General features: G+C 33.8%; 10 protein-coding genes across 11 annotated transcripts; 5 read left to right on the top strand and 5 right to left on the bottom strand.

The window, feature by feature from the left end:
- Positions 1-16,242: 16,242 nt before the first annotated feature.
- HPL1 (hydroperoxide lyase 1) lies at positions 16,243-19,973 on the top strand. Its single transcript, XM_086450357.1, has 2 exons — positions 16,243-16,811; positions 18,526-19,973. Exons 1-2 carry the CDS (start codon positions 16,374-16,376, stop codon positions 19,555-19,557), a joined length of 1,470 nt encoding a protein of 489 aa, XP_086306483.1. The 5' UTR covers positions 16,243-16,373; the 3' UTR covers positions 19,558-19,973.
- An 840-nt stretch (positions 19,974-20,813) lies between these two features.
- On the bottom strand, positions 20,814-25,476 carry LOC147411614 (uncharacterized). The gene is made up of 3 exons (XM_086450371.1): positions 25,020-25,476; positions 22,793-22,816; positions 20,814-21,493 (listed from the first exon to the last, which is right to left on the bottom strand). Exons 1-3 carry the CDS (start codon positions 25,234-25,236, stop codon positions 21,168-21,170), a joined length of 567 nt encoding a protein of 188 aa, XP_086306497.1. The 5' UTR covers positions 25,237-25,476; the 3' UTR covers positions 20,814-21,167.
- Positions 25,477-32,009: 6,533 nt separating this feature from the next.
- On the bottom strand, positions 32,010-47,460 carry LOC147411613 (ribonuclease 3-like protein 2). Its single transcript, XM_086450345.1, has 4 exons — positions 46,906-47,460; positions 46,675-46,827; positions 46,193-46,563; positions 32,010-32,376 (listed from the first exon to the last, which is right to left on the bottom strand). Exons 1-4 carry the CDS (start codon positions 47,359-47,361, stop codon positions 32,217-32,219), a joined length of 1,140 nt encoding a protein of 379 aa, XP_086306471.1. The 5' UTR covers positions 47,362-47,460; the 3' UTR covers positions 32,010-32,216.
- A 6,521-nt stretch (positions 47,461-53,981) lies between these two features.
- Positions 53,982-62,265, bottom strand: LOC147411612 (uncharacterized). Its single transcript, XM_086450339.1, has 9 exons — positions 62,030-62,265; positions 61,185-61,256; positions 59,670-59,759; positions 58,276-58,318; positions 56,971-57,077; positions 55,136-55,231; positions 54,727-54,917; positions 54,537-54,606; positions 53,982-54,383 (listed from the first exon to the last, which is right to left on the bottom strand). Exons 1-9 carry the CDS (start codon positions 62,159-62,161, stop codon positions 54,255-54,257), a joined length of 930 nt encoding a protein of 309 aa, XP_086306465.1. The 5' UTR covers positions 62,162-62,265; the 3' UTR covers positions 53,982-54,254.
- A 3,304-nt stretch (positions 62,266-65,569) lies between these two features.
- On the top strand, positions 65,570-67,383 carry LOC147411611 (putative pectate lyase 2). Of its 2 annotated transcripts, XM_086450315.1 has the most exons (5): positions 65,570-65,638; positions 65,687-66,280; positions 66,512-66,615; positions 66,891-67,029; positions 67,165-67,383. In XM_086450315.1, exons 1-5 carry the CDS (start codon positions 65,570-65,572, stop codon positions 67,381-67,383), a joined length of 1,125 nt encoding a protein of 374 aa, XP_086306441.1. The 2 variants fall into 2 exon arrangements, with proteins under 2 accessions (XP_086306441.1, XP_086306433.1); XM_086450307.1 differs by having other exon boundaries at positions 65,570-66,280.
- On the bottom strand, positions 67,155-69,792 carry LOC147411610 (Tetratricopeptide repeat (TPR)-like superfamily protein). Its single transcript, XM_086450298.1, has one exon. It carries the CDS (start codon positions 69,579-69,581, stop codon positions 68,154-68,156), a length of 1,428 nt encoding a protein of 475 aa, XP_086306424.1. The 5' UTR covers positions 69,582-69,792; the 3' UTR covers positions 67,155-68,153.
- A 2,699-nt stretch (positions 69,793-72,491) lies between these two features.
- LOC147411609 (alpha/beta-Hydrolases superfamily protein) lies at positions 72,492-76,055 on the top strand. The gene is made up of 5 exons (XM_086450326.1): positions 72,492-72,667; positions 73,617-73,759; positions 73,945-74,074; positions 74,917-75,108; positions 75,563-76,055. The coding sequence occupies exons 1-5, from the start codon at positions 72,500-72,502 to the stop codon at positions 75,770-75,772; spliced, it is 843 nt and encodes a 280-aa protein (XP_086306452.1). The 5' UTR covers positions 72,492-72,499; the 3' UTR covers positions 75,773-76,055.
- A 1,805-nt stretch (positions 76,056-77,860) lies between these two features.
- Positions 77,861-81,399, bottom strand: LOC147411608 (Tetratricopeptide repeat (TPR)-like superfamily protein). Its single transcript, XM_086450286.1, has one exon. It carries the CDS (start codon positions 81,067-81,069, stop codon positions 78,811-78,813), a length of 2,259 nt encoding a protein of 752 aa, XP_086306412.1. The 5' UTR covers positions 81,070-81,399; the 3' UTR covers positions 77,861-78,810.
- A 16,696-nt stretch (positions 81,400-98,095) lies between these two features.
- LOC147411607 (putative WRKY transcription factor 31) lies at positions 98,096-100,961 on the top strand. Its single transcript, XM_086450279.1, has 6 exons — positions 98,096-98,531; positions 98,629-98,727; positions 98,851-99,012; positions 99,121-99,504; positions 99,599-99,712; positions 99,804-100,961. Exons 1-6 carry the CDS (start codon positions 98,199-98,201, stop codon positions 100,470-100,472), a joined length of 1,761 nt encoding a protein of 586 aa, XP_086306405.1. The 5' UTR covers positions 98,096-98,198; the 3' UTR covers positions 100,473-100,961.
- Positions 100,962-105,408: 4,447 nt separating this feature from the next.
- On the top strand, positions 105,409-112,285 carry APA1 (aspartic proteinase A1). Its single transcript, XM_086450265.1, has 14 exons — positions 105,409-105,563; positions 106,516-106,892; positions 106,992-107,052; positions 107,631-107,725; positions 107,812-107,924; positions 108,117-108,285; positions 108,397-108,436; positions 108,537-108,601; positions 110,863-110,976; positions 111,077-111,141; positions 111,255-111,417; positions 111,508-111,627; positions 111,738-111,826; positions 111,966-112,285. The coding sequence occupies exons 2-14, from the start codon at positions 106,521-106,523 to the stop codon at positions 112,048-112,050; spliced, it is 1,551 nt and encodes a 516-aa protein (XP_086306391.1). The 5' UTR covers positions 105,409-105,563; positions 106,516-106,520; the 3' UTR covers positions 112,051-112,285.
- The last annotated feature ends 4,665 nt before the right edge of the window (positions 112,286-116,950 follow it).

Genomic DNA, 116,950 nt, shown 5'->3' with positions numbered 1-116,950 from the left:
TTTTGTAAAAAGGATTCTTATATAAAGTGATTTAAAGAGATAGGTGTTACAGAAGCACTTCCCCTAGATGCACCAATATCCAAACAAGGCCTAAACTCCTTAAACAAGGGCCTGCTAAGGGGCTTCAGGGAATGGGCTTATTTGATGTTGTTCCGACCCAAGCCTAAACATGTATAGCCGCCTAAGTAAGAGAGAGAGAGAGAGAGGTGGGGACCACAGATGCACTATAATACAAGTGGGAGTAGGAGGGAATGGCCCAAAACAAAGATCCTAAAGGGGCCTATAAATGGGTCCCACAACTTGGCTCCGTTCGCGCGAGGACGCAAAAAAGGCTGTAAGGAATATATGCCCACCGACCTTATCGGGCGACACCCAATTATAGTTCAACTTCACTCTTCTTGCATGTTACACTGTCTTTAATTACTTCACTTTAATTTGTGTCACTCTCCATCTATCAACCTATCAATACTTTAAAACGGAATCACTAAAATTTATATCAAATTGGTCTGACCAGTAATTATATCCTAAATTATATTTTATTTATTTTCATGAATTTTTTTTGGCTGAAATGAATTGGACATGTTCAGGAAAGAATAATTACAAACAAATAGGAGAAATAGATAAGTTATATATCATAAGACTTGGCTTGAGCAGAGTAGAATATAGAATAAAGATTTGCCAACTCCAACTCTTTGAGATAAGATTTTAGTATTGTATTTTCATGAAAATAAAATATATTGAATACGTGTGTATATATATATCTATATATATATATATATATATGATTCAATAAAATATTTATCATAGATTTTAGGGAGGAAATTAGAAGATTTTGGTTGATGAGGGTGTTTCTATCAATTTTTGTTTGTTTCCAAGAAAAGAGCAAGGCCAAGGAAGGTTTACCATTATTTGTAAACACATGGGGTATCTCACATATTAATAATAATAGGAGGGGTATGTCAAAAAGGAAAAACACTGGCTTCAGGCCCTCGACACACGTTGGAGGCTTTCGTCAATGATCAAACAATGGTTGAGACGCTAGGGGTTCCCCAACATGTGCATCTCTAAAAAAAGGTCTCAAGAAAATAAGATTTGGATCAGTGTTTTAAAAATTGGATTGGACTGGCCGATTCGACCAAGTTGGATTAGACTTGTTAGTTTTTACAAGTCGAGTCAACTAAAAAACCCAATTTTATCAAAATCCATTGGTTTGCTTGGTTCTACAATTTAATTAATGACCGGGTTGGGTTTGTGGAAAGCCAGTCCAATTTTGAGTGACTTTTAACCTATCCCATCACAATTTGATGAATATTTGAGATGCCTCTTGTATTATGAAATTAATGATATGCCCCCTTACTTGGGGTATTCACTTATAAACTAATGAAAAGTGATCAAATTTAGAATTTTACATCGGGAAAATAGCACAACAATTCTCTAAAATTAATGATTTGATTATATTTAAAATAAGTAAAATATTATCTTGGGCTTGATCCATGCTCTGAAAATGAATAATCACTAAATTCTTATTTTAAAAATTTTCAAATTTAAGTTCAAATCTAATAGTGATTTTTTATTTTTATTTTTTATAAAAGTAAAATTTAATTAAAATCTTGCAATCTTTCTCATGGCATTGGATGGATCATGTTTTTGAATTTGAATAGCGGATTTTACGAAGAAATGGAAAATACTTATTTAATATTTATTTTTGGGTCCGACAGATTTGACCCGCCAGTTATACCACTTGGCACCAACTCGGTGAATCATACGGATCAATGACCAATTCGGTTTTGAAAACATTGATTTCGACAATTGGAATTTTGTTTTTCCATTCTATCTGATAAAGTGATTCTCTCTATCTATAAATATCTACACAAGGCTCTCACATGGTTTACTACTACTACTACCACCTTCATCCATTAACCTCCCCCCACACCTTCACACACTCTAGAGAAGCCATGGAAAAGTCTCAGAAGTCTCAGATAATTAAATTATCTCTAATTGCTCTTCTATTCCTCATCACTCCCCTTTTATCGACATCGATGAGGCCTCCATATCTTTACTTCCTCCTTAATCTCCTTATTATTGCCTTAGGCGCTGAAGCAGGCCTTCTTTCCATCCTTAAGCCTCCTGAAGACAAGAAGCCTTCTACTGTTATTGCACCAAAGCCTGTTATTGTCTCTTCAGTTCTTGTAGAAGCCTCTCCTGACAACAACGTTGATACTGTCATCGATGGTGACTCACCTGAAGGTATCAAGAAGAAAGTGAAGATGGTCGAAAAATCGGTACCTGAGAAGATAATTTCGATTGTTAAGGTTCATAAGGTGAAGAAATGTCCCTCCACGCCAAGTCTCTTTTTTATTGGGGAAGCTGAGGCAGAAGTGATTCATGAGGAAGAAGAAGAGGAAGAAGAAGAGGAGGGAAGCCTTAGCGGACAAGAGCTGTTTACTAAAGCCGAGATGTTTATCGGAAACTTTTATAAGCAGTTGAAGATTCAGAGGGAGGATTCATGGAAGAAGATTCATGGGTTCTATCAGAAGGCCTTCGAATAAGTAGGATTTTGTCAGAGGTGCTATATATAATGATGCATGAGATACACTGAATGACTATTTTTTATACCTCATTACAACATGGCAAGTTGTGGTGTAATAAACATATATTGATTCGGTGTATCTCTTGCAACATTATGTAATGCACCTCTATACTCCAATACTTTATTTGCATAATATACTCTAAATGTTGATCTATATTCCATTGGTTGGATGGTTGTTACTATTGAAGAAGAGAGAGGGGTGGCCATGCCATTCTATCCATGATTCTCCTTCTCTTTTCTGTCTTTTTTTTTTTCACATTTTTTTTCTTCTATTTTGATGGAGTTATTGTCATTCATTTTTTAGTCTAAGTTAGTCATGAAAAGGAGAAAAAAAAAGGTAGTTGTGTTAGTTACATATTATATATGTACTCAACAATAACCTATTTGTACAAGGATTGGATAGTCTTGTTAGAGACTTCACGTAAATTAAAACATGTTGGGCTAAAAAAATACAAGCTATAGCATGGTTTATGTGTACTTGACTTATCTTGATTTTTGAAGACATCTTTTCGTTGATCGACTCTTGATGAGCTCATAGTACTTAAATTCAAGTGTATAGTAACAACGACAACAACAAAGGCATATCCCGAAAACTGGGGGTCAGCTAAATGATTTTTATTCCTCAATTCCACTCTTCTTTCCAAATCTAGTCTTCTAATTGAGAGCGAGTTTATATTTGCTTTTACTGTCTTTATCCAAGTTCTTTTAATTTCTATCTTATTCTCACTCTTTGAAAAGCTTTAACCAGAAATTAAGCTATTGATCTCACAGTTGATTCATAGAAATTAACATTTTTTTTACCATTTGATTTGGTTTCCTGCTGTGTATTTCATTATTTTGCCATTTTTTTTATCACTCTTCTTGTTTTCTTATTAAGTAGAAAATGTATTAATTTTGGGTTTCAAGTCTCTGTAAATGAACTCTCGGGAAAGGTTGAAGGAAAATGTGTAAGTAAAAGTGGATGTATATAAATATAGTGATAATATAACTTACCAGGTGTCATACTCAATTGATTCCCTGATGTGACAAGTTTGGAAATCCTAGATCAATATGCCTTGAGATACACAATTGCACTTTCCTATAAAAAGTGTATCCCATGTATCCCGAGGTATATAAATCTATGATTCTTGAATTTGTCCACATCAGGAAGTCTACTGAGTAGGTTATCCGGCGAGTCATTATTAGGACTCATATAAATATCTTGAAATCATGATAATCTGACTACCCCACATGGCAAACTCAATAGACTACCTTAACGTGATAAGTTCAAGAACCATAAAACTGCACACCTTGAAATACATGGCTGCACTTCCCCATAAAAAGTTTATATCGAGATAATCGTGTTTCCTGAGGAGTGCAGATCTACGATTCTCAAACTTGTCATGTCAAATAGTAAATTGAGTATGCCACCACGGTAGTCAGATTATCACAACTTAAATATTTTATGCTGTAATTCATTTTTCTTTCACATACAAAAAAATAAAAAATTATTAGCTTTTATTTTTAACATTAAATTTAGGGCACTAAATGATAAAAATGGAGTAACATCAAATACATCTAGTGTAAGCAATCTATTATAAGCCACAGTAACATATACTTTATCTATATAGATCCATTAAGATACATCCAGTCTACCTCTAATCTGCTCCTATCAATATATCTATGTGTGGTGGCCACATCCAGATCCATCCTATCAAACTTATCAGATAATAATTGTTGAACTTTTCTAACCTCAAAAGATAGAGTCGTACATGTCACTGACCTAGACATTCGTTGCATACATGGTGCGCGCTAATTTCATTAGTCCAGTACAATTGTCTGCACATTTCTCTTTGTGAGTTTTTTTTTTTTTAATTATTATTATTAGTGGTAAACTAGGGTTTAAGGGGACCTCCCTTCAACTTTTGATGAAACTACGGTTCCAGCTCACTGTTCATTTTAAAGTGACAATTTTTCAGGTATCAAGTGACTGTCTCACAAGTTCCACTATTTTTAGCGAGAACCGTCACTATACAAACCAATGAGATTGTCACTTGGAGAGGGGGACAACAAGTTTGTCACTTTAAACCAGAGATCTTGTCACTTGAAAAACCTGTGATTTCGCATGTTCACTAATTAAAATGAACAGTTGGCTGGAATCGTAATTTTGTCAAATTCGGCACACGAAATGGTAAACAGACACGCATAATTGCATGTGAGATCATCAAAGAGAATACATGTGCTAACTTTGGAGGGTAATTATGCTATCTAGCTAAAAATTAAGGTGACATTCTTAGCAAGATAGCCTGCTGCTTTGCGCCAATAAAGTACAAAATTAATCACAGTGGATAAACATGTGGCTCAGTATTTTATTTATCCTACTAGCTAAATATACTTCCAATCCACCTCATAATCGTTTCGAATAATGTATCCAATAACATGAGTCTGTTGACATAAGAAAACTGTTGATCACTTTAAGCTTTGCAAAATCAGAGCTTCTTGGTTGCTTTCACCTCTATTAATGTTAGCCAACTACTCCAAAAAACCAATCTGTTGGAGAGGGGGTGAACTATGAAAATAAGAGATCACGGGGCTTAAGTGATGTATGATACACCCGAGAGTGGGGGAAAAATATATTTTTATCACTCAACACTCCCTCTCACCATTAGGGTGGAAAGATTCAAACCCATGAACATGTTAACTAACCAACAACTCCAAAAATCGATCTGTTGAAGAGGGGGAGAACTATAAATATAAGAGCGTCACATAGGGTATGACACAACCGAGAGTGGAGGAAAATATACACTCAACAATGAACACAATAGTAGAAGATCCTATAAGGCTTCTACCATCAAAAAGAAATCTTCTTCTTGAGTTCCTCCCAGAGAAGCCAAATCTTCCTCCAGTAGGCGACAAGGAACCATTGTTCGATCTTTATAGTACCTGTCTCCGTGACATCAGTAAAAACACAATTTTCCTAGAGTTTAGTATAGTTTTCGAGAGAGACATTTTTTAAAGATAATCTTTAGGAATATTTCCCATCTCAACTGTATGCTAGACGCTCTACCTTTGAGGTTAGCATTTTTCAAATTATTTCATCTCCTAAAGCATATGAAAATGGTTTATTGGCCAAAATTATGTCATCCAAAAATCACTATTTGATTTGCCAATAATAATAAAATAATTTAGTTAGTTTTATTATTGAGTCAGTCAAACTGATAGACTTCTAACGCAACTGGATCCGCTCCCACCACAAAACACAAGTATCACAGTGGTCACTCTAAACATCAATCTTCATGTCATGTCTGCATTAACAGAAACAAAAGATAAGAAAGATGGATAGCCCACCTGCAACTGGTGTCATATCTTGGAATGTTAGTGTTTGACACAATTTTTTTTTGTTGTTGCCAAGATTTGATTCTTGGGGGAATTTTGATAGCTTTCTTTTTGTTAAAAGTTGAATCCCTTTTCTCTTTTTCATCATTTATGGTTGTGAGAAGTGAACATCATCTTTTCTTTTTTGTTTTCTTTTTTCTTTTAAATTCAAGTGGAGAGTTTAACATTTGTGTGTTGTGGTATGTGTGGGTCCACCCCATAGAGAATCTCTTCACATAACTGGTGAAATCCTTATCCTCTTAAGGACCAACCATGTCATTGTTTCCCACTGGTCTTGTATATGACTCTCACTTCCAGACAGCCTCTTTGATTCCCAGCCTACTCATTTGATTCATGATGTTCCCTACATTGTAGTACTAATTAATTTGAGTTGTCGATGGATCAAATAAGAACTGAAATTTGATCCGTTCCGATCTGATAACTATGAGTCTGGATCAAGGATTTGGGTTCTAATAAGGACTCAATCCGATAAGAATCAGATTTTGTAACTTATTGAATTGATTTTGGATCAACCATCTCTTGATCCAATAGAGATCCTACCCAATAATGTGTTTGTAATATATATATATATATATATATATACTAAATTAAATCCAGTTGGGCAAGGATTGATCCAAAAATATTGATTTTTCGGATCCAGAATAAAACATATCCTTTCGGATGAATCTCAGACTAAAAAATGTTCTCTTTAGAGAGAATTAAATTGAAATGTTGATTGAATAATTTGAACATTGTTTCCTTTTATTTAGTAATAGCTTATAATAATTTCCTCTGATCCAGCCTTGGCATAAGGCTTTCATTGGCATTTAAAGACTTTTCCAACTTAAGCACAAAGTTGTTTTATGAAAAGGGTACGAACTTTGTAACAATTACAGAATTGGGCATGACAAAAAAACCAATCACAATCCATCACAGAAGCCGCATCATCACAATGTTCTCTTTACAGAGAATTAAGTCAAAATATTGATTGAATAATTGACCCTTGTTTCCTTTTATTTAGCAGTGGCTTACAATAATTTCCTCTTATCTAGTCTTAGACTAAGGTTTTCATTGGCATTTTAAGACTTTTCCTAGTTAAACATAATGTTGTTTTATGAAAAGGGTATGAACTTTGAAAGAATGATAGAATTGGGCATGAAAAAAAGTTTACGAAATTCATTCATGTGACGGTTCAAGGACAACAATTGTGACAACATCTATGATAACGAGTTTTTGTAAATCATTTTTGATGGGGTTAAAAGTTTCGAAATAAGCTGATTTTGGTTAGGATGATCTTTATGGTGAGGAGATCATCCTCACAAAAAATCAGCCCATTCCTAAACTTCTAACCTCAGTTTACAAGTTGAAGAATCATGGCCATTTATTTTTTTGTAAATCAATTTTGATGGGGTTAGAAGTTTCGTAATAAGCCAAATTTTGGCGAGAATATCATCCTCACAAAAACCATTCTATTTCAAAAAATTTAAGTCACATAAGACAAAAATCATTGTCATAGATGTTGTCCCATGAACTGCTCCCTATTCATTGTCATAAATAACTTTGCTAATGAAAATGACTAAAGCAGTATATTTGTTATTATTTTCTTTTTCATTTTAAAGTGGCAAATTCACCTTATTTTCTTACAAAATTGCATCAATAATTATTAAAATGATGATAAATTTTTTTTATAAAAAACAAGGTAAGACAGTTGCAAGGGCGGAGCCAAGATTTTCTTGTAGTGGGGGCAAACTATGGTTAATTGTATAGTTGAAGAACTTGAAGATGAATGGTTAATTGTATAAGGAGAGATTCAGAGGTTTTTATTAGAAGTTGAAGAAAAGGATATTTAGGTCATTTTCAATTAGTATATGAGAAGGTCTGGTCAAGAGGCAATGCCATCAACAAAAAAATTGTAGAGGGGGGAGGGGGAGGGCAAATGGGAAGAGAGGTGAGGGAGTGAGGACAAATGGGGCATGCAATTATTTGAAAATATAAGGGTGTCTCAAAGTTCTGTGAGGGCAATTGCCCCTACTAGCTCCTTATTAGCTTCGCTCCTGGACAGATGTCCTCCATCTTAACCTCCACAAAAAGTAGTTAGGATTTAATCTATTAATACATTTAAAAGATTACTTTCAATTTTAGTACATTTTCTCTTTTTCCCATTTTTAAGAATACATTTTTAATTTTATTGTCTTTCCTCTTCAATCTTCATTTTCAAGAATAACTCTTCAATTTTATATATTGTATTTTATGTTCTCTCATTTTCTAATAATATTCTTTCAACTTTATGTTCTTCTCTCTTTCCTCCCTTATCCATTAATGCTTCTCCAACTTTATTTTCTTTCCTCTTCTACCCTTAATTTCAAAGAAGATGTCATTCCTGTAAGTACATGCAAAATCCAGTGTTTCTAAAGGGCTTAAATCAATGACCAATAAAAAAATTAGCAACTGGTCGTGTTTTATAGAAGCACTTCCATAAAAATAGAGAAAAAACACCACCTTTTTTTAGTAGGGTTTCTACACTTATATAGATATTCATAATTGACTGCCACTAAATTATTTAAATGGCTTTTTTACACTGTGATTCAGTTTCAAAATTGACCGCCAACTTATAACGAGGTTTGTATCAGATTTATTTATTGGAATGCTGGAGTGACATTAGAATTGACATCGCTTTCACACATTATTGACGTGGATGTGTGTACGGACCATAGATTCTTTTCGTCTAGATTGTCAATTTTAAATTTCACGACTCTTATTTATTTTATTGGTCCTTGGACTGGGCTTTGGCTTCTAGAGAAATGAGTTGGGCCTGGTGGACCACTCATATAGATTTCATTCTTTGAAGCGTTCAAAGAATTGATGGGTGAAATTCTTCGCATGCTTGACATCAGCCTTGATCACTGATATGCCTACCTTAGATTGGATCCTTATTTTTCCTGTAACGACCGTGATTTTGTGTTGGGCTAAGACCTTAAATCATGATTTCATTTTGGGCAGGCTGGGCCTAGCATAGTGAATCCCAACCTTATTTGCGGAAACAAAATAAATAGCGATGCAACAAAGAAAACAAAATCTCACAAAACACACAGAATTTATGTGGTTCTTACTGTGTCTACTCCACCGATGAGATCTAGAGAAAATCACTATATTCTGAAAAAGATTAACGCCCTACAGATCCCTAGTCCCCACCACATACATCAAAACAGGCGAGCGCTCTTTCTTTATTTAGTACCCCAATCCAATAGAGCCCGTAAGCCCCGTACAATAAATATCAAAAATGCCCCCGGCCCCTTTTGGGGGCCTTTGGCCTCCCCCCTCAAGAGGCAGAACCAAAAATGGTTTCCTTCATTAATTTACATAGTATGCGGCGACACCTATCACAACTAACCTTTGGATTTCAAAATGCGGGCCTTGAAAGTCCAGTCCAAACTGTATAATCGTTTCACACCCTACATAAATCTCCCTCTCACAATATGAGGCCCAATAGTTAAGCTCATGCATCCAGTGACATGGCCCTTCATGTGGTCTTTTACCATAACAACATGGTTTGATAAGCAATATGGCACGTTTGGTTGCAAGGCTAGCTCAAGCAGTATAACATGGAAAAGGCCAGATGTGATGAATTGTAGTAAGTGTGGTTTGGTAAACCAGATTATATTTACATGTTAGATAAGTTTATTTTCTATCAGTTGGAGTGTCTCTCTAGTTATGGTTTCTTTATATTGTTCTTTGTATAAACCTTAGGTGGGTTCTTTTAAAATCATATAGAATTTCGATAAAGTACATTTTTTAAACTGACAAACTTTTTGTTTTGCCTCTTGGTTTCAGTTCAAACTCATTTAGTAGTTCTTTCATTGAACCGTTAGAAATTGGGTCTTCATTGAATTAGGCCCGTATTCTTGAACCTAATTCATGGGCCCGTGCTGAAGTCATTCACGTCTTACATGCAATTCTTACGTGTTGGTAGGGTTGTCAATGGGTCGGTTCCAGTTTAGTTCCTAAGGAACTTAGAACCATAACCATTATATTAGTTCGATTATGGTTCTTATCGATTCCAGATCCAGTTTCAAAATAAATAAAATCATAATCGGAACCACAAAAAATCACGAGTACCCATTAATTCCGATTCTTAATAATCGAATGAGAAAAAAAGTATTTCAAATCATTATAAAATAACTTTCCTTTCAAAAAATTAACATATTATCAACAAAATTGTTAACTTAGTTATAATTTATTATACTTAAGATAGAAATTAATTATTTTTTTCAAAAATAAAAATTTATCTATTTTAAAAGTAATAATTTTTTAAAAGAATAACTACTGTTAAATTTCAATTGATAATTTATATGAAAAATTAAAGAATTTTATATAACATGCATTTATTTTTAAAATAAAAAAATATCTTAAATCATTAATGGAAAGAAATGACAAAATAAGTTGATTTCGGGTACGTGCAGGTACCCATTGGATGGAACCTAATAGTTTCGGTTCCATTTTAAATCCGACTCTAATCGATTTCAATAACAGGGGATTTGGAACTGGGGTATTCGGTTTTGGTTTCTGTTCAGTTAAATGGGTACCCATTGACACTCCTATGTATTGAAAAGTTAATTAAATGATTTAATACAATATTAAAATTTAATTGTGTCGATACTCCCTTCAACATCTTGGATAAAATTCTTGATGCCCTCTTCAACTTTAACATTCAATTAATTGCAAATTCTAAACCTTGAACAATAAATGAAGGTCGAAGCAAAAGCAAATTATGGAGTTTTGGAATGAAAAGTCAGGAAATGTTAGACACTATGAATTTAGTTTACATACAATGAAATTAAGTAATATTAGAACTTTGAAACGTTTTATTAAATATCTGCAATCCAAAATATTGCGAACTCTCTCTCTCTATATATATTTATATATAAAATTTATCTAAACATTGGAGAGAGACACATTATGGAACAATTGATGAGCCAATTGTTACAATCACTGTTCTCTAACGATGATGGACGACGTTATTGTAGTCAAGAAAAGATACCAAATGAAAAATTGATTAACAAGGAAAAGAAAATTATCATAATCTGATGAAACAATAAAAAAGCAACTAATGCCAAGTCTGTATAATTTTTTAAAGTTTTTCTATCAATTTGTTTTATACATAAATTTTTCATGACTCATCCATTAAGACTCACTTATATGCAAATTTTTACATAGTTTTTATGGGTACGCTGGACTTGATACACGACCTCGAAATTTAATATTTTTATATTATAAATTATTAAATTTTATAGAGGATGATTCATATGCTTCTCTTTTTGTTTATCTGATGATACATCTGATATTCACAAAGAGTCTTGATATTCTTACTCCTCCACGGGCATATTCAAAATACTTTCCTGACGTGGCATGTGTTGGAACCATAGATTTTATGCCTTGAGATACATATCTACACAATCCCTATAAATATGTATAGCTGTATATGTCGAGGAAAAAGATTTATGATTCCAGCACATGCAAGTGGGAGTGGGGGAGTCAGTAAATCATCACTCATTCACAAATTATAGATACCTATACTCCATGAAACCAACGGCTGAGATGTGATTATAATACATAACAAAGATATCCAAGGAAATATATCCCAAGAAAACCCATCCTTTTTTTCTTTCTCTATTCTCAACCCTAAAAGTGGTTGGAAGACCAGTGGTAAGCTAAGTTAGGTAATCCGTTGCCTTTGGATGGACGTGATGCTCTGTAAAAGGTCTTCCTATTAGATAAATTGACTGATAATTACCCAAATAAATAAGTGAGATAACTTGCCCTACATGAATTTGATGTTCTCTTCTTCACCCGATATAAACGTGATGAGAAAGAGAGAGAGAGAGAGGTCCACATGATCCATAAATACAGTTGTATGCAAACGATTGAATGAGGGGTGCTTGAAAATCCCAAACTTTTCTGCGAATCCGGATTACTGATATAGACAGCAGAAGAAACTTTGATTGACCACCTAAAATTAAAAAAAAGGATTATAAAACACATTGTCAATAGTTCGGTGTTATATTTATTATTAAAATTTTTAGTCAGGCTAGCCCTACTCTACTATAATTATCAACCATTTAATTCTATTTTTATTTATAAAAAAAAAGTTTGTTGTAAGGGGAAAAATAAAAAACACACCATTAGTAGAAGAACCTCTATATAGGGCTAACAATTTGGACCCTTAATCTCGCCACCCCCCGCTCCCGCCCCCGCCCCCGCCCCCAAAAAAAAAACAACCTTCATACTGCATATGTAGTTTAGATTCAAAAATTTCAGCCCATGTATAATGGGTTGGATTAGGTTTAAATTGTACACAACCCATCATATGTGAATTATAATATCAACAACCAACTAAATGAACAATGGGTTTTGTCCTCTATGAGTTAGAAGTTTCGGAATGAATTGATATTTTATCAAAGATGATTTCTATGGTGAAAGAATTAGTTCATTCTGAAACTTCTAACACTTTACAAGTTGAAGAATCGAGGATTGTCCATTTTTTTGTAAATCATCATTTTTGATAAAGGTAAAAGTTTCAAAAAGAATACATTTTTTGTGAAGATGATCTCATTATAAAGATCATCTACATTACCCCACACTTTATTACCTTTTTCTCTTCATCCCATTTAATTTTATTAACTTTTTACTCTTCTTCTCTCCCCTTTTTAATAATATCCCTGATCTCACTATATTTCCTCTTTTGTCTCTTTTTCACTATAGGGTTAGGATTTAGCTCATTTATGTCTAATAGCTATTTATGGTTCGTTGGCTAGGGCTCAACCTACCAACAGCCCTACCTTCGGAATAAGAAGCTTAAAAGGATGATTTCAAATTACCCCTCAAGGTTTTAGTAAAAATAGAGGTCCCTCCCTATTTGTTCAAATTGGTGAAATACTTCATCTCCAACTTTAGGATAAAAACCCTTTATTTTTCCCCTTCTTCAGCCTCTAAGATTAATTATTTAAACCTATTTAACAAAGATATTACACATCTTGTCTTAATAGTTGGAGATGATGGATTCTAGTATAAAATCAAGAGTTTTGGACACAAAGGTTGAAAATGAGGGCATTTCAATCATTTTATGTTAGCCTAAATGGAAGACTGAAGTCAAGTGGTTTGTCATCAACTTGAAAACATATATAGGGGGTTTCTCTAATTTTCATTAAAATCTGGAGGGCTTCTTCAAGATTTCCCAACCTTAAAAAACAAAAGTTGTGTTTGTGTCACCTCCAACATTAAATATTTCACTTGCATGTGATTTGGGGTGTGATTGTTTAATGGTTCGGGAACATCACAGCCCTAATATAATTTGACTTTTATAATTTATGGATGTTTTTACAACTCTAAAAAAGAACCATTTCCGACACTCAATATGCCCACTACAAATATCATCACAGCCCTACTATTATTTGGTTTTTGTAATTTACAGATAAGACACTAATGTCGTTACACCTCTAAAAACACCTTCTCATCAAAAGACTCAAAACACTACTTGGGTGATAAACCTATTCACCATGACCAGCCCCGTTGTGCTTTATATCTTGTTTCATGGTTTTTGTTTTTATTTTTTTAATTATGAGAGGGGTTTTTGGACTGTTGTTAGCAATTTCCCATTTAATTCTTGAAAAATTCACGAGTTCTTTATTTTTTTCAGTAAAAGTATTATTCCTATTCTGAATAATTCACGGATTTTAAGTTTGAAAAGAATAAAATTCGATAGAAAAAAAAAATGCTATTATAATTTGTTGTATGTTGTAAAATGTAAATTTGTAAGTTGTGATGTGTAACACAAGTCGACTTATGTTACGTACCCACTTAAATCAGATCACAAAAATAATAAAAAAGAATACAAAGATTGAGATTAATCTCGTTCGAGGGAGATCGGACCTCCTAGGCCACCAATTCGAGATGGTGAATCTCCAAAATCCACTAGGATCTTAATAATAATTTCTCTGCATATCTTTTCATTAATCTCATAATAAATTTAAATACAAGAGAAACATTACCCTAACTACCCACTTCTCCAAACTACCCATTATCCCATAACTCACAACTCAACTTCTCCCACAATATAGATTATGATCCCATGCACTTAACATATTTTAACTATTATACTACTTATTAAGAATATATTATGTACATCATACGCATTTAAAACTACTCTACTCTCATCCCTACAATTAGGCACATAACATTGAAGTGGCCATGCTTTAAATTTTTCGAAGAATCCATATATTTACATGACAAAAGTCCTTTTTATCTATAAAAAATTAATGACATGACCTTCTAAATTTATTTGAAATAATACATAAAAATTTCAAATTGATGATTTGTCCATTGATTTTGATCTTTTAAAAAAAAAAAAAAATTAATAGAACAATAACCCTAATGTCCTCGTTATCACCACCATCACAATCACTATTAACATCACTATCATATGGCCGAATTTTTGAAATGAAATGGAATATACAAGTATGAAGCATATGTTGCATATTTTCCATTTATCAAATAGAACTCGAATTTTTGCCATATTCTGAATTACTAACAAAGATACGGATTTGTAGGTTCAACTAGCATAGGCAATACAACTAGTCTCTTAGACAACCATATCCCCTCCCCCCTACATGCAATATCCCCACAAATTACACATACCATGTAAGCTAGGATAAATCCTTATGAGTGCCGCTATCTTTTTGGAGAAGGCCCGAACACTACGTGAAAATTAGAAAATTCTACAAAAGAATTCGACGGGCCAAGGCCTTTGAATTTTAGAAATCAAAATTTGACAGCGTAGGACCATTGAATTTTTTATATCCACTAGATTCGATGGTTTAGAGTTGTCAAATTTCACCCATCTACCATTAATTTGAAGGTTTTGGCCCGTCGAAAAAGAAAAAGTTTACAATGAAAATTTTGACGGTGCCTTGGTCTGTCGAATTTTATTGAATTCAACAGTCTTGGGTCATTGAACATGAACTTTTTTTTTTTTTCACGTCATGGGACTACTTACACCTTGCTGGTTATTGTTTCATCCTTATTCACACTTTTTATTTACCCATGTGTTGGCATTTTCCCTCTCAATTTGCATCCCTCTACCTTCATGTGGAGAGGGAATAAAATGTATTATTGTCAATCATACAAAAAAAAATTGATAGATCAAAAGGGAATAACGTTTGGATTTCACTAGAGTTACCTTACAATGAAAACAAGTGCCAAGTATCAAGGTATCTAATAATACCCAACATGACAACTTCCAATAATTTTAATACTACAGCATGACCAAGGCAATATTAACTTTGTTGTTGGGTATTAATGTGGTACCTGTTAAAGAGATTATGATGCTTAAATAAAATTCGTAATTTTAAATTACAAGAATCGATCTCATAAATTTGCGACCATCTCCTTATTTATAACTCTATTTTAATTAAACCATGATTTGAAAATTTTCTTCTATTACATTTGTCACACGATTTATCTCTCTCATCTTAATGTCTCGATCCACACTGTTAGTTACATATTTGAATCATCATTTTGTCATAAATCTAAGGTTCTACTTATCTATTATTTTTAATTATACATAGATAACAAATAAATATCCGTGCTACACTAACTTTCTACAACATTTTGTTTACATAGAATTATATGATTATTTTCACAATACCATGTCACTGTAGTGTTGTAAGAAGTTACTTTAACATTTTTCGATAGAGAAATTCAGGAGGGGATCCTCTGTAGTAGTTATATCTCACAATACTCTGTAGTGCTTTATGAACAATTGAGGTATGGTTACATTAGAAACAAAATAACACATAAGGCCTTTTAACATTCTAGGCTAGATTTAAAAAATAAAATTTTGAATAAGAATAGAAAATGGATTTGAATGACCACTAAAATTTCAAATTTTAAAAGATTAGGTATAACTTTTTTAAATTATATGAATCATGCTCTCAACTGGCTAAAAAGTATCACAAGGTTCTATAGGATCGGCTCCTCATAAATTTCGTGTCCTTATAAGGATGACTCATAGATTAATTTTTCATACGTTTTTATCAACGTAGCAAAGTTAGTAACCTCATATTATCTTGACCATATAAACACAAAATTCAATGTAAAAATTTTCTTAGGAATATATATCAATTGAATATTTTGAAAATTTTGTAAAAGTTATCCGTAACCACACCTGTACACATGGGAATGGACTAACCATCCAATAATCTTAACAGGTCCGATCCCCCAAGCAAACAAAGACAAAATCTCCTTTAAATCGTTTCCACCACGTGAAGCAAACACACCCATCCCTCCACAAGTTATTTATTATTGGACTTTGAATTTTCAGATCTCATCACAATCACTAACAGGTCAAGACACACACAGATAAAGATCAGAAACAATGGCTTTGAGGACAACAATGTCGAATTTGAAGCCAAAGATGTCACCACCTTCGTTAACTCCAGCTTCAACAGCAACACCAACTGTATTACCTGTACGAACCATCCCAGGTAGCTATGGTTTGCCTCTAATTGGACCTCTAGCGGACCGATTAAACTACTTTTGGTTTCAAGGTCCAGAACCATTTCTACGAAAGCGGATGGACAAGTACAAAAGCACAGTATTTCGAACCAATATTCCTCCAACTTTTCCTTTCTTCTTGAGTGTGAATCCAAACATGATCGCTGTTCTTGATTGTAAGTCATTCTCTCACCTATTCGATATGGAACTTGTGGAGAAGAAAAATATTCTTGTTGGTGATTTCATGCCTAGTATTAGCTTCACTGGAAACATGCGTGTTGGTGTCTATCTTGACACATCTGAGCCACAACATGCCCAGGTAACTATTTTCTAATTTCTATGCTTACTTTCCCCATCCACCATCCATCATGATTGTTGGGGCTTTTCTAGGGTTCAATTTTTTGCCCAAAAACAAATAAATCTCCCCTTTTCAATTTCTTCAATTTGTTTTTCCTTTCAAAATCTATTGATTTTTCCTCAAAAAGCCCAATCATCTTCAAAACTGTAATTTATATCTTCAGTAAAAAATTTAATTAAAACAATATCTATAAATTGGTAGATTGAAGATCTGCTTTTCATGAAAGGATACCAATTGAAGTCGATGGTTCCTTTAAACACCAAGGATCCAAGTCAACTGTTCCTTTAAAAAGTTTAATTTATAATGTTTCAAACACGAGTGGGGAATTTCTTTGCAAAATTATTCCGCCAAGATCTCTTCGGGAGAGGGGACGAGAAGTGAATTTTGATAATAATAAAAATAAAGATTTTTTTCTAAAAGAAATTGAAATTGAGGGCATTTTCTGTTGGCATCACATAGAACCAAAACTGCGTCCCTACTAACTTGGTAAGATTACAAATCGTACCAAAGGTCGATGGGCCCACATGGATTAACGCAATCCAACACCACACCATTTTATATTTCATAGAAAATCTTAGATTCAAAAAATTTCTACATTAAGGTTCTAAAATTGTTTTTTGAGATATTTACTAAAAAGTGATTGACTTTTGATGAATTTACGATTTTGACTCATTGTTCATTTCACAGGTTTTTAAAATGCCTATTTTGCACGTTTAAAGTGACAATTTCATTTTAGGTATAAAATGAAATTGTCACTTCGTTCTGATTTTTTATTTTTATTTTAACGATAACGTGATGATTCATATTTTGATAATTTAAATGAACAGTGAGCTAGAATCATAAATAACTTGTCTTCAGCTCAAATTCACTTTTTTTTTTCTTTTTCCACTACACCCTTATGGCATATAATCACGTTTTCAATTTCTTCAATTTGTTTTTCCCATCAAAATCTATTGATTTTTCCTCAAAAAGCCCAATCATCTTCAAAACTGTAATTTATATCTTCAGTAAAAAATTTAATTAAAACAATATATATAAATTGGTAGATTGAAGATCTGCTTTTCATGAAAGGAGACCAATTGAAGTCGATGGTTCCTTTAAACACCAAGGATCCACGTCAACTGTTCAATCCAAAAATGTTTGGTTTCTTTTCTTTCAAACACGAGTGGGGCATTTCTTTGCAAAATTATTCTGCCAACATCTCTTTGGGAGATGGAACAAAGTGAATTTTGATAATGAAAAAAAATAAAGATTTTTTTTTCTAAAAGAAATTGAAATTGAGGGCATTTTCTGTTGGCATTACATGGTACCAATACTGGGGTCCCTACCAACTTGGTAAGATTATAAATCGTGCCAAAGGTCGATGAGCCCACATGGATTAGACGCAATACAACACCACACTCTTTAGTTGTTGTTTACCATTATGATTAGGCTCCTATAAAATCCTAAATCCAAAAACAGAAATTTAGGAAAAATTCGATAGTGTGTTTTTTTTTGGCACTCCAACATTTACTTATTCTCTTTCATTCACTTATTTTCTTTATTTGTAATTGGGTTGTAATAAGCAAGAGTTGTGGTGCCAATAATATCTCTCTAAAAATTATTAGTTTTAAATAAATTATCTATTTAAATTAGAAAAAAAAAAACCGTTATAACGGCAGTTATCATCTCTCAGGTAAAGAACCTCACAACCGATATCCTCAAACGAAGCTCCAGCACATGGGCGAAAGAAGTTCTTTCAAACCTCGACATAATGTGGGGTAAGATTGAAAAAGACGTATCGGCCAATAAGAGTGCAATCTATCTCGTACCGTTACAAACTTTCATTTTTCGTTTTCTCACTAAGTGTCTTATCGGGGCCGATCCAGCGAGTTCACCCGAAATTGGCGAAAATGGATATATAATGTTGGATAAATGGTTGGCGCTTCAACTCCTCCCAACTCAGAAAATCGGAATTTTACAGCCTCTTGAGGAGATTTTTCTTCACTCTTTCGCTTACCCATTTTTTTTAGTTAGTGGAGATTATAAGAAACTCTACGAATTCGTCAAGAAAGAAGGGAAAGAAGTTGTTGAGAGAGGGATGACTGAGTTCGGACTGAGTCAAGACGAAACGATTCATAACCTTCTCTTCATATTAGGCTTCAATGGGTTCGGTGGGTTCTCTGTGTTCCTCCCATCTTTGATTAGTACTCTAGGGAGTGATAAAACAGGGTTGCAAGAGAAATTAAGAGAAGAAGTGAGACAGAAATGTGGGTCATCACCACCGACTTTTGACTCGGTGAAGGAGATGGAACTCGTTCAATCGTTCGTGTACGAGGCGCTCCGATTCAGCCCACCGGTTCCAATTCAGTTCGCAAGAGCGAGGAAAGATTTCCAACTGAGTTCTCATGACTCGTCTTTCCAAATCAAGAAGGGTGAGCTTCTATGCGGTTACCAACCGTTGGTAATGAGAGACCCGAAAGTGTTCGATGAACCGGAAACTTTTGTAGCGGACCGGTTCACGAAAGAGAAGGGTAGAGAGTTACTGAATTATCTGTACTGGTCGAACGGTCCGCAAACCGGTTCGCCCGGGTCGTCGAACAAACAATGTGCTGCGAAAGACGTAGTTGTGCTCACTGCCTGTTTATTGGTGGCAGACCTGTTTCAGAGGTATGATTCGATCTCTGCAACAGCAACAACAATCACGGCTGTTGAAAAAGCGAAGTAACGGTGATGTATACGTCTGCGATGTACTGGATCTTTTTTATTAAAAAGGTACGAAGGGAATTAGTAAATAAAAATGGTGAGAGTGATTTGTGGGCCAAACGTCAATTACTTGTATTAAAGATACGACAAACTAGGCCCACTTCACATCAAATCATTTCTTTGAGAGCCAACCCCACGCATGTGTGGATGATAATGCTCAGAGACGATGGGACTAATTAGTCGTAATGTCTTGTATGATTTTCCAATAATTTAGAAGAGTGTAGCTATTGTACGCCGGGGAGTTAGATTGGAAGTTACTCCCGATTTCACACAGGCACAATCTTTGAAGCCCATGGTGTACAAATGTTTAGTCCACTGTTGTCTGGAGACTCTGGACCTTAACAGTTTATACCAATGTTCACGTCTAGTTCTGATTGATGCGATTTCATTGAGGGCTAGTAGGGTTGTCCACCAGAAAAAGAAAAATCTGGAAAATGATTTTTTTTTTTTTCTGGAAAATGCAATTTGTAGGTTTATGATAACAAATTTCCTTGGAATTTATTTTGAAGGAATTTTCCCTTCTATCATAGTAACAAAGTTTGGATTTGGCGTGGATTCAAAATTGAAATTTTTTTGAAAATTATACAAAATATTTTATTGGATTTGTTATTCAAACCTATCATCTTCAATCTCTTTCTAAATTCCATCTTCTTCTTAATTTTTGTAAGTTGAAAAACCTAAAATTTTAAAGGTGAAAGGTAAAAATGTTATTATATTTCATGGTTAGAATTTTATGAAATTTTAAAAAATTCGGAGAAATTTGTGACTATGCCTTCTATGTTACGTTACAGGGGTGACAATTGAAATTCGAGGTTAAGTCCGAATCTTCAAAGGTTTGTAGAAGTGAGTTGACAATTTGGATGAGTAGCATTATTTTAATAGAACAATGAGATTTTCACATTATTATATTATGAATAGAGTGCGGATAGCATGCACCCAGGTAGGAGAGTGCTTATGATCCGGATCCTAAGGATATACGTTCCGAGTGCTTTTATTATAAAATTGCACGATCTACACATGTAGATAGCTAACTCATTTTAGTGGGGCATTGTGTCAGAAAATCATTACTTTCTTATAATATTTAGTAGACAGACATCCTAATATTGTAATGATGAATATTATCCTTTAAAAAAAAAAAAAATCAAAATGGGAAACAATAATTTAAACTTCTTTGCGTGCCCTGTTTGGTACTTTCCCAGAGAAAAAACAAAAAACAAAAAACAATAATCAGCTATGTATTGAGGTAAACAACATTGGTTTAAGAACAAATGGAGAAGCTGATTCAGGACCAGGGACCAACAGCAATTTCTATACTAATTACTAATTGAAAATAAAAGTAAGTGAAAATTGAATACCCTATGAAGTTGATGAAATTCATGAATCTAAACAAGACTAAATCGAAGCGTAGATGCAACAAGGGGCGAAATATCTTTTCCACATTAGTTCCCATCAAAAAGCCTTCTTTGAGGTGCAATCCCAATTAAAATTTTCATCAGAATTACCGAAATGGAATGTGTGGCATCGACATGGATTGAAATAAGACGCTTGAGATTTCTATCTGTTGGGTTCACTTCATGACTGAGAATGAGACTTAACAGGGCTTTCTTTCCATCCTCGCTGACGAGCCCTAAGTTCCCACATTGAAGTCAATCTTTTCTGGGCTACAAATGTAGCTTCCGCCTTCTCCCTTGCCTCTTCGCAGGTTTCCATCCCAGAATTGCACTTGTCTGCCTCCTTTTGATATTGAGACGCCAACTTCTTAGCTTCAAGCAATGCTATATCACCCTGTTGTTGCTTCTCCAAAGCTTCAGCTTCTCGTACCTTCAATTCCTCTGTTAGGAGATCTGTAAAATTCTTCTCCATGTCTTCACTGACCTCTGGATCGTGCTTCATACAATCTGCAGGATGTATCAATAGAATAATCAGAAGATACAGATAGAATTTATATTTTCCTTTCTTCAATAAGGGATAGAATACACTTTGGAAGATCCCAAGAGTTGCACATAATCAGAAGGTTCATTACAATGACATCTAGTACATAGACAAGAGCCACAGTAATTTTGTTTGAATTACTTGCATCAGAGTTAAATCAAAGGAAACAAAACCCTTTCTTTTGTTGCACTAAAAGAGAAAAATGAGAATAATTTTCAGGATATTTATGGAAGAATTATGTGGCGGTTGCTGATGTTAGTACATAAGGTGATACATCTGTAACTAATTTGCATACATATGAAATCCTAAATGGGGGTTAGAATGCTATTGGTGCCTTTTTATTTTGATGTAGAACTTTGGCACTACCTGGATTACCCGGGTGACCAATCGGTTGGGGGGCTCATTGTGTATGGAGGTTGTGGAGCAGTAACTTACGTGAAGATAATTACTGGTCCAATAACTTATCTTTAGATCAATAGCAAAAAACTGTAGCTGCATTAATAACTTAATTAATTAGTACATAAAGGATGACATGACAACATGTGCCAATACATGTCTGACATGGAAAAAACCCCTAAAAAGGATTGCAATGTCATTACCTAGGTTGAATGCCTTGGCCTCATGGCAAGTGAGAGCAAAAGCACAAGCTAGAACAGGGGTAACGGGCTACAGGTGTAGAACCACCAAAGGTTATGCACTTAGAGGTCAAATTCTTCTAAGGTTCACTATTGCTTTTGAGAAAGTAGGCATGTCTAATTTGCCTCATTTATCATGAAGCTAAGTGGAAAAATGATCAATCAATTGTACAGTTCCTTAGAATATTATTATAACATCAAAATAGGCAAAAATCTAAACAAATGGCATATGTTTATCAATTATAACTTATAAGTTACATACTCAAACAATATTTTTTTTAACAGTTAACATAACTATAATACGTAACAAATGTCAATTATTGATGCAGGTAAGCCATCCATCGTCAGAAATTCTGCTGGGACTGACATCACTAATATTGAATGGATATAATTTTTTAATCAGACACCCGATTGGGAAGTCATAATATACATTAGAAAGGTCATTCAGGGAGATTCTGTTTTGGGCGTCAAAAGTATTTTAGACGTTTTGGTACATTATAAGTGATAAAAGGATGTATCAAAACCAACATGTTTCTGTTAGTGACATCGTTTACTCCAGCATGAAATGAGATTTTAAACCTTACCAATGACCACCTTCTCTACATCTAAAATTGCACAAGGAAAACTAACCTGCAAATGAAGTGTTGCTCAATCCTGCAGGAAAATAGACACAGAAAACAAAGATAAGCACTTGTTGGACCATCTGAGACCAAAAGAGGTAAAGAAAGATAAAACAAATAATACACAATAAATTAGTTAACATAGTCTGGCAGATGGCATTGTGAAAAACATAAATACTTGCCTCCAAGTTATTTATAGAAAACCAGTGTAAGCAGATCAATCCAAACAGGCTCAAATACAAAATAAAATATTCTGACATATATAGGAAACAAATATAATTCAGCACGATGATTTGCATGGCAAAAACCTTATGTTTTTGTTTTTTTGGGCTTGACTGCACTTGTAAAATTTTACTTAGTTTCCAAACATCTGAACAGTAGTGAACTACTAAGCACATAAATGCGTGCACAGTCTAAATATGACAAATGCTTCCTCTACTAACCATTTATTGTTCAATACACTTAAAATATTTAACTATGAACGAATAGATACTTGAAAAGCTTTAGCCTATTATGCTGTGAAACTCCACCTGTGGAGTATTCCATATTTCATTTTGCACTAAATTACTTATCCAGTTGGAATAAAAATGTGTTATCTCCTAACATGAATATTGATCCTTAAAGAAAATTTATCTTGATTGTATTATCCATAAGGATGGGGAGATTGAGGAGGATGTTATCTATAGAATTAGATTTGGATGGTGAAGGTTGAGGCGTGATTTTGGAGCTTTACTCGATAGTGCATCTGATTTAAATTAAAAAAGATATTATATGACAACAATAGGTTAAGTATGCTTTAGGGAGCTGAATGTTGGACAATCAATAAACAACATGTTCACCTATTGAGTATTGTGGAGGAATAAATTCTCCGACCTAAGAAATAATGCCACGTGTCACTTAGGAATAGTGGAATTCATTGTTCCCACTCTTCCAACCATAACTGAGCAGCCACTCGGTTATTCACCAAGGTTATATGGATCGGAAGAATGGAATTCCGTGAGTAAGAAGGGATCTAATCCTTGGGATTTTGGGATTTGAGCAACAAAACTAAATGGAATTCTTGGAGAGAGGATTATGCATGATTCTCATCCCAAAATAGATGGAGATAAGGTTGGGAAATGTGTAAGATAAGATTCCTTACTCTATAAATAGGGAAGGATCCCCACATCTAAGGTACGCAAAAACTCTCAATACTTAATATCTGCTAAGATTTTCATTAAATCTAACTTAAGCATCGGAAGCTCTGTGGAACAGGGAGCAAGGCCGATTTCTAGGAGTTGCAATGCATCAATTGGTAGAAGGGGAGATCTCGAGGTAGTCACAAAAAACGCCTCTATTAGTATCACAAAGATGAGGATATTGAAATGGATGAATGGAAAGATCAGGAAAGAAAGAAGAAAAGTAGAAATGAACAAATTCATGAAAATGTAAGAGTAGCCCCAATAAGCGATAAACTAAGGTAAAGTCAATTGAGATGGTTTGGTAATTTATAACAATGACCGATCACAATTCCATTAAAAGGTAAAGTGCAGGTTGAAAGTTCTAAAAGAACAAGAACAAGACACACAAAAAAAAGTCTACATTGAAACTCCATTTCTACTATTCTTTATTTATTTTATTTTCTATTACCTAAGCCAAAACCATGCTAAAATTGTAGGACATCAATTGTAAGCATGGTTTTAAACCTTGTCCGATACATCTTGATATCGTCCATCACCAAGACAGATAGACAAGTCAATGTATTGGACGAGATTTAAAACCCACATTCATTTTTCTCATTGTTGAACGAGACGTCTCAAATGTATTGGATAACTCGTCCGAGACGATTCGATCTTGTTCATTTTTTAAAACCATGATTGTAAGTCAAAACTCCAATATACATCATTTATACATCATTCAATCCAAAATTAGTATTGGCCACTCCGTTTTCTATTTTCAACTATCATTCATATATTACAAAAAATTATGATTTAAGTTATATACATTCTTTAACTGGAACTAAGGTCTCTCAAAACATCAATTATTTTTTTTTAAGAATTGGGACGGATCTGTAAAACCAATATAGGATTCTTTGTTTGATTAACCTTTGCTATAGAACTAGGTTTTAAAAATCAAGAATTATAACAGAAACACTGAAAAAACTTAGATGAAATCAATCAAATTACGCAACAAAAGATCTAAACAGATTTAGATGTAAAATTAATCAAAAGGGGAAAGAAGTGATGATGATTGCATACCTTGGGGCATGGAGGGAAGAGATTGAGAAGAACAATCGCAAATGCAGGGAGGACAAGAAGATGAAGGAGAAGCGTGTCTGAGTGCAGCCAAACCTTCGGTGAGGTGCCAGTACAGAGGAGGACCCAATATATAACCAATCAAGCACAGAGCAATTACTGTCGAAGCACCCTTCAGCACGCCTGGACTGCACCATCCACTAAGCTGACGCACAGCCATCTCTCTGTCTCTCTCTCTCTGCTATGAAGCGGAGATATAGATTTATAGAATAATGGGTCTAATTATCAAGGATTTGAGTGTTATATGTGAATTGGGTTAAAGTTTGTTCTCGATCTGAGATTTTCTATTTTCTTTTAAGGTCGAAGACTGAGATTCTTCTATCAATCTATCTCGATCTTACTACTTGAGATAGAAATCGATCGAGATCGAGAGTGGATAGTGGAGATGGAGAGAGTAAAATCTAAATATAAATTTTTTTATTTGTCGGTTGATTTAAAGTTGGAAAATGCTGGAATGACACAGGGTTTTTACTGCGATTCTCACAAGTCTGACGTGGGATGTGCACATAATTATAGATGTGTTTCCTCCCGATACGGTTATGTTTGCATCGCCACGTCAGATTTGTGAGAATCACAGTACATCTTGTGTCACCCCAGAAGCTACAGATTTGTGAGAATCACAGTAAATCCTCTGTCACCCCAAAAGCTACCAGGCCACGTTATGGTGAATATTTGAGATACCCCTTATGTTTTCAAAGTTCAAATTGATGACATGCCCCTTGACCTCAATCTTCTATTTTAAACTAATAAAAAATGACCTAGCTGCCCTCATCTTTCTACTTGCGAGTATATTAATTTGGAAAATTTGGTTTCTCCTTCAATGCAATGGCTTTCTGAAGTTCTAAGTCTTACTGGATAAGGCACTTTACATTTGATTTTTTGCCTAGCTAATTATTTTTTGCCAAAAGTCATTTGTCGCATCTTATAATCTTGAAATCAAGTAGTGGAATTTAGATGTGGGGGTTATAGAATTTTTCGGTGACGGAACCTCTACTTCAAATCAAAATCGAGTGGGCCTTGGATGATCGAATGTTGATACAGTTGGTTATGTTAGTGTCAAAGTTGGTCCTATTGTACTAGAAAAGTCATCGTTGTTTGCGAATTCTGATGTTAATGAGTTCGATACCTAAGGACTAGTCTCGGGGAATGTGCAACACATGCACTACATAAGTGAGGGTGCGCCCTTACGAGTGATCTCTGAGGAATTAATGCTCATACTGAATATTGAACTCATGACCTACGGGGCATTAAACCATTTATTGGTCCGAATTACCATTGAGCCAATCCCTTGAGGTTTAATAGTGAAGACTATGAATGACGAAATCATTTATATTTTTAATAATAAGGATAATCTTAACCCTATCAAGTTGCATCCAATGCTACAATGTGGATAGAGATCGACATTACTCCACATAATTTGAATATAGGAAGTATAAGGTGCTCTCTCTATTGTGCTGCTAGTGGTTTTCGTAAATCATTACAGTTGACTGTGGTCAAGGGGCATGTCATCTGTTTGAAAATATAGGATATTATCTCAAATATCACCAAACATGGAGGGTTATGTCCAAATTTTTCAAAAAGAAGAAGAAAAAAAAAACACAATTAATTATGAATGATTAACAAAGACAACTTACCAAACGCGTCGGCTACATCCCAACTGCCAACTCTCCCTTGCCGCGTTTCGTTAAACAATTCTCTTACCTCCCTTATCCAATAGGAATATTATAAGGTCCCACACTATGCCTAAATGAAATTACAGATTCCTCCCTTAAATTATCAAACTTCGATTTTGATTGGGAACTTCTATTACCACACTTACTTTTAATTACCACACCCCGAATCATATATGATTAAAGAGCTATCTAAAAGGTGGGAATAACCATAATCTTTTACCGTCCATCCATGTTTTTAAAAATCATAACTAGTGAGAATGAGCAAGAGAAAAGTCTCTTTATCACACACCAATCTTATAATTAATTAAATAGATAGCTAGCGGTTGGGGATATTCAGTGTTTTAAATAAAAACCGATAAGATTGAAATACCAGGCCGTAGAGAGAATAAGAAAAAGAGATTATAATTATCTTTAAAGAAAAGGAAAATATTTAAAAGAAAAAATATAGAAAAAATTTCCCATCCCGTCCCGAGAAAGGAGAATCCCAAGGCGGCATGCAATGCTACACCTCAAAATAACATGTCAGAGTGCACAAAAAAAATTTATATATATACGGTCATGTTCGGCACCCAACCATTTACTCAACAATTTGCCCAACATGTTTTGTCCTACATGAGTTAGAAGTTTTGGAATAGACTGATTTTTGGTGAGGATGATCTCTATGGTGAGAAAATTATCCTTACCAAAAATCAGGCCATTCCTAAACTTCTAACCCCATCACAAATGGTTTACAAAAAGTGGACGATCCATGATTTTTCAACTTGTAAACATGGGGTTAGAAGTTTTGAAATTGACTGATTTTTGGTGAGAATGATCTTCTAACCGTAGAGAACATCCTCACAAAAAATCAACTCATTCCAAAACTTTTAACTTACGTAGGACAAAACATGTTGGACAAATCGTAGGGTAAATGGTTGGGTGCTGAACATTTCTCATATATACATATATATATGGGTTACGTTCAAGGGCCAACTTTTTGGCAAAACATTTTTCAAAACATGAGTTAGAAGTTTTGGAATGGGCTGATTTTTTGTGAGGATGATCTCTACGGTGAGGAGATCATCCTCATCAAAAATCAGCCAATTCCAAAACTTTTAACCCATGTTTACAAGTTGAAAAATCGTGGACGGTCCATTTTTTGTAAACTATTTTTGATGGGGTTAGAAATTTTGGAATGGGCAGATTTTTAGTGAGGATGATCTCCTCACCGTAGAGATCATCCTCGCCAAAAATCTGCCCATTCCAAAACTTCTAACTCATGTTTTGAAAAATGTTTTGCCAAAAAGTTGGCCCTTGAACGTGACCTATATATATATGGGTCGGGTTCCGTAGACCCCCATTACGACCCCCTTTGCGACACACCATTTTGTCCTATATGGGCAAAAATGTTTGGAATGAGCTGATTTTTTGTGAGGATGATCTCTATGGTGAGGAGATCATCCTTGCCAAAAATCAGCTCATTATGAAATTTCTAACCCCATGTTTACAAGTTGAAAAATTTTAGACCGTCCAATTTTTGTAAATCAATTTTGATGGGGTTAGAAGTTTTGGAATGGGATGATTTTTTGCCAGGATGATCCCCTCATCACAGAGATCATCCTCACAAAAAATCAGCCCATTCCAAACATTTTTGCCCATATAAGACAAACGGTGAGTCGTAATGAGGGTCGTAATGGGGGTCGTAATAACGTCATCCCATATATATATATATATATATATATAGGGAAATGTTCAGCACCCTAAGTTTTACCACACACTTTAACAAATGTTTTTTGTCCTACATGGGTTAGAAGTTTTGGAATGGGCTGATTTTTGGTGAGGATGATCTCTATGATTAGAAGATCATCCTCCCCAAAAATCAGCCCATTCCGAAATGTTTAACCCCATGTTTACATGTTGAAAAATTGTGGACCGTCCATTTTTTGTAAATCATTTTTGATGGGGTTAGAAGTTTTGGAATGAGCTGATTTTTGGTGAGGATGATCTCCTCATCATTGAGATCATCCTCACCAAAAATGAACCCATTCCAAAACTTCTAACCCATGTAAGACAAAACATGTTTGTTAAAGTGTGTGGTAAAGCTTAGGGTGCTGAACGGGACCCATATATATATATATATAGGGAAATGTTCAGCACCCTAAGTTTTACCACACACTTTAACAAACGCTTTTTGTCCTACATGGGTTAGAAGTTTTGGAATGAGCTGATTTTTGATGAGGATGATCTCTATGATTAGAAGATCATCCTCCCCAAAAATCAGCCCATTCCGAAATGTTTAGCCCCATGTTTACACGTTGAAAAATCGTGGACCGTCCATTTTTTGTAAATCAATTTTGATGGGGTTAGAAGTTTTGGAATGAGCTGATTTTTGGTGAGGATGATCTCCTCACCATAGAGATCATCCTCACCAAAAATCAGCTCATTCCGAAACTTCTAACCCATGTAAGACAAAACGCTTTTGTTAAAGTGTGTGGTAAAACTTAGGGTGCTGAACGGGACCCACATATATATATATATATATATATATATATATATATATATATATATACACTGAATCCAGAGGATATTAGATTAGATTTTCCCAAAAAGAAGTAGATGTACCAGAAAGATTATTACAAAACCTCCTCAACAATCACCACCGCAAACCATTCACCTCCCAACTCCCCCACCAAGATATAGCCAGAACATTAGGCTTCCCTACCCCCAACGACCCTTTCCTAGTCCCTCTTGAGGTGGGTCCCCACAGAACCCTCCCTCGATGACATCCTCAACGTCTATGGGTTCCTTGTAGCATTTTTCGATTTCTGCAATTGGAATGTAGGGGTGAGTAACATGGGAGTTACCCAATATAAATAAGACAATGGGCAGTTGGTCAAATGTTGCACATTTAATCATACTAAAGCATATGTATAATGGTATAATCATAGCATATGTTTTTCAAAATGTTAAGTACGACATAGAGATATAGAAATTGAACGAGCGAGAAATAGAAAACATGTAAATAAGTAATAAATCCATTTCCATAAAACGCTACTCTGCTTGGCACTACAACCTCACAACTCTAGGGTTGCTCCACACGTACGTAAAACAAATGGGAAAACCTCAAGTCCCCCTGATTAACTCAGCAAAATTCATCAAAAAAAAGTTCATTTTCCGAGTTTGAAACATCACGGTAAAATCTTCTAATTCAAAACTCTATGACTTGAAACTGTTTCGGGAAGTATTCGCATAGGTTGGATGCCACCAACTGTTGAAAATAATTTTGTTCGAAAACACGTATACGGAATCCAATGCAGGTTTTCATGCCTTTTTTTTTTTTACTCCATTAACATTAAAATAGTTAAACTCTTTGGGGGCGAAAACAATAAGGGAAGGGACTGCTGCCTATCAGTGTTCTGCGGGGGCAGAACCCTTCAACGTACATTGCCACCGCGTACCCCATCATCGATGGGTGGTGGTTCCACTGCAAGCCAACTTCCAGAATCAAGAAAAGTTTTTTTTTGAACTACTTTTTGGAGAATAAAGTATTTTGATCCACCCTGGCTTGTGTTCTAAAACGCAAGAAAACATTTTCTAAGTGAGTTTTGCAATGTAAGTTTTAAAAGAAAATGTGAGGATTCATTCTAAGAATTTCTTGAACTCAATCACTCGTTTTACGTCCATCACGACAACTATTATGCATACAAGCATTAAGTATGATAAGGAGACATTTATTATTCTCAACAATTAGTAGCAAAAGAGAGAGAGGAATGTATATGTCAAGACCATAAGATATGTCATGGCTCAAGACATGACCCCCACTAAGTCTCTTACCTTGACTTGACCCAGGTCCAACTTGGTTTAATCCGGTTGACTTCGGTCAACACAGTCTTATGACTCATGGATCGGATCGGGATAATATTGGTCGATCTTTCCATGATTCTCTTCCTATTATGTGATTGCACTCGTCTTATGGGTTTGATTTTCTGATGATTTCTCAACCCGTAGTGCCAGGGGTTTCATTTTCAATCTGAGAGTTTGTAAATTTCATTTATGAAATCACAAGGATAAAACCCTCGCGATATGTGATGACCAATCGGGTTATCACATAAAATATTTACTTCAATAAAACATGCAGATGAAATGGATTCTAAGACCCAGTTTAGACACGTCAAAAATATTAATTTTTTTTTCTTACAATTTTAAAAACTCAAAAGTTAAAATCTAAACTTTTTTAAAATAGAAATAAATTACTTTTACTATCTAAAAAATATTTTATCTCGAAACCATTCTCTCGAAGTTACTTTCTACTATTTATATTATATCCAAACAGAGTTTAAAATTCTAAGAGAAGAGTTTTCAAAGAACACAGAAAAAAAAATTAAATAAAATGATCAGAGCAAAATTTTATTCCATTTAAACAACACTCTTCACTTAGTTTAAGGTAAATCAAGAAGTGACATAATTTCTTACTTAAGCTTTGAATTCCCCTTCTTATTCTTGACTTATAAAATTTCTTCTTCAAAGAAAATTCCATGGGGAAAAAGTTTAAAATATAGAGAGAGATTTATTCTTTTATTCTTATATGCTTAATATCTTATATTTAATTTCATATATTGTGTTGGAATGAAAAGTTTGTGGCAATAATTCTCTTATTAATGCAATGACCTCCACAAGGGCAAGGGACTTATTACTAGTTAGACATTTTAATTCAAAAGAATGATGATTTCCGGACTCAAAAATCTTCACTCTGTCAATACTCAGCTGATGTGGCAAGGGTGAAGAAAAAGATTGACAGTTTTGTATCCTTACCACTTCAGCCGAGTACTGATCAAATGAAAATTTTCGAGTCAAAAAATTACAGCTCAATTTAAAAACATTTATAACATCCATGAAAATCAGGGTATATCACTGTTTGTCACAAAAAGTTATTCCATCTCAATAATAATAGAAGACTTGATTCCGCATGAAGTGTAATAAGTATTTCTAAGCCAAAATCTGTCTTTCTTCTTCTTGTTACTATTCTAACCAATTCATGCTCTTAATGCTAATGCCACCAACAAAGGCGAGTGTTAAAATTATCTATACTAATATTGTCATAGGTTAATGGCTATTAATTGGTAGGAAAAGAGAGTATAGCACAGTGGCACCTTCAAATCATCTATTCATCTCCAGCATAACCACAAAAAGTACTTCTATGGTTGATGAAGTGACTTAGGATGATTAGAATGTGAAAACACCATTTATATACTATTTTGATAAAGGTGAGGGAGGAAAAGAGTAAATAAGCAAATTAATTTGATCTTAGATTTGGAAGATTTCTAGTAATCCTTCACCTTACAACCTAGTTTAAGTCCACAAATATCTGATTTGTAAATTTACTTTGATTTATCACGGGATAGGTTTAACTGCAAAGGAACTAAGGAGATTTCCTCGAATAAGCACTTTCCCATAATGATAAGTTAAAATAAAAAAAATTATTTTCACTTTACTCCAAGTGATGAAGTATCATGGAAGCGGCTGAGTTCTCAGCATCTTTCACTCTTGGTTTCACATCTCCAGACGTTACTAATATCCCATCAGCAGTGTCAATGTGGACTGAACAAACAAATCTCCTATCATGGGCAGGACCCACCTCTTTCTCAACTCTGCAAATTCAACAAAAACAAAAAAAGAATTTGCGCGATAAACAGTTATTTGTTACATTACTATCAAAAAGGAGTACCAAGATGGTTTTCTGGGCTTAGACCCATAGCTCAATTGGTTTGAAACATTGCAAAACAACTTTGAGGTTGTGGGTTCAAGTCCAGCTTACCCATCTATACAAAAATAATTTAACAAAAAAAAACAACATAGCTTCCCAAACTAAAACTTATAGCTTGATCAAGGAACAAATAATAAAAACCAACAAAAAAATGGATATGGAAATTGGTAAATTTGACTCAGTTGATGAATTATTGTCAATCTATAACAATCTTTGTAACCTTTTTCCCCCTCTTCTATTAGTGCCATCTAAAGTTATTCAAAAGAAAATTCTATATGTATTTGTAACGTTGAAGATAATTGATGGAATGGGTCATCACCAAATGTTTGATTCCAAAAAGAATAATTCGATAAATATATTATTAAAGAATAGACTATTAACATAAGTGGGTAATGACATTTCAAAGGTCAAGTGAATGTTAGTTAGTGGGTCTTCAGCGTCTTAACAAGACATAAAGTTCAAGTACGAGTTGTGGCTAACAGAACAAGTCATTTGTAATAATAAACATTCACTTCAACTCATTTTTCAATTCAAATACATCATTAATTATTAGAAGTGCCAAGAGCAACTCTAGGATAGGAGTGAGAACGAAAAATAAAGAATTTAAACAATCATCAACTTATAGGAAAAATTGAATATTGATTTCTAATTTGAAAACTCATTATAAAGACAAACTTTAGTATTTTGAAATAACAAAAGAATAAAAAACTACGATAATTCATACATCTATGAGAAATAGGGAACATATGCCTACATTCATCTATTATTATTTTGCAGGAGCTTACATACCACCTTTCTTAAGAAAGGATTGCATTATAATTATCTACAAGTAGACCGATTGTTAAGATCGTATAAAATATAGCAATTCCACACACATACACATTTTATATATAGGTCACATTAAGGGACATCTACAAATGACAACACTTTTTACATCTCTCGGATGCCATCCATTTTACAAGGTCCAACGACTTCTAGCAAAATTGTCTACATTGAAAAAATGGACGACATCCGGGTGCTTGTGTAAAAATAAACAGTCAAGCTATTTGTAAATATTTACAATGCATTTCTTATTAAGGAAAGGTTGTACTAAAGCCTTTTCAAAATAATAATAGATGTATGCATCCATATGTTACAATTTCTCATAGATATATTTTTTTTTAATCAGTATTTCTCATAGATATATGAATTATCATATTTTTTGTTTTTTGTTATGTCAAAATATTAAAAAATGTCTTTTATAATAAACTCTCAAGTTCAAAAAGCATCATTCAAAATTTTTTATATGTTGATGACTACTTAAATTATGCATATCTCGCTCTCACTCCCAACGTGGAGTTGCTCTCAGACGCTACTAATAATTAAAAGTCTATTTCAATTGAAAAATGGGTTGAAGTGGAGGTTTATAATTACAGATAACACGTTTTGTTAGTCACAACTCGTGCCTGGACTTTATGTTTTGCTAAGACGTTGAAGACAAATTATTAAATTGTTCCTCGTCTGAAATGTATTTATTAGATAAGGCAGGGGCATCCTCTCTTGGGTTTAGGGGGTGAAAGAGAAAAGACAATAAAATTTGAAGGGTATTATTGGAAAAAGGGAAAAAGCAATATAAAGAGTTGTAGGAGTATTTTTTGAAAAATGGTAGAAGAGAAAAACAATAAAGTTGGAGGTATTCTTAGGAAAGAAAAGACAAAGGAAGAAGGACAGCCATTCTCCAGATACGTTCTATGTGATATAAATCTAGAGACAAAGAGATTGGGACCCAACGTGTGTTTTATTATATATACATATTATATATAATAAAACACACTGTGGGTCCCACTTTCTTTGTCTCAAGTTTTACACCCCATGAACAATGTATCTCGGAGACAGGTCTTAATTTTTTACCTCTTCTTCCTCTTTTCAAAAATACCTTAACTTTATTATCTTTCTTCTTCTACCTTTTTTTATAATATTACCCCTCCAACTTTCTTCTCCCCCCTTTCTCTCTAACTTTATTATTTTTCTTCTTATACCCCCCTTAACCCTAAAGAGATGTTTGTGCCATAGACACAAGCAAACTCTGGCACATGTATAAACTTATAAGATGAAAATAACAAACATAAATAAATCAAAATCAAAATAAAGAACATTAACAATGAACAAGCAAAAAAAATGCAAGGCCAAGGAAGCTTATATGTAAAGTAAGAGCAAAAACCTTTCATGGATCTATGTGAAATAAACTAAATGTAAAACAATATTTCAAGAAAAACTAGGTTATACTTGGATTGTTAAAGAAATCCAAAATCAAGCTTAAGGTGTCGACATGTACAAACAGCACAAATCTTCAAGCCTTCTTTAGAAAGGATTTGTGCTAATGACAATGAATTTGGATTTAGATTTTTCCAACAGTTGCAGATACTTTGGGAGGTCAGATGATCAAGGATAAGACTCAGGCATTGTTAAAGAAGTGTTTAAACTTAAGTTGAAGAAAGCAAGAGCAAAAGCGAAATGAGGCTTAAGTGCAAGGACAGGGAAGCTTATATTGCAAACTTGTTTCTATTGAATAGCTTCAGGAAACAGGAGCGTGAGCAAGACCTTTTATTACGAGAGGGAGTGTGAGTGACAGGCAGCAGTTTGGGATAATTGGGGTTAAAATGATATTGTGGAATCCATATCAAATCGACCAATCCAAATCAGTCAATCCAGCTCAAATATACATGATCAACTATAATCAGTGAGCCCCCCAATGGTGTCTAGTCCTAACCATGGCCAATCAAAAGTCAGATTGAATGATCCAACAACTCAAGAAAGTCTGGACTACACTAGGCTAGTATTCCTAGCTGCAGGTGGGGCATAAAGGTAAAATCACCTACCATGGTGTCAGAAGTCAGAATAATCATTTTTAATTAAGCAAAAGATATGCCCAAAAGGGTATCATGATGAAAATGACCATTTTGTTTAGTTGTTTGAGTGAAGAAGGTTGGTGCTTTTATTTTTCAATAAATTATTTTTAAGGTAAAATTGCGTAGTGTCAATTCCACAATCACTAAGTTCATTGGCACCATCCAAAGTTACCTTAGAATACTTCTTGAAATAAGTAAAAGTCAAACCTTGCGGTGTACACAAAAAACAAACATTAGAGGTTATTTTCATCAATACTTCCTTAAGCCATCACTTTAGCTAAAGCTATAGGCAATAATGGCACAAATAATAAGTGGTGATGTTCACTTTTACCTTAAGTAGTTAAGTATGCTTTGAGAAATAAAAGCATGTTCATAACCAAGCCGGGACCTAAAGGATGGATGCCTAAAGCCCAAATTTAACTTGATATGGGGAAAAATATAAGACATGTGCCCAACCAAAAACATAAGGGCCAATCTACAAAGTAGAATTCCAAAATCTCCAACAAATTAATTAAAGAGAAAAGGAATCTAATAAGCATCAACATCATCATCGAGCATCATCCCAGAGATTTGGGGTCAGATAAGCAAATCTCATTCCTCCATTCAATTTTGTCTACAGCCATGTCTTCTATTATTACATTGTTGTACATATCCACTTTTATCAACTCAATCCACGTTCTTTCTAATATCCCTCTCTTTTAGCACCTTCACCTTGGATATTCCTTCTAATTGGGGCTATAATCAGCCTGGGTTAAACGTGCCCACCATCACAATCAACTTTCTCTTAGCTCATCGTGAATTAGAGCTACTCCTACATTTTCTCAAACACGACATGTCTAAATTTTTTCTTTCCTACTATTTCCAATCATCTTATCTCAACAACTTCATCTCCGCAATACTCAATCTATTAACATAAGACGTCTTGAGAGCTAAAGATTTCACTGCATGAAGCATATCTAGTCTTACTGTAATCTTTGTTATAAAAAAATTGATTTGATTGGTATCCTCAATTACATAGCATTCAAGACACCCACCTCCACTTTAACCATCCAACTATGATTCTATGGACAAAATCTTCATCAATCTCTCCACTCATATGTATAAGAGACATGAGATAACAAACAATGGTAATTTCAAAGTATTTCCAGACTCTTAATTTCTTTAGAACATTCACCAGTAATAAACTTGGTTATACTAAGTCCAAAGCCTTTCGACTCCAACACCTAAATCTAGGTAATTAAAATTACATAATCTACAAATAGCACACATGCTGTTCTCTTCTAGTGATGTTCAACAAGGAACCAAACATCCCTTTAGGGAAATATGATCGTTCTTTCTTGATTAAGAACTTACGGTATTTTCATTAGCTAAAAGATTTCTTCGCTTCACTTGCATAGTGCATAGGACCACCTAAATGGAATGGATTAGCCTTCCAAGCTTTGATATCACCCACTTTTTGTGCCAAGTTTGTCTCAAACCATGCACCCATGGGTCAAGCATAGGTTTGCTGATTAGGCTCCTTACAAATGAGTAGAGTCCAAACATCATAAGTTAGGCATAATGCAAACTTGTGCTAAGGTAGTCCGAAGCATATGCATTCGATGAGGGAACCTTAATCCGAAACCAAAACAAATTTAGTTTCACAATAGGTTCTGAGCTAGTGAAGCAAGTGAAATTGTTTAACATAAAGATAGCATAAACTTTTACCTATTAATGAAAGGAAGTTCCACCCATTTAAAAAGCTAGAATTTAGTCCGAACATAAATATGCAAAGAGAAATTCAGTAGTAGTAAGTTTCCATTTCTCTCCCCAATAAACTGAATAGAATTATACATGCCTGGAGAAAATTATAGCAGATTTGACCACCTATACTAGCAAGAAAATTGTTTCTGTAACCACTTACCATGCCAAGAGTCCCTCTCAAAACCAATAGTAGGTGATGGTTAAATTTGTGTAGCTCCTTACAAGAGGAGGTATTATGCACATAGCTAACCCCACGTAGTATTTTTAGCCCCTAACATACTTAGACCAGCATACAGCAGTCAATCTTACATTCATTTATTGAAGGACTTTAAACATCTCTAAATCTTCTAGGCTTTGCTCTGATTAGATAGATTCTAGGACCTTGTTTGGCTCTATTGTAAATTACTACTAGAAAACTAGTTTTAAAACCAAAAATGATGTAAGGACGTAGAAACCCAATCACAATCTCCCAAGCTTCACACTGACTGGCTTAAACATAATGTCTGGATCTAATACCAAATTGATCTTAGAAAACTAGCTTAATAAAAAAAAAAAAGTTGATTCATCTGCGGGTGTGTGGTTGATGTGCCGTAAATAACTGCAAAATATCATCGCCATCAAAAGTACCCCCCACCCCAACTCCAATGGGAGAATCCCCAAAAAAAAATGTCACAACGGTTTGGAAGAACTTTTTTGTCCTACAAACTGGGACAAACATTTGTTGTACAAACTTTTACTTGCAATTTGCAGCATACCAAATAAAACATAAGGTTTTATGCAATAGAAAAAAGGTTTATGGTGGGATGATTTTTACAAGGTACTCGAAAAGTAAAATTGTGGATATGTTTCATGAGGCTAAAAAAGGTGGCACAAGCTTTGGTTTGCTGGGCTTTTATTCTCTAATTTTGTAGGCAAGAATACAACGTGTGGAGACAATAATTAGTCTTACCTATTCGAATGGACACAAAGAGAGAACTTGCAAAATTCTAGTAAATTCTACATCAACCAATTTTATTCTATTTGACTATTCCTTTACATTGAAGGAATTACACAAAATTATAAAAAGGCAACCCTTAGAATCCCACAACTCGAAGATTGTTAATTGTTGCCTACTCAACATCATAAATAGAAACCATGTCTCATAAAAAATATAACCACTCAAATTGTGATTTACTAAATACTAACTACAAAATTTACTATGAATAAAAAAACAAGAATTCAATATAAATAATGAGCCAATGTTTTATTATAATTAGTAAGTCCGAATATTAAGGGAACTTGGTGGTAAAATGTAGATGTCCGACTGATAAATAAAGGGAAAAAAAATTCCATTACACATTGTTGCAAAAATCTAGAATTTAAGAAAACTATCTAAAAAACAAACAAACAATGAAAGTGGCAAATGAATCTAAGCAAAGGGTATATGACAATCTATACATTAGGGAAATGGTGAATCTAAGAAAGATATCAGCAAGTTGAGGACATTAGGGAAAAAACTGGTGATTTAGATAAATATTAAGTGTTCCAATGGAGAAGGTGAGATAAAGTTCGTAAAAGATGAAAAGATTAGGGAAGGGTGGAGAACTAATTTTCATAAATTATTGAATGAGGACCATGATAATTAGGGCTATCAAAAGATAGAAAGGAGATTTGAGGGTATAATACTTATGTACGACTAGGTTTTAGAATTAAAAAACAAATAACTGACGTGAAAACTCGGAAGGCATAGGATCAAATAGTATTTTGATAAAAATATGAAAATGCTTGAAATTTTAGGATTTTCCTAGCCAAATAAGCTATTCAAAAATATTTTAAAGACTAAAAATATGTTGAATGAATAAAGGAAACAAGGAAACATATTGTAACAACTAATTACTAATATATAAGAATAACTGAGATATTCAAAGAGGAGCCAACAATCGAAGTATTTAACAAATGAGCCACTATGAAGGTATGGGAAAGAATGACAAGACAAAGGTTAGGAACAAAAACGAATAAATAATAAAAGCAATTTGTTTTTATTTGGGATAGATCAACCATCGAGAAATTCTTTCTATTCACACAAATGATTGAAAAGCATAGACAAAAGAAACAAAAATTCATATAGTTTTATTGATTAAAAAATGCACATGAAAAAGTTCATCAAGAGCTAATTTAATGGGTAGGGAAAAATCAATATTTCCATTCTAGAAATAAAAAATAAAAGAAAATTTAATAAGATGGTTGAAGACGTGAGTATTAAGAAAAAAAATCAAGTTCTAAAGAAAAATAAAATATCTTGAAGAAGAAGAAATGGGAAAAACAATTGTTACATAGAGTAGAAGTTGGATGGTTAAAGTGGTGTCTCACTGCTCAAATGCAATTACACAAACACATAACACCAAATTTTTTTAAAGTATGCGGGTTATAAAATCAATTATGCTTTAAGGAGCAAAATATTTATGGGTTAACAAGCAGCAAGCTAAAAAAAGCATGAAGCAAAGATAATGATGTTAAGATGATGGACAGATAGACTAGGAAAGATAAAAGTTTTTTGTTTTTTTTTGACGAGTGACTAGTAAAGATAAAGTTAGAAACAAACACATTAAAAAAGTGTAAGAGTAGCTCCAATAGAAAATAAACAAAGAATAAGTCTACTAAGATAAATTAGGCATGCTGACAAAAGCTAATAACAAACCCAATTAGATGAATTTTTCAAGTTGGGAGGTTCTAAAGAAAACAAAAATGAAGTATTATAAAATGAAATGTTACGAAGGAAAGCAAAAATTAAGTGACTCCAAACAGAATACAATGGAGGGACGAGATTGGTTTAGCTAACGCGAAATCTTCGGGACAAAGTTGAGTATGAGAATGGGAATATAGATGATGTGGATAAGTCCGAAAAAAAACCTTATAAATGTTAAAGAGTGTTAAGTATGATGTATGTGATACACCAAATCAGATCTCAACAAGATTATGATAATGATTACGATTAGTATTAGAGATAAGAATTAGATCTAATCTGTTGGGATTTCTTTTATTGTCTATTTAAGCCCTATTACGGTTCTTGTAATGATCGTCAACAGGGACCAGAGTCATGTAGGGACGAGTGGGGGCTATAACCCCCACTAAACTTTTTGGGGTAAAAAACACAAAGATTCACTAAGCAGACCTATTTGTTGAATTTTTTATTTATTTTTTTTGCAAAAATTCCCTTGGATTTCTGACAACTCCAAAGGAACCCTCCTTTATCAAGTTTGTTACCGAACAAACCTTAGAATAGGACCCACATCATTTTAAAAGATTAAATACTTATAATATGCTTCATTCTTTAAATCAAATATTTATTATATCCTGTCTCTTCTCTCAACAACGCTTTTCTCCCCCAAAACTATAGATCGAGCTAAAAATATTTATTTTTTAAATCTAAATTTTACCATGGAATTTAGAAGGTTATGGTGTTGGATTGCCAATGTGGCCATGCAGGCCCAATGATGGTTTTGGGAAAGAGAATGGATGTTGAGCGAAGAGAGGATATAATTGGTATTTACTTTAAAGAACTAAGGTAATTTGAGTATTTAGTCTTTTAAAATAATATGGGTCCTATTTCAAGGTTGGTTGAGTATCAAAGCTTGATAAGGTTCTCTTTGAATTGTTAATACTCCAAGGGAGTTTCTGTAATATAAATGCAATATATAGGTCTCCCCTCACTAATTTAGACCCCTCTAAATATGCATATGCTCTCTTGTGTTTTCAAATTGACAAAAAATACCACAGTGATCCCCAATTTTGATCTATGTTAGAGAGATCCTTTGTGCTTTTCAAACTAACAACATGCGTCCTGATCCCTTAGCCTCGATCTTTTGGGACTCATACTAATGGAAAATGACATAAGGGCACTCAACTTCAACCTATATTCAACTTTGGAAAAAGAAAAATTGGTGGTCTAGCACCTCATGATTTGATCGATACTAGAGGTACCCCGTGTTTTTCAAATTGACAGTGAGCATCCCTTGTAGGGAGATTTATTATCATGGCCATTGATTTTCTAAAGACTTGGATTTCTTGGTGTCCAACATCCTAGATGTGAATCCCATCGCCAGTGACTCTATCAACTTCATCGTCGCTATTGTTGGATGCAGATTCAAAAAGTAGCTTTGAATCTATTATTTTTATTACTTTTAGTTATTGACTTTGAATGAATGCATTCCAAGTAAACCATTTTTTGGTGTATCCATTGGTTCAACTCAACTTTCCATAGGCCCAACAGCAATGGCCCTTTCACCCAAATGATTTGGCTAGGTGTATCTCACACACAATTGTCGTTCTTTGTATGTTAATGCTTCTCCTTCCAACCAAACGCATGAACAACCTATTGAGTCTACAACCTCTTTATATTCTAAAATTTACCAAGCTACCTATTGAACCAATTAAAACTAGGGAATATTATTTAAAAAAAAACCTAATAAAATAATTATTTTACAAAAAGAATCGAATTTATTGCAAATTACCAAAACGATAATAAACCGGCCATTGAATGATCAATTTTTTCTCTCCTCTTTCTCTCTCTTGATTATTTTTTTTAAATTGAATTTTAAAAAAAAGGCCATTGAATGACTGATTTTTTCTCTCTCCTCTTTCTCTCTCTTGATTTTTTTTTTTAAATTGAATTTAAAAAATAAACGGCCATTGAATGGCCAATTTTTTCTCTCTTGATTATTTTTTTAAAAAAAACAAATTTTTAAAAAAACATTGAATAGCCGATTTTTTTTCTCTCTCTCCTCTCTTTCTTGATTTTTTGAATAGCTTTGCTTTCCCTCTCTTCTTCCTTAATAAACTGTAAGTTCTTTGTGTTTTTACGCCTTTCGATTTTGATTTTTCTCTATCATTACATCATGGGATAGTTGTTTATTGGATGTTTTAATTTCAAAAATCCTAATTATCTAAAAGGGTCTTTATAGGCCAAGTTCAAAAGAAGAAAACCATGTATCATTTGCACCTTGTAAGTCCTTTATTTTTTTTTTCTCTTTTATTTTTTCAAAGCTTTTTTATGTATTTATTTCATAAAGAGAAAGAGGAGAAAGAAAAAAAATCGACTATTCAATGTTTTTTTTTAAATTCATTTTTTTTAAATAATCAAGAGAGAGAAAGAGGAGAGACAAAACCGGCCATTCAATGGCCATTTTTTTTTAATTCGATTTTTTAAATAAAAAAAATCAAGAGAGAGAAAGAGGAGAGAGAAAAAAACCGACCATTCAATGGCCGGTTTATTATCATTTTGGTAATTTGCAATAAATTCGGTTCTTTTTGTAAAATAATTATTTTATTAGGTTTTTTTTTTTTATAATTTTCCCTTAAAACAATTAGAGGCTTTTACCACAAGACAACATTTCAAAATGCCTATATACAATAGCCCATTTATCGATTGAGTAAGATTTAAAAAAAAACTTTATATTTATAGGTCTTATAAAACCACAGAATCTCAATGATCAAATTCCCCAAATAGCCTTTAAATCACCATTTGATCAAGCTCTTTTTAAACCAAAACGCCCCTGAATCCATAGTGCTGAAGCCCGTCTATCTATTTTGAACCTCTTCATCCATAATGATCAAGCTCATTTTGGCCCATTAAGGCCCACACATTTTCACATTAAAATCCGACAATTATGGCTCAATCGAGACCTTTAACTAGAGTTATTCCTCTTCTTCTACACATTTTGATGCATCTTATTCTTGGGCAGACATGCACAACATATCTTGTGCAAAAGTGATGGTCGCATCTCATCAACAACATGCAATTGGCATTGGGGACTCCTCATCGACAGTATTGATTTTGGCAAACTCACATTGATCATTGATCACAGTATTAATACATAAGAGTATTGAGTATGATGCCACGTAATAAGGTGTACTACGATTATGATATTGATTAAGATTAGGATAAAAGATAAGATTAGATCTAGATGTAATATGTTAAGATTTCTTCTCTCTTCTATTTAAACCCTACTAGGATTCCCGTAATGTTCATCAAGAAAAAACTAAATCTCTAATATTTCACAATAAATAAATCAGCAACCAACTACAACCACTACAACTGAGCTCTGTTGCAATGCATCACTTATTGGAAATGTATGAACTGAATGAAAACAAATCACTATAAAGAACAAAATATAATTTACTAAAAATTAGTAAATTATGTAAACCTAGCCAAAAATTCTACTTAATAAGTTGCACATCAGGCCTAGTTGGGTCACTACAAAAATATTTGAATGATTTGATATTGGATTGGACCAGACTTAAAAATTTTCCAAAGTCTATTATGTATAACAAATTGGGGTCTAAATATGGCAGAGAGAAAAATTAAGAGAAATCGAAATTTAAGGGATCATACTTTGCATACAATTCCTACGTCACCTAATCTTTACAAGATTATAGGGCTATCAACCATATACTTATCTTTCCATTAAATAGTAACTTAAAGATTTGCCTACTGTGATGAAGGATACAATTAACCTCAATTACTAGATAATTATAGTATGTTCAAAATAGAACTCATTAAAAGGAAATTTGTACACTTACCTAGGTTTCGTACAACTGTTTTTGTTATAAAACTCATCCAATTTTTGTTTTGTTATTTCAATCTTTTCCATTACATTCACAATACCACTAATTACATCCATATCATAGGTACAAAATCCAACTTCTACAAATTTTACAAAGAATCTTTTGTTTCAATAAGTATCGCAACATCTTTCTATTTTGAACAATCCGAACCAAAAGTATTGCATCTACATAAGTAATAACGATCATCTAAGAACCCTTCCTTCAATACTAAAGTCAACTTGTTTCCATCACTTTTATAGAGCTCATATGGTGTCATCACAAGTTATTGCAAGGTCTCTACAAAAACAACTGAAACTTCATTAACCAGATTTAATTTAATAAAAGATGTGGGAAAGATATAATTCGAAATTTGATATTCTGACTTAATATCATTTAATGCTTTTGAACAATCGGAATCAAAAGTATTGCATCCAACCTACCTTCTATTTTCGTTCCCTTTTATTAATGAGCAAGAGTATTGGTGTTTAGTAATTAGTCTGTGAAAACGAGTTTTGGACTCAGGTCATGGTATCAACACTCAAAATTACAACAACTTAAAACATTGGTAACTTCAAGGTTTCCTTGAATTAACCTATCCTTTATCTTTAATTATTTTACTTTCTATTTCTTTATAAATTTCAAATAACTATCAACTTCTTATCAAAACACTACAAAGGTGCACGATACAAGGCTTTCTCAATAAGGATGTTGTTGATGGGTGTGATTATTGTGTCCCTTGACGATCAAAAAGATGTTGGGTGCGACAAAAACAGCATGTACAATAAAAATTCTTATTGTTAAACACCAACATCGTTGGCCAATTCATAAATATTTGCTACAAGCAAATTTAAATACCAAATCTCCAAGTTGTATCTTATTTCCATCGCCTACTAGTAAGACAAGTACCTTAGTTTATTAAAATTTAAAGAGCTTTAAAATACTCTAGCAATTATTATGTTAAGGTTAGACTCAAGATCTATAATAGTCTTGGATCTTAATTTTCTTATTAAATAAATCAAACTTTTACAGTATTTTTGTTTTTTTTTTTTTTTTTACAATCAACTAAAATATTTTATTAATTATTATGTTAAGAATTGGACTCAAGACTCATAGTATTCACGATTCTTAATTTTATTAATTAAATTAAAGTTTTACGGTAGTGTTTTTTTAAAAATTGGACAATGGGTTAAAGACCTTGCAGTAACAACCTATGATAAAACACACATGAGCTCAATCAAAAGCAGGTAATACAAGTTGATATTGCGCATTTAATGATGGCTCAAAGAATATCTTTAATACTTATATGGATGAATAGCTTTTGGTTCAGGATGTTCAAAACAGAAAGACATTACACTGCTTAATGTAACAATGGGAGCTTTGTAAAACCTATTGAAATTGGAATTTGTATAAATGAAGGTAGATGGAATAAGAAATATAGTAAATGGAATAGATGAGAATGAGAAAGCACAACAAAAGTGGAATGAAATTTATAACACAAAAATGATGGCCAAAGTCGTATGGACTTCCTTTTTTTATGAGTTCAATGTTGAACCTATAATTTTCTAATAATGCAAGTTGAATGTTTCATTTCAACATAACAGTCAAATCTTCAAGGTAAGGCATGGTTACAAGATAAGTATAAATATGATAGCTCAAAAATCTTCTAAGGAGCAGGTTCCATACATTATGAAGTTAAATTTAATGTCACCATATTAGCATTGTATGTCTCTTTCAGTAGAAACTAAATAGTAATTAATCCACGAAACCCAATTTCAATGAAGAAAGATGTGCACTACAATAGGTTGACAATCAGTATAAAAAGTTTGCCACATGCTAACAATTATTTACACAATGAAATCAACCTTACAAGAAGTCAATGGAGCAATATGATCAATATAAGATTATTACACTATCTACTTTAGGTTCTTTTACAAATAACTCGATGAGTCTTATTCCTATCGACCTAAAGAACTCCTTTTATTTCCAACAAATTATTTCAAACCCTCTTTTTTAATAGGGATTATGTATTGTCCTTGGATTTTCACCTTTTCCGGTTGGTGTACTAACAGAATCAACAATTATCAAATACCAAAAAAACAAAAAAGACAACAATTGAACAAGGCTTAAAGACTATAAAAATTGCTAATATGGTGTATTACCAGTAATGTTAACCCTCTACTACAAACAATGATTGTATAAATAGTCCATGAAAAAGAAACATAATGACAAATTGGTTAAAACTAAAAGTTTCCTATCTTTGTAAATCTAGTATAGATAGTACAGAGCTACTTCTACTACTATCACTCAGTCTTTCTCTAACATAAGGATTTGCCCATGGTTATTGTGATTACAAATTAAACTAAAATAAGCAATCAAAAAACCATCCACACATACATGTACAGATAATTTGTCTTCTATCCAATCAAGCATACCATATTTCTCTCGACAAATATCAAAATTAAATTCATATAAAGAGAAAGTTCATACCTGTAACTCGGCTTTGGCCATCGTTTCTTGTCACAAAGCTCATTCAACTTCTGTTTTGCCCCATCAATATCATCCACACCATTCATTATACTGCTCCCTCCATCAACTTCCATGGGCATTGATTCAAACTTCCAAAGATTCTGCAAAGCTTCTTTTGCAGCATTAAGCTTTGCAATGTCTTTCTGTTCTGAACAACCTGAACCTAAAAGCTTTCCATCAACGTAAGCACTAGCAATATTCTTCGATCCCTTCCTCCAATGTTTAATGTCAACTTGCTTTCCTTGTTTTTGGCAAAGCTCGTATAGCATTGTCACGGGCTGTTGCTGCAATGTCTCAAGCGTAACGATTGGCTCTAAAATTCGACTAAAATGCTGCAAAATTTCAATTTTTTAGAAAAAAATCAAAAACCCATATCAACTAAAATTGGGGAAAACTTAAAGATGCCATCTTTCAAAGTTATTTAAATAACACAAACCGATTACCTGCCAAAGAAGCTTCAAATCAAAATTGCAGTCAACATATATAGCTGCAGCGATGGACTCAACTATATCCGCTAAAACCTTAGGCGCCTTAACAGACCCACTGTACAACACGTCATCTCCTTCTTCTTGAACCGCAAGAGCGAATTCTTGGACCTAAAAAACCCCCCAAATCAAACATCGTTCAATTAATTTAATAAAACCCTAACATACCTAGAAATCTTTTCTTATTACCTTGGCATCAAGAGAAGGAGCATTGTGACGGAGATAGTGGTAGAGACCATGCCGTACAGCAGCACGTGCGAGCTTCTCTGTACTGATATTTGCAGAACGAAGAAGAGAGAGTTGACCAGGGTCAAGTTGAGGGTAAGTGATGAATACGAAGTTAGCGAAAGCGAGACCAAGAGCAGCATCACCAACAAACTCCAAACGCTGGTATGAAGGAGAATCTGGTTGAGAAGAGTGAGTTAGGGCTGCTTCTAAGAGCGTTTTGTTTCTGAAACTGTACTGGAGAATCGCTTCTACAGCTACGACTGGAGAGCTAGAACTCATGTCGACCACTGCGAACGTTTCATCGCTCGCATCGTCAGACGCGCAAGTTATAGCAAATATCTCGTAACCATCCTTCGTTCTCATCGATTTTTGCTTTGGCTTTGGCTTTGGCTTTGATACACTGCCTTTCTTCTTCATCTTCGAAAGTTTAAAAAAAAAAAAAAAAGATTCAGAGATACCCTCTGAGTGAGTGTGAGAGAGAGAGTTTTGTTTGCTAGAGAGCAATTTGGTAAAGCAAGGAAGAGAAGCGACACGGTTTTTAAAATAAAATATAAAAAAAGAAATTGTATAGTTTTTAGTAGGTGTGGAGTTCGAGTTTGACACTGATCATGGGTCGTGTTACTCGGACGCTACGTTAAACACTGAGCTGACGTGCAGTGGACAGATAACCATAGATTTGTTTTCTTCGAGATACAGTTAGAAATCAACGGTTGGACAGACCAGTTAATGCAAAGGTTTGATGTATTGAACTTATAATCAGTTATAACTAGAGTTTAATCATGACTACGGGTGGCACTCTGAACCCGTGAACAAGATTTGAAAACAACACAAAATGGGTGATGGTTCACAAAAATATGGTTTTATAGAAAAACATTAAAGGAATTAAAAAAAAATTGAAAAGATATTATTAAAAAAAATTTAAATTAAATGAGTAAAAGAGAAAAAAAAATAGATAAATTAAGAAGAATAAAAATAGAAATATAATATACATGAATAAGGGGGTAGAATAATTAAAGTGGTTTTTACACAAAGATTTGTGTCAAACAATTGTAGTAACTCAGTTATGTTTTATTACGTAAAAGATTTTCAAATGTGAGTCTTGACTATGACGAGATCGAGTCATCTTATCCTCATACGTGATAAATCATTTAACTCAATTTATAATTATTTGTTAAAATATATTTATAATTTCTTTTTAGAATCATATATTATAAGATCATTAGTCACACGTTAATTTTTATTTAAATAATACATATTTAAAATATATATAAATTATTATTTAATTATAAAAAATACAAATCTTTGATTGATTTGGACAATTTGACTAATTCAATTGAGATTTTCGAAGTATTGTTCAAGTCATCTTCTTTGTCTCATGAGATGGTGTGAAGCCTAAGACGCGATGTAAATCCATCTCATCCGTAAACGATACCAATATAACTTGGGAAACTCACCTTGAAAAATCATACTTACAATTACAAAAATATAAAATAGTTTTCTAGATGCATCACCTCTTGGCATCCAAAAACATAATTGGATACCACATGAACAAATTATCTTTTTTAATAAAGACATGGCCTATTGGTCTATGATATCATTTTTACTGTGTAAAGTGTCAGTATTGATCTCGTTCTCCAAAAGCGTGGGAATTATAATACGAGTGAATATTGATCAATCGTATGTCTCAAAGAATCTCCCGTACGTTCTCATGAGCACGGTCACTTTGACAACTAACATGCTCAATTAACATTATGCGGTTTCAAGACTACATACTCGTGTTGCTTCAAACCCAATTTTTGTAAAAAACCCATCATCCAAAAACATTCTTTACCTACCGAAACAGATTAAGAGAGCATGAGAATCCGAATACGAGTGATAATATAGTGAAAATAGCAAGGAGTCGAACCGTACCTTATCTACGTGGTGACTCTTGACTGAACAAAGGGGGGCAATACCATGGAAGCAATTTGTGCTCTTATGCAGCAACTTCCAAAATTGTGGGATTTCAAGAATGGTATGTAACTGACATTTTCATTAATATTATAAAAATATATTTACAAAAAGGTTATAATCCCTTAACTCCTAAAAATGACTCATGAAAAAAACACTTAATCCCAATCCTTTAAACACGAAATCCAATGATTGAGATTTATCCTCGAGTTAAGTATCTCTGAGATTTGTGTTGTCAAGATACGAATAAATCTCAACTATTGGATTTTGTATCTAAATAGTTAGGTTCGTGTGTTTTCTCATTAGTCATTCTTTATGAATTGACGGATCCCAACCCTTACAAAAATACCATCATATAAAACGTAAAACATTGAGACTATGTTTTAGAGATTCTATAGCCACACCAACTTTTGCAAAATGCCACTCCAATTCATACATAAATCACCCAAGATTTAACACACGTCTTGAGGTGATGTTAGCAAAAGTTGGCGTGGCAATAGAAGCTCTCCTTTTGTTTGTCATTTTTCTTTAAAAATATATGACAACGGAGTTGACGTCGAATACTTACATCATTCATCTGCAATCGATCATTGATGCATTGTATTATATTGTTTTTCATGTTCCATGGTCAAATATTTTTTATTGGGATAAAATAATAAATATTTTACTTTATAATTTAAGATTGATAATATTTATTGACATATTGGTAATATTTAGAAGAAAATAAATCAAATTTATCAACTAAGTTATGAACTAAGAAATACAATAATTTTGTCAAGACTCAACTATGGACAATAGCTCCATTATATTTATAATCCTTTGATGTCCAAAGCCTGATTTCATTTCCTCACTCCATGTTACGATCCCTATCTATTAGTTGAATAAATTTATGGATTTAGTAAATTTATTAGTTTAATAAATTTATTATATCCTATTTGTAGGATTTTGTGTTCGATTAGGATTCTTAAAGATTTGATTGTTACGGGCGATTTATCTTCCAATATTATCTTTTGGGAAATATTTAGATTGGAGAAGAAGAGAATAAATTTTTAGGAGAAATCCTATACGAGGCTTTGCACCCCTCGAAGAGGTAAGATATAACGGCTTTGACCCCCTCAAAGTGGTCATATCAACTAATAGTTATTAGTTTTTTTTTTTTTTTCCAAGTTTGTAACAATTGGCATCAAAGCACTTTCTTGGACAAAAGGTTGTGGGTTCTATGGAGGCCGAGAATGTTATGAAAGCAAAGGATGGAGGAAAATCCTCTCGAAATGGATACTAAGAAAAAGATCCCCTCAAGGTGGTCACATTCACTTTTACTACCATTCAAGAACTACATTGCATTCACGTGATGATTCAAAGATAACAAGACTTGAAGAATTGATCATGATCAATGGAAGATTTGAAGATCTTAATATGAATTTTCAAATTAACCTTGAGGACAAGATTTCTTCAAAGGGTGGCGGAATGTTACGACCCCCATCTATGAGTTGAATAAAATTAGGGATTTATAGCAACTTCAACGTACATGGGTTCGAGTTCTAAATTCTCTCTCAACTGCCATTTTACAAAGTCAAAGCAGTCCGAAAACACTCCAATGTATTCAGATAGGATTCTACAATTTGAAATATTTTGAAAAAAGAGAAAATGAAAGAGGCAAAAAAAGATAGTGAATTTCTCTCTCATTACTTGTTGGCAGTAAAAAATAATGATAGTTGTAAAATATTTTACTGTAGTTAAATGTGTGAAGAGTCATTTTTCTAGTAAGATTAGAGTAAAGACCCTTTGATTAAGTCAAATGACTCTCCACAATAAAATGCCTACTAGATACATCTACTTGCTTTGGAGTAGGTGTTAGAGATTCATTTTTCTTTATCATTAAGCCTTTTTAGTCCAAGTAAGTAATAAATGAATGTTCAAAGAATCAGCTGTGATCACAAAAACTCTTAAGAAGTTATCCCTCTGTACTTGAAATCCATTAAATTTTAGCATTGAAGTACTATGAGAAAAATTAGTATGGCAATTGAAATTGCATCCAAAAATTGGGTAGAAGTAGACAAAAATAGGGCTTTAAAAGCTTTTTCAAAATTTGGTGATCTATGTGTAGAAGTTTCTTGATTTTTTTCCCCTTATGCCCTGACATGGCCATGTGTTGTCTTTGAGAATCAAGATGACATCTTTGACAAAAGTACTTTCCACTGCCAGATTTAGACAAAAATGGGTGAAAAAGGACATTAGATTCTCTTCCTTGATATTGAAAAATAGTTGAATGGACCGCAATTATTTCAAATCAAACTTTTGGCCTCACATACTTTCAAATTTTGGATTTAAAAATTGAAAATAAAAGTGATTCTCAAACCCCATTCACCACATTATAGGTTCAAATCGAGAATCTAATGAAATCGTAAGTTTTGGACTAATTTGATCAATTTGAACTGATTATTAGTTCGGCTTTGAGTTTAAAAAGTGAAGAATCGATTGATTTAATTCGATTCTCAATTGAGACATTGTAAAAAATCGAATCAAACCGAGAACTAAACATATTGAATAGACTATATCAAAGATTTTCTCTTCTGGTGTTATCGTGTTAAGAAGATGAAGGAAATAACATTCTCTCATTTTGCCATGGATCGAGTTTTGAAACAAAACTGTTATATTTTATTGACAAAAAACACTTAAAAAGAATGAGTTGTCTTCCACCTCCTATTATTTTTCAATTATTTAAAACAACAAGACACGAGTTTTGAAATAAAAATTGGAAAATGCTGGAATGACACAAATGGAGACACAAAGGTGACAAAAATGATGTGGATGTGCGCATAACCGTAGATGCTTTTTACTTGTAATAAAAGAATAGGCTAATGTTATACTTCCTATTATTTTCCAATTGTTTAATAAATCAAGATGGTGAATATTTGTTAAGTGTGATACAATGCATCAACTTCGATGCACATTAATATGAAATTTAATACATACACAATGCCCGAGAATTGAATCGAACTAAGAGTTGTTTGGGTTGGTTTTGTTCAGCTCTAAAACACCCCCAACCCGAACCATGTGCACCACTAATCATAGGGCATTGGTTGTGGTTGATGGATAGGGCTAGCAACGGGTTGGGAAGGCGTCTACCGACTCCATACCCAAATTAAGACAGACCCATACCCAAAATTTCACCAAAATTTTAGACTATGTTTGGATTGAGAGAAATGGAGAAGAGAAGAAAAAATAAATGAATTTCTCTCCATTTCTCTTGTTGGAATTGTTAAGTGGGAAGAGAAGAGAAAATAATTGTAGAGAAGAGGAGAGAAAAAAAAAAGTTCAACAAAAAAAATCTTTCTCTCCATTTAAAATATTTTATAATTCCAACTCTGCACCTAAATCTCTTTTAAGCTATTTTAAAATTTCAAAATTGTCCTAAGTTCTCTCCTACCAATCCAGCCATGATGGAGAGAAATTGAGTTTCTCTTCACTTCTCTTAATGAGTTTCTCTTCTCTTCACTTATCTCAATCCAAACATAGCCTTAGGGTAATATTCAAATCTGAATTTTTACCCAAATTTTAAGTGAATAACCAAATCTAATTTTTTTACCCACCCTCGCCTAAATTTTTTGTTACCCAAATTTTACCTACTCTTGATTGAATTTTTACTCTAATACCAAAAATTATATAATAAAAATTTCTACAAATAGACAATACAAATATCATGTTATCAAATACATATCCCAACAACATGCAATCGAATAATCCATGGCTCAAAACGCTTATCATAACATCTTAAATCAGATTTATAGACTGAGTTACTTGTCAAATTCTAATTTTGCCCTCGGTTAAACAAGTAATTGGGTCGGATGTGACATATATTTATATTTGACCCTACACAAAAATTTGATAAACAAATATCGAGTAATATTACTTGAATTCTTAATTAGATAAAAAAACCTTACCTATATCCAATTTATCCGGGTAGGATGAGCCAGGTAGACAGGCATTATTCCAGCCATTGCCAGTCATGGAGGGTCTTTACATTATAGTTGCTAAGTTATTTTCACAAATCTTTATTATTACAGTGGAGAAGGCAGAATAGATGTGGTTCGACACCAAAATTTGGATTTCAAAAATACCCCCACCTTAACAGTAGAACTTAATATCCAATCAAGGTCGTTTTGGTCAAAAATTGACCCCTGAAAATCAGGTTGGTTAATTTTAAAAATTACAAAAATATCATTTTTATTATATATTATTTACAAACCCTCTAAGAAATGTTTTAATTACAAATAAGCCCTTTGATTCATGTATGTTTGCACATGCCACGTTCTAGTAATAATTAATATAAATATAAAGTTTTTAGAGAATAATGTAACTAAGTTATACACTTGATCTACGTCAAATATCATCATCATCAAATGTTTATCTTCCAAAAAAAAAATTATACATTAAAGAGTTCCATGACTATCAACTTATGAATTACAAAATGCATTATTATCGAATTTTTAAAGAAATTAATTCCAAAAAAATAGATTAAAAACTAATTTTTAAAAAGAGAAAAGAAATGGTTCATATAAACATCACCTTAGAGTGGGAAATAAATTTTGTTTTTAATTTCTCAAGATTAATAATGTTACCCAAACCTTTATTATATTCAAATCTCCTCGGATCTAATCGTAGGATCATTATGAATAAACACACTTCAGAACGATCAACATTCCTTGGCTAGCAGATTCTTTCATGTTCAATTTTGTACGATATTCCCTTCGTTACCAAACTTGTCATCAATCCGACGCTTGAAGATATAGGAAAATGTTAGGACATCATGTTTGAGAATATGAACACCATATAAAGGAAAAAAATGTGGGATCTAGATATCAAAATGTGTTGGGAAATAAGAAGATATTCCTTAAAATGCATTTGGAGTGCCTCATAAGTCATAACCACCCAAAAAAAGGGATTGTTTTCATGTATGGCTGAACCAGTAATTTTGATTTTGGTACTTTTCCCAATCCAAAAGGAGGGCCATTGTCTATCCATAATAAATTAGAGAAATTAGAAAAAGAAAAAGAAAATATAAAAAATAATAATCAGGGACTAAGGAAATGAAAGACAGCTCCATTGAATGGTAAATTCAAGGGTAAGATATTCCTTGTCTGTGGAAATCTTAGCCTTATTTCAATTCCTCTTTCAATCAATCAGTCTGTTACTGAGATAAATTATTTACTGCAAATTATACGAAATTATTCTTAATAAATACTGCACTACTTTTAGACTTACTGTGCTAAATCTTGAACAATAAATAAAAGGATTGCAGTTGGAGGTTTGCTTGCTTTAACACGAAATTTTGCTCGGATGGAAGTAATTAGAGAACACTATAGGACCCTTGTTTGGTTAGCTAGCATATGATCAAACCCTCCCCCAGCCTGAAGTGCTGCCACCCTATTTCCTCCCAAGACATTGTGGTTAAGCTGTTGCAGCCACCGATTGGTTGCTGGATCTTCCTGAAAAAAAAAAAAAAAAAAAAAAGTGGAAAAAGTTTAGATCAAAGAAATGGACCAACACCAATTAGGCCTGTGAAAGACACATGGAATTCATGACAGATAAAAGGGTGATCAAACGACGAGATTTTAACAAGTTTCATTTGTAGCACTTACACGAAGGCAGCTGTTGAAAGTTGAATCTCTTAACATGTCAGGAAGGGAATTTCTTAATGCTTCACAAGCCCTGCATTGTGGAAATAAAAGATCATGCCCGTGTCATTGTATGATAATGACTATATACATGAACAGAAAATGGCACCACTATGTTATAATTCATGCTGTGAAAATTACTTCATTAACCAACCTTGGATTATCAGAAAGCCTAAGATAACAGCGAATTATATGTTTAAGCAGTCGTAATGAGGGTTGTTCAGCAAGTGATGCAACCATGTTGCCTAGAACACAACCTACTGCATAAAATCGTTCCGGTGTAGCACAAATATATTGTAGCCCCACATCATCCAATAGAATCTTTTGAACAATGAAGGTAGCCACCTATACAGTTAACAAGAGTCAGTAAGGAGTTGTCCCTAAAAGAATCAAAAGTGGCAGAGAAATACTAAAACCAGAAAATCTAATAGACTTGTCTTTAAACTCTCGTAGAAAGCAACCAAAATACTATTAACTTACACAATTCAAAGCTTATATTGGGAAAATGAGGCGCCAGTGATATTCAAATGTTCACAATAGAATAAAAAAGAGTCCTGACTTACTGTTTTTGAAAGTTCACTGCCCATCTCCATCGTGCGCAGACACAAGGGTATTATTTCAGATTTGAGAAGGAAATTAATAACTTCTGTGTCATCAACCTGCAAGAGTAGATTCAAATTTATTTACAAACTCCACCAGTGTGGGCAATAAGGTTGCATTGACCTTGCATGGGCGTTAAGCCCAGGAACGACAAAATCAGAGATAATTGCATTTAAGTGAACTAAAGAAGAACTTCAAAGATCAAATAAAGTCATTTGAGATGGTTTGGGTATGTGCAAAGACAAGCAATAATAACATTGATTAAGAGCTGTTTGAGGCAAAGTAGAAGGGTCTAAAGGGTAAGAGGATTGTCAAAAATGAGGTGAATGTAGATAGTAAAAAAAATGAAGACAAGTGCCTTGACTGAAGGACATGATTAAAGATTAAAGATTAAAGATAGAGTGGAATAGCAAATGGGATTTATGTTGCCACCCCAAAAAATTGGGATAAGGTATAAATGATGAATATAATGAATGCAGGTGCATGTTAGGGTGATGACTATAGAACTGGGTTCAATTCCCACCAACACCAAGTTGGTGAACCATTAAAAACATGGTTTGAGTAGTTTGGGAGATATAACCAAAGCAACAGCATGTGTTTGTGTCAACAGAAAGTTGGGGACAACAACTTCCCAAGTCTATAACTCTCAAACCAGGACTCCAAATTGGTTGGTTCTTTTTATTACTATTATTATTATTATTATTATCATTACTATTATTATTATTATTATTATTATTATAATATATAGAACATATTGAAGCAATTCATCCCAATAAAAAATCTCTCCAATTAGAGTTGATTTGATTGGGTTTTGACAATGATTTATACCCAAAGGTCTAAAATTCAGATTGCTGAAATTTTCATTCATGCAGGTTCAAGCATGTAATATTTTGAATTTGCATTTGCATTTAAAACACTTTTCCATCTATTTTCCTTACACATTTAGGTCAAAATAAACTTGTTCAAAGGTTCCCCACACTAATGGGATCAACCTAAGACTTTTGCAAAAAATTAATAAGTATCTAACACGGAACCTACACATCATCTAAAGTTTCCAAAAAATTTCAAAAATGGCCAAGTTCACTAGATAACCATCATAATGATGGGGAGTGGGGTGTCTAACACCTTCCCCACTCTTTAACCGAATCCCCTTATCCAAATCTCTTTAGTTTGATCATTGGAGCCGCTTTTCTTTGAAAGGTGTATTTCAAAAGAAAATTTTGTTTTTGGTGACCATTCATGCCCTAAAACAAAATGAATGTCGGCGAGTCCAAACTTTGAGTAGTATGAGATTTTCCTAGTTGAAAACCGCATAGCTACAGCTAGTGTCCTAAAAAGGACACCTCTAGGCATTTGAGAAGTATGCCTCGATGCAAGCTGAAAGGATCCTGCTTTGATGTGCAATAATTTAAATGAGGCTTAAGCTACGCCTACAAGAGGTACAAGGCAACCCAGTTAATATGGAATAGAACTTAAAGAAAGGTGAATCTTTTTTTCTTCCATATCCCCAGAAAACCAATATGATATATTGACTGAAGCTCATAGGATAGAACAAAAATTATCACAGCGCACAGGATAATTTCATTAAGGAGAAGACAACTTCCTTTCTTATAATATATCGACCAAAGCTCATTGGATAGAACAAAAAATTAAGACAGGTTTGGAACAAGAATTATATATATATAACTGTTGAATCAATAATGTCTTTAGAGATCAAGTTATTTAGACAACTATGAAGCATAAAATAAATGGGAATACAAACATTTTTGAAATATAAAATCAGCAAGCATGTAAGTACCTTTACGAGTGCACCAATAACACCCAAGCTAGTAAGCCTCAAATACTCAAATGGTCTTGTCTTGGTTGTAGTATTTAGGAAAGGGTACAGATACAAAGGTATATGAGCTGCAACAGTATAATAGAAATTTCCTTACAATGATCAACCATATGTATGATATCAAATGCATTTTCATGGAAGAGATATACTCATAGAATTACTCTACTAGATGATCCATGTGCATATTATAACAAACTAGGAAAACAAACAAGTTTTTGGATAAAGAAGTCCATTATTTGTTGAAACACTACAATCATTCATGTAAAAAATGGAAAAACACATTTCTACAGCAATTTCATAATTATACAGCTATTTAGCATTTACAGACTCGGAAAGGTACAAATTGTAAATCTGATCAACTGAAAGCATCTATAGATAACCCTTGTTGACGGAAATAAAGCAATAAGCAAGTAAAAAATCACTTGAACTTATATTCAATGATCAAACTGAATTTATATTAAATTGAACACTTTAAAAAAAGCACTATTCTCCTACAGCATCCCTTGTCAAAAATTAGAATCTTGAATCAATCTGAGTTCCAAGTAATAACAATACAGAGCTTACCCGTACTAGGTAAAGGGAAGAGAAGAGGAAAGACGATAAAGTTGGAGGGGTATTAATGGAAAATGGAGAGAAGAGTAAAAGCAATATATTAAGTTGAAGAGGATTCTTGGAAAGGTGAGGTAGAAGAGGAAAGGTAATAAAGTTGGAGAGGTATTGTTGGAAAGTGGTGGTCCAACAAAAAGGCAAGTTGTCATCAAGATTCGTGGCAAGATTAAATCCCAACCCCCCCCCCCCCCCTTTTTTTTTTTTTGGGGGGGGGGGGGGGGGGAGGTGGGCAACCGTCCTGTTTTATTATATAAGATTATGTCAACAGTATACAATAATGAGGTATCAAAACACCATAAATGTAAGAGTAAAGATGTAAGACTTCTTTCCTAGATGAATGAAGTTCATCTTCTATTGAAGAATATCATGACAGATGTACACAGTTGATCGAACAACTTATGATAATCCATATCTGTGTAAAGCAGTAATGTTACCAGACATTTCCTGAATGGAAAATAAAGAAACAACATAACACTGCAATAAATGCTCTAATAGGCTCTTAAATATGTATAAATTAATCATATTCAAAGCCTTTCTCACAAAATATTTGGGAAATATGAATTGATTCACAAATATGAAATTCTTTGGTTTGTTTTTACGCAGCTGTGTCAATTAAGACATGGATTAAATAATTTAAAGTGTACTCAGAAAAATTACCATTGAGAAACAGTATCCTTGTATCTGGGTGAGAAGCAACACACTAGAAATTTGACAACAAAAAAAAAAGGAGGAAAGAATGGCATCAGTTATTTCTGGATAATGAAAAAAGACAAGCAAACAGTAATAACTTGACAACCATGAGACATGCATAAAATTCTAAGAACTACGTTCCAATTGCAATTAAAATGAGAACATAAAGCACCACACACGTAAGATCTGAATTAACACCATCAGGTAATGACAGAGAATGAAAAGGGTCTGAGCTAGGTGGATTCTGGATGCCGGTATGACTCAGATGAGGAAACTGAGATCCATATCCGACCCATGTTAATCTGATGAAAGATCTCAATTGTTTTTTTCTTGTTCAGTAGGATATTAATTATTGGTATAGTAGAATCTTCATATCCCACATGCTTGGGTTCTCCAAATTCACTGTAACATATAGGAGTCTTATGGAAGGTTACTCAAAATTACCATAAAGATCAAAGGGTATTCCACAAGGAGAATCAGAAAAATCAGCTTAACTATTAAAAGAGTACTCTTCGATTTCCTGTAGATGCTACAAGGTGAATCAACACAATGGGTTTCTTTTAAGAGTGGGACATCCATGTCTTCTTACATCACATACGTCCTGTCACTCAAATAACTATCATGGAGGTGTTCTCCGGTAATCACTCATTGGGACCCAAATAGATCATCATGGGTATAGGATCGATGGAGATTTCAGGCAGTGAGCGTTCCCCAAAAATACTCTTGGATTTGGGCGTGGAGCACTCTCTATAAGAACTGAAGTTAAGAAGACCATCACGATACAGAGCGGAGATGGGTCTAACATAAGTCTATGGTATGATATGTGGATTCCGGAGATTATTCTATTTAATGTCATGGTTAAAGTGTGTGATGTATTTTATGCATTGAAGAAAGATGCTATTCAAATTGAAGAGAAAAAAATACGTTAATATTTTTTCTTGACTCCTTGCTCAATTGATTTGGGTCATGTTCAAAATTAGCAAAAAAGGAAAAAAAAGAAAAAGAAAAAGAACATAGAAGCCTTTCTTAGAGATATTACAAGGACTCCTTACAGATATTAATCATTAGGCTATAAAACAATGTAACTGAGTAGCAGATCTCGCGGCCTCTTTTTGCACATTGTCCTCTTTCTGATTGTACTCCTTAACCAAATTAGTAAACTAATAACCATATGACATAAGATTTTCAATGAATTCAACTTTGTTGAAAACTATAAACTCCAATATTGCTCAAAAATAAATATTTTCGTTAAAAACGATCATCATGAAAGAAAAATAAAATACTTCAAACCAAGGAGATTCAACGAGGTAGATAAAATAAAAATATCATGACGTAAAACCAAAACGAAACGTCATATTGACCTGGAGAAGAGCAAGTGCATTGCAAACTCGGTTTGAATCTCCAGGAGTGAGCGTTGGTGGTGACAGAACAGGATATATAGAAACTATCTCCTGTGAAAAATGAGAAGCTTTGAAGTTAGTGATAAATCATGCAAGAAAAAGTAAGATGATATGTTTGAATAGAATGTGTCTCAAACAATTTTAATATTTATTAAGCAACATAGCTTACATTTAGAAGTAGAATCAACAAAGAGCTTCAGTGGGGAAAAAAGAAAAAAGAAAAAGTCTCCGAAAAGAAAAATTATAGTGGAGGTACTGAAAGTATATAGTATGACCTAGCTTTGATGAAAATAAATTGTCTTGAACAGGGGCGAAGCCAGGATTTTTAGTCAGTGGAGGCTAAGCACAAACAATAAAAATGTCATCATCCAACGTTGAAGAGCATGTCATTATTTTGAACAAACACATACAAAAAAAAAAAAAAAAAATGTGCCACTTAGAAAGGAAGGTTTTTCCAAATTTTTTAAGATAAGAAATTCCTTTATTAAGTAAGAAAAGTTTCTTGACCAAATTACCTTGTGGCATCCGAAAACACGATCTGATGACAGGGTTGTAGAGCAAAAAATTCAAAGAACTTTGAAAAAAAAATTATTTTAAATTTAGGAGTTCCACAGCTGTCCATTTTCAACACCTTTGATCAAGAACCAAAAACTCTTTCTTTTTTAAATTTGAGTTTTTCTATGAAATCTACAACGTTGTGGTGTTGGATTAGCAATTTAGTAATCGATGTGGGTCTGACGACCCTTAGAAAGATTTTAAATCTTACTAAGTTAGTGAGATTAACCTAACTCATTTTTAGGCTCACTGTTTCAAAGTGGAAATGTCGGCCTTTCAATTAACAAAGGTATCTCTAAAGTAATTCAGTGCACACGTGGGTGATAGGTCTGCCCTGGCAGGGATGCATGTCATTGAGTTTGAAAATCACAGGGGCTATATTTAATATTGAGCAATACAAGGGGGGCTAAATCACCAGTTGTTTTTGGAAAAAAAAAAAAAGTTCAGTGGAGGTTATATCCCCCACTCATCCTTAGCTGGCTTCGCCCTTGGTCTTGAACTATAAAGCTACATAAATATTTAGAAAAAATGTAGTATGTTGTTAGGGGGAGAAAAAAAAGAAAAGAAATTAAGGCCCTGCTTGGTACCTTGCAAATCATTTGCAAATGCAAAAGATTTTCTGGAATCACCTTTATGAGTGCTTGGTTACATAATGCAAATGATTTGAATGGATCATCTAAACTCTTAAGAAATTTCAGCAAATGTTTTGCACCGAAAAAAGTGCTGCAAATCATTTGAAAAAGTTATGTAACTCATGCTACATTAACATGCATAAAAAGTTACCAAAATACCCTCCATCAAATATACATTATCTTGCATTTTAAAACTGCACAAATACCTCTACCGAAGAAATTATTCAAAATGCTAAATTATAGAAATTGCCTATGTCCAACTAACAATTGATAAATAACACAACCATACCTGTAAGAGTGCGGCAATTGTACCGAAAGAATGCCACAACAAAGGGGCGAGATCTTGGAACACCTCCCTCTTCTAAATAAAACAAGGATCAACAAAGTGGGGTTTACAAACCAATATGTCAAATTATAACATAAAAATATAATGTAAAAAGTTGTGGGCACAATTTATCGACATATACAATACTCGAAAGAAGTGCATTTTTCTCATTTCCCATACGCTTCCAAATCCGTTTAACACAAAAAAAGAAAGCAACAGAAACTAACATTATGCATATCAACTTGATTAGGAAAAAAAAAATCTCTACTGACAGAAAGTTGTGGAATTTCTCCCCAAACATCCACAAAAGAAAATTTTTTTAAGCTTTCAAGAGACCATTCAATTGTCGCAAAACATGCATATTTAAAATGTGGATTCAGTTTATTCTCCTCAATCCCATTTTGGCTCATTTATCAACCAAATACAACAAATTGACTAACAGTTTAATAATACAAATAAAGCAACATAGAATTTTTTGGAGAAATCAAAAATCAAAATTACCATTCTTTTCTTCAAAAAGATTTCTACGTTTTCATAACCAAAGAGCATACATTGGGCGCAAAATTATCAAATTTATTGAAATAAAAAGCCTCAATTTTATTTTATTTTTTATTCTTTTTTGTTTCTGCAGAATCCATTAGCCCATCAAACAATGACCCAAAAATGATTCCCATTTGACAAATCTTAACCCTAAACACAAACAAACATTTATAGTTTAAGAAAAAATAATATGGCACTCAAACCTACAAAATAAGAGATTTTTATTTTACAAAAAAAATAGGACAAATAAAAAGCAAAAAATGGGAGACCTTTGAGAGATCAAAGAGAGCACTTTCTCTGAGATCAGGGTTAATGAGCTCGAGCACCAACTGCTCCACAGAAGACAAATTTCGATCTTTATTATTGGGCTGAGCAGAAGCTCCGAAAGTTGGAGGATTCATAGATACAGAATGGGGTTGATTTAAATTTTTTCTCTAGTCTTCACTTTTCTCTCGTTCTTGATCTCTTCTGTTAAAGACGATTCTGAGAATCTGACGTAGAATTTCAAACATATTCGGGTGTGGGTATTTTGGACATACCCCTCCATATTTTTCATGAATATTTGAGAAAGCCCATATATTACTCATTTTGAAACTCCTTACACACCCCTGTCCACGTTTATATGGATAATGACCTAAATGCCCTCATCTTAAACCTCTAGTTGAAACTCTCGCAAACATGGTTTCAAAACTCGTCCGAGAACGAGATGTATCGCCCGAGTTGACTTCAGACACATTCATTTTTAAATTTTTTTTTTTTTTTTTTGAATGAGACATTTCAAACGTATTGGAAAACTCGTTCAAGACGACTCGGTATTTGACATGGACGAGATGTGAAACCGAGTTTTAACCTGATATAAACCTTTTTGTGGAAAACATCTATTAAGTTTTTACTCAAAATTTTAATTTGGACATTTAGCATAAAATTTTCATAGGTTTATGGCAATGGCAAAATAAAGCCATGTTTTTTTAATACTCAAAATGGGGCTAATTGTTGTAATAACTCATATTTTTGGATAGAAATACCCTTACCTAAAACTTCTCTAATAAACCCTTGAAAAATAATCTTTTAAATTGGAACTTCCTCCTTCTCAATATTTTATACCATCGATGTATAGATATATATATGGGGAATGCTAACGTCCAAGACCTTGTGAGGACGTTTACATTGTCCAACACTTTTTTTTTCAATAATACCCCTTCTTATTTTACTTTTTAATGAAAAAGACAAAGATATGTTAGTTTTATACAATAAGTATATTTATTATACTATTAATAAATGCATTTATTATGTTGGCATTGATTGTCAAAATATTTAATAAAACAAAGATTTTTAATTCAAAATACTTAAATGCTCGTAAAATTTATTATGTAAACAAGCATTTATTGTGTAAAAGACTAACATACCCTTGTCTTTTTCATTAAAATACAAAATAAAGAGTGGTATGTTAGTCTTTTATATAATAAATGTTTGTTTACATACTAAATGATATGAGTATTTAAGTATTTTGAAATAAAAATATTTGTTGTAGAAAATGTTTGGGCAATCAATGCCAACATAATAAATGTATTTATTAATGGCATTATAAATGTATTTATTGTATAAAAGATTAGCATACCCTTGTCTTTTTCACTAAAAGACAAATTAAATAAGGGTATTATTGAAAAAAAAATGTTATAGAGAGAGAGATCCATTATCTACGAAATAGGCTTTAGATTTGAGAAACAATAGTGAATCTTGTAGATCTACGCACTCTCATTTTCGATTTCTGATCTTTCGACGATTTTCACCAAAGACAATCAATTTCTCATATATTTCTATTATTTTTTAAAATTATTTATATATTCTTATAATCTTGATATATTTCTTACCCATAATTATTCAAATGAAAAATGGTAGTGAAATTTTTTTTTTTCACAGAATTTTTAAGATTTTGTTCTTAAAATTTTTTCAATGGCGAACCTCGATGCTGGAATGTATTATAGAATCGAGAGTCAATGGTACCTATTGTTGATGTTCGACATTGTGGACATTTTTCACTTAAAAAGAAATATTTGTTGGACAATTTCGTTGAGGTTCGACAATAGGTATCATTGAGCCTCGATGTTCCTCAAATCTATAGTCTCTTTGGTGAACTCCAATGACTTTTGGCAGAGATAACAAATCTCTTTCTATTTTGATGGTATAAAATGTTGAGAGGGAGGAAGTTATAATTTAAAAGATTATTTTAAGGGTTTATTAGAGAAATTATAGGTGAGAGTATTTCTGTCAAAAACATGAGTTACTGTAACAAATAGTTCTATTTTGAGGTTTTTTTTTATATATAAAAAAAGTGGCCTTTATTTGCCATTGCCATAAACCTATGGAATTTTTATGCTAAATGTCCTTTTAGTTCTCTACTTATTCAAAAATTATATACGTCTTGTTCTTGACCCTCAAATCTTAGACACAAGATGGTATAATTACATATTTTAAATAAATAAAATTTAATCTCTGTCTCTCTCTCTTAACATTTTTTAGCTTCTTCGGAACACAATATAGGAATTCTTCATTCGATATCCCATGACTTTAACTAGAAATTACCCAAATCAATTTTTCACTTCTAATATTTGCTGAAAATTAATGGAATTTAAAAGCATTTACCATCTAAGGGGTGGTGAGATGGCCAAGACCACGCCTTAGGAAGCGGGGGTCTTGAGTTCGAATCCCCCTTAGGGGCCACCCTCAAGGATTTGTCCCAGAAATTACTAGGTGCATTGTGGAGGGGAGGGGACTGCATGTTCATCGAGGATTAATTAAGTGTTCTAAGAGGCCTGAGTACCTCGGTTCTAAAGTTCTAAAAAATAAAAAAAATAAAAATAAAAATACTTAAAAGCATGAGATTTATTCATGATAATGCTTTTGTATTTCAGTTAGTTGATAAACTATCTTCCATACTACTTTTTAGATATGTTTAAGTTATAAATTAGAAGGCTAAGACTTTGATATAATTATCAATAACATAAAGGAATGGTTATAGCATCATGGATTAGAGTTGAAAGAATAAAAATATCAAATTTTGTACTCAACATGACTCAGATGTCTATATATGGTCTAAATTGGTATGAATTATGTACCTACAAAATTTATTAATATTTAAATTTTAAAGAGAATGATAAATCAACATGGCAAATCATACACGCTATGTACGCAAACAACTGACGTGGCAAGGGCACAAAATTGTTGATCTATGGTTTTGTGCCCTTGCTACATCAGCCACGCACATACTGCGTATGTTTTGCCACGCCAATTTATCACGGATCAACTTTAAAATATAATTTAAAAATATTTTTACTAAGTATTTCACAAAGAATTTCATTTGATTCCTACATTATTTAGGTAATTAAACCAACTAAGCTATGGGTCGAATTCAGCCAAGTTTTCAATCAGATTTAGTGAGTTTTTAGAAGTTTCCGATTCAAATTTGATGACCGACCCATATTGATGAAGTTTGTAAATCAGTTCATCACAAAATTCAATCGAGTCAAAGTGAGTCGACTTGCACTAATTTTCAGGGGACTTGTCAAGTTTTAAAACTATATATGGTATACTTTTAAAATTAAAACTATAAACATTGAAGTCAACAGATCCTGACTCGTGCAACCACGTTTGTTTTAAGTCCCAAGATCTTATCAACCCAAAATGAGCAAAGATCAAAATAAGATCTTAAGGTCGTGAACACCACCTTCTCCTCTACTATATATTAATCTCTCCACAGACACAGACACACACACACACACCCCCCCCCCCCCCCCCCCCCCCCCCTAAACATGGCCACCCCAACCTCTCTCCTACTGTTCTCATCATGTCTACTAGCATATTGGGCTTCAACATTGCAAGCCCACCCTTTAGACAACACTTACACCACCATACCAATCCATGACAAGAACAAAATCATGAACCCCATTGATAGTTGCTGGCGATCCGATCCCAAATGGGCCTTAAATCGTCGTGCCTTAGCTGACTGTGCCATAGGATTCGGTAAGACGGCAATGGGAGGCAAATATGGTGCAATTTATGTTGTCACGGACCCATCCGATGACCCCATCAAACCACAGCCAGGCACACTTCGATACGGTGTCATCCAAACAAAGCCACTATGGATAATTTTCGAGAAGGACATGGCCATTACACTAAAGAATGAACTTATAATGAACAGTTTCAAGACTATAGATGGGCGAGGGGTGAAGGTGGAGATTTCGAATGGACCTTGCATCACGATACAAGGCGTGAGTCATATAATAATACATGGGATCAGCATCCATGATTGTAAACCTGGAAAGGGCGGTCTTGTTCGTAGCACACCGACACATGTTGGTCAACGGCTTCCTTCAGATGGGGATGCCATTGATATATTTTCTTCTTCTAACATTTGGATTGACCATTGCTTTTTAGCTCGATGCACCGACGGCCTAATTGATGCAATCCATGCTTCGACAGCCATCACTGTCTCAAACAACTTTTTCACCCAACATGATAAAGTATGTGCGGTATCAATTTCTCATTAGTTAGCTAATGAAGTAGAATTACACGAGTCTATACGTTACAAAGTGTGGGATCCAAAAAAATTCAATCTTAGTAGTCCCATCGCATAGTTGTCCCATAAAGCTTGGATCCAAAAAAATTTGATCTTAGTCGTCCCATCGCATACATATTCAACATCATATGTAAGTTTGTGCAGTTTGGGGTTTCTAAATAAGCTGAATTTTCAGGTGATGTTGCTTGGACACAATGATCAATTTACTGCCGACAAGATTATGAAAGTTACTGTTGTCTTCAATCATTTCGGCCCTGAATTAGTGCAAAGGATGCCAAGGTGAGGAAGCCTATTTGTTTTTAACCGATAACACATCCTAGTTTCTAATAGAGACAAGTTAGGAATGATAAACATTAGTTAGTTTCATAGTCATAATGTGCATTAGATTGCACTCTATGGTGGCAATACTAAATAGATTAGATTATTTATATTGGAGGATTCTATATAAACCTATCCTAATATATATATTTTTTTGATAAATTATGTTCAATTTCTACATTTTATGGTTTAAAAACTAAAAAGTAAAAAAGATATATTAATGTTGTGCATCACAGGGTTAGAATTGGGTATGCCCATGTTGCGAATAATAGGTACGATGAATGGGAGATGTATGCCATTGGTGGAAGTGCCAACCCGACGATACTAAGCGAAGGGAACTTCTTCACCGCGTCTAACACTGCCGATGCCAAACAGGTATAATAAGTTAACCATTATGGCCTAAGATGTTCTCATAGCCGTCCGATCATAATGGAATGGATATTATTAGTGTTCCATTGACGTACTTAGAGATTTAAATTATTTATTTAAGGTTTGTTTCTTGTATGGAAGGTTACTAAGAGAGAAACTGGTGGAGGATGGAAGAATTGGAAATGGAGGTCTTCAAACGATGAATTCGAGAATGGGGCCTACTTTGTTCAGTCTGGTTGGGGAAGCTGTGCTCCGCTCTACACTCCGTCTCAAGCGTTCAAAGTCGCTCAAGGATCAATGACGCCTGCTCTAACACTAGAAGCCGGTCCTTTGTTATGTGTAGCTGGAAACCCATGTTAACACTTGGGAATCTTGTTATGATCAATCTAGTTGTCTTATATTCTCTTTTTTGTTTGTTTGGGTGAGTTTCCCTTTCTTGTAATCTTTGCCAACAAATTTGGAATTCTATTGTGATTCTATCTTTACAACATTCAATAATTACCAAAGAGACTTAGCCAAGGCTGCATTATGCAAAAAATAATCTTCATCATTGTTGTCGTCATCAATCATCATCAATACCTTAGCCCAAGTATTCAAACCAGAAACATGAATCTTATGTAAGAAATTGATCTAAGAACAATAAACAAATAAAAGTAAAGCAAGATGCAATCACGCGCAAAGCTCAGAGATTCTTTACGTGGTTCCCTCAAGATTGAGATATGTCCAGGATCACACTGATTCCACTATGAAGAGAAAATTCGTAGTTACAGATTACACCCCTTCACTGAAAAATAATATATATACCCCTGGAAAACCTAATTAGCATTTTACATAATACCAGTGAAATTACAAAATTACCCTCGGGAAAATTTCTCTGAGAAAGAAATTGAAGTCCAGTGTGCTATCACTCTACTTGGTAAAAATTTTGTAGCGTCAGTCATCGATCTTGTTTGAGTTCTTTGACACATGATATCTTTGCATTCCATCTACACAGCTAGCCTGGATCCTTCGCTTATCAATCCGAACTATTCAAGGTAAGCAAACAGATTGTATTGACTTCCTGAAAAAGATTTATTGAGTGTATCCTTCAAAGAATTTCTTAAACCAGAAATGAAATCTTTTACAAGCTCTTACAGGTAATCAAGCCTACTATACGCTGGAATTTTCCTAATTCCATTCTCTACCATAGCTTTCCTCAACACCGCAGCACGGTCCCATCTCCCTGCATCCGCATAAATATTTGATAAAACCACATATCGCCCACAATGTTGTGGTTGTAATTCAATTAACCTCCTTCCCACATAACCTGCCAACTCGACAGCCCCATGAACTTTACAAGCACCCAAAAGAGCCCCCAAAACCGTGGCATCAGCCTCAAATGGCATTCTCCTTATAAACTCAACGGCCTCGTCTAGAAGCCCTGCTCTGCCAAACAGATCAACCACACACCCGTAGTGCTCCATCCTTGGAACAATCCCAAAGTCGTGCAACATTGATTGAAACAATCTCAATCCCAAATCCATAAATTTTCCTCGGGCACAAGCCGTCAACACAACAACTAACGTGACCTCATTCGGGTGAAGCCCTTCTGCTCTCATCTTCTCAAACATGACTAAGGCTTGTTTCTCTCTACTGTTCAAAGCCAATGAAGAGATCAACGCATTCCACGTGCATACCTCTTTAACTTTCAATCCTTTAAAAACTTTAACAGCACTCTCCAAACATCCGGTCTTCCCATACATAGCTATCAATGCTGTCCCTAGAAACACTGTTAATTCAATATCGTTCATAATAATGTGACCATGGATCTGCTTCCCTTGATACAAAGCTCCTCTTTCATCTGAATTAGAACAAGAAGAGAGTACACTAACCAAGGTAGCTTCATTGGGTCTCAAAAGATGACCCGTTACATCCTCATGCATCATCATCTTCTCAAAAAACTGAATTGCTTCTCGATACTTTCCATTCCTCCCAAACCCATTAATGATACTCGTCCACGAAACTATATCTTTATCGGGCATATGCTCAAATAGTAAAAGAGCAGAACCCATATCCCCATTCTTTCCATAGGCATCAAGCATCGAATTGATGGACACAATGCACGGTTTGGGAATTTCTTCGAACACTTTTTGGGCCTCGGGGAGGTCTCCGAATTGTGCATAAAAGCTAACAAAGGAGGTATGAATAAATGGCTCGAGCAATAACCCACGCTTAATGACTTGGGTGTGAATGGGTCTACCTAAGAGGAAAGCAAGGGTGGGTGAAGAAGAGACAGCTTTGATGAGGGAAGGGAAGGTGTGACTGTTGGGTGGGGCTTGATGGGCAAGCATGTAAGTGAAGAGTAGTATGGCCTTGTTGGGGTTACTGAGGGTGAGATGGGCTCTGATCAAGGTGTTGTAAAGGAGAGTGCTTATCCACTTTAAATTTGAATATTTTGAATTGCGTTCACAGAGGAGATGACCGTTGGTGATTAGGAGGGAATGAATTTGGTTGATTTGGTTGGTGTGTTTAAGGTAGCGTTGAAGAAGCTGTAGTAGAAGCTCAGGTGGGTATGACATGCCAACTAACTTAACTACTACTGATATATTTGAGAGGGTATGTAATGGGTTTTGTTGGCGTTTGTCGTGGTTTGCTTAAAATTGTAGAATTTGTTTCCCTTGCCAATGCCAACTACTTACGTTGAGTAAAATTTAATAATATCATTCTTTAAGACAAAATTTCATCATCATCAAAGCCTTATCCCAGAGGGATTTGTAAATGGCTTAATTAATCTTTTTCCTCCATTCCACTCTCTTTAGACCAACATTTTATATTTTTAAAGGTGTGTTTATATGCATTTTATATATAAAAAAATATATCTTTTCATATTTTGTAAGGAAAACATTGAATTACCTATGTGGAACATTGTGTTTAGCACCGAGTGCACAGATAACCACAAATTTCTTTCCTCGAAATATATCTTTTCATATTTTTTTAAAGAAAATGTTGAATTACCTACGTCAGACATTGTGTTTAACATCGAGATGATGTGGTGGTGCATAGAAAATCGTAGAATTTAGGAAAATAAATTTGTGGTTATCTGTGCACTACAACACTAATTCAATGTTGAACACAATGTTCTTTTTTTCAAATAACGGGTATTCAAACCAATACTCTTAGGGTTGAGGCAATTGGCCTTTTAGAGTATCATATTTTATCAAAATTCCCCGAGTACATGCAATATCTCACAAATCACACAAACCAAGTAAGTTGGGATAAATGTGATGCCAATGAGAGGTCTTGAACTCAAGACCACTCTCTTTTTAAAGGAAAGTCTTGGTCACTATGGCCAACACTTGTTAGTTATATCTTTACTATTACAATGTGAGAAAACAAAGAAAAAAATTTTAATGGTCAAACTGCCACATATTTACATTAAACTTAATCGTATCAGTATCATTTTCATAAAAAATTCAATAAAATTACAATCTCATGATTCTTATAAACATGTCGGTCGCTTTCAAAGGTTACAAAAAAGTATCTTTTAATTATCATCTTCAAAATTATTTAAGCTAATATCTTAAATTACAAAAGTTAGGATCTAAAAATTGCATAATCCTAATTATTATAATGCATGTGCCTTTGCACATGCCACTTACGAGTCTATATAATAAAACACAATGGTAGGGTCCATTTGTAAAGGATAAACTTCCTTTTTTCAATAATAACTTTATAACTTTATTATCTTTTACCTTTTCAATCCTATAGATTTTTTAATAATATCTCTCTGATTTTATTATTTTTTTCTCTTTTACCCTTTAAACCCCCAAAGATGATTCTCGTATCGTAGGCACGTGCAAACTCTAGTTATTATTTATAAATGGAAGTGTAATCTATGAAATCAATTTCCCATTTATAAAGTTTTAGACATGCTTAATCATCATCAGAGAAATCTGATTATATGAGATAATTGTTGCATTTCATCTATAAAATTGATTATTTATTTTTGTCTTTTTTTAATTATTTAGGAAAAGTTTGGGATTAGGGGGACCCATTTGTATTCCACTTTAATCCGTATTTGATTTAGTGTTCTTCTAGGGGTTAAAAAGAAATTAAATTACCAAAGTGAAGTCAAGAGAGATGGGGATCTCTATAAGGTTGTTTTCTTTTATTCTGTGCTTTCATCTTCTTTGTTGGTGCTTTTATTTCCACTTACGAGAAGATTGGACATAAAGGGGAATTGTTGTAAGTGCAGAATGTATCCTGGATTGCTAACTCTAAAGAGTAATGATTTTCTGATTTGCCCACGTGGCATACTCAATAAACCCTCCTGATATGACCTATGTTAGAATCATAAATTTTTTTTTCAGATACACAACTGCATAAATTTATGGGGATGTAGAAATGTGTATTTCGAGCCAAAAATCTATGGTTCTAACTTGGGGGACTCAAATTATCACGACGCAACTCTAAAGTCTTGCAAGAGCGCAATGGGGTAGTGAGGTTGCAATATTCAAAGAGTTCATGTGTTTCACCACCTCAACATATCTTCTGGTGTAAAGTTTCAGTCCACTAGCATTCCATGATAAAATTTAGAGTCGTGATTTTTTGACTAAAATTTTTTCATTCGATTTGTTTGCGGTTGACATGGTGAGGGCATAAAATTATAGTTCTTTTTCTTAGAGATGCACAAGGGAAATGATCAATGGTTTTGTGCCATTTCCGCGTTAGCTGAGTACAGATCGAGTGTAAAATTTTGAGTCAGAAAGTCATGCATGTAAAGTTTAATGGACGTCAACCCTTCCATGTAAATAACTTTGCTATAATTTTGTTTTCAGAAAATGCTGAATCGACTACGCTCTTCAACACTACACTAATGTGGTAGTATGTAAACAACCATAGGTTTCTTTTCTCGTATCTCCAATAAAGAAATCTATGACTCTCCATGCACTGCCACATCAGCACAGTATTGAAGGCAATGTCACACGATTCAAATTTTTTTAAAACAGAAGTTGATGGGTAGTACTTAGTTGGTAAGGTGGATATTGAACCCATCCATCAACGCTAGAGGAAAGTTGGCACCTCCAATTTATCAGTATCAAAACGAACATATACAAGGCCAAATGTACGGTCCGACCATATTTTTCAAGAACTGATATTAGCACCCCAACTTTTACGAATTACATTATTTATCACACCCCAATTAAAGATTAAAACACACCATTAATATAGTGAGTCTGATGTCCATTTTGAAAAAAATATATATATAAATACCAAAACGGAAACTCTGAGTGAACTGGAAGGAATTTCCCTTAAGATGACAATCAAGAATGCTCACGTCATCATCCACGTGGCAAAAAAACAAAATCAACGCCAATCCAGAGAGGAGATTTGTAGCGACGGTCTAGAAATCATATTTAACTCCCCAATTGAGACTCGGTCCACAGTGGATGAGTGGAAGCAAAATATAAGATTAAGAAATAGGTACGGAAACGGAATGGCATTACTCGCGGGTGTTAAAACATTGACATCTACAACATTCTCTCGCTTACGCTTAAGCTCACTCTATCCATCTTCTGCTTCTTCTATTCTCCAAATCCGATCTTTCATGGCGGACTCTGCATCTTCCCCCTTCAAGAAGATTCAGATCCAGAGAGATGACACTGTAAGTCTTCATTCTCCTCCAGTTTTCCTCCATTTTCTTGATTTATTGTTTTTTAATTTTGGGGTATAGGGTAGTGTCGATCATTTTTCTCTGTTACATTTTTTTTAAACTACAATTCTATGGAGTGAGATCAGAGATGAGATTTTTAGCCTTTTAAATATTTTTTATTTATTATTTCCTCTTTCTAACAGCAATCCATGGATTTTCTCCGCAAAAAAAAGTTAAATTTTTTGAATAGATTAAACAAAGTTTAAGAAAAAAAATTTAAGATGGTGGCGTGAATCGGATTGAACGCTTTGATTAAATCGTTCTTTGGTGCCGTTAGATTACAGCCAATTTTTTATTTTATTTTATTTTTTTTTTTAAACTTTTTGGAGGCAAATGCGTAAGAGGAGCTTTTTGAGAACTGAAGGGGCAATTTAAAACAGTGAAAATAGAGGACAGTAGCTGAGTATACTATAGGACTTGAAAGAGAAATAGTGAAATTCTCTGAACTTTAAAAATAAATAAAAATTGTTTGATTAACTAGAGGATTAATGGTTAGTAATTAGTGGGTGAAGGTGGGTTTTGAATGCAGTTCGTGGTATCTACGCTCACAAATTTTACCAACTTAGCAAGTTTGTAGCTTCGAAATCCTCCACGTAGACCAAATCCTTGCCCTGCCCTTTTTTTTTTATAAGTATAAAATTTTATAAATGAAGAAAAGATGAGAGGGAGGCTGAGTTAGCCCCCAAACAACAAAACAAGCGAACCAGAAAAAGAAAATAAAACTAAACGGCTGGAAGCTAATCACAAATCCTTGCCCTGCCCTTACGAGTAGTTAAACTCTAGATTGCCCTTTTCGAGAAACCTGTTTGACATGGCTGAGTTGTGAAACCAGGAACTTAGTTATTTTTCTAGTTGCCCATTGAGCTAATTTGTAATCTGACTTTCTCATTTTTACTCTCAGACATTTGATGCATATGTGGTTGGCAAAGAAGATGCTCCTGGGATAGTGGTGTTACAGGAGTGGTGGGGTGTTGATTTTGAGATCAAGAACCATGCTTTGAAAATTTCCCAATTGGGGCCCGGTTATAAAGCACTCATACCAGAGTAAGATTTCAACACCTCCGCAAATATTCTATTAGAACTTCAAGTTTTGTGTGATGGGGACCGTCTTGAAATATTTCCTTTCGGTGTTGGTATCACTGTCTTAAATGGTTTGCCAATATAGTCATTAGGTGTTTGCGATTGGCTACTGTTGAAAACCGATTTATTTTTCTTTTGTTTTTTCGCAGTTTGTTTCGTGGAAAGGTTGGGTTGGAGGTTGCAGAAGCACAACATTTATTGGAGGGCCTTGATTGGCAAGGTGCCATTAAGGATATTTGTGCTTCAGTTAACTGGCTCAAGGCAAATGGTTCACAGAAGGTGTGTTTCTAAGATTATTAGGTGCTCTTATTTGCATAGTCACCAAATTCTCTGACTTATTGAAAAATTGGCGATTAAGTCAGTGACTTTTTTCCTTCATTGATTTGATCACGACTTTTTTAATAATACATGACTTTTATGAACTTTGCAGTTAAATCACAAACTTCATGATTAAATCACGTATAATGCGTAAAATAATTAAGATGCCAATGAGAATGACATTGATTTGCTGTTTTTGATCTGTTATTGAATCTTAATTTGGACTCATGATTGTGATCTTTATATATATATATTTTGAATAGTATAAACCTTGAATATGTTGTGGACCTATGGTCACTTGTTGTGGATGCATAAATGATATCAACATGAGAATTCTTGCTTCATCATTCTAGTTTAATATGGAACTTGAGTATATAATATGAAAATACCCGCTAGTAGGAACAATTACATAGCTCAATTTTTTCCCGACTTTTTTCTGATCTTTCCCCATTTTATTGAATTTTCCCCTTAACCCACTTAATCCCGAACCCCGACTTGGTGATTATACTTATTTGTCAATTGGAAGAAAATTATAGTTCTCATTGTCTAGTGGAAACATCGACGGATTCACAGAAATTGGTCTTGGCTCCCATTGCTTACGGCAGCACAGAACTTGGTGATTATGCTTATTTGTCAATTGGAAGAAAATTATAGTTCTCATTGTCCAGTGGAAACATCGACGGATTCACAGAAATTGGTCTTGCCTCCAATTGCTTACGGCAGCACAGATCCTGCAATCCCTAATATTTCTTCTTTGTTTCATTTTTTGGGACTTATATTGCTTATGACATCTTTTGCAATAGGTAGGTGTAACAGGGTACTGCATGGGTGGTGCTCTCTCTATTGCGAGTGCTGTTTTGGTCCCTGAAGTGGATGCTGTTGTTGCTTTCTATGGAGTTCCTTCGTCAGAGCTCGCGGACCCCGCCAAGGCTAAGGCACCAGTGCAGGCTCATTTTGGGGAGCTTGATAACTTTGTTGGCTTTTCAGACGTTGCGGTACGATAATCTTTTATTATCAATCTTATGTTTTCATTTTACCAAGTCTTGATTGCATTTCCAATATTTACCATTTAAATGAGGCTTCAAATTGAAATATTTTAATGGAGTTCAATCATATTTAGTGCAATGTTGGTGCTCTAATAACAGGAAATGCCATTCTCTGAGAAATCATTTAATTTTCCTGAATTGTTGAACAAAATGAAAATCATATAAAACCAGAAGAAACAACTCTAACGTCAAAGTTCAGTCTAATAATGCATCCAATTTGTTATTTTCAAATCAGCAAGAACCTCTGAATTCTCTGTAAAGATGTTGGAATCATGGGTCATTTAAAAGAAAATATTAAGTTTTTCAAGAAGGGTGTGTTTGTTGTTGAAAATTGAAGCTATTAAGAGCTTTTAACAACTCTAAAAAAAAAAGTTCATCAATTTTGTGAATTTTGGGTTTTCAGACTGCCAAATCTTTGGAGGAAAAACTGAAATCATCCGGAGTTCCTTGTGAAGTACACATCTATGCTGGCAATGGGCATGCTTTTATGAACACATCCCCTGATGGCATCAAGAGGAGGAAGGGCATGGGATTGAATGATGAGGTCGAAGCTTCGGCGGAGCTGGCGTGGTCTCGCTTCAATTCATGGACGAGTCGCTTTTTGTCTCCATGAGTGAGAGTTTTTATTCATAGGTTATAGTGTCTCAGTTTTATCTAGTCTTATGTCTTAAGAGTTTAATCTAGCACTCAACTAAGACCTATTAGATGTGTTAGGATGAGTTGCTTCTTGTCTCCATGAGTGTGAGCTTCCTTGGGTTTGTGTGTCAGTTTTATCTAGCATTATTGGCCTTCACTACTTAATAATGTCTTTAAAGTTTAAACTAGCACTCAACTGAGACCCACTGGATATCATAGTTCTATAACTATTTTATAGTATCACTCTTCATATGTCTAAAGGTCAGTATTTTATATTATCCTATCATCACGATTCATGCTAGTGGGTGGTAAATTGTTACACCTTTTGCTATCCTGATGCGAGTACCCTCCTTTATCTGGGCTTGGGATCGCTAATGAGTATTAGCGAATGAATAGTGGTTTTCTGACTTCTCTCCCCCCTCTACTCTCCTGATGTGGCATATGACAGAACCGTAGATTTTCTTCTTCAAGATACACAACTGCACATGTTTATGGGTATGTGCATTTATGCTTCCCGAGGAAAGAAAATCTACTGTTCTGTCGCATGCCACATCAGGAGAGTAGAGGGGAGAGTCGGAAAATCACGACTCTTAGGGAATACCACATACATGGATTGAATTGAAGCCCTTGTCGAAATTTATTCAAATCCAATGGTCATAATTCACTAATTTGATTTGATTTTTATTTTTATTTTTGTTGATGGGTAGGTTATTTAGATTTAGCCCAAAATTTAAGCCCATGCAAAGGACTAGGGTGCTACTTAGCCTCTAATGTATTTTTGAAATCTAGTACTTTTGGATATTTCATTTATTTTTTAATGAGATAATTTCATTTTGAGCTTTGCTACAGGGGCTTGAAATAACACTAGAAGTAGCACTCGAGTTCAAATTGTTTCTTGAGAAATGGCATTAAGTCACTGTAGCATTTTTCTTTCATTTTCCTGCCCATATTTAATGAAAAATGAGAGTGAAATGTTTCCCAATACAATATTAAACTAAAGATGATTTAAAAATTGGGAAAATTACTTAAAAGGACCCTTGAGTTCTAAATACTCCTTAAGTTTTGCATGGTGGCTTGATAGGACATTTAGTAAATTTTTTCTTTCTTAATGGTCCCTTGTACTTTCAAGTTCACAATTTTTACTGACGGACTCACCACTCTTTACTGTCATGTTCATCACTTTTTATTTACTGTCGAACTCGACACTAGTAAAATCCACTCATTTTCAAATTTCGAGTTTTTCTGATTAAAATACATGGAAAGATTGATTAAAAACTTGAGATAACATTAGGTTTAAATGATTTTAACTCAAAAGAATCATTCTTGATCGATTTTCATCCAAAAATTGAGAAAAAAAAAAGTGAAAAAATCTTAGTTTTTTTACATACATCTTTACAATGTTTGAAAATGACTTTTTTTTTTTCTTTTTTTCTTAAATCCTATTTTACGGAATGGAGTCTTTAAAACTAGATTGAGATGTCAAAAATCCAATTTTTGGATGAAAACGATGAATTCGAATGGTTAGGACATTCAATCGTGAGAAATGTGGGAGATGAGGTCTAGGGATCATTCAGAAAGAAAAAGTTTACTAAATATCCTGTCAAACAACCACTAAAAATTAAGAGACTATTTAGAAAGGAACCCTTGTATGAGAGTCCTTTAAGTAATTTTCCCTTTAAAAATTTGGTTATTAATTCTCATAGAAAACAATAGAGGAAAAACATTCATTTTCTTCAATTTGGGTGCTTTTTGCCTAAGTGCAATTTTGTCTTTTGCACAAACTATAAATTCATGGCTAACTCACTTTAAGATTTTTATGAGAAAGATTTTCAATTTTTCGGGAGGAAGTAAGATCGAGAGACTGTAACCCTCTTTTCCCGAAAATGGTTCAAGGGTCTAATCACTGCCCATGAATGTAAGCAATTTTGCCAAACCAAATAAATTTAAAATTTCTTGATTGTAGTATTGTTTGTTTTATCGCATGCATCACTAGATTTAGGGATCCCAACGCACACCTTCCAATGGATTCTAAATGTTTGAAATAAGGTTCTGATGATGTTAGGTTCCTTACTGATCACCCTGAAAATTTTGAAGGCTTCATATGTGTGCTAAACCTCAAGATGAAGATAAGAAGACCTAATGTAATCAAATCCATGAATTTCAGTAGAGTTCAATTTCAACATTTTCTATGATGCTAATACAATCCATGTTCATGGGCCATAGCAGACAGAATCTTCTTTGAATGACATAAATCTCATTACAATGCATCGTATCTCAAATACTCTATTAACTACAAATGATAAATTACAGCCACATTATGCCAAATATCGCTTTCTATGGAACAATCTTATTAAAGAAAAATAAAAGAATCTCCACACAATATTTATTGACTGTTTTAATCCAACAGAACCCATGGCTTGCTAATTTGCCGGCCAGTCTAATTTTCGAAAGAATGATTTCAGATTAACCCTGATATAAATACAATGCAACAAGCGGGGTAGTAAGAAAGGCAATTATACTCCCCCACAAAGGATGTGCCTTACGATTTTGAGAGGAAAGAAAAATTTGGGATTGTAATGGTGGATCGAAGAAAGATGTGTAGGACCCAACCCAAAACTCCAACTAACAACAATGAGGAGTCACTTTGGTGCAGCTGCAGCGATTCTTCAGGAGCCAAGAAGAGGCCTAAGGAATCCAAAACTAGGAATTTTCCCACAGAGATCATTGGATTGATTATTCTAGTCCAGGCCTCAGCATTGGAGACAGACCCATCAAAAGCTTGCCAGTCTCCTGTTTTCTTCCCTAGCTCAGATATTATTAAATTGATCGACAAGAAGAGTTGACTAGCAGATACTTGACCCTTTAATAACACAAGTTTCCGATGAGCACGAACACAAGTTTGGGCGATGTTGGCAAACTTGTGATCCACGCACATTTTTTCTGTTCTTTCTTGCATTGTTGTAATCAAATCGATTCTTCTTCCTGTTCAAGAATCTGTTTTGGGTTTTAGGTTTTTCAGGTTATTTTCAGATTGTATTTGGGTTGGAGGTTCATGTTTGTGTCTTGCATTTCTCTGCCCAGTATTTTCAACATCAACATTATTTCATCACACTGAGGATGTGAAGTGTGATCTACAAAGAACGTTGTTATGTTCCCATGAAGTTCAATAAAACTCCAACCAGGCACCTTTTTCAAGCCCAAGGATCTCATCTGTATCAACACCTCTCCCATGCCATTCCATTTTCTCATCGAAGCATAGTTATGCGCCAATTGCACATAATTCTCAGCATTCTCTGGCTTCAATGCGACTATTTCTTTAGTGATGACTTCCCCAAGATCTGCATTTCCATAGGTACGACATGCGTCAAGTAGTATGCCAAGAACCTCGAAGGTTGGTTGTGCGAACATACACTTGACAAAATTATATGCCTCTTGTACTCTTCCAGCTCGGCTGAGGAGATCAACAATGCAACCATGGTGCTCAAGTCTTGGCTCAATCCTGAAATCCGTTACCATAGAATTGAATATTCTCAGACCTTGGAAAACTAGTCCCGCGTGACTACACGCCGATAGAATGGACAAGAACATTACATGATTTGGTTCAATCCCCGTGTGTAGAAACTCGTAATACATCCTCAAAGCAGTTTCTCCCTTCCCGTGACTACCGTAACCCGCAACTATCGTGCTCCACGAGACCAAATCTTGCTCTGGCATCTCATTGAAACACCGTTGAGCAGTATCTATGTCACCACATTTCGAGTACATGTCGATCAAAGCGGTGTCAATTGAGATGCACGGTCCAACTTCATTTCTAATAACAAAATTGTGGATCCATTTCCCTTGATGGAGTGCTCCAAGGGAAGCACAAGCTTGGAGAAGGGACACAACAGTAATATAATCGGGTCTTTCCTGGGCGTTTCGCATTTTATTGAAAAGGAACAGAGCCTTGTCCAAATGTCCATTTTGAGCGTACCCGGCAACTATTGCATTCCATGTAACCACGTCTTTATTGCTCGTTCTATCAAAAACAGCCCAACTTTGCTCCAAATGACCACATTTTGCATACATAGTAACAAGAGAATTCTCGACAGCCTTATCGACTTGTATTCTCTGTCTTACAATGTAACCGTGAATGGAGGTTCCCCGTTCAAGGGAGCCCAATTGAGCACAAGCCGCTAGGGCACTAGCTATGGTCACTGTAGAGGGAACTACTCCCGATTTCAACATTCGATGGAAGACATACAATGCCTTATCTGCCTTCTCATTCTGAACAAGACCCGAGATCATCGCTGTCCATGAAACCGCATCCCTATATGCGATCCGATCAAATAGTTGAAATGCATCATTAACATTTCCACATTTTGAGTACATGACAATGAGTGTTGTCTCTACGTGCACATCTGATTCAAATCCAGCTGTTACAATCTGTCCATGAACCAACTTACCTAATCCAAGTTTAGACTCATTTGCGACAACAGATAGAACAGACCCAAATGTCTGATAGTCGGGTTCCATCCCTTCAACCCTCATTTTGTGCAACAACTCAATTGATTCCCTTACATTTCCATTTTGGGAGTAACCCGAAATCAAAGAATTCCACGAAACAATGTCTTTGTGATCCATCGATTCGAACAAGTGTTGAACAATATCTACTCTCCCACATATACCATACACATTCAACATAGAATTCATCACAACAAGATCAGCCTCGAACCCAAATCGAACTACACAAGCATGAAGACATCGCAAACGGTCAAGCTCCAAAACCCCAACGAGCAACCCCAATACAGTTACTGAATTGGGTTGAATTCCTTGATGTCGCATTTTATTATACATAGAGAAGGCTATATCTGCATTACCCATACGTGAATAAGACCCAATAATGGTTGTCCACGGAACGACATTTCTCTCAGGCATTGTGTCGAAAACCCGAAGAGCATTATGGATGTCCCCAAATTTGGCATACATGTTGATGAGCGACGAGGCAATGAAGGCATCGGAACAATACCCATTAACAATGGTGTGTTGATGGATCAAAAGGCCATATGACAGTGAGCCAAGAGAAGTGCAGGCTTTTAGCAAACTTGGGAATGTGTGGGCATCAGGAGAAGTGTTGTTAGTGAGCATAGAAGAATAGATGAGGAGGACATCTCGATGAGCGCCGGTGGCCGAGAGGCGGTTGATGAGTTCGTTACATGATCTGGTGGTGTTGGTTGTGGTGGAGAGAGGTGGTGGTTTTAGGGGGGCAAAGAAGTAAGGTTTAAGGTTATTCATCTTGTGTGAGTTTGTTCAACTTGGCGCCATATTTTTGAATGTTAGCTTAAGAGGGGGTTTGGTAACGGACACAATACTATTCTATAAAATCTAAGAAGGCTAAACTGAAGCCGTCGTATTTGTGGTGTTATCAAATCTGCACACCCCTAGAATGCCTTAGACCAACTCCAACCACGTTTCAAATCTCTAAATTTAGCGATGAAGCCCTCCGAACCAAACTCCAACCTCATTTTGATGGTTTGGGCTCTATATCACTACCTACGGCTTCATTTATAGAACCCGAAGAGTTTTTTGAAGCCCTTGGCTTTATCATTGTCCACCCTTTTAGAATACCCATTATATCTCCCATTTTTCATTACTATCAATTTTGATCTTTTATTTATTTATTTATAAAACAAGTTTTAAATATCATTTTTATCCCTACTTCATTATATTTTCCTTTGATTTTTGTGAGTGAATGAATAGTATTTTAAAGATTCAATAATGATATTGAAACCTGGGCTTATTGGAGTTCAAAAGTGGTTCGAAGGCTTCAAAATGACGAAGATGTCAATTTGAACCCGCTAGTTGGAGTTGCTCTATGGGACAATTTTTGAGGTCCATGGAGCTGTGGCCTAGGTCCTTTTTTAGAGAGCTTTTAGTGCCACATCAACTTTCACTAATGCCACCCCAAGATATATGCTAACTCTCTAGTGATTTGCATACGAAATGGGGTGGCATTAGTAAAAGTTGGTGTGGCAATGGAAGGTCTATTTTTATTAATTGGTAAGTCTATTTTTAATGAGTTCAGTAACTCAATACTTACAGGATTTGAATCCAGGTTTCGATATCATCACTCTAGACTTTACAAAATAAACTAGTTGGCAAATGCATTTTAATCTTTGGCCCTGTTCTTGGTGGACCAACACACCCAAAAATAGCTCGATTGGTGATTTATAACTGTTGGATATATGTACTTGAAAGATCACCTCTGAAATATGCTCAAATCATAAGATCATAAATATCTCAAAAACTGTAGTTGGGCAAATAATTTTGGGAAAATACTCGGGCTGTTTTAATAAAGCATTTTTATTACTTTAACCTATTATATGTTTCTTCCTGACTTATTTTATCATTAAAACAAATAAAATGTAGAACAAAAATTTTGTACACCAAACTGATCCAATAAGAAAGCAAATTGGGAGATCCAAAACCAACCCAATAAGTTGTCAAATTGGACTGGATCCTTATCTGAACCCATATCCTTATATAACCATGTAGTCATAATTGTTGAATTGAAATCGATTGGATTTTGTGTTGAATCCTATCCGATCCATTGACAACCCCCTTCCAGTATGACAACCAATGGTAATTGTCAAGCCAAAAAAGAAAAGAGAGAGAAAAAAAAGAAGGCATTTTTTGATGAGAGGAAAAGGTTACCCCCTTTAATGTTTTAAAATAAGGAAAATATTAGAATGACACAAAAGGAGACACAATGGTGACAAAAATGATGTGGTGGCACACACATAACCGTAAATACTTTTTACTCGTATCTCGTGGAAAAGCATCTATGATAACGTGCACGACACCACGAGTTTTTGTCACTCTTGTGTCACCTCAGCACGACTCTTAAAATAAACAAATTTTTAGCTTAGTTGGATTACACGTGGGATTAACGTGTAAAACCAAGCCTAATTTCAATGTCAAAGCACTTTGACAATTTTAAAGTAATCTTAGGGACGAGAGAAATTATGGTGAGGATAAATTCACAGGGCCAAGAAATCTTTCGTCGCATTCATCAAGATGCCTAGTCAATAAAATGTACAATTGTTTAAAAGCAACATATGGGACAAGTAATTTTGGGTGTTTTATCAAAACGGTCAGGCTACTTTGCCAAAATTTTGGGTTTCCATTTTTTTTTTTTTTTAAGAAGTGATTATCTACGGGTGCACGTGAAAAAGACCTATCGACACCTAGATTTTTGACTTTTGTTACAAACATTTCTTAGGATTAATTTCCTTCTAATTAATAGAAAGAAAAGATTGAAGACATTACGATTTCTTCTAGGAAATCGTTTTGAGGGCTCGATTCTTCCTTTCTGGAACTCGAAAAGCATGTTTGATCACAATGAATTGTTATTTGATTAGTAATCAGCTTTCTGCTTCTTGTAAAAGTTAGAAGCTGAAAATAAAATCCGCTTACGTATATTGGAAATGGGACTGTTCATTGAAAGAACGTGTGATTTATGGTTTATCCCTTATGTTTTTTATATTTTCCAAACTTAACCTTACTTTGGTCCCTCAAATGAATGTGTTTTTCATGGTTCTGTTCCCCTCCTTTCTCCATCTATATTTTTCAAACTATATGCTTTCGTTGTGTATTTTTCATCATTAATTGTTTCCAACAGTTGGTTAAATTTACTTTCCCCACTCTCTCTCTCCCTCCTTTTATGTGACTATCCTTGTCTCTTTCTCCCCCTCTCTTTATATCTATACCATGTTTGGTGTGACAATAGTCTTTTTCTCTCTCTAACTATGACCATAAGAGGCATGTTGATCACTCATGTACAACGTAATATACAAAGACAATTTTTTTAGACCTCAAAAATCACTTCTTGAACAGATTTGCCAAACGTTGAATTACTTAGTTGGGATTCTTGTAGAAGTGATTCCATGGGAAGCAATGTTGCCCTAGTAATTTCCTCATTCTTGTTTTTGAAGAATGAAGATGTGAAGAGAGATAAACATAGAAACAAGAGTATTTTCAATTAGGAGAGCAACTTGATTCAATTTTGTTGGATTTGGGGCTTTAATCAAAATTGAACTGACCCAGGCCGGTTCTACTAAACAAGAACTGGACCAAATTTACCCTAGTACTAGAAGAAACCAAATCAAAGTAAGGTCGGTTCAATTCTTGGGTTGCCAATGTCCTATAAACTTAATTCCTAACAATACATATTTTAACGAAAAAATTTAAGTTTTAAGACGACGTATTTTAAAGATAATAAAGATTGGAATTTTGTGCATGCATGAAACCCTAGTACAAAAATCTGGTATATATTTAACGTATTATTATTTATTTTATAAGGGAGTCTTATAGTGCCGAACCCGACTTATTATTAAATCTTATAGAAATTTTTATAATATATTTAATTAAATGAATATTTTTCTAATAAAAGTAAAATGTATTGTCTACTTACAATTTAACTATCATCTATAAATTTTAAAGGTTAATAATAAGACATTAATTTCAAATTCAACTCAAACAAACAAAAGTGTTATTTGAAAATTATAATTATTTTTCATTAAAAATGTTGAATTGTAGTTATTTTATTTGGCCCAAGTCAGGACCTAACTTGTTAGAGTCATGCTAGGGCTTAGTCGACTTAGGCCTGATAAAGGTATAGGCAAGTCTAGGTGGAGCCCATCTCTTTAGGGCAGGGTTAGGATTCAACCAAACTTGACCTGAAACCATCCATTGACAACCCTAGATGTATCCCAACGGACAACACGTGTAGAACTAATAAGGAGATTGTGGGGACAATTGCCCCCACAAAACTTTGAGACACTCTTGTACTTTCAACTAATTACACGTCCAATTTGCCTCCACTCCCACACCTCCCTCCTCATTTTCCCTTACCCTCCTACAATTTTTGCCTCTCTGACAATTTTTTAAAGTGACTATGCCTTTGAATGGGCCTTCTCCCATAGATTAATTGGAAATGACTTAAATTTTCTTTTTCTTCAACTTTCAATAAAATCAAATCTCTTAATTTCTCTACAAAATCATTTATCTTCAAAGTCTTCACTTGTACTACTAACTATAATTTGCCCCTACTCCAAGAGAATCTCTACTCCTGACAGGGAGACTACTACTATGAAATTAGAAACCAATATTGATCTTTGGGAAGCTCTTTTTTTTTTCATCTCAAATAGGAGTGTCGAACATTGTTGGATCATAAAATTATCCTCGAATTAAAAGAACGTCTAAGAGTTTATTCCTTGGAAGCCCAAAAAAAAAAAAAAAAATTCCGATTTCAATATAGGTTTATTCTTTCACCTTTGGGGTGGTTTTTGGATTGTGTCGATGAGTCACTTTACTAGATAATATCAAAATCAAAAAGCTCTGAATCACGAAAAAGACACAAGTGTGCCAATTGAGTGTTGAGAGGACAACCCAATCAATCAATTCTTTTAACTTTTCTACTTGTGGACCTTACTCAATAAATTAAATAACAATCAAATTGCCCCACTTGATTGAACATGAGCAAGTAGTAGGTAAAGAAACAAGCAAGATAGTTGGCCACGGAAGTCCCCTAACCCACACATACACTCAAACTAGACCTCTAGAGGTGTTCAAAAGTGGGATAAAGATAACCATTTTCTTAAGCCTCACATGTTTCACAAGTCCCTTAAAAGACTTTTGAGATAGGGGGCGGTTGAGTTACATAAATGTGTGTATGGGCATGACGACGAGACTTATATAAAATAATATTATTATTAAATAAGCATCCGTGTTAGAGACGCGTGGGTCATGTGTTAGATGTAGCGCATGGTCTTATATTTCGCTTTTGTTGGTAGACCCATTAGACCAAAAAGAGCTCAAAAGGTGGTTGTATCCCTCTTTATATAATCAAGATGGGCCCAAGAGTTACAGTGATCTTTCAAGGTTCAATTAATGGTCCCAAAATTGGTCCATCAGTCAATCTATGGGAAAAAAGTTTGGATTTGGTAATTATTTTTGGTGTGGGTTTTATTTGGTTAATTTGAAGAAAAAAAAAATCATAAAGAAAATGGAAAAATTTTCGGCAAATATTCAAATGATGGATTTAGGTTTCTTATTAAAAATCGATCATCTTCAACCTTCTCAAAAATCCAATATTGTTATTAAGATTTAAATGTGGAACAAAATGAAATTTTGAGGGTTAAGAGTAAAAATGTTAACATATTCTCTGATTAATCGTTAAATTGTCAATTAATTCATTGATTCGTTCAATTTAATCGACTAATCCCTTATTCAGAGAATCATGTGATTATGAGTCAATCCCATAATTTGAATATTGGTGTTGTCGGTGGATCTGGCATCATTCTAATAAGGATCTAATCCTACTTGGAACCGATAAAAAATATCAAATCAGGCCATTGATAGATCGGGGTTTTGATGAATCTCAATATTAGGGTTCGTTCGGATAAAAATCGAGTCGACTCTAGATCGGGTTAGTCCAATTCGATATACAAAACGTAGATAAACTTCATTTGTTTTTTGATGACGAGGGTTCCGTGCTCGTAGGCCCAACTAAATTTCATATATATTCAAATAAAATAAAATATAATTTACATAATTTCTCATATTTTATCAAATCAAGGACCTATTGGATCAAGACATGATTGGTAGGTTATCAAATCAAATCCTTATTGTAATCCAACTCATCAATCCATATCACAAGTTCACGAATGGGAATGAATTGGATTTCATGTCTAATCCAATTTATAAACCAAATTATTGATGGTCAGTCACTCTTGTTATGGTTTGTAGAGAGGTTGATCGTACTAGTCGACGACGAGTTATTGTCAATTTGTCCACAACTTTCTCTAGTTGAACTGAAGGTATAGTGGCATGCTAGTAAAAGATTCTTGCAATTAAAATTTATTGGAAAAAATAAATTTTGGTCAACAAATTGAATGGCTAGGATCAATGATCAACAATAATAGAAAATGAAAACAAGAGACTCAAAACAATAAACAATTATGATTAGTCACACTGGGACTATCAAATTGTTTCTCTTATAAATAAACAAATAAAAATATGATAAAATTTTCAAAATATCAATTTAGTTTTCTCCAAGTCTTCCCTCTCCTCTGAGGGTGGGTCGTGTGTACCAATCACAAATCTCCTCCAATATCGGTGATTCCATATGGGTGACGACTTTAATACATAACCACATCTTCATTTTCTAACTTGGACTGGTAGCTTATAATTAAATATAATATCTATGTAAATATTCAAATTAATCCATTAAAAGACTCTCAATTGAAGTTACAACTTCCAGACTTTATTATTTGGATTGGCAAATTCCCAAGAGTACTAATTGAAGTTGTTGAGATTTTGTTTTGGATTTCTACAATAACTTCAACGATCTTGCAAACAACCAGACGTTGGAGTTTATTTCAGGAATTACTACCTACCACTCAATATACTCGAACTTTATTTCCAATTTCAACTTCCAAATGGGTCTGTAAATATTCACTTCCAACTATTGACATCAAATAATGTGTGCTCACAAGTTCATGTAGAGCTTATAGGGCCTATATTTGATGAACGTCGAAAAGTGTCATGGGCACGGCAACAAATTAAGTACGTGGGACATAGTTGATCGATTGTTTCCATTCTTCGGGAAAATATTTATCAAGAGCATTAGAATAATTGTATCAAGGTGTCCATTCATACAATGGGTCATTATCTTAATGTGATTAGTTTAGCTATCTAGAAAAAAAGACTTTGATTTGAGTTAGTTGCGTAAGAAAAACAATGCAAACTTCGGAAAGAGGCCAACCCATCATTGGAGGTGTGAATTTTTTATTTTTCTTAACAAAAATAAAAATAAATAAACATTTGATTTTCTCTTTAAAGTGCCTTGTTTGACACTGAGAGCAACTTCAACGCAAATAGGCATATCTGGTAGGTATTTTATGGTGGAGAGTCATTTTGCCTATTTAGGAGGTCTTCACTCTAAATCTACTAACCAAAATGACCCTTCATAATAGACTATTGTGAAATGTTTCACAACTGTCATTATTTTTTATCGTCAATAGAGAGAGAGACTCATTCTCTTTTTTTGCCTCGCCCACTTTTTCTCTCCCTAGAATATTTTAAAATAGAGAGTCCCAGTTCAAATAAGTTGGAGTGATTTTGAAGGACTTTAACTCTATAAAATAGTAATCCAGAGAGGATATAGAGTCCAAGCCATAATGCGTTGGACTTACTCTTAATCAGACTCATCAACCACATAATTTTTAAATCATGTTTTACTAAGATCCTAAGAGAAAAAGAAAGAAAGAACTATATATACATTAAATATGATTAATTATAAATAATTTAATTTATATTAAAAACCATTAGTCAATTATCAAGATAAATGTTTATAGGTCCACCACGATATCAAGGTTTTTGTATGAAATTTGGAGTCATTGGAAGCCCATAGAAATAGAGTGGGAACAACATTTCTCCCATGTTGGTTGACTCAAACAACCCCAAATTTTATTTTCAAAGACAATGTTTGAACTTTGAAAAAAGATGAGAGAAATAAGAGGGACAAGTTCCCAGTTACGTCGTGTGGTTGACATTAATATGATGGCTCCGAAACACAAAATTTTAATTAAGAAAAAAAAGAAAGCTGTAGCTGTTATTGATTGGTCGGTCACGACTCACGAAGAAGGTATGAGAGAGGAAAAGAAATACGTTTGAACTTTAACAAATAGATATGAGGATAGTTTTCTCGAGGTATTTTATATTCATTCAATCCATAGAAGTTGAAATCGATGTCGACGCTACATATAAAATTAATTTTGAATCCTGTACAACGGGGGGTTGTTTTGCAAATTGACTCCCTGTTCTTATTTTAAATCACGTGCCAAATATCAGGGCCCACTAACAAACCCACAAATGTTTTTTACCTCCCTAAAATCAGGGGTGGCAAATGGGTCATGTTGCGTTTTACCAAACCCAAACCCGAACACCCGAACCCATCCCATTTAATTATCATGTCAAAATCTTAGATTAGAATCTAATTTATTTATTAAATAGGTAATACGATGCGTCATATATAATATATTTAATAAGAATAATGATTTTCTAACGCCTCCCCTCTGTCATATGCTTTTATATGCCCTATGATATGGCATGTGTTAGAATCATATATTTTTTTTCTCAAGATACATAACTGCACATATTTATGGGAATGTACAGTTATGTATCTCGAGGAAAACTCTATGGTTCTAGCCTATGCCACGTCAGGGGACGTATGTCATGTCAGAGGGGGCATCGGAAAATCATGATTCATTTAATAAATAAGTTGGATTGTGTTATGTTAATTAGTTTGACATGCATATAACTTGTGAGCACAACATGATTCCAAAGTGAAAAAATCCAAGGCTAATTTCTAAAATGTCCCTTAAATATTTGTTAATATTCATGATATATCCTATGTTTCATGATTTAAAGGGGTTTGGATTGTTAACAAGTTAGCATGACACATTACTTCTACGATAATTAAATTGGGTTGAACATGATTAGACTCAATCAAAATCCACTAATTTTGTATCATTTGTTGGATTAATATAAGATTTATCTTAATATTTAAATAGAAGTGGAAGAAAAGTAAAAGTAAAAGAAAAAGTTAAAGTTTAAATAAAAAGTGAAAGTAAGAGTTAAGTAGTTTGTTTTTAAAAGTTGTAATGTAAAATTTTAGTCCCACATCAAATAAAAATAATTAAATAGCGTAACTTTTATATAGAAGTTCTCACATCATGTAGTAAGTGTGAAAAAAGATATAGGCCAAGCCCATGCACACATGAGGGCCCAGGAGTTCTAAAAGAGATTTAGATCTATTGGTCTCAAAAACCTTAGTGCATGTAGGCACATGCGATGTGCGTGTAAGGGAGATGCAATTCTTCCAATTTAAACCTCAAGATATATATTTTAAAATTAATTTAAATGTATATATTTTATATTTTTCTCATGCAATTGGTGGATTTTTATTTAAATTGAAGTGTAACAGGTAAAGTTGGGTTGCCAATAACAAACTTTATATATTTAACTTGGGGTGTAATAAATAAAGTTGGGTTGTCAATAGCAAATTTTTTATTTTTTATTATGTGAATAGTGAATTAGAGACGTGAATAGTGATTTAGAGGTTGTGACCCATTGGAATTCGTTTAAGTTCGGAGGAGTGAATCATCTCTAAAATGTGAGAATATGCTAAAATAGAGACACCCGTTGTAGTTGCTCTAATTAATGAAGTTGGATTTTTCTTGAAAATTGATAGAAAATTACCTAAGTATCTCCATCTTCAACCTTTAGGGGAAAAAAACTGTTTTTTTCTTCTCTCTCTAAAAATTTGTAAATTTAAATAACTAGGATAAATGTTTTGTTCTCTCAAATTGATAATCTCAAGAGTTCAATTTTCTAGACCCGTCTTAACCAAACGAGATTCTGATTTTGAATTGTACATCAAGAAATATTATATCCAAACAAGATTCTGGACTTTCAAAATCAATTTTTAATTCCAATGAAATATTGAACAATCAGATTCTGAAAATCCACAATTAAAATTGAAAATGATCGAAACCAAACGCCACCTCGTTTGTTAGCATAATATTGAGAGTCTGTACCACGTAGTGTTCACTGTTCAAAGCAGAGGTAGTTTGTTTGTATTCCAACTCCCGGGTGCACAGGATCAAGATAGAATCCAGTATCTTTGGCGATCGTGTGTGAAAAGTATCTTTCGGTTTTTTCGTCTATGTACGCAAGCTGTTGTTCAAATTAATAAGTCCACCGCCATGGGCCCTTTAAAGTCTACAACTTTTCTTTAATCTTGACCGTCCAACCTAACCAGACTTCCAGTTTTCAACGTTATGGGTTGGCACTTAGCAGACAGTGTAGCCAATTGGACAACCTTTGTCAACATAAATCTCAGTCCACCTTACTTTTTCTTCTTTCATATTTAAATTTATTATGGTTCGAAACTTCTCATATAGTTTATTTACTTCTTTTAGGTTTGGTTGGTTAAATTTTAATTTTCAATGTTTGAAAGAAAAATAAAATGTCAAAGTATTCTTCATCAATGGCGGCAAGAGAAGGCCGTAAGTCAGTCTTATTGGGCAGTAATATAAGATAAAAGAGAACCTTTCATGTACTAATTAAGGTGATATCTCGACCATGAGTATATGGTCCAAGAATACATGGTCACTTATATATTGGGGAACATAAGTAAAAATATATGTAAAAACAATCATTTTTTAAAATATGGGTTATAAGTTTTGGGATTAAGTTGATTTTTTACGAGAAAGATTTCTATTATTTTTTATAAGTGATTTAGAATGTAGACCGTCGAATTTTTACTATCAATAATTTATAAATCACTTTTGATGGATTTAGAAGTTTTAGATTGGACTAATTTTTGTGAGGATAGTCTTATCATCATAAAGATCATCCTCACAAAAAATCAGTTAAATCTAAAACTTCTAACCCATATTTTAAAAAATTATTGTTTTTTCATATATTTTTTACTTATATCCTATGAACTCATATGTATAATATGCGATCCTACAATATGTTGGTATCTCCAACATGCATTGGTAATGAATTTTTTAGTCTCCCGAATAATAATTAGTGATTTGAAATGGATCACTTTTGGTGAGTCAAAAGTTCTTTAGAGTTTGAAATTTGGATTCGATAAAGACTCAAGAAAATGGCAGGTGCAGTTAATCTGTGAATAATAAACCATCTCACAGTAAAAATTGAAGAGGTTTGATTTATACTTCATCAAGTGAGGGATTTCAGTCAATATTGTTAATAATTGTCGCAAAAAATCATTCTTCATTGCATTAAGACATTTTGAGCTCTAGATATTCTGTTGGAGTCAAAAGAGAGATCGATTTGGCGAGACTTCTCAAAAGAGTCGTGATTTTCTGACTCGAAAATTTTCACTCTATCTATACTCGACTGACATGTCCAGGGCAAAAAATTATAGATCTTTTTCTTTGGGATACATAAGAAAAAGATCAACAGTTATGTGCCATTGCCCTGTCAACCAAGTATAGATCGAGTGAAAATTTTTGAGTTAGAAAATCATTAGCGAAAATTGAAAATGGGCCAAATGTGAAACTACCCACAACTTCATACTTCTAGCATTTGTTGGAACCTCTAAAATGTGAAGTTATATTTTTATGAACAACGGCAATTCCACTTATCTTTTAGTAAATAAATAATATGTCAAAAACAAAGTTTAGGATATAAAAAAATAAATGATAAAAAAAAATTCAAAATTTTAATATAATTATCGAAACATTCATTTTTTTTCACTAGTTCAACCATGATTTTTATATAAGAGATGTAAAGAGAAGTGTGTCGAACACACCCGTCCAACTACTAATCCAAGTGCTGTCATACTTATCTTACGCCTTGTTTTGTTTGGATGGCGTTCAAAGGTCCTAAAGATAGCCGAATATTTTTTCAATGTACAGGTTAGAGATTTTGGAATGGGCTGATTTTTTGTGATGGCGATCTCTATGATGAGGAGATCATCGTCACCAAAAATTAGCCCATTTCAAAACTTCTAAGCCGATCAAAAGTTGATTACAAAAATCTGACGGTCCATAACTCTTCAACTTGTAAACTAGGGTTAGAATTTTTGGAATAAACTGATATTTGGTGAGGATGATCTCTTTACCATTGAGATCATCCTCACATAAAATCAACCCATTCTAAAACTTCTAACCCCTATTTTAAAAAATGTTTGGCTCTCTTTAAGACCTCCCAACACTTTCTGCTTAGTTTAGTTTAGTTAAGTTTTGGTCTTCTATCTCTTGTGGGTAATAGAGTTGGAAGCTTGAATTAGCCTTAGACTACTTTGTGAAAATTAGCTTCCAACTTTGATAGGGACCTAGAAGTAACCTAGAAGTCTGCATCCAAACAACTAGAACAAGCTTCCAATCCCCTGTGAAATCAGAAGCTCATTTTTTTTAGGTAATTATGGAAGATAAAATCTACAGGACACCACGAGTTGACACATGTCGCATAGGGATTTGGATTTTATCAATCAAATCCAAGAAAATTGACAAGTTTCCTGGGGGGATAAACTTGAAGATTGAATTATGGAAACTCATATTGGGAATTAAAAGCTTGGATGGTTAGGAATCCGTTAAAAAATTTCCTTGGATCGTGACTTACATGGAATGTGTTGAGGTGTGGGGGGAGGGTTTCAATTCAATCTACCACCTTGGGTGCATATGATATGTACTCAAATCCCTAAAAATCAAAGTTAAGGACAAGTCATGAATCATAATCCTATCTTAGTTAAGATTCTGGTAATCTAAATAAGGAGGGAAAAATCCTAGGGACATCACTCACAACAAAAGATATGCAATCTCTCTATCCTAAAAAATGTACAACTTTTGAATTGATTTGAACGTTGGAGAGTTTGTTGCAGGGATGCCTAAAAGTTTTGGAACAATAGGTGTTAAAGAATATTAGTCAATTTTTGGTACCTCGACAGGTGAATCACGCATTTTTCGCATCCAGAATAATATAAGTAGGGGATTAAAGATAATATGATAAAAGGATGTTCTACACATTGGGATACTCATTGACTTCATTGTGATAATTTTTCGAGCACACAATCCTCGAGGCACTATTTTTATATTCTTTCTTTTTTTGACGAGACCTACCATTTCTTCAATTTACTCCAATTAATGATTTTCTTTGATGAGAATCTGAGATAGTCTTTAACACTACCATGATATAAGATGGTAATATTGGAGACATCAAATTTAAACCTATAATAACTTTTAGATTTGTGAACACTAATGTTTTGATAATTGCACTTACTCTCGTTATAGTTGTCTAAGGTGTTCACTTCCCCCATTTTTGTCAAATTGTCGTTAACCTACCAGTTAAATTCCTTTTACAAAAATCATTTTGCCTTTTTAAAAATGTTATTCTTTTTTACAAATAAAAATATGCCTATGAAAAAATGGGTTCAATGAGTGCTGAGATGTAGGTATTTTAATATTTTTTTAATAAAAATATTATAAAATAAGAGGATAAAATAATTATAAAAAAATCTGAATTTTACCCCCAACCAGTGAAAGGGGAGGTAAGCACAATTATCAAAACACTAGAGGGTCAAAATGGGATTATGCCAAATTACAGAAGGTCAAAGTATAATTTACCCTTGATCAAGGTATTTTTTACCCTTGATAAAATTACAGAGGGTCAAAGTATAATATATCCATAACTTTTAAAAATAGAATAATGATAAATGCACGCGATTGAGTACGCGACTGATGTGGTAAGGGCACAGACTTCCCGATGAAAAAAGATCTTTGATTTTGTGCCCTTGCCGCATCAGCTGCCTAACCAACCATGTACCAAAACCACGTGCATTCATCACAACTCTGTTTAAATAACTTGGTCTACATGGTGATGCAACCATGCATCATATATGGTGTCATTGTTGCTCTTCTTTTCAACTAATGCGGACTAATGCATATTAAAGGAAAATTGTTAAACTATTTACTCTCTCTCTCTCTCTCTCTCTCTCAATCAATCGAGATCATCAAATAGATCAGCCACCATTTTTTTCTCAGTCTTACCCCGAAAATAATCACGTTGGTTGAAGTAAGACTTTGGTGTTTCTATATTTAGCTGTTTAGCAGTTAAAACAATCAAAATTGTAGTAATTTTTCTTCCAATCTCACCCTCGTTGGAGGGGAAATGTCGTTGAACCCAAGAAAAGTACGTAAAAATAAAGTGCTTTACAGCAAAAAAAGAAATACTTTGAAAATCTTCTGTCCATGTTTTCAAAAGTTCTCTGAAGAATAAGACTCAAAGAGGACTAAATAAAACCAATTAATTGAATCACGTTTTAAAACGAGTTCAATTCATGAACAAAACAGCACTTTTTGTGATCCTTCTTTTGAATTAGAGTTTCCTGTCGACTTCTTTAATTTTCGTCCTTTTTTCCAATGGGCGCCAACCGTTCGTATAGAATCCTCTTTTCTTACTCTTTACTTTTCTCTTTTTCTCACCATGTAGCCGACATATATTAGCTCCAGTTAAGGAGATGTTAGGTTGCCGTACGCCCCTTTTTCCAAACACGTGGCGTGCATGTAGAAGATTGGGTTTCAACATTTGATGTGGGCCATGTAGATATTTTGGACTGATATCATCGGACGACAGAAATGAAAATTAGGAAAAGGGGTCACCATCCTCCCATCTTGAACTCATCCTAAATATAGATTGATTTTTCATTATTAATGGACTCATCTATATATATATTTTTTCCATCTTTGATATATATATATATTTTTTGGGATAACGACGCTTTAATGTTTAAGTTAAATTTAAAAATAATAATAGAAATTAATCAATCAAAGGGCCGGAGACGGATTTTGGATTTTATAAATGTCGGGCAACTAAGAAGTCTTGTGAGAAAATAATGGTATATCTTTTTTCTAACGCTATTATCAATCGTAATAATATAAAAATATTTTTTTTTTTACAATTCTTTATGAGGGTATATGAGTCCTGTCGGCCTCGATTGTAAATCCACCTCTAATCAAAGGTGCCGGCTTATTTAAGTTGGTAAGATTTAAGGAATGTTGATTTATATCCTACGTTCACATTTCATTGAGTCTACGCTCACCTATGTTAATCACTAATATATATATATATATTAGAGAGAGAGAGAGAGAGAGGGGTTAGTCTTTGGTATCATCACACAGAAATTTTACCAACTTAGTTAGCTGACACCTACTCTTCATTAAATTCTAACTTAGGTATTATTATCTTATTACATCTCTTGACATTTTAAGGACTCGTGATTATTTATTTTTTTAAATTTGCATTATTGATTACACCCTTAATTGAAATCCCGACGGATGCTTGTGAGTACTTCTTATGGGGATCATACATCATCATGAGATATGACAGATTCCTATCTATTTGACTTTAGAGTAGTTTCCTAGCCCATTCAACATGGATCTCAAGGTGATGTATAGTCAATCTTGATATATCATATTGTTTTTGCCTAACCAGGTCTACCTACATTATATCTTAATTTGACAATTTCCTTTCGTAATGTCTATCCCACTACATATTCTTTGATTTATAGATCCACGATTACTCATTTGGGAGATTTGTACGGCCAATCATGCATTTTGATCCACATCTTGATAAAAAAGATGGAATATTCCAACAGACAATTTTGACTACATGTTTTGAAGGATCACATATTGTCAAGAGATACTATGTTTTCGCTTGTTTTGGTCTATTTGACATGTACAAGAGTGGTTTCCCACCCTATTCATCATAAATTTCCAGGTGACTTGTAATCGATCGCGATCCATTATATAATGTGTACCTATATACTAAACTTTGAAAAAATGTGGGAGAAATTTGAAATTTCGCTTCCTAAAGACTAATAAAGAAAATAAGCTGATCTTAGATATTTTCTAAGTTTGGAAAAAAGAAAAGTCAGATTTGTTAATTGGGTCACGAGAATACCATATTCAACTAAATCCATTATAGTCTACAAAATTTGCTTTCTCGTGATTGATATTAAAATTTAAAACATAAAATAAAAAAAATAAAAAAAAAAAAGCTATATTTTATCCAAATTTCTTTTTTTCGTGATTAAGATTTAAGATTAAAAGTGAAAAAAAGATGAGACGAGAAGGAACGTGAGTTGAAGAAACCAGTAACGTGGGGAGACAGATCCTCTCTGTTGTTTTTGACTTGTATTCAAATAATGCGGCCCACCCACCTCACTCATCTCCTTTTTAAATATCCTATATATGACTTTTCTAACCTTTGGCCTCCAGCGACGTTGGAGGCTAGAATTTTCCTATAATATATTTTGATAAATTTGATATTAAAATTTATATAATACAGGTAATATAAGTAATAAAATGTCCAGAATTGGGTTTAATTAGTAAACAAAGATGCTAATTAAAGACGTCTTAATTAGTAGACTTTGAACTAAGATAATGTTTTTTATTGGTACAGTAAAGATAGTATTTTTTATTAAAAAAAATAATTATTGTTGGATCGAGGTTGATTTGATACCAATCTGATGAGGATTATCGGGCTCGGAACTGATTTGATAAGTATTGAATCAAACTCTTATTGGATCTAAATATTTAGGGTCTGATAATGTATATCTTCTTATCATTTTCGAAGTCTTGATTTGTGTCATTTTTCTAAAAGATCAGCCATGAATAGTAGAGAGTGGACGGGTTTTTTTTTAAGGTGATTCTCTCTTGTTTCTAGAGAAAGTATTATAGGAGAAACCTGTCATACAAGACCCCTTTTTTTTTTTTTTTTTTTTTTTTTTGTAATTTGAAATTATTATCTGAGAGTTATTAATTTAAATATCGAAGATTATTTGATAAGTACCACATTGATTTGCTTAAGAAGATAAAAATCGACAAGAAAGTCTGTCTATGAAAAATTACAAGTCGTGCAATGGTGATCTTGAGTTTGAAAGAGAAATTATAACTTGCTTCCACAATAAACATTAGAGTGTGCCACGTGACCTTAATCAATTTTACAAGCATACATATTAGATCTTTGTGATCCTAATTATAAGGTAATGAAATTTGAAAAAGTAAAAAAGATAAAAAAAATTAAAAAAAAAAAGAAAAAGAAAAAATATACAACAAAGTCAATCCAAAATTTCGTAGAATTCGGATCTTTAATTTATACAATTACTCACATTGAAGAGATTTTCAATACACATGGCATCTTACGATTAATCATTCTCAAACTGTGAAATCTCTAATTGACTTTTCTATACATAAAAAATTATTTGGAGAGGATAAGTGATCATAGGCTAGATAGGGTAAGATGTGAAATTACAAATAACTCCAAACTCTAAATAAGGACTCGATCCCACCGGTTTGAGTCGAAAGAGTCAATTTTGTACATGGGGGACGATCTAAAACGTGGCAGTCCCAAGTGGCCCCGGTCAAATGTAAAAGGAGTTGGGACCCACTAAATTCGTTGACTATGTTACTCTTCTCACGTGCAATGCGCCGGGCCAATCGGGGCGGTGGATTTGTAGAACTCGTCAAACCAAGATTTGACAAAAAGTAGACAAAAAATACAAAGGAACCAACCAACGAACCCTCTTCTTTTTCCCATCACTCTGGTCCTACTGCCAGCTGTCCATCTGACGCACCATCTGACGACACTCCCTCAAATCTGTAAAATTTCAATGTATTTGGTCTTCGTCCCGAACCCTTTATATAGGCAAGCCAATTGCACCTGTAAAAAACTTCAGACTTCACATCTCTTTCTTCTCTTCTTTTCTCTTCTTATCTCTTCTTTACTATCTTAATTAATTTCTTTCTTCTTTGTTTTCTTCATTTATGGACAGAGGAGGAGGACTCACTATTGAATCTGATCCTATTGGTTTCTTTGTAACCAAGCCAACTCCCATTAATTCATTTTTGAAACCAAATAATCTCAAACGAAAATTCGATTTAATGGAACCACGTATTGATTTCTCCATGAATCTTAGTTGTAGTGATAATCAAATCACACAGAATTCGTCCCATGAGAAACGGGTCGATGAGATGGATTTCTTCTCTGATAAAAACAGACATCAAGATTCCAATAATAACAACTCTTCCAACATTGATGTCAAGAAGGAGAATTCTCATGGTGGAGTTCCTCCACCAAGGTTCAATTTTGATGTTAATGTAAGTTATCTATATTTTTATTTATTTCTAAATTATTTTATTTTGATAATTTAAATTGAGCTGATTTTTTTTTTTTTTTTTTTTTTAAATATTATAGACTGGTTTAAACCTTCTCACTGCTAATACGGGAAGCGATCAATCTACGGTGAGCGATGGGATATCGACCAACGTTGACGATAAGCGAAGAATGAATGAGGTAAGGGGATTGAAACCTTTTAATTCTATAATGGGTTTTGTTAATTTAGTCTATTTTTTTTTGTTTAATGGTGTTGTTCTATCTAACTTTTAAAAAATACAAATTTATTTGTGTTTGTTTCAGCTGGTAGTTCTTCAAGTTGAGCTTGAGAGGATGAATGAAGAGAATCAGAGGTTGAAAGGGATGTTAAATCAAGTGAACAACAACTATAACAATCTTCAGATGCATTTTGTAACCATGATGCAACAACAAAATCAAAAACCCGAAATCATCCCAGAAAATGAGGTAAATTTGCTTGAATTGAACTTAAAAACAACAATACCCAAGTTGTTAAATATTGTAATTTTGATTTAAATTTATGAGTAATATAAGTGATTAACTTGGTGAGTTTAGGTGACTGATGGAAAAATTGAGGAGAAGAAACAAGAAGGCGGTGTAGGATTAATGGTGCCTCGACAATTCATGGATTTAGGTCCTGCGGCGACAGCTGAAACCGATGAAGTTTCTCAGTCTTCTACTGAAGAAAGAAGTCATAATCGCTCTGTATCACCGCCTAACAATGCAGAAGTAGTGTCAAAGAATGGCAACAACAATGAGATTGTACCCTTTGATCAGGACAAGAGCGATTTCTCCGATGGTAGAGGAGTTGGTAGGGAAGAGAATTGGGGTCCTAACAAAGTCCCTAAATTGAATGGTTCCAAGAATGTTGAGCAATCCACCGAAGCCACTATGAGGAAAGCGCGAGTCTCAGTTCGAGCACGATCTGAAGCACCAATGGTAAGTAATGAATCCATTTCGAATTCATTCCATCAGTATTTCCCCAAATTATCGATTTAGTTTTCTAATTAGTCAAATTCAAATCAAATTTCAGATCACCGATGGATGCCAATGGAGAAAGTATGGGCAAAAGATGGCTAAGGGGAACCCGTGTCCTCGAGCTTACTATCGATGCACCATGGCAGTCGGATGCCCTGTTCGTAAACAGGTATGTTCCCTATTAGGTCCAAATACTAAAATGGGTTCAATTAGAGGATTAAAATTTAGTACAAAACTTATTGAATTATGGTTTTGGGCAGGTTCAAAGATGTGCCGAAGATCGAACAATATTGATTACAACTTATGAGGGCAATCATAATCATCCACTCCCTCCAGCTGCCATGGCTATGGCATCGACCACATCGGCTGCAGCATCTATGCTGCTTTCAGGATCTATGACGAGTGCCGATGGGCTAATGAACTCGAATTTCTTAACGAGGACTCTATTGCCTTGTTCGTCGAGTGTCGCCACGATCTCTGCTTCAGCTCCCTTTCCAACTGTCACATTGGACCTTACCCATACTCCCAATCCTCTTCAATTCCAAAGGCCACCAACTCAATTTCATGTCCCCTTCATGAACCCATCTCAGGCATTTACATCCACGCCCGCCCCTCAGCTTCCACAAGTTTTCGGCCAATCTTTATATAATCAATCGAAATTCTCCGGCCTTCAGCTCTCACAAGAAATAGACCCAACTCAATTTGCTCACCAACCACCACAACCACAACCACCACCACCACAACCCTCATTGGCCGACACAGTGAGTGCGGCAACAGCTGCCATCACTGCTGATCCAAACTTCACAGCAGCTCTAGCAGCGGCAATTTCATCAATAATCGGCGGCACTCATCAAACAAACAACAACAACAATGCCAATACCAACAATAACAGTAGTGCCAACACCACCAATAGCAATAACAACAAATGAACAGTTAAATTGTGGGGGAGATCATAATTAAGTGTAGTTCATAATTTTGTTTTAGTTTTTTTTTTTTTTAATTTCCCCCCCAAAAAAAGTGGGATTATTATACATGTTCAGTTTTTTTTTTGTTGTGGGGAAGGGAAAGAAACACAATTTTTCATTCTTTTTACTTTTTTTTTTTTGTTTTTGTTTTTATTAATTGAATAATTTGATCTAAATTGTCTGTTAATAATACACATACATTTCGTGTCAGCTTATTTTATTTGTTTGGTCCTGGACTTGAATGTGTCCAAAATTCTCAAATAAAAAGACAAAGAAAGAGAGTAATAGAATTATTCTTTGGGTTTTGGAATATTCGTTCAAAGGCGGTCAATAAAACCGACTTTGAGAAGTAGTTGAAAAAGAAGAGAGGATTTGTTTGACACGCAAATTGTTCTATTTGGATCAGATCCAGAATTTACACGGCAAAGAAAAAAGCCAATATCTTGAGATTAATGTATTTGTTTCTTGTTTTTATTTAATGACTTACGTCGGCCATATTTTATCACTTAATTTTCTTAGAGATTCGTGCGGATATTTTATTTGAATCTCTAAGAATAATTTTCTATCATTTTGGATAGAGAGCCTCAAACGTGGAAGTACATTTTATTGGACAACTAAGATTCTACTTTGACCTGCAATTAGTTTGACGTGGTCAATATCTCTTGGAAACGCGTTTAAATTATTAGCTCAATTGCTTCGCGTGGAAGGCCTTTTCAATTAAATGGAGTCATCACGGAGAATGCTAGCTCAAGAGGTCTTAAAGATATGGGTCCCCACTCCACCACCAAGTGGATCTACCACCAAATCTCAATGAAACTTTGTGATCTTAATGATCCCAATTGTTGGAAAATTCAAATTTTGAGAAAAAAAAATGTAATTCATTGATGCTTAATTCCTCATTTGTCAAGTAACATGGGCCAGCCACCTATCAATTGTCGTCCATTCAGTTGATTATGGCACAATTGATCTTGGTGGTGTAGGAGAGAACACGATATTGATAGTCATGTGGAGTACAAGTGGGGATGGGTGGCTAGGGTACTAAAGGTCAAAAGTACGTATGTCATGTGAAGGAGTCTTCATTGACGCCTTCTAGCGTACGAGATGTATCCTAATTCCTAACCATGACGATGCTGGGTTAATGTACGTTGTTTGAAAATATTTCGAGTCTGTCATTTGTCAAGGCATGTTCTAGCACTTGGGGCATTTACATGCTTTTACATCATGCACATCTTAAGGAGAAAACTTTGAAGCAGGCAGGCCGTTTCAAAATTTTGAAGAAACTCTCTCCAGTGGATATCAGATGACGTTTCTGATGGTATTTAAAATTTTAGTAGAAATATAGGGCATGAAATAAATTTAAAATGCCATGTGTCTTGTAACGAAGAGGGTTCCTTCAAAATTTTGAAGCTGACCTGTAGTAGACTTTAGTTATAAGGACATCTTTATCATTTCCCATGAATAGGAAAGGAAAGTTACAATTTAAGGGGACCTTTACATGTGCAGCTACCAAGTAGTAGGCATGGGATGAAAATATTGGAGGCCAACTCTTTCATGTTGATCGTTCTCAAATTTTGATAAATTTTTGAAATTCGATAAATAAAATTTTCAACTATCAAACGCATGTCTACATTATTTTGAATTAGCAGAGCATTTGATGCTCAACTACCAAAAATATTCTTTATAAATATTAAAATTACCTTTATTTGCCCTCTTGTCATAATAGATCAGACTATTATAGGTCATTTTTCAGTTAAACGTTGATAATTAAGCAATTTGGTAGTTGTATTCCTAATAAATCAAAATGTTTTAAAAATGCTCCCACTTAACTAAATTGTCCTCCACGATAAATGTGATTCACGTGCATGATCTATTTTAAGTGCCGAATTTGAATGTATATATATATATATATATATAAGGGTCCCATTCAACACCCTACGCTTTACCCTATACTTTACCCTACATGTTTTGTCCAACATGGGTTAGAAGTTTTGGATTAGGCTGATTTTTGGTGAGGATGATCGCTATAGTGAGGAGATCATCCTCACCAAAAATCAGCCCATTCCAAAACTTCTAACCCCATAAAAAATGGTTTAAAAAAAATGGTTTACAAAAAATGGACGGTCCACGATTTTTCAACTTGTAAATATGGGGTTAGAAATTTTGGAATTGGCTGATTTTTAGTGAGGAGGATCTTCTAGCAGTAGAGATAATCCTCGCCAAAAATCAGCCCATTCCAAAACTTCTAACCCATGTAGGACAAAAATAGTTGGCTAAAATGTTGGCCAAAATGTTTGGTGCTGAACGGGACCCTATATATAAAAGGGATAATTATTGTGCTCAATTTGATTGGACATAAAAAAGTAGGCAGCGACTATTGGTTGGTTGCATCCCAATAGAAAAAACTGTCATTTTAATTTTTATAATCCCTCTTCGCTCATAGGTTTCAGTTCATTACGATGACCTATTTCTTCGTCTTCCTAATTTTGCTTGTGTTCTTTTTGACGGCAATCGTAAGGTATTGATTTTCCAAACTTTTTATTTAGAAATTAATAAGATCTTGAGGTTGGATCTCAACCTTGAATACAATTAGAACCATAAGATAGGGTTGCAACTTGGGTGGGCTAACTTGAATTCAGCCTGATTGATGGGTGAGCCTGCATTGAATTATATGGAAAATGAGTTGAGCTTAGACTTAGAAATCTCAACCCTAATTGAACTCAGGTTGAGGTTCCGGACAATCCAACTCAACCTGAATATGATTCTATATATTTACATATAAATATTATTAAAAAAAATATTTATCTTCCTAAATATATTTGTAAAACTAAGGAAAAAAATATATATTTATTAAAAAAAATTTCTATATTTAAATTTATTATTATATATGTTTTATTATTTTACATATTTTTGAAGATGAATAGTTTTTTTGTACATGAATTTTGAAGAGATAAAAATGAGTTCAACCAGCCCAAATTGCCTAATTTGAAAGTGAAATTAGACTTGCTCAATGATCTCAACCTGCTCAAACTACCCAACCTGCCCAAATTTACTTAACTTGGGCTAACCCGAGCTTAATCCGATTTTGAAAGCTCACTCTTGAGTTGAGCTTGGGTTAAGGATCCAAACACCATGATACTTATATGAGCCCTTCAAGTGAGAGATGGTAAGATCATGAGAAAGTAAAAGCCAACTCGATACAGGTTATAAGTGCACTAGGATTACTAATGGGTCATTTTGAGCCCATCATGTGATGGACTGGATTTTAGTAGACTGCAGGCCTGTTTAGTTATTGGACTAGTTTCCAGCTTAAGATTATGTCCTGTCGGGCAGGCCAGCCCAATGACCTATGTTATATTTTGTGTATAAAATGTAATATAGAAGAGTCGTGATGGAGTAACATTGTGTGTGTGTGTGTGTGATATTGCTGATGTGGATTTGTGTCAAAACTATAGATGCTTGTCATCAAGATACGAGAGAGAAGCATCTCGATACAAGTGAGAAGCATCTATGGTTCGGTGCACACCAATGTCTCCCACGATGTCAATTTCAATGTTACTTCAGCATTTTTCAATATAGAAATAATGCTTGTTTGCAACGTAAACCGTCACAAACACAAAATTTTGTGTTTGTAGAATTTTGTATTTACTTAAACTTACATAGTTTTGTGATTAGAGTGCTTGGCTGTGTCTAATGAAAAATTTTACGTTTGCTTGATTATCACATAAATGTAAAAAAAAAAAAAAAAAATTGAAAAAATAATTATTTTTCTTTTCAAAACCTTGTTTAAAGTTAAATAAAAAAGGATAAATAATTACATATTATTTTAAATCAAATCAAAAAATTATAGACAAAGCATTTTCATATAGGTCATACAATGCTATTCTCTTTAAATCAGGATTATAATAGAAATCCAAAATTTCTTTAATCACCTACAATTTACCTTAAACATCTCCTACATGATACCAATTTCTACTTACTAATTTTTCATTTTGGAAAGAAATCTCATTGCCCCAAACATGTCAATATTAGTACTAATAGTGCCTAATGTCTCGCCCCAAACTCATTTTAATACCCTATATCTAATGAAAAACATTTTTTTTTTAGTTTATAAAAAATAAATATAAATTGATGAGGTACGATTTTATCCCTTATTTTTATTATATTTAAAAAATGTCAATATTTAAAAAATCATTTTTTATTATTTTTATTTTTGTAATTTTAAAATATAAATAGAAACTAGCTCCAAGTAAGATTCTATCTCACGATTTTTTGTTTAAATAATAATTATATTAACGTTGGATAATGTTTAAAAAGTTGGAAAAAGTCAGAGAGAGCGGAGAAAGAGAGAGGTTCAAGAAATTAGAGAGAGAGAAATAGAAAAAACTTAACATAACGTAAATTTTTGTGGTGGTATTTTCTCTGCAATACTTTTCGGAGATTTCGTTGTAATTTTAATTAAATTTTGTATTACTTTACGGTGGGATCCACCAGAATTTTATCATCCAAACACCCACATCCCACAAACAAACGTAAGCATTTCTATTTGTGTTTGTCTACGGTGCAAACAAACAGGGCTATATAAGACAATTTTGTGGGCAATCTTGACTTGTCCATTAATAGGTCCTATTACTTATGGGCTGGGATGGGCTTTGACGAAGGTGATTTTGTTTGTCTGAAACCGACAATTGATGTTTTGTATAACTGGGCCACGGCCTAGCCCATTGAGATACTGTTGCGATTTGCAAATCGATGAAGTTATATAAATAGCTATCTCGCAAAATATCGAATCGGAACTCGTAACAAGATTCTTTCCTTCGGAAGTGGGCAAAGGGGTTGTCCTTCATTGACGGTCAGATCTGGGATCAAGAGATTGGAGGGCTACGATTTAAAACAGAAAGTGACGAAACCAGCCCAAAAATAGGTAGTTGATAGCTGTGGAGGTCTGAAACCGAAAGGCAGTTTTTTAGTCTCTATCTCCCTCTCTCTCAACTTTGGATTTTTTTTTCTCGCTCTCTTCGTCTGCTCTGGCTTGGAATAGTTCCTCTCGATAGTTAGGTAATCTCTGATTCTCTTTTGTTTCCTCAGATTATTGAATGTACATTTCATTGATTTTGTTCTTCGATGATTTTTGTTTCAATCTCTCTTTCGATGATCTTCGTGCTTCTTTTTTCTTCTCTCTCTCTGTTTTTTTTTTTTTTTTTTGGGTTAATTTCATTGAAACCGTTGGGTTTTGCGTCTCTGTTCTCTGTCTTATCGATAAATGTGATTATTTGGACTGGAACCTAAGAGATTTTCTTTAGATTTCTTCACTTCTGAACTTTTTTTTTTCTTTTAAATTGTAAATTTCGACTGTATATGCCTATAATATGGTCATGTTACTGGTTTTTTATTGTGAGAAATACTTTTCTTTAGTAAAAAATTTCAGTTTGTTTGGTTTAATTTTGAAGAGTTTCTTCACTAATGGAGATTTTTCTGTCTTTAGTTTTGATTTTGTTTCTGTTATTTAAGGATGGTATTTTACTTGGAAAGTTTTAGGGCTTTTTTTTTGGATCACCATATTTTCTGCCAAAAAAGAAGAGATTTTTAAGAAATCTTCTGAGCAGAAATATCTTTTATTTTCATTTGGATAAAAAAAATAACGATCCAATTCTCAACAAGCCTTTACATCTCTTCGTGCAGTATGTGTTTTCTATTGGTTTTGTTATTTCATTTCTGAGTTTCTCATGAATTAAAGGTTCAGAATTCTCTAATATCTGAGTATTAAGTTGTAATCCGGGCTGGTTCTCCAATAAAAGTTGAATAATCTTGTAGTTTTGATGTTATCATTTGATAATCTGTTAATAGGATTGTCATTTTCATGCAAAACATGGATTACTTTTAAGAGCTTTCTTCATCTAATTAGTTCAGAAATTGTCCTCGGACAGGCTTTAATACTTATGCATCGATTTTTACTTATTTCAAGCTCTCCATGATCTTTAAACAATAATTTTCATTTGTGGACTTACAGGTAACATGGGAACCAAATGCAAAGCCATCGTGGTAGCTATTTTCCTTTCGTTTCTTTTGTTTTCTCCTGTTTTTTCCTTGTCAAATGATGGGTTGGTTAGAATTGGACTGAAGAAGAGGACATTGAGTCCAAATGACCTACTCGCTGCTAAACTTGAGTCCAAGGAAGGAGAGTCTTTGAGAGCTTCCATTCGGAAATTTGGTTTCCGCGGTAACCTCAGAGACTCTGAGGACACTGATATTGTATCTTTGAAGAACTACATGGATGCACAGTATTTCGGTGAGATTGGTGTAGGCACCCCACCTCAGAAGTTCATTGTGATATTTGACACTGGCAGCTCTAATCTGTGGGTGCCCTCTTCAAAGTGCTATTTCTCGGTGAGTTTCCTTGTTGGGTTGGAGCTTTTGTTTTCGTTGGAATTTTTGTTGGGCTTATTGGAGAAGAGAGTAATATAATGATATTGCATTTGGACTCAGGTGCCTTGCTATCTCCATTCCAAGTACAAGTCTGTCCGTTCTAGCACCTACAAGAAGAATGGTTTGTATCTTCTCACTAGGCCAATTAATCGTCATAGTCTACATACAAAATTTTGGGGTTAGCTGAATGGGATATATTCCTCCATTCAATTGTATTTAAGGCCACTTCTTCTGTTAATCCAAGTGTATTCACTAGGGAACGCCCAAAGCATGAACTATGAATAAAATAAAGGATCAAGATTCATGTTAGAAGGTGTCTAATAATCTTCTTCCTTATCCAGACTTGGGACTAACATGTAGTCTCCAAGAAACAGTATATGGGCGGAGTTATTGGTTTGTCTTGGTTAGAATAAGTGTATTTGACCAAATATGTGTTTCTTTGGCATCTACTAGTTCTTCTTGTTTTTTAGAGCTGCTAATATTTTCCGACACAGGGTTCATTTTCCAATATTTTGCTTGTTAGCTGATTTAGAGTGTCAAAATGCATTATTTGATGTGAAAATTGCATCTTGGATCACTGTATTTACCATTTTTTTTGGTGGATTTCACTTCAGTATCAAGAACAACCCCCTAACCTGTTCATGAAATTATTTTGGATAAGTGTAGCTTAATAATGGTCTGCTTCCATAATTTATTCAGGAAAATCTGCTGCAATTCACTATGGGACTGGAGCTATTTCTGGTTTCTTTAGCGAAGACCATGTTAAAGTTGGTGACCTTGTTGTCAAGAATCAGGTGAATTTCAGAATTAATATATTCACATGGTCAATCCCATACTGTTTTGAGTGTTTTCCTGTACTCATAGTGGTCTTCTTTTTCAGGAGTTTATCGAGGCAACTAAAGAGCCAGGTCTCACATTTTTGGTAGCTAAGTTTGATGGCATTCTTGGACTAGGATTTCAGGAGATCTCTGTTGGGAATGCTGTCCCTGTGTGGTAAGCAAGGGACATCTTTGCCATTAATATGATGATGGTTTATGACCAAAATTGCATGCTATAATGGAAATGCGAAGCTGTGAGGACTGAACTTTTTTTTTTCTTCCAGGCATTAGTTGTTCAGTTAGACTAGTAGCTTTTAATCAATTCATGAATTGGTGATGTGAACAGATAAACTTATAACTGTGACAGGTACAACATGGTGAACCAAGGTCTTGCAAAAGAACCTGTTTTCTCATTTTGGTTTAACCGAAATGTAGAGGAAGAAGAAGGGGGGGAGATTGTGTTTGGAGGCGTTGATCCCAATCATTTCAAGGGTGAGCACACATATGTTCCTGTGACCCAGAAAGGCTATTGGCAGGTTGGTCCATCAAATTTTGTACTTTTGTTGTGCTACAAGTTATACTACACATATACACATTAGTTATTTTATTTGTCTAAATTTTTTCTGTACTTGAATTTCTGATGTCAGTTTGATATGGGCGATGTCCTCATTGATGGCCAAACTTCTGGTAATTAAGGGAATAATCTTTTTCCTGAATAGGAAACTACCTCCTATGGTTAGATCTTCAATTTCTTCTTGTGGTCTGAGATGAGTGAATCGACTTGCAGGATTCTGCAGTGGCGGTTGTGCAGCAATTGCTGATTCGGGAACATCTTTGTTGGCGGGGCCTACGGTATGTGCCAACATTTTAGATATTAATCATCCATGATGAGTGTTTCTTTTCCTTGAGTCTTGCAAGATATGTTGGATGTTTGCAACTGATACCCTTAACGTCATTTCAGAGGAATATTGATGTATAATTTTTATTGTGTTTTAGCATTCTTCCTTCCATTTTTTTTTTCCATAAGACAATGAGGGGAGATAAGAAAATATGGGGGTTTAGAGAAATCTGATTGGGGATGATTTTGGAATTGGGTTAAGGATTTGGGCGACAATAGTTAAAGGATTCCAAAATCCCAATTGGCTATATGTTGAAATGTAAAACACAGTTTTCCAATTACAACATTTTGAAATTATGATTAGGGGAAGGTTTGGGGTATTTGGATTAGATTTGGAAAAGAAATTAATAAAATAAGGGTTAAAGAGAATGGGAAAAGGATTAAGGGTTGAAGTTTGTAGATTTCAAGTATCAAGAATCAAGAATCAAGAAAAGGGGTTTAAAGAATCAAGAACAAGGAATTAAAGGAAAATCAAGAAAAATAAAAGAATAAGAATGAATAATAAATATTAGAAGAAATAGATAGAAAGATAGAACCTTGGAATCATGACAAGAATGATAGAGAACTCACTTAATTCCATTAAAGAAACTCATTCTTTATTAATCAAAATTCTTCGTTTTTCATTAACAAAAAAAATCCTAATACAATCTATATAAAGAAAATAAATCAAGAATCGTAGTCAAACTAAAATTTTAAATAAATAAACGTAATTTTCGTAACTTTTTCTCTCATAATTTTCAAATCCTAATAAACTAAAATAAAAAACAAAGTAAAGTTACTAAACTGCCTCTAAATATTATACTAAGATCACGGGCCAATAAAACATCAAAATAAGCCCAAAAAACATGAGAATAAAGTCCTAAAACAGAAATCTAAATAAAAACTAAAATCTGCTATTAAAGATTTGATGTCCCCCATCAATTCTCCTCGGTTGGGAAGATTTCGTCACTGACGAAATAAAATTGTAATAATTCTCATCATCGGTTACGTCCCGCATTATTTTAGGTTTCCTCTTTGATGCAGTTCAATTATGTCACTTTTTTCTGAGGCCATAATTTTATGTGCCAAAAAGAGTTTGGATGCTTTATTTTGGTACGGATAGAAGGTTTATTTGATCATTATGGCTGGAAATACAAAGATGGCAAAGAACAATGATGATATTAGTACCTATATAAAAAAAAAGAAATTGCGATGATATTAGTACAAAAACGATGATGTTGTTATATTAGTTTATGCATTTTTTTGGAGGAGTTTTAGTAATTTCTATACTCTTTAAGTGTCTTTACATAAGTTTAGAGAAGTAGTTTTTTATTCTCAAAGTCAAAGTCTTCCAGTCCTCTATATATACTCTGCCCTACTCTTTATCTAGGGAATAGAATTAAAGTATTTGTTTTCTTATTTGCAACTGCAATAACCAGCTGTTGCTTGAGTTATGAAGCCTTGCAAGTGGGTAGCGAAGATTCCATACATTAAATTCCTAAAAGGTTTTTTCTTATTTTAACTACGAGCCTTCTTGGAGTGTTTCCACTTTGTATCCCCTCTTCAATATCTCCATCTTCTTTTGTTTTACTTATTCATCACAGCCCTATGTCATATTTGATATAAGAGCTTCCTCATTACTTTAAATATATATATATATATATATATATATATATATATATATATTGGGTCTATTATACGTAGGAATGGAAAGGTTGGGAGAGATGTCTCCATAGAATCAAAGCTGGATGGTTAAAGTGAAGGTGCGCAACTGCAGTACTTTGTAACATAACAATCAAGTTAAAAGGAAAATTTTATCAAATGGTAGTTAGACCAGTTACGCTTTATGAAACTAAATGTTGGACAGTCACAAAGCAACATATTAATAAACTGGGTGTTACAAAGATGGAGATGTTGAGAAGGATGAGTTGAAAGATTAGGAAGATAAAATTAGAAATGAACACGTTTGAGAAAATGTAGGAGTAGCTCCAATAAGCAATAAGAGAAAGTTGACCGAGATGGTTTGGGCATGCTCAAATTAAGCGGCCCAAGTGTCAGCTGATTTACACTTTATTAAATTAAAAGAAATGTGCTATCCCTGCTATTGATTTTGGGTTGTTATGTTTCTCAGTTCTTAAAATACGTTTATACAACAAACAGATGACTATCTTCCATACTAGTCATGGTTTGGAGTTTGACTTCTGATGCTATTATTCTCCAATTTGTCATTTTTCAGACAATTATCACGGAAATCAATCAAGCCATTGGGGCCACTGGGGTTGTCAGCCAGGAGTGCAAGTCGGTTGTTGCACAATATGGGCAAATGATATTGGATTTGTTGTTATCAGAGGTATACACTAAAGTTATTTTTCCACCATATCACCACCTACCATCTGCTAAGGAATCTTTTACTGAGAATTGATTTTTTTTGTTTGACTGTTAACTTACAGACACAACCAAAGAAGATCTGCTCTCAAATTGGTTTGTGTACCTTTGATGGGACTCAAGGTGTTAGGTTAGAACAAACCTGTATTTTATTAACTTTACATCGGTTATTTTCATCTGTCAGTATTTTGTGACATTGTATTTGAACCAACTTATTGTGTTTTGTGGATTCATCTTGTGCAGTACTGGCATCAAGAGTGTAGTGGATGACAAGAATGTCGGCAAGTCAGCTGGTGATTTGTCTGATGATTCCATGTGCTCTGTTTGTGAGATGACAGTTGTATGGATGCAAAATCAGCTTAAACATAATAAGACACAAGATCTTATATTGAACTACATCAATGAGGTGGAGTAGCGTTTGCATTTCATTATAGCTTTGTATTTCAAATTAGGTTGTTGCTTGTGCAGCATCTCATGTCCTCAGCTGTGGTTGCAGCTCTGTGAGCGTCTGCCTAGTCCAATGGGAGAATCGGCAGTCGACTGTAGTAGTCTTTCTTCCATGCCCAACATTTCATTTACCATTGGAGATAGAGTATTTGACCTCAGCCCAGATCAGGTATAACATTATCCTAAATAAATGAATTTTTTGTTAAATACTTCCATTATAATAACAATCATTGATTGACCCCTTGGTGCTGTGATGTTTTTCGTTTTTGTGGTGATCAGTACATTCTCAAGGTGGGCGAAGGAGATGCGGTCCAGTGCATTAGCGGATTTACAGCTTTGGATATACCTCCTCCTCGCGGACCTCTATGGTACCGTTTCTCCTTCCTATTTTTCCTTCGATTTTGTTTAATTTATTTTGTGTAACGGTTGGTGATGGCATCCGGATGGGTGGTTGAATGCCGTTTGATGGTTTTCTATGTTGTAACTAATGATGGTTATATATTGTAGGATCTTGGGAGATGTTTTCATGGGGCAGTACCATACGGTATTCGACTATGGCAATATGAGGGTTGGATTTGCAGATGCAGCTTAAATGAATCTGTCCCCCCATCACTCAGTTCACATATCCCCAATCACGTTTTCTCAGCACCCTTTACAGAACTTTTAGTGCTTTAGTAGTGTCCAGCATGGGTTGAATCTGCATGTAAATATTTCCCTACTTGAGATGCTTGGCTTAAAAGCTATACACAGCTTTTTTTACATGCCATGCTTGCTATCTTTTTCTGATCTTGCAAATGCACTGCAGGGTGTTCTATTGTTGTGTCAAACTTAAGCCAAAGTTCGCCTCTAAAAGTGGGTAGCATTAACAACACCTAAAACACAAGTTTCTCTCCCAATTGCCAAGTAACTGATCATCACCATTATAAGTCTTATCCCAAAGATTTGTTGTTAGCCAAACGTGTGATGTTTCTAGGTTAAAAGTAAGCATCTCTGAAGATCTTTCATGAATAAAGAGCAAACAAATGCCTTTGTTTGGTCGAGAGCTTCTACTTCCACACCAACTTTTACTTGAAACATCCCAATTAATATGACTTTTAGCAAAGAAGTGACACTTATCATGAGGTGCTGCAAGTAAAAGTTGGCTTGGCAATAGGTAATTTAATGGGAACATTCTAATTTTCTCTTCTATTATATTAGGTAATTTATATAGTATATATTTTTTATTTTCTAATATGGGTTTCTAAACCTCCCTATTTTTGTCTGCTAGACCCTTGAGTGAAAGTCGTCCACTTGAATGGATGGCTGTAGGAGAACTTGCTTTAATTTTTATGTTACTTGAAATTATTTATTTTTAATAAATTTACCTAGAATAAGTGATCCCATTAAACTCAGAATGGTGCAATTTCGCTTGATGAATTTTTATACCAATAATTTGAGCTCCCTGGGCACAAAAATTAGATTAAGTGGTGATCTATGGATGATGGATTCAAGCGTTTTTCATCATTGGCTTCTTGGACTAGTACGTGGGTGGTAGGGCTATCAATGAATTTTGATTGGATTGGTACTAAATTAGCACTAGGGGTGGCAATGGGTCAGGTTGGGTCGTGTTTGTGTCGTACTGAGGTAAGGGTATTATGAAAATTTATCAAATCAAAACTCAATCCATTATATATAGGTAAACCTAAGCCAACTTGTACATAACTTATTTAATAAAATTCTAATCTTTATTGAAAAAATAAATTTCATTTTCACCATCAAAAATAAAATACCATTACTAAAAATTAAAGTCAAAATCGTAAGCTTAAGTTCAATGGTAAAAAATAATGTTCTTTTGAATTATTATTTTTTAAGTTCGTAGAATCTTGTCCTTTTCAACCAGATCATGTTTTTGAATGATGTAAGGTGATGTGGTCAAAAAACTTTCCTTACTAATTTAGTAAGGAAAATGTTTTTTAATATTAATATTATTATTATTGACTAAGCAAAGTATATTTCATTATCTCATGAGACAATAGTTTTACTTGATAAGATCTTAAATCCTATTGAGGGCCATTTTGTCAATGATAGGAATCAAACACTAAATGCCCCTAGATTTTAATGAAAAAATAAATATAAATAAATAACTTATTAAGAAAAGTGTTTATTCTTTTCCAAATGAAAGTTTAATCATTTATTAATTATCTTAAAATACCTTTTATATGTTATAGAATTTGATAAATAAATAATGTAATACATTAAAAAGTTCTAGAAAATTCTAGAAAAAAAATAAGTAATTTAAAAAATTCTTAAATAATTGTTGATATATTTAAAATTTCATGTTAAAGACATGTTTAAATGGGTTAGGCGGGTTGGAGTCATGTTGAGATTGTTACCCCTAATTAGCATCGATTTGATAAGAATTCCCTTAGATACACACATGATTTATATATTTCATTTTAAGTTTAAGACCCAACCCAGAAAATGTGTTATTCTAGATCTGTGTTGATCCAAAAGTCAACAATTTTTTTTATCGATTCTAATACTATTCGTTTTCTTTTGATAGAATCATAGTTTGTTTATATTTTCATTCACATTATCTGATCATGTTCCTATCATATTGGGTCATGTCAATCTCCTAATACCGATCTACCAAATTTTAAGTGAAAAAATGGATAACTTTAAAAACTTTTAAATAATTATTGACATTTGAGATATTTCAAGTATTTTATGATTTAGAATGGCACGTTAATAACACAATAACTAAATGTTTCAAAACAGGTTAACCCAACATCTTTAACTTAGACACGACCCATTTAATAATCATGTTACACAGGTCAACATTATTATGATCCAAATACAATTACACTTAATCCAAACCCACTAATGTTGTATTGTTTTTAAGTCGTGTTAAGATTACCAACCTCAATATTAATTTTTTATTACGTCTACGTCGTTGGTTCCTAAATCAATACATGAATGATCTGTATTCCTCATTGTGATGGAGAAATGGTCAACGAGTTTTAAAATTATCTAATAGATATTATTTTCTATTTAAAACAAAAAAAAAATATATGGGTGAATCTCACACCGTCAATATGCACGACTTTGACCAGTATATTCGTAATGACATGTCCTAGAAAGCCACACTTTATTTATTAAGAGAGCTACTATTGAGATGCCATCTTTTACTAATGCCACACCAATTCTTAAATAAATCACCAAAGAAATGCACACAGTTGGTATGACGTTAATAAAAATTAGTGTGAGAATAGCAACTCTCTTTATTTAATTTACTTTTTAAAATAAAAGGAGCTGCTATTGCCACACCAACTTTTACTGATGCCACACCAATTCCAATGTAAATCGCACAAAATTGATGTGGCGTTAGTAACCTACTAAAATAAAGGGAAAAATATTTATATGATAAGCAAGATATAATGTTAATAAAAGATTAAAAACACATGTACTGAATTATATTTAAAAGGAAAATGCTGAAGTAGCATTGAAATTGACATTGAGTCACACATTATATTGATGTCAATGCATGTATGGAGTCATAGATGGTTTTCATTGAGATACGAGTGAAAAGTATCTATGATTCTATGCTCACCTCCACGTCAATGATGTGTGAATCGATGTCAATTTTAATGTTTCTACATCATGACTCTATTTAAAAACACATAACGCTAAAAGCTTTGGTTGCAAGCATCATAGTTTTAGAACTCCAAAATTCAACTAGAATGCCCCTCGAGTTGAGTCAAGTAAAAAACTTGATAATTGATTTGAATATATTAAATAAGAATACATTAAATTTATAGATATTTAAGAAGTAAATTTTAATATTTTAAAATTAAGAAAAATATTTATATTTTCTTATCCACAAAATATCATATATAACTGAAAGATCCATTGGGTATATTTAATGGTTGACTCATATTATTTGACGAGTTGACTTGACTTGATGAGTTACTTTTATTGAGTTTTGCAATTGAGTCACCTTAAAATCAATCATGTTCGGTCAACTTGACGAGTTTTAAAACTATGACGAGGAGTCAGTCTATTTTCACACATAGAAATGGCTCATTTCAGCCACTTGCTTGTGATGCCTATATTAATTTTAAATATCCCTTTGCACACACCTAATAAATTTGTTTTAACTTCAATTATTTATTGCACACTTAAAGATACCAGATTTTTCTTTCTTCTTTTTCTCCTTCTTCCTCTCTCTCTCTCTCTCATTTCTTCTTTTTTGCATCTTGAAAGATTTCAATGAGGATTTTAAGTTTTGATTTTATTTGTTTTTCTTACCCTAACACTTTCAATTGAGTCGAAGTCACTCACATGATAAAGTTATATTTGGTAGATATACACCAAAATTATTTTGTAAGATTTCAAGCTACCTATTGAATCAGTTTTACAATGGTTTGTCGAAAGTTTTGTCTGATAAGTACTTATTTAATCAATTTGGTAATATTTGATAGGTACCTATCGAATGTGCTAAAACAAGTTTGGTCTGAATTTACAAAAAAAAAAAAAAAAAAAATCGATTCAAAATTGTTATTTTGAGGTTTTAATAGAGAATTTTTTTTTCATCTTCCTTGATGATTAAATGCAAAAAAGTAAAACAAATAAGATAATTTTAAAATAAATAAATTAATTAAAACCTGATCTCCATTGATTTAACCTCTCACAAAATTCAGAAGGAGTTGAATATGAAAAAGATGAAGAAGAGGAAGAGGAGGAAGGAAGGAAAGAAGGAAGAAGAAGAATAAAGTGGGTTTTGGATTTTTGTTCAATAGGTGATGGTGTGCTCAATAAGCTAAAATAAAAATGTAAAATAGTAATTTATCTTTTTATTTTTTTTTACAAAAGTCACTTAAGTGGCGTGCAATGAGCCATTTTAGTGTGTGCACATAGACTGATTCTATGGCTAGCATCACTCGGTTATAATAGCAAGAAAGAGAGAGAGAGAGAGAATAAAAATAAGAATAATACTAAATTAATTAAATAAACAAATAAAAAAGAAACTCAAATACACTTGTGGAATGTGTACCGAAACCATATATTATTATTATTATTATTATTATTTTGGTAACTTGATTCTAATTGAGCCCAAACTCATGACCCAAATCTGAACCATCTAGTGATTGGTTTTAGTCGAGCTGAACAAAGAAAAACCCAAGTTCAAGTTCACTTTAAACCCACAAGTATTCAGGCTTATTTATTCGTCGGGCCAGCTCCCAAGTGCGAGCCAGCCCCTCCTCCGTAAACATGAATCTGTCCAAAAACTGGCCCATTAACAGTCCCACAAAGTTCCAAGCCTCATATTCTTAGAACCTATTATCCAAATGAAGGTTTGGTACACCCAATATCAAGAATATTATAATGGGTTTAAAAAGAATAGAAGACTATTAGGCAACCCTTGAGACTGTTAAAGTAACACTATCGATGGATTTAAGATTGGATGGATACTAACACTTCCACTTTCCTAGGGAAATGTCAGTATATGTCCA

Source organism: Akebia trifoliata, chromosome 1 (genome assembly GCF_017979445.1).
Source record: "Akebia trifoliata isolate Shusen 1 chromosome 1, ASM1797944v1, whole genome shotgun sequence".
In the NCBI taxonomy this organism is placed as follows: domain Eukaryota; kingdom Viridiplantae; phylum Streptophyta; class Magnoliopsida; order Ranunculales; family Lardizabalaceae; genus Akebia; species Akebia trifoliata.
The sequence above is the reverse complement of the archived record's forward strand: the minus strand, read 5'-3'. Positions and strand labels throughout refer to the sequence as shown.

Excerpts from the sequence above, each read along its gene's own strand:
- HPL1 (XM_086450357.1), top strand. The coding sequence starts at position 16,374 with ATGGCTTTGAGGACAACAATGTCGAATTTGAAGCCAAAGATGTCACCA. Across the intron at positions 16,812-18,525 it reads CTGAGCCACAACATGCCCAG|GTAAAGAACCTCACAACCGA; the intron begins GTAACTATTTTC and ends ATCATCTCTCAG.
- LOC147411614 (XM_086450371.1), bottom strand. The coding sequence starts at position 25,236 with ATGGCTGTGCGTCAGCTTAGTGGATGGTGCAGTCCAGGCGTGCTGAAG. Across the intron at positions 22,817-25,019 it reads TCTTCCCTCCATGCCCCAAG|GATTGAGCAACACTTCATTT; the intron begins GTATGCAATCAT and ends ATTTTCCTGCAG. Across the intron at positions 21,494-22,792 it reads GAGCAACACTTCATTTGCAG|ATTGTATGAAGCACGATCCA; the intron begins GTTAGTTTTCCT and ends TACATCCTGCAG.
- LOC147411613 (XM_086450345.1), bottom strand. The coding sequence starts at position 47,361 with ATGAAGAAGAAAGGCAGTGTATCAAAGCCAAAGCCAAAGCCAAAGCAA. Across the intron at positions 46,828-46,905 it reads CTCCTTCTCTTGATGCCAAG|GTCCAAGAATTCGCTCTTGC; the intron begins GTAATAAGAAAA and ends GGGGTTTTTTAG. Across the intron at positions 32,377-46,192 it reads TGGCCAAAGCCGAGTTACAG|AGTTGAGAAAGAGGTGGGTC; the intron begins GTATGAACTTTC and ends TTGAATTTGCAG.
- LOC147411612 (XM_086450339.1), bottom strand. The coding sequence starts at position 62,161 with ATGAATCCTCCAACTTTCGGAGCTTCTGCTCAGCCCAATAATAAAGAT. Across the intron at positions 58,319-59,669 it reads ATGCACTTGCTCTTCTCCAG|TGTGTTGCTTCTCACCCAGA; the intron begins GTCAATATGACG and ends TCAAATTTCTAG. Across the intron at positions 54,918-55,135 it reads GCAGTGAACTTTCAAAAACA|GTGGCTACCTTCATTGTTCA; the intron begins GTAAGTCAGGAC and ends TTAACTGTATAG.
- LOC147411611 (XM_086450307.1), top strand. The coding sequence starts at position 65,570 with ATGGCCACCCCAACCTCTCTCCTACTGTTCTCATCATGTCTACTAGCA. Across the intron at positions 66,281-66,511 it reads TTTTCACCCAACATGATAAA|GTGATGTTGCTTGGACACAA; the intron begins GTATGTGCGGTA and ends CTGAATTTTCAG. Across the intron at positions 66,616-66,890 it reads TTAGTGCAAAGGATGCCAAG|GGTTAGAATTGGGTATGCCC; the intron begins GTGAGGAAGCCT and ends TGTGCATCACAG.
- LOC147411610 (XM_086450298.1), bottom strand. The coding sequence starts at position 69,581 with ATGTCATACCCACCTGAGCTTCTACTACAGCTTCTTCAACGCTACCTT.
- LOC147411609 (XM_086450326.1), top strand. The coding sequence starts at position 72,500 with ATGGCATTACTCGCGGGTGTTAAAACATTGACATCTACAACATTCTCT. Across the intron at positions 74,075-74,916 it reads AGGCAAATGGTTCACAGAAG|GTAGGTGTAACAGGGTACTG; the intron begins GTGTGTTTCTAA and ends CTTTTGCAATAG. Across the intron at positions 75,109-75,562 it reads TTGGCTTTTCAGACGTTGCG|ACTGCCAAATCTTTGGAGGA; the intron begins GTACGATAATCT and ends TTGGGTTTTCAG.
- LOC147411608 (XM_086450286.1), bottom strand. The coding sequence starts at position 81,069 with ATGAATAACCTTAAACCTTACTTCTTTGCCCCCCTAAAACCACCACCT.
- LOC147411607 (XM_086450279.1), top strand. The coding sequence starts at position 98,199 with ATGGACAGAGGAGGAGGACTCACTATTGAATCTGATCCTATTGGTTTC. Across the intron at positions 99,013-99,120 it reads AAATCATCCCAGAAAATGAG|GTGACTGATGGAAAAATTGA; the intron begins GTAAATTTGCTT and ends TGGTGAGTTTAG. Across the intron at positions 99,713-99,803 it reads GATGCCCTGTTCGTAAACAG|GTTCAAAGATGTGCCGAAGA; the intron begins GTATGTTCCCTA and ends GGTTTTGGGCAG.
- APA1 (XM_086450265.1), top strand. The coding sequence starts at position 106,521 with ATGGGAACCAAATGCAAAGCCATCGTGGTAGCTATTTTCCTTTCGTTT. Across the intron at positions 106,893-106,991 it reads CTTCAAAGTGCTATTTCTCG|GTGCCTTGCTATCTCCATTC; the intron begins GTGAGTTTCCTT and ends ATTTGGACTCAG. Across the intron at positions 108,602-110,862 it reads CTTTGTTGGCGGGGCCTACG|ACAATTATCACGGAAATCAA; the intron begins GTATGTGCCAAC and ends GTCATTTTTCAG.